Source organism: Eublepharis macularius, chromosome 1, assembly GCF_028583425.1.
Source record: "Eublepharis macularius isolate TG4126 chromosome 1, MPM_Emac_v1.0, whole genome shotgun sequence".
In the NCBI taxonomy this organism is placed as follows: domain Eukaryota; kingdom Metazoa; phylum Chordata; class Lepidosauria; order Squamata; family Eublepharidae; genus Eublepharis; species Eublepharis macularius.
In genome coordinates this window covers 146,349,862-146,491,688 of record NC_072790.1, presented here as the reverse complement: position 1 = coordinate 146,491,688, position 141,827 = coordinate 146,349,862, and the positions used below count along the sequence as shown (strand labels likewise).

The 141,827-nt window shown below is 41.8% G+C and overlaps 3 protein-coding genes across 4 annotated transcripts; all 3 read right to left on the bottom strand.

Annotated features, from left to right (window-relative positions):
* Window positions 1-33,037: 33,037 nt before the first annotated feature.
* Window positions 33,038-39,132, bottom strand: ACTA1 (actin alpha 1, skeletal muscle). Its single transcript, XM_054974759.1, has 7 exons — window positions 39,004-39,132; window positions 36,876-37,016; window positions 35,903-36,227; window positions 35,225-35,386; window positions 34,526-34,717; window positions 34,232-34,413; window positions 33,038-33,477 (listed from the first exon to the last, which is right to left on the bottom strand). The coding sequence occupies exons 2-7, from the start codon at window positions 37,002-37,004 to the stop codon at window positions 33,334-33,336; spliced, it is 1,134 nt and encodes a 377-aa protein (XP_054830734.1). The 5' UTR covers window positions 37,005-37,016; window positions 39,004-39,132; the 3' UTR covers window positions 33,038-33,333.
* Window positions 39,133-45,603: 6,471 nt separating this feature from the next.
* On the bottom strand, window positions 45,604-98,342 carry NUP133 (nucleoporin 133). Its single transcript, XM_054987544.1, has 26 exons — window positions 98,087-98,342; window positions 97,534-97,652; window positions 97,033-97,136; window positions 96,001-96,108; window positions 95,325-95,456; window positions 94,576-94,746; window positions 93,836-93,991; window positions 93,690-93,760; window positions 93,246-93,393; window positions 91,114-91,258; window positions 89,325-89,482; window positions 89,032-89,123; window positions 87,079-87,239; window positions 85,920-86,014; window positions 83,573-83,797; window positions 83,118-83,240; window positions 80,665-80,764; window positions 72,992-73,234; window positions 67,366-67,499; window positions 65,497-65,655; window positions 63,362-63,497; window positions 57,532-57,650; window positions 52,412-52,492; window positions 49,904-49,968; window positions 46,690-46,778; window positions 45,604-46,435 (listed from the first exon to the last, which is right to left on the bottom strand). Exons 1-26 carry the CDS (start codon window positions 98,251-98,253, stop codon window positions 46,299-46,301), a joined length of 3,438 nt encoding a protein of 1,145 aa, XP_054843519.1. The 5' UTR covers window positions 98,254-98,342; the 3' UTR covers window positions 45,604-46,298.
* Window positions 98,343-102,519: 4,177 nt separating this feature from the next.
* ABCB10 (ATP binding cassette subfamily B member 10) lies at window positions 102,520-136,234 on the bottom strand. 2 transcript variants are annotated; one of them, XM_054986940.1, is made up of 13 exons: window positions 136,125-136,234; window positions 132,137-132,337; window positions 130,213-130,415; window positions 129,041-129,175; window positions 128,183-128,329; window positions 126,677-126,812; window positions 118,222-118,317; window positions 114,580-114,789; window positions 110,548-110,627; window positions 108,266-108,446; window positions 107,999-108,042; window positions 104,686-104,720; window positions 102,520-103,292 (listed from the first exon to the last, which is right to left on the bottom strand). In XM_054986940.1, the coding sequence occupies exons 2-13, from the start codon at window positions 132,297-132,299 to the stop codon at window positions 103,031-103,033; spliced, it is 1,692 nt and encodes a 563-aa protein (XP_054842915.1). In that variant the 5' UTR covers window positions 132,300-132,337; window positions 136,125-136,234; the 3' UTR covers window positions 102,520-103,030. The 2 variants fall into 2 exon arrangements, with proteins under 2 accessions (XP_054842915.1, XP_054842907.1); XM_054986932.1 differs by lacking the exon at window positions 136,125-136,234 and adding an exon at window positions 135,606-136,112.
* Window positions 136,235-141,827: the final 5,593 nt, after the last annotated feature.

Below are 141,827 nucleotides of genomic sequence, written 5' to 3'. Positions count from 1 at the left end.
ATTCTGCACTCCTAAATACATTTCATTCTATCCTGTTAATGGAAAATAATTCTATCCCAGAATATCTTTGTAAAATTGTGTTTATTTACACTATGGCATTGCTTATGGAAATGTCCTTGAAATTGACTGTACTCACACTATGTAATCCGCTTTGAGTCTCAGTGAGAAAGGCAGACTATAAATAAATAATTGCTCAAAGACATTTACAGTAAAATAATTTAAACAAATAGACCAAAACAGTACATTTTAAAAATAAAGCAGCAATTTAAAATAACTGGCACAGTGCAGCCTTAACAGTCCTGAGGCCAACAACAAAATGGGAGGTGTGTTGGGGTAACACAAAAGGTATTGCTGAGCTGGAAAAAGTACAGAAAAGGGCAGCTATGATGATCAAGGGGTGCAAGGAAAAGCAGAGTCTGAGACTCCAGTTTAGAAAAAAGGCAGCTAAAGGAGAATGTGATAGTAGTTTATAAAATTATACATGAGACGGAGAAAGTGGCAAGAGGGAGCTTCTCTCTAGAACTCAGAGGCATCGCAGGAAGTTGATCTGCAATAGAGACAGGACAGACAGAAGGATACACTTCTTGTCTCAACAGGTAATTAAACTGTGGAAAGTGGAGCATGTCTGCAAAAGGCCTCTCTGGATAGGCAGGCCCATTAGACATACTGAGCCCAGGCCATTTAGGATCTTCAAGCTCAAGCCCTGATGCTCAGGCTTTCATCCTACCTGATGTACATTAAATCTGGGTCAAGGTGATAAAAAACAATTCTATTCTGTTTCACAAAGGTGAAAGTGGGTGGAAGAAAAGGCCACACTTCATCAGGTCAGGAAAGAAGCCGCTTTCTGTAGAGACTCCATGTTTGATATTGAAGCCGAATAATTAAGGCCAAGCTCCATATTACCAATATTAGAAATAGTTATATTTTATTTGATAGCAGAGTTACTTAGTCAGAAGCATTTTCCCCAACGTGCAGTAATTAATCCTCAGGCACTCAAATTGTAGAAAGATAGAACTTACAGTTTATTGTGATAGATTCCATTCATGGCAATATCTTGGAGTAAAAAGAAAGGGTCCTAGTCTGAAGAGTCACTTTCCCTATAAATACCACAGCCAGATAGTCCAGCAACAAGGTTGCAAGTGGGTATGTGGCTTTCATAGCAGGAGCTCTGAGAAATACATCTTTCCCCTTTGGAAGGCCATGAGGCAAGAAAAAAAAATCTCCCAAGAGACAGGAACAGAGGGGGAATCAGAAGGCATTCCCATCTTAGACAAAGAGAAGCACCTTACTATCAAGAGTGTTACACATACGCACAGAGAGACATGAAGTGCCCCCCCCCCCAATATCTAAGGCCTAGTCCATCAATCAAGATGCCAATGTACAAGAAAGCAGCGGGGTTCCCCTGTGAGCCTGAACACGCCTTGACAATGGCTTTGTTCGTTGGCTTCCTGAGGACTCATCAGGCCATGATTAATGGTGGAGATTTGCAGAACAGGCATCATCCTCTTACAATGCAGACTTCCCAAGAAACCTCACCAGAAGGGAAGCCTTAGCCAAGGTCATCACCCATCATCCTGGGTTTCTTTAAGACTGAACTGTCATTCAGTTAATTCAGCCATCCCACCTTCATTTGCAGAATACGCTATATGCAGTTCCAAAGTTATTTGCATAACTCCCCACTTTGGTTTGGGGAAATGGAGAAGTACACACACACTATGAATCTGGTCCCATAGGTTTTAAAAAGTACGTTCCCCACAGCTGCTATGAGTCTGCTGGGAAAGTAAGAAAAACATGTTGTGCTGTTTGCACAGAGAAACCTCTACCTGCTCCTTTCAACCCAGTTCCCCTCCCCCCACTTCTCTGGATATCCTATATAATCTTAACAACACTGAGGATGGTTTATGACATGGGACTAATCCAAGGGGTGGACAAATTTAGCATAACTGGGACAATATTCACTAGGGATAATCTGATTTGCTGATTGTTGCCTGTTCCTCAGATGCTTGTGTGATTCCTCAAGCCACGTAGTTACCTATAGCCCAATAATTCTCTAAATTTAGGATTTTATATTGCTCTTCTAGCCTGCCTACATTTTCCTGCTTGCAGGAAAAGCTGTGTGGTTGGGAAGGAGGCCTGCCTTGTTTGAGGGCTCTGCAAAGGACAGCGCCTGAACGTACATTCCTGTAGTTGCTTTGGACATGTCCAGTTGCACTTTCCAGAGTCCTTCACTCCCAGCTACTGCATGTTTGTTATGGACCAACCGGATACTTGAGCCCAAGGGGATCAGACGTGCACCAGAGGTTTACTGCAAGTTGCCTCCTGGTGAAGCCAACAGTGACAACTGGGCTGGGCCCAGGGGGAAAGGAAAGACTTTCGGGAGGACCAACAGGTGGTCTCTGAGGCTCCCAGCCCCCTTCATGCACCATTCCTGGTGCCAGGCTGTAGTTGCGCAATAGAGCATCTTTACACACACAAGAAGGCCCCTTATATCCAATAAAGAATAAAATTCAAGTTCTGTCTTCCTCATTTTCCATTATTCCAAGTCCATTTCTGAGATATTGCCCAAGCTTGCACCCTTTCATGTACAGGGCAAAGGTCTCACGAATCCAGAAAGGCATTTGTGAAGGAGAGGTTCTGTACACCTAGGTTTTCAGGTAACATCCCCTTTTCTGAGTTTTAATTATTGTCTGGCTGCCTGGATCTTCTTCCCTAGCCCTGACCTCTGTACTGGATTGTGAGAGTGGTAGCTATCCTTTCCACAGATTTCATGGCTTCTCAGACTAAGGCCTGCAACTGGAAGATATATGTCTTTGTCTACCCAGCTTTTCCTTTCTCATTCCCGCCTTCTATCTCTGCCATCTGAATGTGGTAACTTGTGTTTGTTGGAGATCAATAACAAGGACTATGTATCATACATGTGATGCCTCTCAGGCACAAAATAGAGTTGAGAAGAATTCCCAAACACTTCACATTATCTGGAAATGAGTCTCCCCATCTAGTACTGACAAACCAATCATTTCTAAAATGTCAGCCTTCTAACCAGCATCATTTCTGTCTTGCCTGGGTTCAGATTGTTTTCTCACAAGCACTGAACCATTGCCTCAAGCCGCTGGTTCAGAACAAAGTCCAGTTGGACAGAGGAGACTGAAACCAACAGAGTTCTGTTCCCTTCACCCCACTCTGTTTACTAAATGTCCCTGTCAAATAGAATGATCAACTGTGTCAAAGGCTGCAGATAGATCAAAAAGGATAAAAAGGCATGTGCTGCTGGGGTTGCCAGCCTCCAGGTAGTGGCTGGAGATCTCCCGGAATTACAACTGGTCTCCAGGCCACAGAGATCAGTTCACCTAGAGAAAATGGCTACTTTGGGGGGTGGACTCAATGGAATTATGCCATGCCAAGGTCCTTTCCCTCCCCAAACCCCACTTTCTCCAGGTTTCTCCAGGTTTCACCCCCCAGATCTCCAGGAATTTCCCAAGTTGGAGCTGGCAACCCTATGTGCTGCCCTTATTCGTATGTACATGTTGATTCATGGCCTGCAGCCAAAGAGAAATGGGTCAAGGGCAGAAAAGACATCCAGGTATGTCTGAAGTATCGCTGCCAGCAACCACTGAAACAATTCCCCCCCCAAAGGAAATTTGGAAACAGGAAGATAATTACACAGTTCTTCTTTTGCCAAAGAAGGTTTCTTAAGCAATGGACTAATTAGTGCCTCCTTCAAGGGTGCCAGGAAAATTCCTCCACCAGTGATGTGTTCGCATTCTTGGCAAAAGGCACCCTTACTTTCTCCTGGCATGACTTTGTCAGCCAAGAGGGGCAAGGGGCAAATTTGCAGGTGGTGGTCTTCAATCTGGCATCTGCATTGGACTGGATGAGAGGGGTTTTTTATCAGCAAAGGGTCTCAATTGATCATCTCAGGACATTACTGAATTATGTTTCTTGAGGAGAGCAGATCTAAATAGCAACATATCAAACACCACCTTCAGTCATTGTGCTGTGTGTGATTCTGCTATTGCAACCATGGCAGAGAAAAGCCTTCTTTGCCACCCCCAGCACAATACAACCAGGACCCCCCTGCACTGGAGGAAGAAGCAGTAAACTAAAATGTACAGAATCATATATTTCTATTTAAAGTGACTAGTGCAAACAGTGAATAAATATCAAGCATATACAATTTCATGCAAACATCCTAAAACTATGTATAATACCAGTCATTAAAATCTGCACATATCAACAATTCTTCCAATAATTCCTATGGTATCAGAATTCATCCAATATCAAAATTATCTCAAATACAGGTTTGAACTAATATACACACGTATATATACATGACCATTCTTCCATAACACAGAACAATGCTGACAAAATCCTTATGTCTCTTTCTTTTGCAGAACCATCGGAGTAAGGTCTTAGTGACAACCACTGTCATATGGAGTTCATCAGGAAAGTGCACCAAATTCTGAAAATATGATGGTGCTAATATCCTTTTTCTATGTTCTTTCCTTTACAGGTCAGATACTACATCCCAGGGATACAAGACCTCCAAAGAGCCCAACAGGGAAGCCAGCTCACTCATCCTGTTTCATATTTTACACTTTTTCAAGGGCACAAAGAATATCTACATTTCCCTGACCCCCAAAGGTCTACAATGCATGCCTCTCCTGCATCAAGAAATTAAATGTCAGCCATCATTCTTTGCCACCCCCAGCAGTGGTCCTGGAAGGGCTTTATGCTGTGCTGTGACTGATTTGGCACCAAGCACCATCCATATATAGCAGCCTGCAAGATGTGCTTCTCATATGGCAGGTGCCCTTCCAAGAAAGAGATGAGGGGTTGCTTTCCATGGGAAAAGCACATGCCAGAAGAGAAGTGACACTGTGTGTGTTGCTTTTGGTATGGCCAACACTATTTACTTCATTTGTGCCCCTCCTTTCTGAACTGGCTTACATTATTCTCCAGTCTTCCATTTTATCCTCACAATAACCCTGTGAGGTAGGTTACACTAAGAGTTGCCAACCAAGGTCTTTCGGGGATGATAGCATGATGTCACACGCTACCAGGATACATGAAATCACTTCCAGTTGTGTGACCAGCAATGTTGTAGCATCACTGTGACTGCACTCCCTCTCCATTTCCTCCATCTGCTCTACTGTGTGAAACTATGAGAAACAAACCTTCGGAGAATAAGAGAGGACCATGATTTGTGGGTGATGAAATATTTTATTTTGAAATATCACATAGTACATAAAGGCAACAGATATTACTGTTGTGCTTTTGTACATTAGGATATGCATGTTGTTGCTTGAAAAAGAAATTACAAGACAGGAAATAAGTTAGCAGCCTGTTGGGACAACAGAGAAGTTGATACTTTCACACCCTGATCCTGCGGGGCGTGGGCGGTAGTCCTTGTGAATATGTCCGAAGAGCTGTGTCCTGCCATCTAGTCGAAAGACCTAAAATAAATAAAGGGATATAGTGAGGAACTGAGACTAATTGAATTTACCTAGCAAGAATTCAGCTCTTATCCTCCTACATCACACTATCAGGAGCCCTTGGACCACTGTATCCATGACTTTACCAATGCAATTCTACAGCACAACAACTCATTCAATATTTATTATGTACTATTTATTGTAATATATATAGAAATATTTATTATAATATTTAGAGTATTTATTGCACATTTATCCCTGCAATTGTGGTCTATATTCTATCTGTGCATATTGATGAATGACCAGTCACTGCAGATTTATGAATGAAATTGCTCGTGAATACAGTTTATTTTCTATGTACATCGGGATCTTAAACAGATGTATCTCCTACATTGTTTTATATTCATTGTTATTGATATTTGAGAACCTTGCACTTTAAAATTTAAAAAAATGTTTAAAATACTTTTGATGTAGTGATTGTACTCCACAGGGACTATTTGTCTTTTGGTCAGTTGCATCACCATACTTTGGCTGACAGTGTGTGATTGGCCCAAGGTCTCTCAGCCTTCCATGGTAGCGTGTGAATTCAAATCTGGGTCTCCCAGATCCTCATCCGACACTCTAAGCACTATACTACCCTGGCTGTTTGCTCAGGAAGCAACAGAAACTAGGCCACAAGCAGGGCTCATTTTGAGGGGAAACGTGCAGGAATGCAGTTCTGGTAGTTCTCCAAAGAGGTCACATGTCAGGTGGCCCCACCCACCTGATTTTCAGCCATTTTGGGCCCGTTTTGGCCTGGATTGGGCCCAAAATGGCCAGGATCGGGCCCAAAACAGCCAAGATTGGTCCCACAACAGCCAGAATCGGGCGTCTGATGGGTGGTAGATCACTCTCCTGCTCAGCAACGGCCCAGTTCTGACCATTTTGGGCCCTTTCGGCCATTTTCAACCCCTTTTTGCCTTTTTGGGCCCAATTTCGTCCCTGAGTGGCCAGGATTGGGTTCAAAACAGCCAGGATAGGTGATGTCAGGGGGTGTGGCATATGCAAATCAGGCATGCTAATGACACACTTCCGGTGATGGCAAAGGGCATGGCATATGCTAATGAATTATGCTAATGAGTCCCTGCAGCTCTTTTTCTACTAAATGTCAGGTTCTGATTGTGTTTAAGCCAAAGAGACTCCATTTTAACTTTGTCAGTATATCAAGTGTGCTTCTTGCAGGTGGGAAGACTGCTGCTGGGAGCCTAGCAGAGTGAGAGGGATTGTTATCGTCTACATACCTCTGCCTTCCTGCCGCCCTTGAGAAACTTTCCTTTTCTCACCCTCGGGCCATTTGTTTTGAGAACTGTGGGGGAGGATGGGGCCTGAGGGGAACTGCTTATTCTGTACCTCAGCCTTTGCTTGGCATTCGTAACAATTCTACAGTTCAGCTAAGATCAATGTATCTTAGAATGTGTACTCTATTGGTTGACTATCTTCAGTAAAGCCTTTTGAAATCAATGGACTTTTGTCTTACTGCAAGAGGTGGGCTGAGTTGCAACTTTTAGCAAGCCACAGTCTGACACTAAATGACCCCTGGCCACAAGGATTTTCAACAGTCACGCTTTGTGCTTCTATTAATGAGCATTATCCTATAGGGAGATGGAATGGAATAATGGCCAGAGATCTTGTTTTCTCCTCAGAGAAGTCTCTGGGTAATCACTCACTTTCCAATGAGAAGCAATTCCTTGCATGCAACTTTTGAATCAGCTAGCCTGCTTATCAAGGATGGAAGCATTTGTTGGTTTAAGAGCTGCATATGAGGAGCTTTTGTTACCAGGGACCACCTTCCAAGCTGTGTGCTCTCTGCTCTGACTCCATCTTGGCCATTTCAGAAGCTAGCAATGCCATGCTTTGGAAAAGATAAAGCCAAAGTCTCCTCAGGCTATGCTAATGAGTGGTCATAACTGTGGGCGGGAGATCGATTTATTGATGGGACATCAGCATTCCTACCCATTGCCACAGGGGCTTCCTTGACCTATCCATGTAATCGCATCAGCACAAAATCTGATTACTATCAAGCACCCAGATGGGCTTGATTACTTGTACTTGACCCTGTCTAAATGTCTTCTAGCAACCTGTTACAGCACACGCGAAGTCTTCACCTTGCCAGCCTTTTTTGCCCTCTAGAAGTAATTACCTTTTTGTTACTTTTCTGGGAAACCTCCTTCCTAGCTCATTCAAATTCCAGAAATGTACAAATTCACACTCAGGGCTCACTCTGAATTCCTGGACATTACAGTTACTTCTTAGACATTCTTTTGTGCGGGCTCCTATAACTATTGCTGTTCAGCTACCTAAAGGGAAGGCAGCCTAATGCCCTCTGCTGGCTCACTCCACTCTTCTCCTCTAGAACCAGCCATACTTTTCCTTGGGACCTTCAGAAGCCCTGCCTGAGGTCCTCCTCTCTCAGTCTCTGGATCATCAAAGCAGACAACAACATATTCTACCCAGTTCAGCAGGCTGAGGATAGGTAAACTTCTCTGTTCTTTCCTCTGAAAAATCTCCTTTCTCCCTTATTTCTAATCTTTGTCTTTCTTTTTTGTATTCTTTTTTCTTTACTTTTTCCTTTTATTTCTTTGCCCATTTTACTGGGCTTCTCAAAAAAAATCTCTCTCTCTCTCTCTCTCATGGCCATTCCCAGGTGCAGAGATCCCTCTCAGCCAGAGGTTTGATTTTCCTCTTTCTTTCCTTTCATGTAACACTCCATATGCTTGTCCCTCTGCACATCACAGTTGCACTGTTCCTATGCCTGAGTACTTTTTAATTCCTGTACCCCTATATTTCCCTCAATAAATTCTAAACCTTGCTTTTGAAAAGATCTGGTTGTTTCATGGTTACTGGTAGCCTTTTAGAGGCCATTTGAGCTTGTGTGCCTACTATCCAGGTAAAAGATCTCTAAGTCACATGTCTCTCCCTCCCCACCCCACCCCACCCCCAAATTGGCAAGTGTTAGTTTTCTAAGATAGCCAGGCTGGGGAAGCAGGAAGAGGTTTCACCATCACTGAGCTTAAATCCCCCAAATTGGTTCTGGGTGAGTGTCCCAAACCCAAGTTAGAGAGTGCACATGTGTCTATTGAAACACGTGAAAGGGAGCACATGTGGTAACACTTTTGTTCTCTCATCCTGTATTTACTTCTCCTATTAGCAAATATCCTAAGAGGCAGATTTAAGGACCCTGGTTGATTTCTCATTTCCATATGGGAGGGATATCTGCCACTTAGGAAAGAAACAGCCAAGCAGGCTCTCCAGTATGTGGGTTCATATTTTACCCAGCCAAACTGCTGAGGATGGGCCTTTCAAAGACAGCTTTGCTGCGAGGCTTTGACCATGAAGCCAATTGAATGGGAGGATACAGCCATAAAAATTAACAATCCCTTCTGTTCCTCATAAGCAAAAGAGAGATCTCTACTCTCAAAGTAAATTGGACAATAGGGGGAAATAACAGGACAGTAGAGGTAACGAGGAGAGGAATCACTGATGCCAATTTACTCATTGCTTTTGAGAATGATTGGATTACAGCCTAGCCAATACATTAATTAAACTAGAATAAAATTCTAGTGGCCAAAGTGAACTCTGTTGGCAACAAGGGAACATGGGCTGTTTCCACACATCCCGGCATAGCGTTATACTCACGGAGGGAGGGCGTTTTCCTGGCTCAATTTCTGATGTCATCATGCCTTGAGAATGGCATTGTGGCGCAATGATGTCAGAAACCGTACCAGGAAGTTGTCCTCGTTCCATGAGTATAGCGCTATACCAGGACATATGGAAATGGTCCGTATTTGCAGTGCAACCCTAAACAGAGTTATACAATAAGTCCATTGAAGTCAATGGCTTTAGTAGTATGTAACTCTGTGTAGGATTGTATTGTTAATTTTAATCTGGCCATGCATTAGCGGGATTGACTAGATATTTTCTTCACCTTAAGAGATAGTGAAATGCTGGTGAATAGTTAGAACCTGAGAATCTTTGGAAACTACACTTTAGAAAGTACAGTTTCATATACCCAAGATAAACATTTAAATGTTTCTTAAATCTCCTGATGTAAAAGGTTCATTTCTTTCAAGATCATTTCCAGAATTGCCCACTTGAGGTCCTCTTGGTGCTTTAATTTTACATTGCTCCTGGAACACTTTGCATGAAGAGTACACAGTATTGCTTGGGCAGTCTTTAGCATTATGGAAAACAGTGTGAGCTGGTATCTGTTTCTCTTCAACCAAGTTTATGAAATAATCCACTTAGCCAAAACAACAGTTCATAGTTTATTTATACGTTTAATGATTTTGAAGCACTTCTAAATAGTTTTGCAGGATTGGCATAATAAAACATTTAGGAATAATAAAAATGTTTGACTGAAGTGACACTTAAATTGTTCATTTACCAGCCATGATAAAACATATTTAAGTTGTTTGCACATCCTCTACATTTAAAACTAGCTTGATACCCATGCTTTGCTATGGTATTTAACTAATTTAAATCCATTTATAATACTTATGGGTATGTAACATTTTTTGGTGGTGGGGGGGTTGAGTTGGTTTTGTAGTATAATAGCATGGTACCTGAGCTTCACAAAGGTGTTTGAATAAAGTGAAGCGTGTTGATGCCAAAAACTGATGAAGTGAATTTTGAAATGTAATATTTCTTGAAGAGATTTTTAAAAGGAAAAGATGGTAGTGCAATAAATAAAGTGAAAAATACCTACAACCTTTTTTTCTACTGAAGGAGCTCTTTGTAGACCTCATTGGTGGTTTTCCCATCAGGTGCTGGGATCACCAGGCTACTGGGTAAGCTCACTCTGGAGCAGGCTACATATAACTGCCCATGTGAGAAGCAGTCCTCCCTCAAGTCAATTCCTGACATCTTCAGTGTCTGCCCCGGGACTTGTTGATCATCAGTGCAAAACAGGCCTTCAAGGGAAACTGCAGTCTCTTGAATTCAAAGGGGTTCTCTGATGGTATGAGTGGTATACATGGTATGAACACTGACCCCCCTCCCCCGAGCACTGCTGGTGAATAATGCAGCCTCGATGACGTTCCTGTGGAGGGCTTTCACTCACAGTCTGGTGCCATTGCAGAGTTTGGGTTGACTGAGGTTCCAGAGCAGCATCACTGGAGCCCCCACTTTGAGGAGAAGCTTGTGGTCTGGGAAGCCAGGAGGGTTTAGCATGTTGAGGAACTCCATGGGGTAGTTGACTGTGTCATCCATTTGCACCACTGAGTCCACAGATCTGTACTCCATTTCTGCCCCTTTGAGGGAGTTAAGTTGTTTCATTAATGATGACAGCCTTGTTGTTCTTGGGGGTCAGAATGGCACACTTGCACAGCCAGTCCATGGACTTCGCCGTGATAGTGGCAATATCAGGGTATATCATGACTGTTAGGTCTGCTAGGGTCGTCACTACTGTGCCCAGGTTTGCAGGGATGGTCACCTTTCCCTTGGATGCAGGATACTCTCTGTCCCTTATTTTTAGCAGGAGTTCAGAGAATTCCCCAACGGACACCTCGCCTCATGTTCTTTCTTAGTGAGAGTTTCCTGATGAAGGGCCACAGATACAATGTCTTGACACACAGTAACCTCGTCAGCTCAAGTTCCCCTTGGGATTACTGGCAGATTCTGCTGGAAGTCTCCAGCCAGCAGCACGATGACTCCCCCAATCTCTCTCTCATTGCCCCTGACATCTTTGAGAGTTATGCTCAATGCCTCAAAACACCCCTTAAGTGTCATGGTGCTCTCATCCCAAATAATGAGCTTACAGTTCCACAGCACTTGGGCCATGTTGCTTTGTTTTGATGCTGGACAGGGGTATTTCTGCATGGATGAGGTTAAGAGGCAGCTTGAAGGTAGTGAAGGATCACATGCCATGCCTGAGTGAGCCTTGACCTTCCATGGAAATGAGCACCTCTCTACTCGTCTTCCAGGATTGCTTTGCTCATAGAGAGACTCTGCTGCTCTGTGCCCCTCGGGGTGATCTTGCTGGTACTTGGCCACTGCTGCTCAGTGCACCACAGGAGTATGATGTGCATATTTCTTTGCCACATCTCTAAGTTGTTTCCTCCTTTTAGCATTGGTGTATCTTGCACGACATCTGCTAGGAGGCTTCTTGGGGGCAGTAAGAGGTGATGGCTGCGAGAGGTGAGAGGTGGAATTGGACTGAAGGAGGGGTGGTGTGGTGGGCACTTTGGCAAGTTTATGTGAGAGGTTTGCATCAAAATGGCCCCTGGAAAGGTCTTGCACCATCTTCCCATGAACATTTAAAAACTCAGTTGCCATTCTGACTTTTATATAAAATCCCTATTCAGGAGTCTTGTACCGTCTTTCTTCAACTGTCTGCAGTTTCCTTGACCTGATTTTTACCTCAGAACACAGAGTTCCACAGCTGACCAATCCGGGGTGGGGGTTGAAGCAGGTAGGAGCCTGCCAGCCACACAGGAAAGCCAGGCCCCACAGGGAGATTGGCAACCCAAGTGAAATTTGAGGGGAAGATGCATTTTACCTCAGGATACATTCAATAACTCCCAATAGCAACTGCATACTGTTTAGAATATTGGCCGCATATGCAAATGACCTTGAAAGACTGGCCCAATCAGGGAAGAGTGGCCCAGTTGGCAGTTGGCAGAGGTGGGGAGCAGGCAGCAGCCTGCCAGCCACACAGAAAAGCTGTATCCCTATGGGAAAACACATTTTAATGTTCTCCCCAAATTTCAGGTTTCTAGGTCCAGGGGTATGGGCTGGATGATGATGAGTCAGTCAGGACACTTGTCTTTATATAGATTTCCAAACACCATTATCTATTTCTACCAAGACTGTCCCACACATCTGTCTTCTGATGGAATGTCTTTGCAACCATTTAGACACTGTTTCTAACATTCAGGTTTGAACCATCAGTTCATCTGAGTGAAAACACCTAAGGGTAGTTGCTGGTCAGTAGCTTGCAGAGAGTGAACTCTGTGGTACATTGGCAAAAATCACTTTGTTGCAGTGGCTTCAGAAGGCCACAGGATTAAATGGAATGGATGTCCCATCAGGCAAAAGAGCTGCAAGATCCAGTAGAGAGGTAGAATACAACTGTACTCAGTATGCATGCAACTGCCTAACACTGCACGTGTACTCAAGAGTAGTGCTGAACTTTCCAAAAATAAAACAAATCAGCTAAATTGCAGAATTAACTTTCTAAATTTGAAAAACATATCAGTTTTGCATTTAAAATTCAGCTTTGATGCTTTAAAAACTTAAATGCTGTGGATCACTTTTAAATAATAATGTTTATCACTTTAAATGCCTACAAACTAGGCATTGTCAAAAGGCAATAATGTTAAGGAAGAGGGTGTAGCTTAGTGGTTATGAAACTCAGCTACAAATCAGGCAATCTCCTGTTTGTCTTGTCCCAGCCATGAACATAATCATATGCTAGAAGCATTCAACCTCAATCTCACATCTCTAGCACAAGTATAATAACACTGATGTACTTTGTAGGATTCTTGTAAACATTACAGCAAGATAATAAATGTGAAACACTTCGAACAATTGAAAACACTCCACAAATGCTCTGCATTATCATTAAGTTTCAACTTGCTATATTCAAGGTCTTCAGTCCAGGTGGATGATATCTACTAGGAGGTATCAATTCATCCTCAATTTTCCTGATCAAATTTACCATCACCACTCCACAAATCTGATCTGCTATCAGCTACTCCTTGGGAAAAGATAGCTTCTCTGAACTATTTTAGTTGGGGAAACAGTGTGAGGAGAAAGGGTTAACTTCCCTCCCGCTCAGCACTATGACCACAGTTCAGTTTGGGCTCCCTATGATTGCTGTAAAGCAATCCGTCACAGATATCTCACATTGTTTGGTCCTTGGCCTTGACTAACTTTCGCTGGGTCAAGAAGACCAATACTTCAGCATTTTTCTTAAAACAGCTTTTTCTTAACAACTCTAATTATGAATACTGTTGAATTTTGAGTTTATAACCTTCTCAAAAGGTTCCCAAAATTCAACAGTAGCCAGAGTTGGAATTTAAAGGGGATGAGATATTATAATTCAAATTAGCAGAGCTTGTTTAAGAAATAACTTCAAATTTACCTCCACTCTATTTAAGGGTATGATCTTCTGAAATCAATGAGACTAGATGTTGGGAAATGTGTGGTGGGTTACACCCTAATGAAACCAACAATATATTAAAGTGAAAGGCAAAGAAATTCCAGCGGCACCAGCTTTGCAGACATGGGAAGATATTCCTTCTCAACCAAAGCTCTAGAAATCAGTTGGATTGTAAGCATGAAGCCAAAGTTACCCCTCCCTAACAAAATCATTCAGCAGGAAAAAAAATAAGCCCAGAGATCGTATTTCTCAGTGTCACACATTTCTAGGAAGGCTAAGAGCAAGGCTATTTGCAATCCTAAATGATAAGGGAGGACAGCAGCTGTGCTACATATAGCATAGTGTGGGAGGCAGGCGTGGAAATCTCTGTATTTGGTTTTCCAAGTTGCACACTGGGGCTTCATCTATTGTACAGCACTGCCTTCCTGAAGGGAGAGTGGATACAATCCAGAGAAATTTAGCATATCCAAATCTCACTGAACCCAATAAGACGTATAATATTGGCAGTGGCAATCAAGCATGTGCCCCATTGCTTTGAAAAGGATTTGGGCCATCCAACTTTTTTGAGATTGTGTCCAGCTTTCTTTGGTCATATTATTTGTTTGAGATTTTGCTGAAAATGACAAAATTGCTAGATAGTCTCCAGACTGTTCAACCCTGACATTTGTTCAACCCTGACAATTAACATGTGGGGCAGGGGGTGGGTGGGGAATAGAGGTTGGGGAGAGATCTGTCGTGTGTGAAACAGCCAATGCCTGTAGAGTTTGTATATGACTTCCCTAAGTCATGAACATGGGGGAGGGGTTAGCAGGTACAAGTGGGCCCAGTCCTATTCCCCTTGTAAGGGCATAGACTGTACACCAGCATAGTTATTTGTACAGTATATCTGAGGACAGTCCATCATTTTTAAGAGAGTTAAGGGTGGTGTATGGCAGAGGCATTATTGTTCATGATATACACAATCATTTATTTCCTGGTCAAATTAAATTTGTACAGCTCTTGGAAAGACTGTAAACACCTATACAACCTTCTTGACCAGAGACAATTGTGAGAGAAAAGAGCAGGTATAGCAGCGGCAGCAATGACTCTGTCAAAACGTCTATCACTAGCCTCAGTACAGCACTACCAAACTTGACACCAGCTAAAGCTGGATCTAATCCTATGTTTGTAGGAATGATTCCTGCCATCTTCCTTCCTGATTTTGTTCCTGTGCTTTTAGCAGAAACCTGGCCTGCAGGAATTTATCAGGTAAAGCTTGTCCTGACATTGCATCGAAATCGCAGGAGGTCATAGTCCCTCTCTATACTGCCTTGGTCAGGCCACACCTGGAGTAGTGTGTGCAGTTCTGGAGGCCCCACTTCAAAAAGGATGTGGACAAAATTGAGAAGGTGCAGAAGAGAGCAATGAGGATGATCAGGGGTCTGGAGACTGAGCCCTATGAGGAAAGGCTGAGGGCCTTGAGAATGTTTAGTCTGGAGAAGAGGAGATTGAGGGGGGACATGATTACTCTCTTTAAATATTTGGACGGCTGTCATTTGGAGGAGAGCAAGGAGCTTCCAGTTGGCAGCAGAGGGTAGGACCTGAAGCAGTGGGCTTAAATTACATGCACAAAGGTACCGGCTGGATATTAGGAAAAAACTTTTTCACAGTCAGAGTAGTTCAAAGGTGGAATCAGCTGCCTAGGAAGGTGGCGAGCTCTCCTTCACTGACAGTTTTCAAGAAGAGGCTGGATGAATATTTGTCAGATTTAGGCTCATCCTGCATTGGGCAGGGGGTTGGACTAGAAGGTCTGTATGGCCCCTTCCAACTCTGTGATTCTGGGACATAGAAATAATATGATAGGGAAGGCTCCCTCTGCCTAATTTCTCTGAATGAGGCTACTGATAAAGATACAGGAGCAGGACTCCCTCTCTCCCTCTGCAGATCCCCAGACTGAGGCTGATTGAAATGAATCTTGTTATTTAATTCAATCAAGAAATTACAGATTTGTGTAGCCACTACCTGTTCAAGCATTGTACTTAAACACTGGTTACCAGTTTCTTTCCAGTTACAATTCAAAGTGCTGATGCTTACACATGAAGCCCTAAATTGCCTAGCATTGTCTGAAGGATAACCTGCTCCTATATAAACCTGTCTGACTTAAGACCTGTTCCTTGTGCCTCCACCTTCAAGGTGAAGAGAGTAGAGACACAGGGCCTTCTCTAACATGGCACCTATTTATGGAGTTCCCTTCCTGCACCTGTTCACTTGTATGTCCAACTATGAATGTTACAGTACTTTTGTTTGATTTTGGGGTGCTACTGCTGTGGTTAGGCTGTTGGCTTTTGTTGTTCTATAAATTGTAATCTCGGATGTCTTGTTTCTATCACATTTCAATTGCATTTTATCTTGCTGCAAATTAAAATTATGTAAACTATCTCAAGAACCTCCCTTGTTGGTAACCTGGAAAACAAACATCAGCGCCTAACTTCATTCACGAAGTCTGCCAATGGAAGTTGAATTTGGAAATATTTCATTTCACAGAGCAATGAGATCATTTGAAACTAACATGGAAACTATACGTAGATCTACAGAACAATGCAATTGTTCTAATATGATGAATCAGCTATTTCAGTTCTTAGCAAGCTAATTAGGAGGGGAAGGAGCCAACAACTGACATAACTGTAGTCAATTTCCATTTTTCTATCATTCAGTCAGCTGAAAAGGGCAGAATGTTATGTTTAGCAAGCAAAGGAATTCTTCCTTTTGTGATTTTTCAACAAGATCTATGACTTTTTAAAAATTGTGTGGGTGGGACTGTAAATACTTTGAACCAGGCAGCCATACTTTCTGTTACACTGGTGTAAATCCAAATAAATTCCTCAAATTCCTGTAATGTAACTGAGAACCTTGCTTGGCTTGTTACCAGCAGACAGGAATGTACCACTGATCTAAGCCTGATGTATTCTAAGAAGAGGCCTCTTGTCAATAACTAGCCCACACACATACCTGTTTTCCTCACTGGATTATTTATAGATGGCGAAATATTGGGTCTGAAAGTCTGATCAAATGTGTTCTGTATCTATTATTCTATCTAATCTGTATCTCTTCTCCATGAACAAATGATTACCATAATCCTGAAGGTTACTTTTAAAAACTTGCACTACCTAACCATTAACATAACAGAATGTATTAGCTATTAGCGATTACATCAGAATAAGGGAAATATAGGGTGAACACCAGACAGCTGTAAGAAAAGTCAGGCAGTGGTAAAAATTCACTATAGCAGTTAATTTTCAGAGTAGATATAGGCATTAGAAGAGTAAAACAGGGCTCCCAATTCTATGGTTATCTCCGTACATTAATACAAAGGTTTGGAGGGATATTTGCTGGGGACAATCTGTGGGTGGGACAGTGATTATACAACCCTTTACCTACTTGCCAGTTCTCACCTGCAAATGGCTCTCTCCTCAGCCATTTAAAATCCTTCCCCTACCCAGGGTTATGCTAGAACTGGAGAAGTGACACTTGTAGAAGAGAATCATGAAGACTTCATGCTTCACATTTGCCTGCAAATTCTCTCCTTCCGATATATTGCTAATTCTTGTCACTCATGCTCTTGAGGGAAATGTAGATAGGGACATGTGTTTTGCTGAACTAATAGCCAGTTCACAGAAAACTCTGTAATTTCCCTTCTTTGCCAAGAAATCCCAGTATGTTGCAGATAAGTCTGGGACATGTTCTAGTGCACAGGATCAGTTCATGTATGCCACTGGTTAGGCCTGTTGAATCTCACAGGAACATAAAAATATGTGCTAGAATACATCTAACACCACTTCCTGGCAACAATCAGTTGTGGTGGGTAAACTGTCTATCTGGGAGGCTTTCCATCATTTCAGATCTTCTCACTGAAGTACCCTTGAGATGCTTTCAAGAAAGCTCTGGGTTTTCTGGAGCACCTGGTTCTCCGGGAGAGAAGCCAGAGATTTTGTTATGGGAAGTAAGGGAGGTTTCATCTAATTAGTACTACTTTAGGTTAAAAATCTAGAAGGGAATATCCTCATCACACATGGCTTTCAAAGGTCTGAGATCTTGTGTCCCAGCATTTTCTTTCATTCCTTCTTAGAGCATACCTCTAAGAAATATGGTCCTTTACTAGCACCCTTACAAATATTGCTTCCCCAAATAACTGCCTTGGTTACTTGTGTCAGGGCTTGCAGCGGCCACCGCTGGGCGGGGCACTGGGCAGTCTGCTCCTGATGTCAAAGGGGGGCCAGGGATTCTGCAGGACCCTACTCTGTGGAAGGAAGGGTGGTATACATCACCCAGACTCCCTCTCAATCCACTCACTAGCACGCTCAACCTGAGCCACTCACCCCCTTTGGTCTCTGCCGTCTCCTCCATCCACTCTCCTCCTTGCCTTCACTCCACTCCATCACTCCTACTCAAACCCACCACCTCAGAGCTCTTCCTAGCCACCCTTTATAGGGTTTCCTTTCTCCGCCCCGCCCTCCTTCCAGGCTGGCTCCCTCTCCTGACTTGGCCCAGCTGTGCCTCCCCTCAGGTGTTTCCCTCCCATCACTAATCCCTTCTAGGCTTCCTTGCCATGCTGGCAGGGTGGGGTTAAATGTGAACCATCCCCAGCTGAGGTCTCCTTGGCCTTGCTCATGAGGAGCTGCCCCAGTAGGCCTTTGAGCTGCTGAGCTTGCCTGGCCTTGTTCATGAGGAGCTGCCCCAGCTGGCTTCTGTGCTGCTGAGCTTCCCTGGCCTTGCTCACGAGGAGCTGCCCCGGCCAGCTTCTGGGCTGCCTGCTCATTGATGCTGGGCGGGGCTACCCATCTCCTCCCCCAGAATGCCTGCGGCAGCTCCACCTGGAGGGGCTTGGCTCCTAGCAATTCCTGAGCCGGGCTACTGTCCTCTAGCCGGGGTGTGGCTCTGGGCTGTAGTGGCTGCTTCCCCTCCTTGGCTGGTAAGGGCTCTGTTTGGGCTGCTGCTGGGTCCCTATTCCCCCTGCCTTGGCCCTTTTCCTCTGGCCTGCTTAGCCCCCTCTCCTCCCCCTGGAGGGTGGGACTAGCTGGTCTCTCCCTGCTCCCTCCAGCCCTCTGAGGCTTTGGCCTTTCGCCTCTTCCCCCTGGAGTGGGCAGGTTCTGGACCTGGTTGCTGGCTGGGGTGGCAGGGCTGGTGCCTCCTGTTTGCCTCCCACTGTTCCCTCCTGGCACTATTGGGTTAGGTCTATATTTGACTACATGACCTGGCAGGGGTGGGGGAGTGACAAACTTATGATTTAGAGGAAGGAACAACAGAAAACAGATAAATTCCCCTAGATGGCAAAGATTTATGTGTCAGCACAAGCTTTTGGATATTACTATGTTCAAAATGGATTTTACCAGCGATGAAATAATCAGAGTTCTATAACATTCAAGCTGGAGGGAATAGTTTGGAGAGCTGAAGGTGATAGGATAAAGTTATAATTCCCCATGTCCATGTAATTTATTATTTCCAGTTGTTTTCTCTGCTCAAACAAGGACTTCCTCTGCACGTCAATATCACATCTTTCACATTGGCTGTTTTTTTTTAAGAAGTAGGGAGATGAGACAAATGTTTCAAGAGTTCTAAACAGGAATCATTTGTTATGAGGTAGTGACTGTGAAAAGCTCAATAGTCTGTTTTTTACAGTCATTTAAAAAAACCAATAAACTCTCAATTTGTGCATGTAAAAGAGAGAGCTGTACAGCTCTGGCTACTCTCTAGTATTTGGACTGGCAAAGGCTCTTTAAACTCCAGAATCCTCTAGTAATATTTTAAGTCACTGTAACTCTCCGCATGCTTCCAAAGAGTTTGGCCTTTTTAGGAGGAAGTCATTATCCGTATCGGAAGATGTGAGCTGTGACTCATGAAAGCTCATACCCCACCACAAATTTTGTTAGTCTTACAGGTGCTACTGTACTCTTGTTCTTTTCTGTTACCCATTTTTATTTTTTATTAGAATATTCATTGATTTTTGAGGATGTTAATGTACTTTTACGCAATTGCCTGTCTCTTGGCACCTAACTGATGGTCAACAGATATAGACCTTCCTTGTCCTGACAAACCACTTTGCATGGGCCAATTTTGCCAGTTCAGTTCCCATACAGTAGCAATTTTTTGTGACCTCCTGCACCCTATTTTCTGTCATAAGTAGTCACTGCAGCTATTGTGTGGCTTTTCTGGGAGTGCTTATACCATGATTTTTTAAAAAATCAACTTTCCACCTGGCTATTTTCCTGTGCACATTATTTATTCCATCTTTTAGTGTTCCACCTTCTGCCCCCAACCCCCTGCCATTCTATGGCATTGTGATTGGCTACTGTTATCTATCCAGCCACTCCCCCTCCCCACCTTTCCATCCTTCTCCCCTCATTCTTCTCCCCTTGTTTTTTTTTAAAAAAAATTCAAGTCCAATGTTGGATCGATGCATTGATAGTTTGAAAGCACACAGGAGAAGTTCCTTTTTATTGCTTACTTTGATTTAGCAGGAGTTGGAATATTTTATAGAGTATCTATATCTGAGTATCAGAAAAAAAAGAAATATCTGAGTATCAGAAATAAAGATTTTAATATTGAGTTTTAGATTCTCTTTTTATCTTTTTATTCTGCGGTAGAGAAAGCAACAGAGGAGGCAGGAATGGAGCTTTGTCAGCAATGAATCGCTGCTGCAATAAGATAATCGCTTCAAAATAAAGATTCCTTTTAAAAATATTATTTCTATTTGTTTCTGGGAAAGAACATTTTCTTGCCCACAAAATCAAAAGAGAAATCTAAATCAAATAAGAGATTCTTTCAATATCAGAGAAACAAGAATGAATTAACAGTGAGGTACCCACTGCCTAAAGTTTTTTTGAAAATCACATCACAGCCAATCACATGTGGAGTTCCTTAAAAGGAAAAAGAGGTGCACAGGCAAATCAGCAAATCAGGATCAACCAAGGGAAGGGAATAGAGGATGCAATCCAGGTAATAGGTCAATTCAGTGTTCCTGTAATGCATTGATTCAGCACACATGGAAGGAAGGAAGGAAGGAAGGAAGGGCTGGCACTGTGATGCCACAAATGACAGTATCAGTGATGACAGTGCTGGTACTCAGGATCCTGACTTATTTTAACATGGTGAGGACTAAAAAAAAGCACCATCCACCCAAATATGAGAGGTGCAAACAGCCACATACAAGCCAATATGGCTTAACTTCTAGGATAGTGAGGAGTTCTGTCCCCCATGCAGAAGTGGTTTAGGTCACTGGCAGTGCAGTCCTAAGAAGAATTACTCCAATCTAAACCCCTTGACTTCTATGGACTTAGACTGGAGTAACTCTTCTTAGGATTGCACTGTAATAGTGTCATCCTAAGCAGAGTTACACCATTCTAAATGTATTGAAGTCAATGGGCTTAGATGGGTGTAACTCTGCTTAGGATGGCACGATTTATAATACAACACTGGAAAGACAAAAGCCCATTTCCTGTAATTCATTGGATTGAGGACCTTATAAACGTATCAACATTTGAATGTATCTCATATAGATGGAAATTACGTATGGACTTATTTGTATGTATTTGGAAACGTTGTATAGAAGCTTGTATATAGATTTGCAACAGTGTTTTTGTTTTTGTTGCCAGTATTGTACTTTTTGTTTGGATTTTTTTTTTGCCTCAATAAATATATTTATAAATATATATAGATACAAATTCTCCCTCAGTAGATGAGTGGGCAACAACTTCTTGTTTATAGCTTGTCTGGTTTATCACTCTACCCCCACAGACAAATACATAACCAGTATTAGATTTTAAGTTTGATCTAACTAACTCTTTGATCTAACTAACTCTAGTGAACTAACTCTTCTAGATCTTATACTTACAGCTGTTGCAGAATCAGGTCTTCTCATGGCTAAGTATAAAGCTTGCCTATAGCAGGTTTGTACTTACTGTTATCTGGCAGTGGTTCACTGGGTTCTTTTCCCTTGCAGAAACCTGGGCCGTTTCCACACACATTGAATAATGCACTTTCAATGCACTTTAGTTATCCTTTAGAAGTGGATTTTTTGTTCCACACATGGAAAATCAGTTACAAATGTGCACTAAAGCGTATTGAAAGTGGATTATTTAACGTGTGTGGAAACGGCCCTGATTCCATTGGCATTGGATTAATGCCTTCTAGGGCTAGAAGATAACTTCCATCCAGTTCCTGTTCAGTTTGAATTCCCAAGTAAAAGTTAGCATTGTCAAGGTGTCTGACTTCTACTTCTTTGTTTAGATGAGACATAATTTAAATGCGGTGCTTTTGATCTTTATGCCAAATAACCAGATCATCAACATAAGTCAGTATAAATGTCCATAACATGGCAACCCAAAGTACACGTAACATCCAGCAACTGCCATTTCAAAGCACTGCAGGGCCAGTTTCTGCTTGTGCACTTGGCAGGAGGAGAGTCTTCAGCCTTCCCTTCTGCATGAGCCCAAATGGCTGCAGGTGGGACCTGTTTACTCCATTCTGGTGTTTCTTGTGTACTGACTGCAACATGTAGAGACCCAGAGCAGGGCAAACAGACTTCATGTTTGCTTCAAAGGGAGGCAAGAGCTTTTATTTGGCATGCTCAGATCAATATAACTCATGGCACCAAAAAAACCAAAACCTGATGGGATCCCAAAGTGCTGCCAGCTTACAAACTTCTTCAGAAATAATCATCTGCTTATTTCACTCCCTGTGTGGCTTTGAATTACTATTGTCTCTGAATCACCCCCTTTCACTCATTCAGTATGGGGCACAGTCTGCATAGAAGATTTTTCCTGTGTGTTATTTTCATCCTTCTGCCCTTTAGTCTGTGCATCAAGAAGTCTAATGTGAATGCAAGAAAAACAGAATGCAGCTTTTAAATATAGCAGCCTGTATATTCATTGGTGCCAAGGAAGAGCGAGCTTCTCTTTCATGTCTCCAAGAAAGTTCCTGGAATGAATTATAAAAATGCATGGAATAGCTTTGGTGCAACAATAGCATGCAGCATGCTGGGTGAGATTTTCCCCAGGGCTTGTGGAGACCTACAACGATGGCTGCTTTGGAAATACCAGAGGGAAATACCACTCTCCCTGCCCTGCCCCCAGGAAACCTTTAAATGACTGCAGAAAATTTCCATGGGGCTCAAAATGCTGTGCCCTTCCATTAGCAGAACATGGCATAAATGAAAAGTATGTCTATGCCTTTGGGGTCATAAAGATATTTCACAAGGGATCCCCCCCCCCAACAAAGAGACATATTTCTCCCAATTATACAGATTCTGGGAGGTTAATAGCTGTTGTGCTTGTATATTAGATACTGAGGCACACAAGCCTCATTAGGCAACTGCTGGCCAGGCTAAGGGGCAGTAATGTTTAAAGGAACAGCAATGTGTAATGCAAGAGGTGGACCCCATGATCTCTTGTGATGTCATAGTGAATGCTTGGGGCACACCTCTAGGATTGCACACTGCATTTATTGGAGGCAGCTGCATATTTGGGGCTGGTCCTGGCCCCCAGCTCAGAACCACTCTAGGATCCTGCTCCTCTTTCCTTCATCCTTTCTTGTGACCAGGCCACCAAATGAACACAAGGATCCTGTCATCAGCACCTATCATCCTCTCAGTTCCAGCATGAGAGGAGAGAAGGGACCTCCATCTAAAGGCCAGGCTTTGCCGTCATTGTCAGGCAAATGGCTCCTGCTTTTACGTGATTTGCATCTGTAATGGCCCCCTGCATTAGGACTGCAAGTCCCAGTAATCATGCAGTCAAAAGTGCACAGGGCGGCAGCTGCTTGGTAACCTTCTGGGCAAGACATCCTTGCCCCTTTCCAACACAGAGGCAGCTTTGGAGTCCTTTTCCTTCAGAGCCACATCACACCCAGCCATTCATCAGAGATTAACGTGGATTTGACACATTTTTTCCCTTCTGAGGTTCTGGCCTCAGTGCTCTGCAATGCAAAGTAACATCCCCTGTGACTTTGGTCAGCTGTTGTACAAGGAACATCAATATGAAACTTACTCTGTATTCTAAAAATGGAAAGCTGCACAAGGTTGCTGGTAGCAAAGAGAGATTCACAAGAAAACACTCCCAATATGTTCGCTCCCTTTCTACCTAGCTTCTTTTTAGCTAGAGGTCTCTGACTACTGCAACCACCACACAGACACATAAAAGAGCTTGATCCTAAACTTGATAATCCAGGTGTAGGGGCCCCAAAGAGGCTTTGAGGTGATAGCACTTCATCTGGTAATCTTCACAAATTAGGCAGATAGATATACACCAGATAGCAATGCTCACATTTCTGACAATTCGCCACTTGGGTCAGTGTCAACAGCTGAGTGAGCCAGGCAAGTTCCTATGAGCTCCCACCAGCAGAGGTTCACACTTCCTTCACTCTTTCCGTTCAGTTTATTGGAAAGAAAAACTTTCCTCATTTTGATGTAATCCTTAAAGTCAGATGAAGATATTTTACTGCCTCGAACAGCTGTATCATATAATCTTAGGAACAGGTAAATGATTGAAGGAGTGCTTCCCAGGACCCCTAATGTGCTATGGCACAACTCTTAGCTTGCACAGTTTGTACATATGGTCCAAGAATTGTGCACTGCTTCACTGGCACCCCAAAATAGATTACTGTCTCTGGGACAACCAAGCCAGCCATGGTCTGCCTCTCTCCTAGAAAGCCTTCATGTAATCTTGTGTTACAGACTGCTGCTCTAAATGGGATTACAGGGAGAACAGAGCACTAAAATGCTGATATTTAGGACCAAAATACATACATGAGATACGACTTGGGACATGGGTGTTCAACCTGACTTGTCACATGTAGGATCAGTGTAACAGACTCTGAAAACATGTTGCTCCACACGACTCCCAATGCTGTGAGAGGAGAGGAGGAGTTTAAGGACATGTGAAAGAATGCAACGTCCCACTTTACCCTGGCGAACACTGTGTTATGTGTTGGGCTAGCTTTGAGTAAAGTGGGGCTTCTCAGGTCTGCAATGCTATTGGGAAATAGGGTTAGCAGCAGCCAATCATTCCTCCAGGATATGAACCAATTGCTGCCTTGTAAACATGTTACCTTTTGTCAGCACATGCAAATGAAGGATCCTAGTTCTCTGTGTTCTCATTGGGGGGTTACTAAAAAGGGGCATTGTTTGGGGTGTATATTTCTGGCTCCCTTGGGAGCGCGTGTATGCAGTATTTGCAATAAGGTGACTCGCATGAGCTGAAATCACTGCCTGGCTGAAATCACTATGAGCACAAGGCTCATTACTTAATACACTGAAAAGCAGTCTTGTTGGCTTCCATATTGGAGCAGATCTGAAATAAGTGGTCTGAAAATCATTTTTACTTTAGTCTACTTGTAACATATGTAACCTTATGGTTAATCCAGCATGAGTTGTGATACTGTCAGGGTTATTCATGTAATAGAGAACCTGCAGCAATTCCCAAGTATGTTTTTAATAGTTTGAGCCAAGCTATAGAATGCATGTCAACACCAAGATTCCCATCAACACAAGCAAAAGCTTGGTGGTAACACCAGGGAGAATTTCCTTTGTACAGAATTTCCTTGTGCGATACTTGAGAGCTCCGACAAAAAGACTGATCCAGTATGAAGTCTTTGCATGAGATAAGCTCACCATTATTCAAGCTCATATTCTATCCTTACATAGCCTTAGGGTTCATTCTAGGATGTATTGGTTTCCATGATTCCACAGGGATGGTTCCCTAATCTGGAGACCAAGAGTTGACCCTGATATGTATTTAAATGTCCCTTGAAGTAGCATCTCCCTTGGCCCTTTCATTGAAAAAAAAATCTATGGGCCCACCTATACACAAACTCAGTGATGGTAATTCCATGTTCTTAAACATGGAAGTTCCTCCATCACAGAGGAAGTGGGGAATGGGAGTCTGATTTTAACAAAAGGAGCAAGCTGGCGTGAAGTGCTGACACCACCACCCCACCCCACTCATGGTTTATCACTCTCCACCTTCTTCCTCTTTTGCTTTTCTCCCCATATGAGTTGAGTACTAATACTAGAAGTAACAGTTCAAGAAAAAGTGCCGTAGGGAGGTGAGTGGCAGGGGCAAAGAGGGTTTGATTTCCTTCACCTGCACATTCCTTGGACTATGCCAGCTGGGCTCTTGTCTCCTCTTTCGACCATAGAACTGCTGCTGCCAAATCTCTCTTGGGCCTAAGAGTTGTCCAGTTCAGGGTATATCAATTCCCGATGCAACTGATATTGCTTCCCTATAGATTATGAAATTCTATTGAATATTACGGGCGGTAATTGTGTAATGGCCTGAGGAAAGAGACAAATCTGAAACGAGTGCAGAAAAGAAGCCGGCAAGGCTCGTTGCCTTCTCTTTACGGGTTTGCAGCTTTCCACCTGGAGTTTTGCAACCGTTACCGATCAGCAACTCAGAACATGACAGCTTGCTCGCAGACACCAGCCTGAACACAGGGCGGCTTTCTGTCTACACCAAATTGCTTCTGAACTGTTCTTGAACCTTTGAAACTGTATTTTGTTGGGACTATATAAGTCCAAGAATTGTTATTGTTACTGCATCATTTGTGGTCTGAATGGTAATATACCTTATGGTGATACACTACGCCCAGTAGCAGTTTTTGGTGTGCTTCCTTGAGCCTTGAGCTCCCCTGTGATCATATATCAATTTCTTTACCTGCTCAAGAGCTGAAAAGGAAACTTTCTATTCCAAATAATGTGTCTTTTGTTTTGCTGTGGAGCTTAAGGTGGCATACAGGGTTCTCTATTTTATCTTCATATCAATGCTGTGAGGTAGGTTAAACTGAAACAGAAATCATATACTCAAATTTATGGCTGAGTGGGAATTTGAATTTAAATTCTTCCAATCCTATGCTGACATTTTAACTGGGAGGTACAGCCTTGGACAGCCTTTGTTCTTTCCTGTTGCTTTTAGCCCCTAAAAGTGCTGAAAGTGCTTAAAGGGATAGGGGGAAAATCAAGCTTTGCTGTCTGTCTCTCCCCCCTGCCCCATGTCTCACATCAGGAAACTGAAGTAAGTCCCTGAGGCCCCTGCAAGGTCACAGGGGCTGTTACCCAAATAGGGGATCACCTTGTGAGTTGAGGGAATTAGCATAAAAGGAGATGCAGTGAGAGTGGGTAACTAATAGATCGCCACCAATGCATACCAGGATTGTTCCCTTAGAGAACTCTCTGAATGAACCAGGTGGATGCGCAACAGGAATAGTTTTTATTAAAGGAGCAGTAAAGGATCAATTGCATAGAATACACACACAACACACACTCATACAACTAACTAGGAAATCAGTGAGGAAGGAGAGAGGTTCAGGGTAGGGTGAACCTCTCACTCTCTCTCCTACCAGTCTAGGAGAGAGAGTGAGGACATCTATAGAGGCACTAGTTTGAGCAGCCAGCACTTTGCGGCAAGAAGGAGGCTCAGACATGTGTCTGAGGGTGTGCATATGGATCCAAAGAACACACACACAGGACATGGCTGGGGACAGGGTAGTTATAGTGCAAAACGTATCCTGGGGCAGAATTACATCTTCTGTCTCCAAAACAATAGCTTAATGGCTTGTCCAAAGGTGAAACAGTAAAGCGGGAAAGGCTTGATTGTACATATCTGGGAGGAACTACAGGTGAGAATGGTGCTTGATGTCCTGCCATTGTTGGATAGGAAGGACTTATCTTGTCCCCGAATAGTTCTAATTGGGAATGTGGATGAGGTAAGGTGTGGAAGGGCGTTGATGAGATAAAACAGGAACTCCTGGAAGACCTCTTTGTTGCACTTAAGTGCATCTCTGGGACATGGAGGGGCCCCAGAGATGCACTTCCAACTCCAGGCAGCATGCTGTGCTTGAGGTTCATGAGGAAAAGGGGGTTTATGATATTCCATATTCATACACTGCCCTTTCAGTAAGGAGAAGGGGTATGACTGCTAACAGGGCTTCTGGCACAATGCCCCATTTCCTAGTAGAAGCAGATGGGCCAAACATCATGCCTGGGCCCTTTGCTGGGTTCTGGTCCTTGGCAGATCCCAGACAATACCAGTCTCTGTGGCCATACCTTTTGTTCTTCTAAATTATTCCAAGAGTCCTATGCTAAATACATCATCAGCTTTCCAACCACACTTGGAACACTTATTTAACAAGACAGATATTGCAAGGCAGGAAAACTTTAGAAATAGAGAAGCCTGGTTTGCATTGCAGATCATGAAATGTGACTCACAAGGTAAGCTGCCAGTGAGAAACTCTGAAGACACTTGCTTTTAACATTCGTTGTGTCACTCTCCTAACAGTTCTCATACAAACAGCATACATGTTAGATTCATCTCCTTTACAGGAGGAAGCACATTTCCAAAATTAATAATAATTGGGAGACCCAATTCCTAGTTTAACACTCTTAAACTACAACATCATGCTAAGCCATATATAATGAATATATTATTTTTACTTCGTTGTTTTCCTAAATGCCATTTTCAAAGTATGCTCCTCAGTTATTTTTGTTAGTCTTCTGCATAGTCTTCTGGCTGGTATAGAACATTTGCTAAGACAATGTGCTGTGAGATTCATGAGATTGTTTCAGATCTCCTCTCTGCCCCTCAGTTAGTTCAGACCATATTAGCATATAGTTAATATTGGGATTTTTTTTTGTTCCAATGTGCACAAACTTACACTTACCTACACTGATCTTCATTTCCCACTAACCCAATCAGTGGTGATCCTCCTGGAGCTCTCTACAGTCCGACTTGGTTTTTACTATCCTGAATAATTTTATGTCATCTGCAAACTTGGGCACTTCTCTGATAACCCACATTTCTGTATCTGAAGAAGTAAGCTGTGACTCACGAAAGCTCATACCCTACCACAAATTTTGTCGGTCTTATAGGTGCTACTGGACTCTTGCTCTTTTCCCCTGCTACAGACCGACTAACGTGGCTACCCTTCTTGATCTACCACATTTCTGGATAATTTATTAACAAATTAAATAGCACCGGCCCCAATACAGATCCTTGTGGGACCTCACTGCTGACTTCCCTCCAGTGTGAGAATTGTCCATTTATTCCTACTATTTGCTTCCTATCAATAAACCAATTTTTAATCCATACAAGGACCAGCCCTTATATCTCATGATTGCTAAGCTTACTCAGGGGCCTTTAATGAGGTACCTCATCAAAAGACTTTTGAAATTCCAAGTATATTCCAAGTCTACTGGGTCACAATTATCTACATGTTGCACCAACAGGTTTGTGAGGGAGGACTTTCCTTTGCAGAAGTCATGCTGATTTTCCCTCAGCAAGCTTTGTTCCTCTAGATGCCTAATAAATTTTGGTTGCAATTTCTAATAATTTGTCAGGGGCAGATATTAGGCTAATGGCCTTTAATTCTCTGATTCCTTTCTGGACCCCTTTTTAAAAATCATTTAAAAATGTAACATTTGCTAGTCTCCAGTTTTCTGGTACAGTGGCTGATTTTTAGTGACGCTGCTTATTCTGGTTACTAGAAGAACAATTTTGCATTTGAGTTCTCTAAGAACCCTTGGATGTACATCATCAGAACTAGGAGATTTACTGGTTCTTAATTTCCCCAGATAGTTCTAGTAGGTCTGGAACCATCTCTTGTCATCTCACTTTGACTAATTTCTTCAGATCCCTGTCCTAAAAATAGTGGCTATGGCCTGGGTACGTGCCTACTTTTCACAGTAAAAGCAGATGCAACGTGTTCATTTAGCTTCTCTGTGATCTCCCCATCTTCCTTTAGTAACCCTTTTATTCCTTCATCATCCAAAAGGCCCATCATCTTTTATGGGTTTTTTCCTGCTCTGGAGATATTTTAAAAAATGAATGTTTGTCTTGAAGCTTTTAACAACTTCACTCCTCAAATTCCTTTTGCATGCCTAATTATTAATTCCACTTCTTTTGCCAGACCCTGCCCTCCCTTCTGTTCACTTTGTTGTGGCAGATCTTCCATTGTTTCAAAGAAGCCTTTTTGCCTTTTATGACTTCTTTCACTTGGGTCACTAAACACTCAGACATCCTTTTAGACTTGGCAGTACCAGGGCAGTACCTGAGGAATGCATTCTGTCTAGGCTTCATTTAGTGTGGTTTTCAATAGCTTCAAAAACATCCTTTAGAGAATTGCCTCTCTTGTGTTTCCCTTCTGTCTCCTTATAACTAGTTCCCTTTTTGGTAAATTTCCCTCTCTTGAAATCAAATGTGATTGTTTTGAACTGTAGGGGCAACTTTCCATTGGCATGAATGCTGAACTTAATAACTGGTGCAACAAATTCTACATCTCTAAAGCTGCACTCAGAACCAAGTTCAAGATCACTACTCTTCTGGTTGACCCAAAATAACTGTTCCAATGCATTTCTACAACATGACTTTAGTACATATTTACCCAGTCAATGTGAGAGTAGTTTGGTGTAGTGGTTAAGAGCGCAGGACTCTAATGTGGAGAACGGTGTTTGATTCCCCACTCCTTCACTTGAAGCCAGCTGGATGACCTTGGGTCAGTCACAACTCATCTAGAGCTCTCTCAGCCCCACTCACCTCACAGGGTGATTGTTGTGGGGATAATTATGACATACTTTGTAAACCACTCTGAGTGGGCATTAAGTTGTCCTGAAGGGCAGTATATAAATTGAATGTTGTTGTTGTTGTTATCTTATTATTATAGTTGAAGTCAGTCATTATCATGTTATCTGCTTTAGTCACCTCCCTTTTCCATCTTGAGATCAGCCTCAAGGGTTTAATCAGATGGGTAGTAGCCTTAGGGCCCAATATTTCCATCCATATTGCTTCAGTTGAGGAGTTCATTCCTTCAGTGTTTCTAACTGATTTGATTCTATGCCAAGTTTGATATACAATGCAACCCCTCCCTCAGCTTGTCCTGCCTATAGAGCTTATACCCAGGGATGACAGCAGCACATTGATTTTTCCCTATTCCACCATGTTCCTGAAACACCCGCTATATCTAAATTGTCATTTTTTTCACCAAGCATCCATATCCCCCATCTTGGCTCAGATGCATTAAGCCATACCAAATTATCACCTTTCCAGTTTTATGCCATTGGACATCTGTTGTATGCAATTTTCCAGTAAGACATTCTGGAAAGCCAGTTTGGTTCATAATTAAGCATCATGATCTGGGCTTATATGACTGAACAGGTCCTTGTGTAAGTTTCCCTTGGCACAGGATCTGCGGCTTGCACCTGCTCTCTGCATTTGGTATACTGTGGCTAAGTTGCCAGGATTGTTGTTATTGAGTCTCCCATCACAATGCAGCTACTGTCCAATGCAGTGGCTGTTGCTCAGTAGAGAGAAGGCCCCAGGTTCTGTGCCAAGGGTGCTGGTTTTGCCACTGTCATACAGAGCTGCAATACTGAGCTATGAGGACTATGGTCTGACTTGGGAAAGGGCAGCTTTGCAGGTTTTGTAGCCCTGCAGAGGAAGAATAAGCAGGTTTCTTGTTAAAACGCAGCCCTCTCTCCCAGCTTGTGTTTTACCTAGTATGTACTGCTAAAAATACCCAAAGACAGCACAATGGAATGTGTGGAATGTGATTTGGAAGGCTATTAGAAGATTGGGTTGGGGGACAATTGCTATTCAAAGTGTGTGTGAGTTGGGGGAGCCCAAGTTTGTCCTGGTAAGGGAAAGATGGAAATAAAGTTGCTAATTGAATAGGAAAAATATGTCCTGTCCTTTTAAGAGAGCTTCAATGAATAGGACTAGGCAGTTGAAATGTTTCATGGAAGGCAGCTAAATACCGTCACTTGCTAATTGCTTACAGATAATACTCATATTAAAGGGACAGCTAGAGGAACCCGTTTAAAAGTTGGCAACTCTAGATGGGAATGCCCATAATGTGGGTGAGTGAAAAGGATTAGCAGGATTTTTATATTATCTATTGCTATCCAGAAAGAAAGTTAGGCTGCAAGGTCAGGAAGAGGGTTCCCTTTTGTTCATCCAAAAGCTTGTGTCTAGTTTAGATGTGAGTCTTCCAATAGGGAAGCATCTTATTGTACAATACTGTAGTTGCCCAGAGCCCATGGGATATCAAAAACTCAAAGTCAATTGGAACAAATGATCTTCAGTCCCCTTCCAATTTTAGATTACCCAGTGAAGAATATGATGTGATCAAAAGACAACAGCTGGGATAGGACATCCCTTAGCAAACGTTTTGTAGTGGGCTGATCTCACCTGACCTCTGGGGTATTTTAGTCCCTCGGCTCAGCTAGGTTCAACACCCAGTAATTGAAGAAGGGGCTAAAGTCAAGGGGCAGAGCACATGTTTTTCATAGACAAGATTTCAGGTTCAACTCTCAATAGCTCAATTTGCAAGATTTCCACAGATCTTTTACTAAGAACTGGAACGCTTCTGCCAATCAGAATAAGCAGTCTAGAGCAGGTTCCCCAAACTTTTTGAGACTGTGGGCACCTATGGAATTCTGACACAGGGAAGTGGATGCAACCACAAAATGGCTATTGCAAGAGGTATAACCAACCACAAAATGTCAGGAAATTATATTATGCACAACTCAAATAGCAACTGTTCAACATTTCAGGCAGAAGCTCTGCTTAATAGAGCATCTTTTAAAATGAACATGTTTAAAAATATTTTTGCTTACACAGTTTACCTTCAGGCATGCTGTGCTGTGGTAGCAGCTATTGTCAAAACAATGTTTTCAAAAATCTTCACAGCCAATCAGACTTCCAATGGCCAATCAGAAGCCCTGCTGGGCAAAAGCCACAGCTAGCACTACTCTGTTTCACAACACTTGGTGCCAGGAAAGGTATTGGTAGGCACCACAGCAACCATGGGCCTTAGTAGAAGGCGGCTACTCATAGCCTTAAAAAGGAATTTGAATTCTAGAGTTAAGCAACTTTCTCCTCAGTGAGATGATGAAGGGTTGTTATGAAACTGGCATCTCTGCATAACTTGACTGTGAAGGCAGAGGTTGTACTTTTCATTTTGTAAAATCATGGGCTTAGGAACACCAACATCGCTGAAACTATTTGTCTTGTTTAGAAAGATTCTCAAATTCCAATTAGTTCTGTGTGTCAGAATAGTGCAGTGCGAACATATTAGATTTGCACATGTATTCAAATCCCTCCCTGCCCAGCTGTGGACCCACTGGGTAGCCTCAGGAATATCATTATCCTTGGATACCCAGCTGTAAAATAGATTCTGTGTATATTTCAAACACGTGTACACTCTCTCACGTATGTTGTTCAGAAAGAACTGTGAGGAATTCTAAAAATTCAAATCCAGTTTAAATAGCATTGCAGTGCTGTGTGATAGTAACTACCTCTGACCACATAGCTTTCTCTGTAAGTGCACTCCCTCCTCACCATGTTTTCTATAGCACAGTCACCTGAAAAAAATCCAGAACAGATGTTTTCAAAGATTCCATCCCAGCCAAACCCAGAGCAATAAAAAACATCAAAGGCAGCTGTGTTGGGGCATGACAGAATGACTGATGATTTAATGCTTCTTGAAGTGTTTTTTTTTGTTTCCTTCCACAGGGCATGGTTTGAAAAATAACAAAATGAGGTAAAATAAATTAATTTTATGTACACTTTACATACACTCTGTGTCACATGGCATCTGCAGCAACAGTAACAAAGACATTGTTACAAAGTAGAAAGTTAGCCTGGCTACTGCAGGTGTTCAACAGCCTGCAATTCACAATGTCGTCATCCTGAGAGTGGTTAGCAAGTAATAGTGATCCTTTTTTTTTTGTAAACATGTTTAGAAGCATTTACGGTGGACAATGGATGGGCCGGCTTCATCGTATTCCTGTTTTGTGATCCACATCTGCTGGAAGGTGGACAGAGAAGCCAGGATGGAGCCACCAATCCAAACAGAGTACTTACGCTCAGGTGGAGCAATGATCTGCAAAAGACAAGAAAAAACAATTAAATTAGCAAATTAAAATATGGGGGTGGGGCAGGAATTACAGATAGCAAGAACTTTGTAACAGCAGATCTAAAATTAAGTATTCTTTTTTAATCAGTGCTGGAGGAGCATCACTTTTGGAGCACTGGTTACCTATCATAAGCAAAAGGACTAGACTTGTATTGTCACAGTGTTGTAGGAGTGCAATGTGCAAAAGAATGCCATCTGATCTAATCCCTGAGTATGATCTAGCACTCTTCTGGTTTCTCAATAGATCATAGCACCCAGATGTATTAAATAGTAAATTGGCTAGCATAATTTGGATTGGATTGGACCTAAATGGCTCAAACAAACAGGGATTGATCCATCCACATTTTAAACTAAATCAGGACAGAATAAAAAAATTGAGGGGAAGGAAAGATGTGTGTATATACGCACACATACACGAAACAAAAGAAGATAAAAAATAAAAGCCAGGACAGAGATGAAAATACCTTCCTAATGACTTCAGTAACAATTATCTGTAACTACCATTTTCTGGAGTGGGATCAATATTTTCCATACATTATTTACAAATAATAGAATTCTTTACATTAGTGAACCTTGTTCTCCTTTGCCATTGTTCATAAATCAAGATGCTTTCAACTGCTATGATACAATGCTAAAGTCAGTTATCTGCACTGTACCTTCCTTTACCAAATTTTACAGTATACCTAGTCATTTTATCAGGAATCCATAAAATGAAACCTACCTTGATCTTCATTGTGCTGGGGGCCAAAGCAGTGATCTCCTTCTGCATGCGGTCAGCGATACCAGGGTACATTGTGGTACCACCAGACATGACATTGTTGGCATACAGGTCCTTCCTGATGTCAATATCGCACTTCATGATGCTGTTGTAGGTTGTCTCATGAATGCCAGCAGATTCCATACCTGGTGACATTGAGAAGATAAGGGAACAGTGAGATGAATGTAGCAACCCCCAAACATTCATAAAGAGTGTTTCATAGCGAGAGATGACTGGGAAGAATCCTCGATTACCCACCAATGAAAGATGGCTGGAAAAGGGTCTCTGGGCAACGGAAACGTTCATTGCCAATGGTGATGACCTGCCCATCAGGCAATTCATAGCTCTTTTCCAGGGAGGAGGAGGAGGCAGCAGTAGCCATCTCATTCTCGAAGTCCAGAGCCACATAGCAAAGCTTTTCCTTGATGTCACGGACAATCTCACGCTCAGCTGTCAAAGAGGAAAGAGGAAGAATTAGCAGTTTACCAATGAAAGGTTCCTCTCACAGAGGAAAAAAGACCAAAGCATCCAACCAGGTCAGAAAAGGAAGATGGGCATGGACAAATGGTGTGCAACTACGAAAGGGTGTGTATTGGCCACTAGAGGGGAGAGCATGTGCAAGAGATTCCAACTTGTGCTACTTATGAATGAGGCCAACAGCACAATGTGCTGCCTCTAGAATTTAAAGTTACTATTTCACAGAGCCTGGCAGCATCAACCCAGCTTAGAAATGATCAACACATGCATTGGCCACTGGCTTATACTATGTCTGCTAAGCAAAACCAAAATGGCAACTTCCTTAAAAAAACAAACTACTCCAACAGACCTGCCAGTGTCAGGGGTCCAAGGTCCTTTTAGAGGGCAGGGGAATCAGTGACAAAAGGCATTTATGGTCCTAAATAAGGGCAAGGCAGTGCAAGCCATGTGGCACTGAGCTGAGGAGGTTTTGCTCCTTACCAGTGGTGACAAAAGAGTAGCCCCTCTCAGTCAGGATCTTCATCAAATAGTCAGTAAGGTCCCGGCCAGCCAGGTCCAAACGCATGATGGCATGTGGCAGGGCATAACCCTCATAGATGGGTACATTGTGGGTGACACCATCACCGGAATCCAGCACAATACCTACAGAAAAAGAAATATATGCAGGAGAATTAGTAATGTAGGCAGCAAACCCCCCTTATACCCATCTGCAGTTCAAGTTGCTGTGGAATGAACCTTCTTTATGTCTAAATGAACCTACAAGAAATTTCCAGCAGTCGTACAGGCAGTGCTAGGAGCAAGGGTTTCCTTTCCCTAATGAGTGATGTGGGCAGTTACCTATGTTGCTTTGCAGAGAAGGACTCGTGCAATTGCTGGGTTACTCTTTCTCTTGGTGGGCTGATGAAGTTTTTGTTAGTATCTAGAAAGAAGAGTGCCACTGAAGGCAACTAGGAGATATAGTGTCTGACTGTTTGCAATGCCTTTAGTGTCTTTTAATTATCTTCCTTGCCAGAGTTGGACAAAGCAACGATTGTGATTTGGTGACCCCTTCCCTGGTCAATTTGCAGCTAGCTCTTCATGCTTGAAAGGAATAGTAATTCATGGGATTCCCTTGACATTCTTGCTTTCTGCTTCTCCCATTCCAGCACTGTCACTCACCAGTGGTACGGCCAGAAGCATAGAGGGACAGCACAGCCTGGATGGCCACATACATGGCAGGGACGTTGAAGGTCTCAAACATGATCTGGGTCATCTTTTCACGGTTGGCCTTGGGGTTGAGAGGGGCCTCGGTGAGCAGGGTGGGGTGCTCCTCAGGGGCCACACGGAGTTCATTGTAGAAGGTGTGATGCCAGATCTTCTCCATGTCATCCCAGTTGGTGATGATGCCATGCTCAATGGGGTACTTCAGGGTCAGGATACCTCTTTTGCTCTGAGCTTCATCCCCTACATAGGAGTCTTTTTGACCCATACCCACCATGACACCCTAGGAAGGAAGTGGGGAAAGGGGTCAGGATCTCCAAAGTGGAAAGCTGTCACTCTACGCTAAACACAGAAGCACCAGGTTATCTCTATCAAGACTCTAACCTTCATAACAGGCAGACAGTACAAGCTATGTAATGGAAACAACACCTAGCAGAGGCAGCACTGAACACATTTAGGGGACTGACCTACAGAAATTATAGCCTTGTCTTGGGAAATGGTGAGCACCATAACCATCAAGATAGAATGGCCAGCTGGCTCTCACTGTAATGTGTATTTATTCCTTATGCGAAACAGAACATACTATGACAGCCACCTACTATCGGGATTTCCCCATGCCCCACAGAACTCTGTATAATAAATGTCACAGTTTGATTAAAGTTCCTTATTTAGCCCAAAGTATCTGTATTTAGCAGTATATCCCACTGAATTGCATGAAACTTACTCCCAGAGTAATGATTGTACTTGAGAAGGCCCTAGTCTAAGGTATTCCAAGAGTAGTGGAAGGGACAAATAGGAACCTAGCTAGAATATTAATCCCTCAGTCCCACACCTTTCCAGCAGCAGGGTGTGTGTGTGTGTGTGACCTCTCTGTAAATCTGCCTAAATTGGAGGTAAAAGATGCATCTCTGTCACAGAAGGGGCGAAGTACCTGATGGCGGGGGCGGCCAACAATGGAGGGGAACACAGCCCTGGGAGCATCATCCCCGGCGAAGCCAGCCTTCACCAGGCCGGAGCCATTGTCGCACACGAGCGCGGTGGTTTCATCCTCATCACACATGGTGTCGGCTTTCTGTAGAAGCAAAAAAAACAGAACAAAACAAAAAAAGAGTTCACAAGAGGCAACCAAAACCCACGCAGAATTAATTCACTGCTACCTGGGGCCTTCCCTCTGCTTACAGACTGGTGAAATGCAGACTTGGGGACAGTTTGAATGGGTTGCCAAGCCATGAAAATATCTTAGCCAGAGGATACTAGCAGAATTTTAATCTATACAAGTTTAGCACGTTTCCTCTGTTTTATGGATGTCTTGGACAGGACAGTCTTGTTACTAGGCAATCAGGCAAACCTGACAAAAGCAGCTCATGCGAGAATCAAATTTCTTTCCTTATCTCAACTCACCTGCTTATTATACTGAATGTAAAACCCCAAAAATGGCTTTTAAAAAACATGATTAATAGCTGGTTCCTTAGTACAGCAAGCTGAAGTATTTAAGAAGGTTAACAGCTTTATTCTTAACCATGTTTAAAACTATTGGTTTTAATAGGACTTGCTTCCAGAGTCAGTAGGTATCAGGTTGCTGCCCCCCCCTGCCCCCAGTAAATCTATGTACTTCATTTTAAATGAGTCATGCTTCAGTCTGCCCTCTTCTACCTCCCCCTATTGACATATCAATATTAAACATATATCCCTGGAATGAAGTCTCTTTGTCCAACTTAACTATGTGTCAGAGATTTAGCAAAGGCTTCAACCCTCCTGCCGTGACACCAAACCTTAATATTGATTAAAGTGATCAGAAATTACTGAGTGTGGCATGAAAGGTGATAAAATTGGTCCTTTTTCTTTAAAAAAAACTAAGTGGACACATTATAAAATAGGTTTCTGTTTTTTTAAAAAAATTAAAATGCCTTGCGAGGATCTGAATAGCAGCTCTTTTAAAAAGTGAGGTTTTTTTAAAAAAAATGTAGAGATAGGAGGGATAGAACGTAATAAGCAATGAAAATATTTCAAATCAAGCTTCCTTGGAATGCATTGGAAACAGCTGCTGTGGTTCAGGCATTCTAGACAGTGCTAATTGTGAAGGGGGGGGAGTGGTGCAGCAGGTGGATCGCCCTGAAGACAAGGGTCTCTTTTCCCTGCACAGCTGACTGCCCCAGAACCCAAGCAGGAGTGACAGTGGCTGCCAGCTGGCTGAGCCTCTCTTGTGTGTGTGTGTGTGTGTAACCACAGAGGCTGTAAAGGGTTAGCCAAATGCAACACAAAAATGGAATAACCCAAAACCAAGTCTCAACCTACAAATAAAACAGTTAATTTTATTTGCAGTTTAACACTTCATGTCTCATACAGGGTTAACATTCACTGGTACAGGTGTTAAACAAAACAGAGGCAAAAGATGGATCCTTCAGAACCACCTCAGCCTCCTGCCATTCATCTTAAAACCCCAAATGAACCGGCACATTAATAGCAATGAGCAGATCTGCTCGTGTAAGATTTGCCTTGAGGGCAGTGCTAACCCTTTGCTTTCTCCATCCACAGCTCTATTCCACGTGGTTAGTGGTTTGCCCCAAAGTCAGCAAACTCCCAGCAAAGGGAGGGCCCGAAGCCTGCCTCTCCTTGCAGCAAAACCCCTCTGCCCCCCAAGACTGAAGAGGACTTGCCATTCTCTTTCAACGAGTTAGATTCTTGGAGGCTCTTCGCTGGCTCCATAGCCAAAGCCTCAAGAAACGTTCTTCGTGACTAAAAAGCCCTGCTTACAGTTTTGCTTTGTTTTCAAGAAGGCTAGACTCAGTCAAAGGCCGCGTTCTCCGCTGTCAGGATAACCAGAAAACTGCAGGAGCAGTTGCAAAGAGAAGCGAGGGCTGAGGGCAGCCCTGCCAGGCTCTCTTCCTCATTGGAAGCAGCCCGGGGAACTCCTCAGCTGCTTGGCTACTCGGTAGCTTGAATCGCGTTGGGTCCCGCGGCCGGGCCAGGGCAGTGTTTGGGTCTCCTCCTCTTCCTCGCGAAGCGCGCTCCAGCCCTCCGACCCAGTCCCCGCCTGCCTGCTTGCCTGCCTCACTCACCTAGGGTTGGTTCCTGGCTCTCAGCTCCGGTTGCTGCTACTCCCAGCTCTGCGGCTCGGTGCCCTGAGGGAGCCTGGAGGTTTTTATATAGGCTCCGGCCACCTCTCCCCTCCCTTGCCCGCGTCCGGCAAGGCCCCCTCAGGAATGTCTCCATATTTGGCTGTTGGGCATCAAGCGAGCCCCGGCGGTCCGGCCGGAGCCCCCAGGCCCCTGGCGCAGCCGCGGGGCTGCCCAAAGAAGGAGCGCCTGGCCGGGGCCCAGGTAACACGGGCCGGGCCGTATAAGGAGTGTCTGCCGGTCGGGACCTCCTCCGACCCCCGGGCACGAGGGCTGCTGTCCGCAGCGCCAGGCCCGGAAAGGAGAAAGAGAGGCCCCCGGCGCGGGTGGAGGGACGGAGCTGGGGGGGGGGAGTCCCCCTGGCCGGCCACGCCAAGCAGGAAGGAAGCCGCTGGGGGAGAGGGCGAGGGAAGACCCTGCGGCGCGGAGCAGGCGGCGCTAGGGCTGGGCTGTAGCCCCCAGAGCTGGCTCGCCCGCCCCTTCGGAACAGCGCGCCTGGTCTTGGGAGCCTAACTGCTCGAGCCTATGCACATTTCCACAGAAGTAATTCCCACTTCGTTCGATGGGAATTACTTCCAGGTAAAGGTGCACAGGGATTGCTGTTTGGAGGCCGGCAGTTAAACAAATCCAATCGTTCCAGATTAATTCTAATCCGATTTAGGGAGCATAAACAAAAATCACACTCGGATGAATTCTAACGTATTTTGTTCCAGATTGATAGTACTGTTTAGGGGACATACCGTCGCATCTTTTTTTAAACAATGGACGTTTCTGCTTGAAGGGCTCATATGTACGATCATCCTTTTTCTGGATAAATTATAATCTGATTTAAGAAATGCACAGAATCACACTTTTTAAAGCTATAGTGATGAACCCTCCTGTTTGGAAGACCCACTGAACTCATTAGTGAATTAGTTTCCTGCTCATGCCTTTGGAATTAGATTGGGATAAAAGATGATTCAATGTCTCTTCAATGTCTAGTTATTCAAAAAGAACCACTATTCCTAGTCACTAACTGCATTTCCAGGATAGTTTAACTGGGTTTAATTAAGACAGAGATGCTATTAAACATCAGAGAAAATTGTTATCAAAATTAAAGCAGTCTGCTTCCAAGTGTCTAGGATGAAGGGAAAAAGCACACAATAGCTATTATCCAAAGGCATCACATATTATCCTGCTGGTACTTTGTTCAGCTGGCTCACACTCACTAAACTGTCATATGATATATGAAGAGGGGAAAGTCCTTTCCTAATGCTCACAGTAGATACAGATTGGGTTCTATTACTATCAGTTTTGATACAGACTGTCAGACTTAATCTGCTACAGAAGGATACATGGGAGTATATTGTTAATTGTTTTTAATTAAATCCAGAATGAAAGAGTGTAACTTTGTGAAGGATCCAAAAATATCTTGACTGAATGGGAAAGCGCAGTTGCATCCACACATCAGCTATTTTTTACAATCAGTCTCATTCAACTTCTCAACTGGGTGAGGTAACTATCGATTTAATTTTACATAAGAGGAAGGATGGCTGAGAAACTGAGATGGAGTTTAGATCACCATGGTTGAACTAGGATTTTATCCTACCAAATTTACCATGACCGATTTTGGTCTACAAGACCCTTTCTTAAAATACCTACTTGAAAGGACCTGTAAAGGATTATGGAGCTGTACAAAATTCACTTCCAAAGTAACATTTTTATGAGAAAGCTTTACACAATGTATTGATTGGTCAAGAAGTCAGGAGAGACGGGGTGCAGGGGAAGGGGAATTGAAAAATATAGACACAATGATTTAAAATGCTATGCAAAATCAGTTTTATATATAGATGATGATAAATATCCAAGGATCTGGCTAGCTGCCAGACTGCACTGGAGAGTTACCATACACCACAGGCTTGCTGTACTTAATGCTATTTATACTACTTGAGTCCTCTGACTTAAAAAAAAAATCTCAAGCAATTCCTATCTTGTTATGGTCACAGAGGAGTTTAATGGCAGATTTAGGCAAAGTGTAGCAGTCCCCTTTTGAATGAGAAATAGCACTAATCTGTAGAAAGGATACTGGACTGAATTGTTCGTTAAAGATGTCCACACTGATGTACTGCCAATGGTAGGAAGAAGCAATAACCACTGGGAATTCAGAAAATCTAGCAGACACTCTTACTTTTCAACAATCTCATAGGCAAGATGAAGAGAAACTTCAAAGTCCTAACTTGCATGAATCACCCACATTCATATTTACTTAAGTTTCTGCTAAACTACCAAGTTGTAAAAAGTGTGACACCGAACCCCATCATTTCAATTGAAACTTAGTTCCCTCACCCAAGCCATCACATTTGAGATTTTACTAGCTCTTCATATATATACTCCCAACACTTCTTTTACAGCCCCTCAACGGATTAAATATTGGTTAAAATGCCACAACCAAACTGAGATGTTATCAGGATACTGACTTTGCATCTAATATTGAACTCCATATTTGAGCATAGAATACAAATAGCTGTATATAAGCACATGGCCTTAGCCACATTTTAATACATACCATAAGCTGTTAACAGTAGCAGTAGCACAGCAGGATTTGAGTCTAGTGGTGCCTTAGAGACCAACAAGGTTTTCAGGGTATAAGCTTTTGTGAGTCAGAGCTTCCTTCTTCAGATCACAGATAGATTTCCATTCAGGAAATCTGTACATTGGACAAACCAGCCAATCTCTGCACAAAATAATAAATGGACACAAATCTGACATTAAAAATGGCAACATCCAGAAACCAGTAGGAGAACACTCCAATCATCAAGGACTTAAAGGTCACTGTAGTTCAACAGAATCCTTTCAAAAACAGAAACCAACGGGAAGCTGAATTGGAATTCATATGTAAATTTGACTCAGTCAGGCTGGGATTGAATAGAGACTATGAATGGATATCTCAGTATCAGAAGTAACTGACTTCCTTAACAGAAGTAAACTGATCTCCATATCAGAAGCTACTGTTTGCATCTACTCCTCCCTCCCCTCTCCACCTATATATCTGACCAGTTTCTTCTTGCCCTCCATGCATCTGACGAAGAGAACTGTGATTCTCGAAAGCTTATACTACAATAAAGTTGGTTAGTCTTAAAGGTGCTACTGGACTCTTTTTGATTTTGCTACTACAGACTAACACGGCTAACTCCTTTGCATTCAGGATTTGAATCCAATGGCAACTTAGAGACCAGCAAGATTTTCAGGGTATAAGTATTTGAAGAGAGCTCTGACCCTTGAAAGCTTATACCAAAAGAGCTATTTCCCCAAAAGCAATAGTATCCTCTTACTTGCAAATGAGTATTTCTAGTTGATATATGATGCTTCTAATGAATACATTCAGTGCATGAGATTTCAAGATGAGTATGTTGTGTGTGTACCACACATTGTACTAGCTTTAATCATGAACAAAAAATTCATGGTTTTCCATGTGCTCCATTTTTTAAAAACATTAAATACACACAAATCCCAAACATCTAAAATTGAATGAAAACTGGGTCTCATTTTATGTATTAAAAAGCAAAGGGACACATTGCTGTGTGTAAATCTGCATTTTGATTTGATGAACAGCTGCGCTAGTGAAACGTAAGATTCCTTGCAGAGAAAACAACACCCATTGATGAATCTTAGTAACTATTTAGATGTTAAAAAAATTAACCGTCTTCAGTTTTTTCTCCTCTGTAGTGCCATAATCCACAGCACTCAATGTTGTGAAGTTGGTGTTTCATTTCTAATAGTTATTTCATAAAGATATTTAGTGAAGTTTCTCTCTGCTGGTGTCAGTATTCTGTGCAGGCGTCAAGAGATACTGTACACGAGAACCTTTGCCTGCAGCTTGTAGGGAGGAAGATCCACAGACCCTCCCTTGGCTTTGATTCCAAACCAAAGCCAACCCATGAGTGGCATTCTTTGCAAACCTATGTGTTTGCAAAGACCATCAAGTTTACACTGGATTATGTTGCCTAATGTAGTTTTTCCTTTCATTTCCAGCCATGGTCATAGCACACAAGTTGCTCTAAAAGCTAACAGAATAAATCTATACAATTTTGAATAAAAAGAGATACAGGGCTACATTGGCCACTTTATGCATGTATGTGTAAAGTCCCATCAAGTTACCCCCACATCAAGTGGGGTTGCCACCCCCCATGGCAACCCCACAGGGATTTCAAGGCAAGAAATGAGCAGAAGCGGTTCGCCATTATCTGCCTCTTTGTAGTGGCACCGGGTCTTCCACAGTGGTCTCCCATCCAAGTACTAACCAGGGCTAACCTTGCTTACCTTCAGAGATATGACAAGAACAGGCTAGCCAGGACCATCCAGGTCAGAGCACATTGCTAATGAAGTCCAACTGCTTCTCACATATGTGCAGTTACCTTATTGCATTGATACAACAGTCCTAAAAATTACATAGTATCAGATATGAGCTCTGAGTCACGATCTGGTATAACTTTTGTTAGTCTTTAAGATGCCACTGAGCTCGTTTTATTTTGCTACTACAATCTACCTCTGCCACTGAGATAAACTTAACATAAAAGCAAATCTTGCAGTCTTCATATAATTTCAGGAAGTCATAAAAAGCATGCTACTATACTTTTTGCTGATACAAATGTGTTAACTGCGAGAAAAAGCTATTTAACAGTGTAAACTTTTTTTTAAAAAAGCACAACTGAACAATGATACATGAACTAGAATGGATGGCAATACATGTATATAACATTTTTTGGCTATGTTATGATTGGCAGCATTGCAATGGTATTTTTGTTAATAAGTTCCATTTCATTTGTAAAGGTTTTTCAAATCTCTCCAAGCACGTGGCATTTCCCCTGTAAACATTCTGAGGGATTAGAATGTAGGAAGATAGGCATGAAGGACTAAACCAATATTTAGTTAGTACTCTGGTACAACAGACAAGTCAGGTCAAATTCCAGCAATGAGAGCTGAGTAAGAGTAAAACTGATCTCCATAGGAGAGATTGCTGTAGCTTCTCAACTCTATCTCAATGTAACAACTTGACACCTTTACCAGTTCCTTTAAATCATAGTATGGTCTCAGAAGTGTCACCTGAAAGCTGCAACATTTCTTCTTTTAAAGTATTCATACATTTTGTAATTAACTAGACAGATATTAAATTATTAGCATAGAATATTTTCACTCAGTAGAAAATACTGTAGAAAAAAATTATCCCGTGTAACGTACGGAGATGCTTCCTGCAAACACAACTGACTTCTACATATGAATACTTGCATGGTTTGTGCAAAGAGAAAAAACCCTGCATCTCCCACTAAAGGGAGTGTTCTTTTCTAGCATGGACACACATCTATCCCAAAAAGATGTTCTTGTGTGAGTCTTTGCTGGAAATTTGCTAAAATGTCATGCCCCTGCCCATTTTTCAAGTTTAATAGATTTATGAAGTGTAAATAGACCATGAAACCTGGATTAATGTGATCTCTCACTAGAGTTAAAAGGTAAATCTGACTATTGGGAAGAATTCTGAGTACATTCAGATGGCCAGCTCTCTTGTGACACAATGACTTTTTGCTGGTTTCATGCAAGGAGGATTCCATTCATGATCAGCCCCACGCTTGCCAAAAACCAGCCATCATGACCTTGCATCCAAATGTTAGGCTCTTCAGACAAGGGAACCCTACCTGCTGTCAACTTCAACGTATCATCATACAGGGAAAACTCGTTACCTATCTCCAGAAATAACTATTTGAACCAGTTGCAAAATTAAATCTTTTCCATCCTGCACATTTTAAGACCTAAAATTCTTGCATCCTACTCCTGAATATATGCACTAGTGCTACATTTATGGTTTGTGATATTACACATGTGCAAAACAGTTGCCTTGCCTCGGATTGGCAATAAAGAGCACCATAAGTTTCAAAAAAAAGGCTGTGAAGCAAAATATTGAAGTTCAAATACAGTTGTAACAACACATTCTATTTGAGTTATCTTCAGATTATATTCCCCAGTTAAATAATGACTCGACCAAACTGATTCTGGGGAAATCATTAATACTGATGTATTGCTTTACATAGCACAAGAAAGTGTTAAGTTGATAAAAACTCCTGAAGACTCTTCAGTGCTCATCATTACTAGAAACAAAAATTTTAAACTAAGGCAAAATGCATAAAGACAATAATTAATAGGACATACATCTTCCTAAAAAGGTTTAAAGTATTAGTGTTAAAACATTTTCCTACTACTATTATATAGCTCAGATCTTTTAAAATGCAGAATGGTGTTATATTAAATGACTCTCTGCTATGTAGTATTATGAATCTATTTCTAGTAGTGCTAACGCATTATTTCTTCTATGTTTGAACATCTCCAGATAAGTCTGTTCTTCCAAACATGTTCAGCTCCTCTACTCTTAGAACCGTATTAGTAGAGCAATAAGGGAAGCCATGGAATGATAGCTGTGCTTTTAAAACTAGAAATTGGATTCGCTTCAACTGGTTTAACTTATGACCTTTTCAGCTGTTGGATCAAGTTCTGTTAGCAGGCATCTAGCCAGGACAGAAAACTAAAATGTAAGGGGATGCAAGCTGCTTTGCAGTCAGTCTGTGGGTGCTTAGCTGCCTATAGAAAGTCTCCTGTAACATTTGTTAGATAGCAACTAAGCTGATCTATATTAGCCCATCAGCTCTTTGGGAATTCAAGAATTTTCTGGATTGTACAGCAAATAACCACCATCCCAGCCACCACTACCTGATATCAAGTAGAGAAGAAACAGTCATGTAAAGTACCTTCCAGGAGAGACATTAGGAGAAGAACTGCTTTCTAGGCTTTTTCTCATAACCTAGGTTGTAGTAGCATGCGTTATTAATACGTGGTGAGAACGGAAAAGTCTCATTATTTTAATATATAAAGCATATGTGGATCTGTATTGTGTTTGTAACTGGAGTGGAAAATATTACTCAAGATAAGATGCAAAACTGCCTGAATAATTGTATTTATTTTCAGAAACAGAGCACTGTATTGAAGCAATGAGAGAAGATCTGCTCCAAACCATGCTGTAAAATTCACTTGTGGAATAACTTATACTTTCTTATACTTAAGTTTTCTTTTTTTTAATATGGAATATCACCTAGCTACCAACAGACAGACTAAATTCTTTAACGCTTTTTTATTTAGAGTAAATATTTTATTTTAAGAGTTCAAAACAATGTTAAAAAGTGATTGTTTAATTCTTTCTAAAATTCAAAATTCTCTTATGCCTGCCTGTAGACATAAAGTTCATAATTTGATTTCAAAACAAATTCAAAGTATGGATTAGATTTTAAATCTCCAAGTTCATTGGCTTGCAGCAAATCCTTCACCTCTGGTAGATATTCGCTGAGCTGAACTCCTATAAACAGAAAGAACATGGTGTTAGCCAGTATGTTGGATTATTATGGAAACGTATGTTTCTGATTATCTTGGTTGGAAGTGGGATACAACTGGGTAAGTTTTAATTTTTAAAATATATTTGGTAACTTCCTTTTGCCCTTTGCAAATCTAGTCTCATTTCAATTTTGCCTCTTCAGTCTTGCAAAAGCCATTTTTTCCTGCTTGTTTAGTAACACAGGCATACGTTACATTCCATACAACAAAACAATTTACCTTCTTTCAGCAGCTTTTGTAGTATCTTTACAAATATGCTGTCTTTAGAGGCATCAATTGGATCATCTCTGCCTTCTGAACTAGACCAACTGCAATCCAAAAATAAGCATGATAACATAGTTTGCTTCATTTGAAACCTGAGAACTGACAAGTTATTAAACTAAAATTTCCACTGTGCTCTCTCTCCTGTGTGTACATTTCTACCTTAGTTATCTGTAGCTGGCTTGCACACTTTAGTAGCAATGATAACTGAAGTTCAGCTATGTCATAGCAACATTAAGGATATTAGAAGGCAAGCTTTACATTATAAAAATCCATATAAAATAGTTACTATTATGATGCATTTCTAAACTATGCTGAGAAAAGACATGGAGATGCTGGCACTAGTCTGGTCCTTCAACAGTATTCAAGATCTAAAAAGGGAGCCCATCCGATGGAAAGACTAGTCAAATATCAACAATGATATCAAAGGACTGGGAAACATCTTTTAGTGCTTTTGGTTTAATATTTACCACATTATATATGCTGGCAAGCCTTTGTGCACCTTTATCTGTAAATGGCAAATTGTCTTGCTAGCAGGTTAATTGAACTCCCAGACTGCCAGAGTGTGTCTGTTGCAAGATAAAGAGTCATACTTGAGCTCTGGTATAGTGTTAATAACAACATCATCATGATGCCTGGTCAAAGTGCAATCAATGGCTTTAAACCAGAGTAACTATGCACAGGATTGCTAGGCATGCTGAGAAAAGGGATAGATTCTACCATGATTTCCATTCACTCCTGCTGATATAGAAGTAGTGAACAGAATAAATGAAAATTTAGTACCATGTTAGGAAGCCATTAAGGTGTCCCATGAACCTCAAGATGCTACCTAAGAATTCAGAACCATACATAGCTATAAAGCATGGAAGCATGTGAATTTTGCTCTACAGGACAGGTAAGTCAAAGAATACAAATGCTGCATTTTGAAGAAGCCTTGATATTCACAGGAACATGATTACCCTTGTTAACCTAAAGGTCCATCATGCTAAATACAGTATTTGAATAAGAATCAATTTCTAACAATGTCTGGCTTTAAAAAAAGGCAATGGGAGTAACTCCCATGAAAGTGCTTTTAGGATTGTACTAAATGTGGACTTTTTCTCAGTAATTTGAGAATGGTATTAGATAAACTTTGAAGTTTTTAATAAAGAAAAGGAAGAACAGAGAGTAGGGGTGTGCAATTCAGCATATATAGTCCAAAAAGATGGCCAAAAATAACTTATGTTGGGGTATATTCAATACCAATCATATCTGGATTCTTCATTATTGGGATCCCAATTAATCCTGGAAATATTTGAGATTACCCGGGTCTGCCATTCCAAAGATTGCAATATCTTGTTTTTCTTATCTTCACAAGTTTCCCAGGCAAAGAAAAGGGAGGGGGAGGGAGGCAATTCTCACAGGCTATTGGCATCACTCATTAGGGGGAGTTCAACTGTCTGTTCAATCACGATAATTCTCTTGTGTGGTCTACAAGTAAACGGTTGTGGTTAATTTTGGAATCCTCCCCCCCACACAAAAAAACCTGGATCCAAATACTAAAGACCTGAATATTGGAAATACTGATATTTATGGCCTTCCAGATACCTGAACCTGAAAAATACTGTTTGTTTGTTTTTAGTGCAGACCCAGTGGGGAGACAATGATTTTCTGAACTGCAAACAGAAGGGCAGAAGATCTGTCCAACTCTGGAGTCCTTATTAACAGTATCTAATATAAATCTAGAAAGTGCGTAGAGGAGGTTGCAAATAATACTAACTTTGTTTAAAGTTCAGTAAATGGATTATACTTGAGTGTGCCTTAAAGAAAATTTTATAGTCAGCAATCCATTTCATGAAAAAAAATTCCACTGTTGCTTTTCAACAGCAACAGAGAACACCCCCTGCCAGTGTAGCAGGTTTAAGAGCATCAGCCATGGAGTCTGAAGGTCTCTGATTCAAGTCTCTGTCCTTTTACCAGGAAGATAATACACTCTCTCTTGAGACCCCAGTCTTTATTAAGACCTGTACTAAAATGTATTGGGAGAAAAATAGGGATTCAAATATTTTAAATAAAATACAGTACTAAAACTAGAATACTAAAAACAGTACTTGCTGTTTCTTTTGTTAAGAAACAAAAGCCTCAGTGGCTTTTGCAAGGCAACCACAATAGCATTGTGGTTTCTGTTTGTAAAAGCAGGGGAAGGGCCCTTTCCAGGGCTGTTCAGGCCCTTCTGGGGGGACTCATTGGGGCCAGAACCAGCATTAATTACTAGGTGTCTTGCTACAATGCGACTTGCATGACTCATCCAGGCCTAGCTGATCACTATTGTTCAACAGTAGCTACCCCAAGAAAGCCAGTGTGTAGAGTGGTTAGAGTTTCAGACTAGAATATGAGAGACCTCAGTTCCAATCCCCATTCTGCCAAGGGAACATAGTGGGTGACCTTGGGCCTCTCTTACATTCTAAGCCTAACCCACTTCATAGGAAGATGGTTTCAGGTAGGTAGCCATGTTGATGTACAGTAGAAGAGCAAGATTTAACTCCAATTGCGCTTTAAAGACCAAGATCAAAATAATCTTATAAGACAAATCTGATGCTACTTGAATCTTGCTGTTATACTTCACAGGGTTGTTGTAAGAATAAAATGGAGGATAGGAAAAAATTGTTTTGGGTTCCCATTGTGGAGAAAGGTGGAATATAAATGAAGTAAATAAATAATATAGCTGAAGAGGAAGGACAGATTAAAGGTAGGCTGGTGGGAAGGAGAGAAGAAAACAGGAATCGGGGAGCAGTTATGATGGCTGCCAGATGGAAAGAAAGAGGGAATAGTGTGGGGATGGGATACATGTGAAAGTGAGATGCTCCCCCACAAGCTCACACAACAGGGCCTGAGGAGAAGCTGCCAGGGGAAGGAAAAGCTGAAGAGAATGGGACAGATAAAGGTATGTTTGACTGGAGGGTGGAAAGGAAGCAGGAAAAGCAAAGAGGCTATAAGCCTTTTAGAGAAAGGAAAGAAGAAATAATGGGAAAGGAGAAAATGCAATGCCCCCACTTGTTATTCTCTAAGCCATTATACGCCGTCTATTATTCTAAATAGTATAGTTTTTGTATAATTTGACTATACAATCAGATATCAGAAATTTTAATAACAGTAAATATTGAACACGAGTTTTAAGTAATTTTTCACTTACTTGTCTCTCTGAAGAGCTTTGCAAAGTATTTTAAGTTTCAGATCATTTATATCCACTTGATCATCCTTGATTTAAAATGGAGAAAAATGTTAAGCATGCTTGTTATTTCAGAAGAAAAATGTAATCTATAAACTACAAAATCAAAAGCAGGGAACAGTTTTAAGGCCCTCTCAAGGAGAAATTAATACAGAATGGGGCCTGGAGGATGAGAAGGACATGGCTAGAGATGAGCCCAGATAATTCAAGTTTTTGAAAAATGCTACAGAATGAAAAACAAAGGAGAAAAATTCCATGACTCTACCAAAAGGGACATCAAGATATTTTAAGCAGATACATACCCAAATGATGGAAGACCAAGAAAAAGATGACAAAGAGAAAGATGACAAAGCAACAGCTATTTTAGACAAACAATGATGGGAAAGAAGGAAGTGAAGAACAGAGGAAGTAAACACATGAAAAATTCTGAATAAAGAAGATGGAGCCAAGACTCATGGATAAAAAAAGTATGCCATTGTGTGTGTGTCCATGTGAAACTGGAAGTTCATACAAGACACTGCTAAAAGTCTTGCTTCAAACAGAACTCAAGATTTTTGGGGTTAATGTAATTGGAAGGGGGGACTTTAAGGGCAGATCAAATATGGAATAGGGTGGATTAACTGTTATTAAAGACTCAGTAAAGAAGAGGTGGGAAGGAGATTGTTGGCAACCAACAGCATCAGGCTAGATGAAAGCATAAGCTTACTATGGAGAAAGACTATTTGGAAAATAGTGGAAAAACACTACTAAAACTACACCTTCCATTCCTGTGTAGTCAAGCAATGAATTTCTGCACAGTAGTGTTTCAACACAAGACACAAGTCATTTTATTCTCTGCAGAGGGACATCCAACAGAAAAACAAGGTTGGAAAAGTCATGGCAAGGATGGACAGTGAGAAAAAAAGACACAGCAATCTTCAATAAGGAAGAACAAGATGCAAACAACAATGGACATCTAGCAAAATTTTCAGACATGCTATGCACCTGGCAACATGAAGTTACATGGTTCACATAAATGGGGATTCTCACATTTAAGTTTTCTAAAAAGTCTCTATCCTGTATTGTATTTGTGCAATGAAGCATGAGATTTTGACTGGTTGAACTGGTGATTGTAGTTAAAATTCTGTGAGAATGGAAAAGTATCAGTTTGGCTAGGAATAAAAACTCAAATCAGGGAAGACTAAGGAATTGGAAGAGATCCTGGGACCCAGAAAGAAAAGAGTCAAGTAGTGCAATCCTATCTAGTTACTCCAGTCTAAGTTCATCAACTCTGAGGGACTTCAACTACAGTAGCTCTTCACAGGATCTGAAGGGGTCAGAAGTAAGTGAGCTGAATGAAAGGTCCTGAGTAGGCAGATAAATCCTGAAGAAAGGGTAGTGGAGAATGAAATGTAAGTAAAATGACAGAGAAGACAAGGAATTGAATCAAGGAGATAATCAGAAAGGGTGTTCTGAAGAAATCTCTATATGTTTCAGATCAGAAGTGGTGGGAGACAGGTAAAAAAATGAGGATGGCTAAAGAAAGCAGGTCAAAATAGGCAGGAAAAGTAGACATCTCAGGAAATAATTGGGCAGGGGTGGTGAAAAGATGAGCCAAGGAGAGAGAGAAGAACAGAACAAAAACTATATATAAGATCCCAAGTAGGAATGTGGCCTGTTGATAGGAAGTGGGCAGGGAGCCACGAAGGCACAAGGGTTGCTAGGTCATGGGTTTAAGAACTAATAGGCTAATGCTAGGAACTACTGATTCTACTTTCACTGCTACACCATGACTTGACAACCCTACTATGGCAATAACAGCCAACATATGTGGGTGTGAGAGAGAGAGGAAAAGGAATTTTGTATTGATTTGAAGTTTATGGCTGCAGGCATTTAAGAGAAATTTCGAAAGTTTCTCTGAAGGAGCACCAACTAACCATTTTCATTCAAAATTCTAGTTATTTGAAAATAAAATTGACCTTTAAAAGACACATACAACAACTTAAAACAACTTAAAAGAGAGTTGCTGTAGCAGAGTGGTTAAGTGGTTTGGCTGTGAATCAGCACTCTACTGGTTTGAATCCCACTACTGCCATGAGCTCAGTAGGTGGCCTTGGGTAAGCCACTCCTCTCAGCCCCAGCTCCCCAGCTGTATTGTGGGGATAATAATAACACTAACTTGTTCACCGCTCCGGGTGGGGCACTAATCTGTCTAGAAGAGCAGTATATAAGCGCAGTTGTTGTCGTTGTTGTAGTTGTTATTAAAACAAATCATGTTGTGGCTAGAACACTGAGATTTAATCAGCAACTATTGTTTTTTTTTCTTTTTATCCTGAAAGTCTTACCCTCTATCTATAAAATGACAGCTAGCAATAGCAAGGGCATGTTAGCTGTCAAAAAAGACTAACAACTTGATGTATATATTTTCTTGTACATAGATCATAAAATGTATTTTTCTTAAAATGTTTCACTGATTTCTGATCATTCGCATACCTCATCAATATATTCAAGTAGATCAAGTGCTTTCTTGAAGTCATATTCGTTAGCTCTCCTGTTCTCATCACATATGTATAACTGGAGTATAAAGAATGATATACAAACATTATTTTAAGTTTCTAGAGAAGTGTAACTGATCTTATGAAGAACTCCATTTGGGAAGTTCATCCTGTATTCTCACAAATGATCTTTTCAGGGAAATGTGCCTTGATTCAGTAACAGGCATTTTTATAGTAAGAGAGAGTGTCATGGTTTTAGAAATGCATTCCACCCATATTACAATGGAAAGACTGTACTGTATGTAAGGCTGCTATATGATAGGCTTCACTTTTGCATACCATTTAAGGCTGTAGCATTCCCAGTCTATTGTGCTAGGAACATAGTTCCACAAATAAATACTCTATTATAGAAATTAGCTTTACTTGCATATTGGTGGAAACATATAATCATCTACACTGTCCCTAAAACAGAAAGATCTACCAAAGCCTCTGAACAGACTGAATAACATAAAACAGACACCATAAAACATGCCTTCAAGTTTAGGTTGTAAGATTAACATTTAGTTATTATTGCCATACCACCATCTGCAACTGCTAATTGAAAGATAAAGTCACTAGCCCAAAGCAATTAAAACCAAATGGTGACTGTATCAATAAGCCTGGAAAACAGTTAGGTGGCATTTCTTCCTATTCTACTTTTTTGCCACTCCACTCAGTTAAAAGGCATTCTACACTAACATGCATTTCTGTTTTGATTACAACTAGATTTTGCCTTCACACACTGTTTTGTAATTTCATATAAACACCTGAGTGATAAAAGTGATGGAAAGAAAACATGCTGCTATAAAGGATTTGATGTGGGACCAGATAAATAAGATACTGACTTCACAGTAATGCAAGATAGATTATTAGGATAAAGCAGAAAGCTGTCTTGACTTCTAGCAAAGCTGGTCACAGGAATTCTTTCCACCCTGCTCACAAACTTGGTACTCCTGCTATACGGACTGGATTTTTTTTCTCAGTGGTGCCCCAGTCTTACTGCTATTAATCTATGGAAGTTTGCCAGCTCTCCTGGTTCCTTATTTTGTCATGAAATAATGTTAATTTAATTCTGGAGTAAGTTATGAACTGTAACCAAAACCATAAGCTATCTGAACAGTGAAGCACAGAAAGGAGGGGGAAACTGTAGAAATGGATAAGTGAAAACCTAACCCATCTGACATAGAATGCATCCCTGTGTTTCAGGCCTGGAATGGGACTGAGGATTATGTTCAATAGTTAAACTACACAATCGATGCTCTGTATCTGCGCTTGCTGAGTTAAATGCTTTGATGTGATGAAATCACATATGTATAGTTCAGGAAAACTGATAGAAACAGGCCTCCTGGGCAAACATAGCACAAGCTGACCTCCTTCTGAACCACACGTTTATCCAAAACAAATGGCACCATCCACTGTATGCGGCATGCTGTGTTAGAGGAAGACCGGAGAAAAAAATCTTTCAAGGCACAAAACTAGCAGACAAAGTAAAAACTATGACAGACTGGGTAAATCTCTACCCAGACAGCAAGTCATTCTCTATCTACAGCCACCTTGAGTCTCCCTGTGAGTCTCTGTAAGAAAGAGGATTATACATGAACAAAGCATTGAGTATTACATGGGGAGGGGGGGACCCCATGTTCATTCAGCTCAACCTTGACCTTCAATGCAATGCAGAAGTATAAGAGACTCCATCTTTATATTTGGGTTTATCAACATTGTTGCTCAATACTGTTAAGGCATGCCTGGGGCTACATAAGTGTTCAGCTGAATGGGATCCCTACCCATGTTTCCTAGTGAAAATGCCGTATCTGCAGGAAGGGGGGTGGGGAGGTATAACTTTCACTACTTAATCATTGCTTCAAGAAAGATATAAGGAATCAAAGGGGCAAAAAAGGAGTAATGTAAAAATGGAGTAAGAGCTCTAATATGGCCAATTTCCAAGAAGAAATACTGGATGCAGAGAGCTTCTCCCTTTGATCTGCAATTTGAGGTCACTGGGATGCAAGCCCTGCCTCCCACTTCCCTTCCTCCTCCAGGTACTGCTGATGTTGGCCTGGGATAGTTATTTAAGTGGGACCCTGTGCAGGAGGCCTGAGCCGAAGGGCAAGAGCACAAGGGATCTTCACCTGTGGTTCTTAGCCTAGGGCGCGCAGCTAGGGAACAGTCATCGGCTTCAAGAGTTGGAGGACACAAGAGGACAGGAAGAACATCACTATATTATGAACTGCTTCTGGGATGTTTGCAACACCTGATCAACACCACTTGCTTAAAATATACCATGATTGTAGCCCTAGACTGTTGTCTGAGTTGAGCCCACTAGTCAGTTTTATATTCCAATATGTGGTTGTGGAGTGCAATCCTGAGCTTCTTACTTACTGCTTACTTTCTTGGTAGAAAATGTCTGGTGAATTTACTATTCATGTGCAGTTGGGAGCTGGTAGATATGGGAGTGGGACTTACCAAAAACACCCAGCATCAAGCAGTAATGCTCGCTGCTTATCCAACCTCTCCAGTATTCCACCTGCTGACAATGAGGCTACTGCCACATACACTCCTCCCACTGCTACACTAATACTATGCAATATCAGATCTGTTAGGAACAAGGTTGCATGCATGCTGGGAAGAACAGAAAATTGATGTGGCTTGCCTAACAAGAGACGTGGTTGTAGGAAACTGACAAGGTATGTCTATCCCAACTAACTCCCCCTGGCTATGAGGTTCTACACCAACTTCCCTAGGGTATCCAGGGAGGAAGGGTTGCTATTATTCTTCACGAGTCCTTCAACTTCCGCAGATCTCCAGTACAAGCTATAGCTGGTATTGACTGCATGTTCCTGTCTCTGCGAATTAAAGATAGACTGGGTATCCCGCTTGTTAACAGACCACCCAGCTCCCCTATAAGCACCCTTTCTGAGTTGGCAGAGCTGCTAGCAGACATGGTGCTGAAGACACCTAGACTTATTGTTCTGGGAGACTTCAACGTCCATGCTGAGTGTCCCAAGTCAGGCCTGGCTCAGGAATGTATACCTTCCCTGGCAACCCTGGGCCTCTCTCAAATAGTGACAGGCCCTACACGTGAAAGAGGCCAGACCTTAGACTTAATATTTTACACTGAGCCTTTGAGGGAAAACTGTGTTACAACATTGGAAATTTGGCCAGAACCACGGTCAGACAGAAGGACAGTTAAAATGATTCTCCCACAAAGGCTCATAGACCCTTCCAGATTCCAAAATGCCTTGTAGGATTTTAGAATCAACTCTAAATCTTCTTGTCTAACTCTAGTGCTCTGGACCCTTTCCAGTCTGGATTCAGACCAGGGCGTGGGACGGAGACAGGACTAGTAGCATTAGTGGATGATCTCCATCTGAATATAGACAAAGGCCATGCGGGCCATGCCTCCTTATTGCTCCTCCTGGATCTATCTGCAGCCTTTGACAGAGTAGACCATGCCATCCTGTTGAGGCATTTAGAAACAGAAGTGAGCATCAAAGGATGTGCCCTGGACTGGTTTAAAATCATTTCTCATGGAATAGACTCAAAGGGTTGCCATCACAGATCAGCTATCTCCAGAACTAGAATTATCTTGCAGGGTTCTGCAAGGCACAATCTTATCTCTCATGTTATTCAACTTCTATGTAAAGCTTTTAGAAGAACTCAATCGCAGCTATGGAGTTGGATGTCATCAATATGCAGATGACACCCAACTCTATATCTCACTATCCATGTCCCCACAGGATGCAGTAGAAATCTTAGATTCCTGTCTGACAGTCATAGTGAAATGGCTAAAAAAGAACAAACTGAAATTGAACCCAGACAAGATGGAAGTGATACTTGTTGAGAAGGCAGAGATGTTGAAAGGCACTGTACTCCCCACTTTCGATGGAGTTCGTCTGACCCTTGCAGACTCAGTTAAAAGCCTATGGGTTATACTGGATCCAGCGCTACTACTAGAAAAACAAGTTAAGGCAGCTGCAAAAATGCTTTCTACAACCTCACTCTAGCCTGGAAGATGGCTTCTTACCTCATCTCAGCCGGCCTGGCCACCTGGATCCATGCTATGTTAACATCAAGGCTTGACTACTGTAACGCACTATACATAGGTCTGCCATCTAAGTTAACTAGGAGACTCCAACTGGTGCAAAACACTGCAGCTCGATTGTTATCAGAAGCAAGTAGGAGCATGAACACCACTCCCATCCTACAGTCACTCCATTTGCTACCTATCAGTTATCATGCTCAGTTCAAGATATTGGTTTATTACATACAAAGCTCTTCACAGCCTTGGTCCGGCATGCCTACAGTACCATCTCCCTCCCTGTGTTTCTCCACGGCAGTTTCACTCATCTGAACAGCGTCTCCTGCAGATGTCAGCCTGCACATGGGTGAAATCAACAGCAGCCCATACATGGTCTTTCTCTGTTGTGGCCCCTACCTGTGGAATGCCCTACCTGAGAAGGTCAAGAGAGCCTCCACTCTCCTGGCTTTCTGCAAACGATGCAAACAAAATTATTCAAAAAGGCTTTTTACTCGGATATATTGTATTGTAGGGAGGGGGGCTCAGATGCTCTGCTAATGAGTTAGGGACCATAGACTTCACCACTATATTGCCTTACATATTATCCGTTGCTTTAAATATGTACTCCTATGTACTACCTGTGCTTCATGTTGTCTGATATCAGTCCCAGAATTGAGTATGTTCTGTTCCAGCATTTCTTCAACTCTGTATTGGATTCTTGCTAATGTTTTTATAAACTTCTATTTATTTATCCTATGGCATTGTTTATGGAAATGTCCTTGATACTGTACGGAAATGTCCTTGATACTGATTGTTCTAATCTCACACTGTGTAATCTGCCTTGAGTCTCAGTGAGAAAGGTGGACTATAAATGACATAAATAAATAAATATATAAATAAGTAAATAAATAAAAATAATAATATTTTAGACCAGGAATCTCACATGCTAGTCTGACACACAAAGCCAAACTGAAGAACCACCGCCAGTTCCTTTCAACCTCAATGACAAGCTATCTTTAAATAAAGTGGAGGCTTCAGCCCTCTGTCATGACAGTACATACCTCAATCAGCTGTGGGGCACTTAAGACAGGCATTTCATTGAGAATTAATTCTCTTTCAGTCAACAGCTGTTCAGGTAGAGTCTCCTGGTGCAGCAGGAAGTGCTCCTGTTCAGTCATTTCTTGTTCATATTAAGACAAAGGATGGTACATATTACTTTAATGACTGAATACAACGGCAATAAAAATAATGTTTTTAAGTGTAATGCATTACGAATTTATTTTACTTATGTATGTACATATGTATGTGTGTTTCATGTCCTCAGAGGCCACCACAAAGTTTGAGTTTACTTTATCTCAACAGTTCAAAAAGATACTGCTAGATTTTATTTGGAATGATGAAAATATGTAGTCAGATTGCCTACACATAAAATAAGTGTATTTTTTGTAAATAAATCCAACTAAAGGTCCACAATGAATTGCAAAGAAACACCTCAAAAATGTATGTGATAAAAGCAAAGTAGTATGTAAGATCCAAGTCTAACCTAGCACCTAAACAGTTTCATTTTTACACATCTGAGTTATCCCATTCTTATTTTGTAAAAAACTGTCTTTAAAATCCTTTATCAATGCTCAAAGTGGCTCCCCCTCAAAACAGTAAGTTTCTACCATTTATAAATAAAGATAACAGAGTGTGATGAAACACATTCCATCTTCAGTGAAACATCTGAGACTTTACAAAGAAAGATAAAACAAGGTTGCACTTAACCTGTTGTTTGAATGTCTTCTGTGCAGGCACACATGGGATCTGCACATGCACAGGACTGCTACGGATGTTCCAAAGCTCCTCGAGAAATGAGATGCTCACCTGGCCTTTTTGTGCATTTTTTCCTTCAAGTGTGGCTATAAAAGGCTGGGTGAGTGGCTGCCTCCCTCAGTTCAAATGACTGTTGCTGGAGAAGAGCTCACAGCTGGGTTGGAAGAAAGGACATGTACCTGCACAGAAAACCACTTGATGAACAATTACCGGTAAGCGGAACCTTGTTTTCATAGCCGTGGCTTCTGTGCAGTCCCACATGGGAGATTAGTGAGCAGACTTAGCCCAGAGGAGGGTATGAAGCTCTTCCATTGAAAAGACTCATTAGTACAGCTCTACCCACTCCCGCCTCATGTCTAGAGTCAACATCGATGGCATAGTGCTTGATGAAGGCTGAGGGAGTCAACCAAGTGGCTGCTTTGCAGATGTCCATCTACAGGATAACTTGTCTGAAGGCAGAAGAAGCCGAGCGAGCTTGTATAGACTGTGCTTGCAGGTGAAGCAGGCAAGGTTGACTGGACCAAGCATAACAGATGTTAATAAGCCATCCAATCAACTTGGAAATGTTCTGTACAGGGAGTTTTTTCTACCTTTCTTAGATCCAGCAAATGCTACAAATAGTTTAGGGTCTTTGTGAAATGAAGATGTTCTAACTAAATAAAAGGATAAAGCACATTTAAGTCCAATGTGTGGAGAAGTCTTTCCTTGTTGTCCTGAGGTGTCAGAAAAAACACTAGCAGTATGATGTCCTGGTTACCGATGATTACTCTCGCATCATCTTGCTGATTGTGGGGGTTAGGAGAGGGAGGGAAAGTATAGAAGAGACTGCCTTTCCAGGAGATTTTAAAAAGTGTCCCTGATGGAGGACCTCTCCTTCCTTGCCCTTGAACAATACAGAGCACACTTCTTGTTGACCTGAGTGGCAAATAGATCTATAGACCAGGTACTCTAGATAGCAAAGATGAGTTATAAGAATTCTGACTGAATGGATTACTTGTAATTTTTCTGCAACTCAGAGCATCTGCTAGGGTACTGTTTTTCCGTGCGATGTGGTTGGCCCATAGGTATACCTTGTGAAGTAGCACCTACTCTCAAATGAGGGAAGGTTCTCTGCAGTGTCAGGGAGATTGTACCCCCTTGTTTGTTCAAGTAGTGCATGTCTGCTGGGTTGTCCGTGCAAATTCTGAACATTCTTGCCTTGGTTGAAGTTCAGGGCTTTCAAGGCATATCTGAAAGCCCTGAACTCAAGAACACTGATGTGAAAGGAGACCTCTAGAGGAGACCATAACCCAGTTACTTGGGTGGTCCCACAACAAGCTCCTCATCCTGTGAGGGAGAAGTCGATGTTGACTTGATATGTGAATGCGGGTGAAACTGAAGGGGTCCTCACCAACAGGTTCAATGTATTGGTCCACCAGCGCAGCAATCAGAGGACATACCTAAGGACAGACAACAGCTTGTACAGGTTGAGTTGCTGCGGATGGAAGGCTCTGACAAACCAATTTTGAAACAGATAAAAGTTTTAGTCTTGCAAAGGGGACTACCAGTGTGAGAGAGGCCATGAAACCTAACAGTCTTTCAATTTCTTTTGCCTTCTGCTGATGGCAGGCAAGTACCTTCTTGAGGGACTGAAGGTTTGCAATCCTATCCTGAGTGTAGAAAGCTTGACCCTTTATGGAGTCCAGGACTGCCCCTATAAGTTGCCTTCTGTTGGAGGGTAAAAGCAGACTTTTCTATTTTGCCTTTGAGACCAAGTTGGTCAAGAGCGTGGGCACAAGAGTTATCTGGAATGTATCTTTTTGAACTGTGCAGCTATTAGCCGGTTGTCGAGATATGGGAAGAGGATACAACATTTTTCCTTGAGGTGACTTACAACCACTGCCATACTGTTGTGAAAACTCAAGGAGCTGAAGACAGCCTGAATGGAAAAACCTTCTACTGGTACATCATGGGTCCATGCTGAAAATGGAGGTGAACTCTGCGTTTATTGCAATGTGAAAATAAGCATCTCTTAAATCTACAGTAGTGAATCAAACCTGAACTTTTACTAACGGCAGAACATCTTTTAGGGACAACGTACAAAACTTTTTGCGAGTAATGAAAATGGTTTAGAGAACAAAGATCTAGAATAGGGTGGAAGCCCTCTGATTTCTTCTTAATTCCCTCAGAAGAGGGTAGAATCTTATATTGCCCCCTTGAACAGCAGAGAGTCTACTTTTAGAAGAAGAGGGTGGGGAAGCGGGCAGATTCAACAAGGGTGGCATACGTGGAAAGGTTGCTTTGAATTCCAGACAGTAACTCTGTCTGATGATAGAGAGGACTCATGGCTTCTGAGTGATGACCTTCCAGGCTAGCAGAGTAAGGTCGGGGATGCCTGAGAGGGACCTGGCTGGTTTTTTGGAGAGCGAGAACCATCCTTTGGCTTGCCTCTGAAGTATCTCCTGTGAGATAGAAGGGGTGGGTAGGTGGCAGGTAACTCCTGGAGGAGTGATGAGGCTGCTGCAAGCCATACCTAGTGTAGTTGGAATAGGAGTGAGAAAGGCCCTCGGCCTAAGCAGGTTAGGACAGAGTGGTGTGATGCCTAAAGAGTGAGCTGGCACCTTATCATCTTTAATTTTCTTGAGGACATCATCAGTAGTGCAAGAAAAAAGGTCAGAACCTTCGAAAGTAAGTCCTCAACCCTCATTCTATAGTAAGGAGCCAGAGCTAAAGTTCTGAGCCAGGAACAAAAGCTTATAACTATGGCTGAGGTGATAGCTCTGGATGTACAGTCTGCAACGTGCCTGGCTGTATTAATTTGCTGGTTAGAAAGTTTCAAGCCTTCCCCATGCACAATTTTTGCTAACCTTCTCTTGTCTTTAGAAATAAGTTCCATACAGGGTCCTATTTTTTCCCAAAGGAAAAACTGGTAATAGGCCATAATGGTCTCATAGTTACCAATCTAAAGGGCAAAGCCAAAGAAGCATATACCTTGCAACCTAGTATATCAAGCTTACTTCCTTCATTATAAATAGGTGCTGAGTTACCTGCAAGGGGGAACTTTGCCCTGGAGGAGTTCAGTTACAATGGAAATGGTGGGCAAGGTGCGTGAAGAGAAACCCAGACCCTTCTTGTCTAGTTTTGTTCATGTTGTCAAGTTTCTTAGATGTGGTCAGTGTTGAAGCAGGACTGGCCCACACATCACTGATGACATCAAGCATGCCTTGCATTATTGGAAAGGCCACTGTTCCCAGTGTCTTGGAATGGAGAATGCAAAACACTGGATCTGAAGATGTTGGAGCAGAGCAGTTAACCTCCATCTCTAGCAACTTCATCATTCTCGCCATTTGTTCAGTATACATGCGAAGGTCTTTGCTGGGTGAAACTTCTGAGTCCTCAGTTACTAACTCAGGTGGGGACAGTTCCAATGCCAACTTGGAACCTATGTTAGAGTCATTATCTGGCTGGATGGTTCGTGGACTGTGACAGAAGCACAAGACGGCTTTCCTTTTTGCCTCGGTTCTGAGCAAGATACACAAGGCTCTTCCTCTTGATTGAAGTAATAATGAGGAAGATAGAGATATGGTGAACTGTCATACCCATACACATAACAACAATGGCAAGGAGAAGCATAAGGTGAATACTGGAACCAATGATGGCATTGTTGTGAATGTAATTGCTCTATTTGATTATTAGGATTGGTCAGTGCTGCCAAATCCTTCTGAACCTCATAGGTGAGGTTTAGAGACGGAGGTAGAGGGCAAATGGCCACCAATGTCTCTAAAATCTCCAGGATCTGACCTTCTGACAGCGAGGACAAAGATACTGATTTCATTCTCAGAGTTGGAGAGGGCACTCTAGGAACCATGGGTGGATCTTAAGTGCCCTTTGGAATCAAGGCTGTGGATGAACACATCTTTTACTTCTGTGTTGAAGCGGGCTTTTCTTGATGTTTTGTTTTCATTCTTGTGTTCTTTGCAGGAGGTTCCGATTGGCTCCGAGTTGGAACTGAGGAAGGCCCAGAAGGAGCCTTAGAATAATTGGAACTAGCTTCACAAGCAGAGGAGCTGTAGGAAGGATGGAAGCTGCCCATTCAGAGTTGCAGTTCCAAGTCGTCAACTGCTGGTTCCAAAGCAGTGCCCTTGAGGGCCAATTCCCATAGCACAGCCTTAAGCCAGGACACTTTCATGATATGCCTTCAGTATGAATTGTTTGCACACAGAGCACCTTAGGGTGTTGTGTGTGTCGCCCAAACAAAATAGGCATTTCTTATGGCCATTTGACTGTGTCATATTTGTCCTGCAACAGGCACATTTCTTGAATAGTACCTTTGAAGCCATGGCTCCGAAGGCTGAAGTTCACATGAAAGAGTTTGGATATGAAGAGTGGAACTGGAGACATCTTTCTTCAGCAGCAACAAAAGAAGAACTGAGGAAGGCAGACGCTCATCCAACTTTTATAGCTGCGCCTGGGGGAGGGGGGAGTGCGCGAAAAGGCCAGGTGAGCATCTGGTGCCTCTAGGAGCTTTGGAATGTCCATGACAGGCCTGCACATGCACAGATACCATGTAGAACTGCACAGAAGCCACAATGATGAACTGTATTTGATAGCCAATTTCCCCCTCAAATAACTGCAATGACATTCACTTTAAATTTTATGAAATTAAATATCAGTGTGTGGACTTCTAAAAATGAACTTCCTACATAATACACAAATTTGTTACTCTAAACCTTTTTAAAAAACATTTAAAACTAAAATACACAAATTATAATTAATCTCAGTTTGTGCTACATTAAATGTCTTTGAATGCCTTTTATAAATATACAATACTTGATGATTTAGGGAGCTCACAGAAGATATATACACACAACTCCAACGTTACTACAAAATGGGTAACAGCATCTCATTGGATCAACAAAAAAAACCTGTTATTTGCTTTTAAAACAAAAATAAAGTAGTAACGAGAGAAGAGCAGTAAGGAAATGACAAATTACTCATTTCCCACTACCACTTAACGACTATATGAGGGTAAGATGCTTGATGTAACTGAAAAAGAGTGTGTCATCATATATGCAAAACAATTTCTTTAAAAATTACCTTCAATTTTTTCATTCAGTATTACGTCTGATATGTCAGAAGCCAACACAGCTAGCTTACTCAAGCCAAGAAGAGTTTTCTTCCTTGCAAAGTAACGAGTTTCTGTATTTGCTAACTTCTGCAGTGTTCGGTGAGCCTAATGTTGAAAAAATTGAAATATTCAAAGTCTATAGACCAAAAATGCAACAACATAGAATTCGAAGTAGAAAAATTATTCATAAGTATTACTTTCATAGTTATATATCATGTTTTATATAAGCTCTATACTCAAATCTGAGACTATAAAGAAAATTCATTCATTTATTTATTTACTTACTTAGATTTATAATCCACCCTCCCCAACCAAGTGGGCTCAGGGCGGATTACAACAATTTAAAACACAGTACACAATACATCAGCAATAGCCATTTAAAATATAAATAATACAAATCATTCATTTAAAACATTGGCACCATATAAATACATATAAAAGACCTTTCTTCTTATTCTATACTTATATAAAATGCTTCTGAAGACCATAATACAGAGGCAGTTGGTCTGCTCATTATAAAGTAGGACACAGATTACCAGTCATGGGACCTGGAAAGTCACAAATCAAGACCAGATTTGAGGTGCATGAGCATTTCAGAAAGATATGGTTACTTTCGAGAAATTATTTCTACTGAAATTTCCCAACATACAAAAATAATTTGGAACCAATTTTCAAATATTGTAAGTTATCAAAACGTTAGGAAAAAATGGATAAAAACTGGACAAATAATAGGTGGGATCCAGCAACCTGTTTGAGCATATCTTTGCACAACGATCACAGATTTTCCCTGATTTCCCTCTCAACCAACAGCCATTTCTGACACCGGGAAAGTTGATCCTCTGGGTCACAAGACCTGCATGGAGCAATACCTACATGGGCTGGTGAGTTGCAGTGTGGAGAGGGTGAAATTGCTACCTCTAGCCTCTTCTTGTCAGCAGTCCACTGAAAAGATAGACATGAAAGGCAATTTTGCCATTGTCTCCCTTCCCCACTATAGCTCACCGACTTATGTGGCTATTACTCCACAGAGCTTGCAAACCTGAGAATCAACTTTCCTGGGTTTGGAAATGGCTGGTGGGGGGAGAGGACGCAAGGGAACATCCAAGACCACCAATGCTTTCTGCTGCTGGACTTCTGGCTCCAACTCAATAAATTCCACAATTAAAAGGATCAGGAAGAAAAGTGATTCTGCTAAAATTATGACTGGTTCCTGAAGATTTGGAAAACACTAATATAGAAGTTTTTCACCAAATTCTTACTTCTTAAAATTATTTATATTTTTGAACACAACAATCTCTCCAGCAAATAATTAAGAATTATGTAATAACAAATTATGTTTCAGAGCCTGGCACCTTTTCTGTAAAAATTTCCAGTACTAATTAAAGAGTATTCACAGATTCTCAGAAGAGGTCACAGAATATCCAGTCTCAATCTTGTTTTCTCATGCAATTAATGCACTCATATATTCAGTTTCCTATGAACTTCTTAGCTATTTTTAACAGATCAATGATTCTTAACAGGTATCATTCAATCCTCAAGAGAGTGATCTACAAGTTTTGAGAGATACTGACCATCAAGTACAACGGCATGCTGGAGATTCGTGTATCATATACATGTATCAAACATAAATAAAATTGTCTTGTGTGGAGTGCTGTTTTTGTGCCCTGATCATGGGAGGTGTAGAGAACGGTATGCAGAGCAAGCAAAACAATTACAACTGGTCTGAAAAACCACTGCTGTCTGTTTACAATCACTGCAGACTTTATGAGAGAAATAAGTGTTACAGATGGACTCTCAGCATGTTTCTAAGAAGGAGAGGGCTGTTACTTACTTTTTTTTTTTATTTCATTTATACTCTGCCTTTCTCCCTAATGGGGATCCAAAGCAGCTTACATCATTCTCCTCTCCTCCATTCTCTCCTCACAACAAACCATGTGATGTATGTTGGGCTGAGTGTGTGTGATTGGCCACAAGGTCACCCAGCAAACGTCCACGGCAGAGTGGAGAATCCAGCTTAGGTTGCCCAGATCCTAGTCCATCACTCTTGTCACTACCCCACACTGGGTCTCTCTTATCTGTTATAACTATGCTTAGCAACACATACCTTTTCCAGATCATGACTGTTGATGTCATGTAGCCAACTGAGATGCTCATGAGCTTGTAAAAAGCTGGCCAGCTGGCCATGTTGAGCAATGGGCTGTGACAGCAGCTTTCCTCGCTTTCCCTTCTCCAAATACCAACGGAAAAGGAAATCTGAAAAATTCTAAAAGTTACAATTACATAAGTACCTGCTTCAGAGAACACAGCCTATTTGGAAAACTTATCAGTTCTAAAAATAAAGAAGAAAACAAACTTTCCCCCAGAGGGACCATTTTTAGTATTTCAGTTACTGAGATGTTCAGCAAAGTGGAATTAACAAGGAAGAGTTAATTACAGCCTTAAAGCAAGTATTTTCTAATGAATATATGGGAAAAGCAACTGTACTGTAAAAATGTTGCTTTTAAACAAGAGTGGCATATAACTTAGCTATAGAGAAAGATTCAAATTATTCAGCAAGTTTAAAGACTAACTCTTTATGATGCAATTATCTCTCAATCTCTGGTTGTGGATGATTTTTTACAGAGAGAAGCAAAATCACCACACTTTTGGAATAAAAATGCATCAAGTAAATTCTGTAGCACTGTTGCCAGCAGAAGTTGCAAAAATTCATAGGAACAAAGTCCTTTTTATCCTTCTCCATCCTTTCCCATCAATAGCACACAAGGAGGCCTACTGAAGTAGAAAAATAAAGGAAAAAGGGAAGCAAGAATAGTGAGAAAAAAAATAGAAAACAGCAGAACAGTAGTACATAACTTCCAGGAAGACACGCTAAGGCTTAAGCCTGACCTGAAAGCCATGCTCACGTATGCGTGGAGGGGGAATAATTCATTTATTGATGACAGATAAGGATGCTGTAGGTTCATAGAAGCAACCTGTCTTATTATTTTCTCATAAGCTCCTGGACTAAGTATTCCTGATGAAAACCGATCTTATGCTGGAGCCCTGGCACTAACAGCCCAAACAGATACAACAATGTCCATTGTGTGTATATTCACACTTAAACACCGTATTAATATGCCAGCAACATCAACCCAAGCCACCAAACATTTTTAAATGTATGGTAATGTCACATGTGCAAACAGGTCAATACACAAGGGAAGTACAGCTAAATATGACACAGGGATTGAATGAATTGGGTCATTTCCACTTGTTATACCTGATTTCTGGCCACTGACCGTCTTCAAAGTTTATTGAAAAAAAACAGAACATAGTAAATACTCTCTTCAGTTTGTTCTGCAAAATGGTCTTCTTCACAAACGTGAGTGAAGGGGGCAGACATTGGCTGATTCCGCACACGTTGGATAATGCACTTTATCGATCGTTTGAGATGGATTTTTTGTTCCACACACAAAAAAATCTGTTCCAAATGATCTATAAAGAGGATTGGAAGTGCATTATCCAAAGTGTGCAGAATCAGCCATTGTTCCCAGAATACAGCATCCACTCGACTCTTATTTAGATATCCTCAACCCTCAACTGGTAATTGTTTAAGAGAGAGAGAGTCCTCCCCTGTTCATCACTTTCTCTCTCTACAGGAGAACAGTCTCTGTAGCATGCAACTCTCACCTGTTCTCTGACTGGAGATGTGAAGCTACGTATTAGAAAAGTTACGTGCAACTGAACCCAATCATAACATTCTATTGCTTTCAAATGAGTACAATATAATGAGTAGAGTGCTGGACTTTAATTAGGGAGACCAAAGCTCAAAGCCCTACTCCACAATCAAACTTACTAGGGGACTCTGAGCCATTTACCATCCCCTCAGGCTAATCCACATTACAAGATTGCTATGAAGTTAAAATGGAGGGGAGGGATTATGTATACTACTCAGACCTCCATGAAAGAAGGGTAGGGTAAAAATGTGACAGATTACCTGATCAGCAAACTGGGTCATGTATCGCTGTAGTCTGCTCTGGTCATTAGTCAGTTCACATATTTGCACCAAAATATCAAAATCACAATATTTTTCTGCCAGAAAGGCAGCTAACTGGTGCTGTCCTAGGGAAACTGGTAAAACCAGAAAAAGCAAATACTCAGAATCAAACATGTTCATATTGGCTTAGTTTAGTTTAGTTTAGACAATAAACATTCACATAATGACAAATAGTGCTTGTATTTTTAAAAAACAATATATAGATAATTGGTATTTAATTTACACCAAAAGTATCATGTGTGTGCACAAGTGTGAACATCAGGGCTATCTAGAACAGGATACACACCATTTAACCAGCTGAACAGGATGAAATGACTAGCTACATAGATTTGCCAAAGCCTTAGCATAAAATCTTCTGACAAGTCCTTTGTTCTTACTTAATTCGAAATTGTAGGCCTGTATTCTGTCGCTGTCAGATTAGAAAAGCTTGTTTGCAATTAAAATGCAAGACAGATTTTCCGCTAAGCACAACACATTTCTTAGTTCCCATCCATTACTGCAGAATGATATCCCGTTCACATGAACATGCTAAGGGCTCTACACTGTAAAGCTGGAAAAAGGAAATCAAAGCTGAAGAAATTTTAAAAGCTCTACAAAGTGGCAGACCAGGACATTGATGGTTGACAGCCTTGTTGGCATCTGACTTTATTTAAAAAGGACATGCAACTATTCCCATGATTTACTGTTTCAAGTTGCAGGTGCTGAGGAGAAGGTGAAATGCTTCTGTGGAGATCCCTCCCTGAATTTTCAAAAAATTGCATGGGCACGTATGTTGCTTTTCAATTTCAACCATCATAAACCACAATAAATACATACCTCTGTTATTTAGATTTACATCTAATTCTGAACATGACCCTTTACTGTGGATCAAAAAATCTGTACCAAGTGGCCATGTACAGATGGGGGATTTTCCTATAAACAGTAGAATCTGAAAAGTTGAAAGATTTAAAAAACCCAAACCAGAGAAGTAATGTCTGTGCTTGTGCAGATCTTGCAACTCAAACAAAAATGCTGACTGAGATCTCACAAGCTCACAATCAGTATTACAATGGTCATGAACAATCCTGGGTTAGTGTGTAAGATGAGTCCTCCTCATACATTCCAAGTATGTATTGTTAGTATTGAAAATAAATTTGTCCTCCCAATCTGACATGAACAGATTAGCCAGGCTGGGTGCCATCGGACTACCAATGGCTACACCTCTACTGGGCTGTTTTGTACTTTCCAATACTCTCATTTGGCCCATTCCATCAAATCTATTATTTTTAAATGATGGGATCTCATCTATGATCTTGCAGGTTGTTCCAACAGACCGCTCATAGGTTTCCGTAGAGCAAGTAGTATTAGGGACATATTAATTAAAGCAGATTTGGAAGAGACCCAGGATCATATTACATTTAATAGAAGTGGTCACTTTAAATGCTATAGATGCAGTGTTTGCAGATTTGCTCTTGTTACACTTGAGCTTAAACTCCCCCGTGATCTAGGAACTTATACCTTGCTACACTGAACGGACTGTAATTCTAAGAATGTTATTTACATGATAATATGCCTGTGTGAATTTTCATATATAGGAATGAGCATAAGACCAGTCAAAGTACGCATCTTAGAACATATTTCCAGTATTCGGAATGAGATCCACGAAGCCCCTCTGGTTGAACATTTTCTTGCTAAAAAACATCAACCTGATGAATTTAAATTTTTGGTTTTATATCAATATAAACCACACAAATATAATAGAGCCTTATTGCAATCGGAGGCACGCTTTATTTTTAAATTTAAAACAGCCACTCCTCATGGACTCAATCAGACCACTGAGCTTATACCCTTTTTATGAAATGATGTAGATTATTCCTTTTCCTTGTGAGGTTACTGTTATAACAGTGTATTAAAAAAATGAGGACAATGATTGTCTTAAAGTAGTGGTTAAGAAAGAACTGTTTAGAACATAATTTTGGTGTATGGCCTTTAAAGTGAGATGACCTGCAGGGTGGAGAGCACATGAGACCATTAAGATATTCACTTGGAGCAGCCCTTTTATTGTAAAGAGACCACATTGAGTACAGGACGCCAACCTGTACTGCAGTGAACTGCAGAAGCTTAGACTTTGGGATGTTGACTGGCTTTTATTACTAGATGGTATGTACTATTTTCTTTTGGCAGGCTCTTGCCAGACTCCACCACCTAATACTGAATCTTATGGTCCCAACTGCATACTAAAACATGGCGATTTGTATTTTAGAATCTCTATGACTACTGGAAATTAATACATTAGGAAATTAATATTTGAAGGTATGGTAAGATGATGTATTGTCGAAGGCTTTCACGGCTGGAGAACGATGGTTGTTGTGGGTTGTCCGGGCTGTATTACCGTGGTCTTGGCATTGTAGTTCCTGATGCTTTAATACAATTGTAGTGTTTAATTAATTTTGAAAAATGAGTTTAATGACACTGAAATTATTGTTTATTATTGATTGATTAGGTTCCTACTATCTGAAATCATCACTTTTTTGTGAAGAACACTCCATATATAACTTGAATATTAACATGATGAAGGAAATGCAAAATGGGGAAAGAGTGTATACCTGGCAGCCCAAAGCCTCCCCTTCGCTGAGGAAGCACCAGGAAATACCAATGAGTCAATGTAGGATTAGTGCCCCTCTACTTCTTCTAAGTAGAGAAGCTGACTGCATGGGAGGAGCCTAACACTGGACCCATCATCACCTGTACAGAACCTCTATATAAGCCTGCGTGAGGCAGGAGCAATTCATCTGTAATCTTGCTGAGTACACCAACCAGCTGCTTGTATGAGTACTGTCAGTCCTCTCAACCTTGTTGCCTAAACCCTGGACTTACTTCTGGACCTTGCCTCTGGACTACACTGCCTGACCCTGGACTGACTTTGGACTGTGACTCTAGAACCTACATGCTGAATCCTGTCTACCAGCTCTTATTGCTGTGGAACTCATGTTGTTCAGTAGTTGTCCTGCTCACCAGGCTGGAAGCAAAACTCTTGAGCATTTTTAAAAAATCAGCTGGTTGGCAGTGTCAGGAGGCATGCAGCTGAAAGCTTCAATTCACCCATCAGCTGGTGAGGGGCAGTGGAGGTAAGAGTGCAATGCCCTTGCAGCTCTAAGCACTCCCTTCCTCCAAGGAGAATAAATGGGTTGCCAGCAGGGGGAAAGAATTCCCTCTCTTTCATGAGTTCACTCAGGCTACTGGAGATATTCAATGAACACAATGACATTCTACTTCCTCTCTACATTAGAGACAGGCACCGAAATATGAACCAAACTTTGTGACTAACCAGGCCAGTTCGTGGTTCATGAACCAGCGGTTTGTCATATCTTATTTCTGATGAACCACCGCAAACTTTAGGCTGGTTCATTTGGTTTTTTTTCCAGTTCATCACTGCAGACAGCCTGGCGCCAATCAATCAGCTTCCTAGGCAACAGGGGATGGACTTCCTGTAGACCTTCTGCTGACCCGGGAGTGGTGATTTGCTGGCCCGGAAATGACATTTTCACGAACCAAAATGAACCGATTTGTGATTCATGAACCGGGGCAGGTTCATGAAAGTTTGTGGTTCATGAAATGTGATGAACCACAAACCGCATGGTTCCGTGTTTTTTCTGATTTGTGCCCATCTCTACATACATCTGAAAACAGCTAAAGACACACACCTACAAAAGGTTATGCAATGTGGAACTAATTCCACCAAAATCTTTTTGAAATATTAACAGAAGTATAAACAAAATTCTTTGCAAGTTATTTTCCACATTGTAAAAATCTTAAAAAGAATATTTTCACTAGAAATGAAAAAAATAGTCTAATAGATGTGAACATCAGCATTTCTACTTTACTTCTGGGTTGAGAAATGCCAGATGTTCAAGCCGGATTCAGAAAAGGAAGAAGCACTAGAGATCATACTGCATGTTTATGTTGGTTACAGGAGCAAATAGAGAACTTCAGAAGAAAATCAGTTTGTTTTTTATAGATTACAGCAAAGCTTTTGACTGTGTGGGTCATGAAAAGCTAAGGACTCTTTTAGAAGAAATGGGTGTATCAAAACATCTGATTGTTTTGATGTGAAACCTGTGCTCTGGACGAGGGGCTACTTTAGGAAAGAATACAAGGAAACAAAATGGTTTCCAACTGGCAAGTTTCAGACAAGACTTTATATCATCTCCCTATCAGTTCAACCTATATACAGAACATATCATACAGGAGGCTGGATTCAGTTTAGATGAGGGTGGAGTGAAAATTGGTGGGAGGAACATTAACAATTTGAAATTTGCAGATGACACATTATGGGCATAAAATAGTGAAGGTTTTAAGCAAGTACTGATGACAGTTAAAAGAGAAAGTGCGAAAACAGAATTACAGCTGAACATCAAGATGCCAAAAGTAATGACTAAGAATTACACAACTCTAAGAGTGACAATGAAGAAATGGTTAGACAATGAAGAAATGGTTAAAGATTTTCTATTTGTTGGCTCACTCATCAACTAAAAGGGAGACTGCAACCAAGAAATCAGAAGATCGAAACTTGGAAGGGAAGTCCTGAAGGAACTAGAAAAAATTCTTAACTACAAGGAAGAATGGGATTCACGTCCTGCTCCATGGTATTTCCTTTGGGAGCTTTGACTCTCAAAAGCTCACACCCTGGAAATCTGGTTGGTCTTTAAGGTGCTACCGGACCTGAATATTGCTCTTTTACCGCAGAACAACATGGCTACCCACCTAAAACTATGTGTAAGGAATTGTTGCTGGAGATAAAGAAGGAAAGTTGGAGGAAAGTTTTATGGATACTATGGACTGCCAAAAGAACAAATAAATAGGTTCTAGATCAAATCAATCCTGAATTCTCCCCAGAAGCTAAATGATAAGTTGAGGCTATTGTACTCTGAGGCTATTGAGTACCAGCGTGTGTCCCCCTTCTTCCATCAAAGACCACCACTTTTTCTGGGGCTGCCCTCTGCCATCTGCTATGTCCATATACGGACTCCCAAATATTTATTTAAATAGCCTGTATCTGGACTACTTTAATAACTTTTAAAGATTATTGATTTTATGGTTTTGATTGATTCACTGTGTTTTATGAAGGTTGTTAGCCATCCTGAGCCCATTTGTGGGGAGGGCAGGGTATATATAAAATAAAATAAAAATAAAGTCACATCATGAGATGACAAAAAGATTCACTGGAAAAGACAATGCTAGGAAAAGTGGAAGACCTAACATGAAATGAACTGACTCAATAAAGGAAGCCATAGCCTTCAGTTTGCAAGACCTGAACAAGGCTGTCACTGATAAGACATTGTGGAGATCATTAATTTTATAAGGTCACCATAGATCAGAAGTGACTTGATAGCACATAACATCAACTCTACTTGAATAACTTGGAGCTACAAACCTAAAGAACCTAAAGAAAATTCTGTGGTGAAAGTTAAATATTAAAGGGGAAAAAGAACTACCCTATGTTTTGTTGGATTGTAAGCTGCTGGGAGCGAATTTAAAAAGCATGTAACATAGCATTAGCCTCTTAAATAATAGTAGCAACACTTACTTAGTGGCAACAGCAGTTTTGACCTTTTCTGTATATATTCCATTTCCAGACCGTTATACCGTTCCTGATATTCAGGGCAGTCCACAGATCGAAGCTGGGAAACATAGCCATCCAGAAAGCAATCTAGCAGTGCCACCAGCTGTTCTATCACAGCGCAACGAAGATTACTGTTGACTTGAGGATAGATCATCTTCAGAATGATTTCATGTTGACGTACTATTGTGGACCGCACAACACCAGATGCTTGTTCAGAAAAGTAACAGTATTTTAAAAACATGTATTAACAAAAACTGACTTATGATAAAGAGGGAAAATTCAAGGCAAAAATGCAGTATATAAATGTAAACTAGTCAACTACAAAAATTACAACTACAAGAACAACATTCACACCTGTAAATTAACAGTCAACACAGCAAGAAAAGAGCTGGTCATTATTCTAGAGAAATGAAAGCTAGAGAAAAAACAGTGTTACACTTACCTGTAACTGTTGTTCATTGAGGTCGTCTGTGCAGGCCTGCAGATTGGAGGTTTCTTAGCCATATTTTTTAAAACCGCTAGAGGGCACCCTCGACTCCTGTGTGCTTGTGTGGTTGTTTTTCGACCCAAAACACCCCTCTAAGGAGACGGGGTGCCCCTTGTACCCTCAATCCTCTTTCACCACTGGACTCTCAGGTAAATTACAAAAGAGCGTTAGCAGGAAAGGAGGGAGGGGATGTGTGCCTGCACAGAAAGCCTCAATGAATAAGTTATAGGTAAGTGCAACACTTTTCATTTTCGGTCTTCTTGTGCAGTCCCACATGGGAGTTTAACAAGCTATTTACCTGGGTGGTGGATCTTGCTTTATTCACAGAAAGAGAGACTGGAGCACAGCCATGCCCACTGCTGCTTCCTTCCTGTTAAGGATGTCCAGTGCATAATGTCTGGTGAACATGTTGCTGCTCAGCAGATGACCATGTTGCTGCTCTGCAGATATCCCAGAGCTATACTCCTTTCAGTAATGCTGCAGGGGATACTTGCGATCTTGTGGCGTGTGCATGGATCTCCAACAAGCAAGGTAAGTCTGCATTCTTATAACACGGCTGTATAGCCTGCACTACCCACCTTGCAATTGTTTGTGCACTCTCTTTCTTCCCCTTATGAGGTCCTGAAAAGCATACAAAAAGGTGGGAGTCCACCCTAAACAGTTTAGTACAGTCTAAATAAAAGAACTGCCCATCTTACATCTAGCATGTGTAACACATTTTCTGCCTTTCCCAACTGCCCTTGGAAGGCGGTAGGCAAAATGATCTCTTGAGACACATGAAATTTGGATGCCGCTTTGGGTAGGAAATCCAATTTGGTTCTCAGCACCACCTTCTCAGGGTGTGCTTTTAGAAACGGGGGCTCTATACTCAAGGCTGCCAACTCGCTTACTTGCCTTGCCAAGGTTATCGCCACTAAGAACGCCACTTTGAATGACAACATCCGCAGATGACAAGTTGCAATGGGTTCAAAGGGTATCTTTAGGAGTTTGGCAAGAACCAACTGCAACAACTACTGTGGGATCACCCTTCTAGAAGATAGGAACATATAGTTTAAACCCTTCAAGACCATGGGATTGCCGACTTCAGACCATACAACTGCCTGGCTGACAGACGTCTGGCATTCCGCAGTACCTGAGCTACATCTGTGGAGAAATCACTTATGGTGTTATTAACCATGCTGTCAAACGAAGTTTGTTCACGTTGTGATTTAATGTCCCTTTCCAGGACAGAAGGTCCTGTACTCTGGTTAAGTGTAGAATCTTGTTTCTGGCTATTCTCAACAGGATGTGAAACCAAGGCTGCTGGGGCCAATATGGGGCAAGCAGTATAACCCTGGTGCCCACCGATTGTATCTTGCTTACGACTCTGGTCAACAGGGGAATAGGTGGGAAGGTGTAACACAGATGCTCTGACCAGAATAGCTGGAATGCATTCCCAAAGAGATCTTTCCTTGGCTACTTCTTGGAACAGAATAATTTGGTATTTCGATTTTCTCTTGACGCAAATAAAGCTATGTCTGGAAAACCCCATTGTAGAAATATAGGGGTTATATACTCATCTCAAATGGTCCATTTGTGAGGGTTCACCCCTAGCTTGCTGAGCCTGTCCACAATCGTATTGTCTGTTCCTGATATATGTACTGCGCTGATGTTCACGTCTAGGCCTATGGCCCACTTCCACAATGACATCACCTCTTTGCAGTGTCCTGGACATGGTGCCTCCCTGCTTGTTTAAATAGAACATCACAGTGGAGTTGTCTGTAAGCACCTGAATGTTTCGGTTTTTTATTACATCTGTAAATGACACTAAGGCATAATAGATAGCTCTCAGCTCCAATAAATGAACGTGGAAAGATTTCTCATCCAAGTCCCATGTCCCAAGGGCATACAGCCCTTCACAGTGAGCACCGCAACCTGTGTTCGATGCATCTGTGGTGATAAATACCTCAGCTATGGTGTGCCAAACTGTACCTCTTTAAACAGGTCCTCATCTATGAGCCACCATTGAAGGGATTTTAGAACCCTCCTGGGGATGTTAAACATTTTCTCTTGTGAGTCTAACTCCCCATGAAACACTGAGACAAACCGTAACTGCAATTCTCTCATTCTTAGTCTTGCAAAGGGGACTACTGCAATGGTGGATGCCGTAAAGTTCCAGTAAGGCTTGTATTCTCCTAGCTGTCTGGAAGTGGCATTTCTGAAAAAGCCTAATCATCCTTTATCTTTTTTGCCCTTTCTGCAGGTAAAAAGGCTTTGTTGGCTACACCATCTAGTGGGGAACCCCTATAAATTGGATTCTCCTAGTTGGCTCCAAACAGGATTTCTTTTGGTTTACAAAGAGACCCAGTTGCAAGCAGGTATGTAGGGTTAATGCTACTTGTCTACTAACTTCCTCCTCTGATTGGCCCGTAATGAGCCAATCATACAGGTACAGGTAGATAGAACATTCTAGTGTTCTAAGCTAAGTAATAACCACTGCCATGCACTTAGTAAAGACACGTGGTGCTGTGGATAACTCAAAAGGAAGGACACGATATTGGAAAACTTCCCCTCCAAGGAAGTTTTCAGGTTCCTCAAGTCCAGGATGGGTCTATGTCTCCCATCCTTTTTATCTACTAAGAAGAACCTTGAATAGAACCCTAATTTCGCTTCATCTCATGGGATGTGCTGTACTGCACCCTTATCCACCAGTGCTTTCAGTTCCACCCCCAACTCTGGTTGACACTGCCCCTCAGAGTAATTAGGAAAACTCAAACACAGGGAACAGTTAAACTCAATTTTATAACCTTGAAGAACAACATTCAGAACCCATGTATCACTGGTGAAAGAGCACCATGCATTGTAGTACGGCAACAGCCTTTCACCAAAAACTGGTTCTGGACCCTGGTCTAGTCAGAATTGGTTGTTGCTTTGGTAATCCTTGGGTTGGTGCGATTGTAACCCTTGTCTCTCTCTATGAGGCTGCTTCCTCTTTGTGAATCCTCCTTGATTGCCCTGGTAAGACCTTTGAGAAGGACATGTGTACCCCTGATAAGGATGGAAGTGATACAGCTTTCCCCTACATTGGAGTTGTTGCTCGAGTTGCCTTACCTGGTTTTGATGTGTTGGCAGGAGGATGCCATAGGAGCACGCCGTCTGACAGTCTTTCCTTTTCTGGGACAGGTAACTGTCCGTCTTTTCTGAAAATAAAGTTCTACTGACAGGATATGGTAGACAGATCCCTGTACTACTGCAGCAAGAAATCCAGGCTCTTCGTTAAATGGTTTTATTCAGAAATCAAATCATTTCCATATATATGTCCATAAGACTACTCAGAAATAAGGTAAGCATCTAAGCAGCAAGAGTAAAAATTGACAGGAATGAGAATCTGTGGAAAATCCCTTCCTCTTAACACATACGTTTGCTCCTTCCCCCTCCCAACAACAAACATGATTTTGGCGGGCACTCTGTGTGAGAACATCTCGTATATTTGCACTACCAAGTTGTCACTGGAAAGCAGGATATAGCAATGAACAGGAGTGTATAGTATACAAGGTCATGCGGACTGAAAGTTTCTACAGTTTGCTAGATAAACACCTGCAATCATTCTCTGAAAGAACTGAACAGAAGAAACAGTTATGGCATTGGTAATAGGATATCAAGGTACAGCATGAACCATTGATTTAAACAGCATTAGCATTGGCATGAATGGGGCTCAGACACGACATCTACCTTCTAAGGTAAGTCCTCCACCTTCGCACGTGTTTCAGTGGGCAACGCCATCACTTGCAACCATGTGTGTCTTGTCAAGACTATAGCAGATGCCAGGGTTCTCACTGATGAGTTAGCAACATTACAATCCACACTGATCTGATGCCTAGAGAGTCATCTTCCTGGATGAGTCAGGCTAGAGGTCTCTGATCATCTGGGAGCTTGTTGTGAAAAGAAGCCGCTTTAGACAAAAGAAAGATTTGGTATACTCCCATCATTGTGTTACAATTTGCTATCTTTATGTTCAATGATGCAGAAAAATTGTTTCCTTCCTAAGGCATCAAGTTTCCTTCCTTCTTTGTCAGAAGGGGTGGAGTGTGGGCCCTGCCATTGGTGTGATTGCATTTCCTCCGTTACAAGTGAGAATGGTGCGGGATGTGTGTGCTGCCAAATTACAGAAAGAACCATCCTTTGTTCTATAGAGGCTCTTCGCTTCCTTTGTGGTGGCTGCAGCTGATGCCCGTTTTTCCAGCAGAGTGTTCATCATCTTGGCCAGTCGTTCAATAATGAGGAACACCACACTTGATGTGGAGCCCGAATACAGATACTTCAGGACCTTATCCTTTGGTTTAGGTTCGGTAGATGAAATGTCTATCTCTAAGGATCGTGTCATTCTCAAGAGTTGTTCAGTATAGGTACGGAAGTCTCTGTTGGTTAAGATATCCCCTGTATCTCCCACCATAACCTCAGGCAATGGTTCTGAGGGGGTGCTGGGGCTGTCTTCTGCCAGGTATGGGTCAGGGTCTACTTCTGGTTCTGACAATTGAAAAGCCATCCTGGAGCTGGACGAGTACTGTCTCCGTAGTCGTTCAGGAGAAGGCTCTCTGGACTATACATCAGTATGATACATCCTCCCAGTGTCAACCTCATGGTAAGGTCTTTCAGTGTGTCTGGAGTAGCCCTTTCTGGGGAGTTGTGAGTGGGGAGACTGATATCCCCCGTGAAAAATCTCTCCCTCTTCCATAGATAAGCATGGTGACAATGTTCTAGAATGCACTGAAAACGTTCCAGAACACATTGAAGAGGTAGGAGAGAGTTCAATCAGTAGTACCTCCTGATCTACTCATTCCCCTTCAGGGGACTTTCTGGGGATACTCAGGTTTAGGTGCTTTGTCTTCCTTGTTCTCTTTCTAGGGGGGGTGTCGTGGCCCAGTCTGGACACAGTGAGGGTGAGGTCTCCTCCGGAGGAGAGGAGCCTTGTGTAGCCAGCCAGGACTCCTCAGGAGAAGAGGAGTTCTGTGTAACCAACCCTAGCCCTGACTCAGCAGAAGCTGGTGATCAGGAACAAGAGCTGTTGGATGATCAGAGCTCACAGCCAGCAGCTGAGGCAGAGGCACCAGCACCCTCTGGCCCCAATACCACAGAGGAAACTCAGCCAGGGATGTCCAAGGCTACAGGTGCAGCCCAGCCAAGGGCCTCCACCTCCCCAGGTTCACCCATGCCCAAAGAACACCGCAGACAACGCCAGAGATTGGAACTGCAGGAGAGATGGCACAGTGCTCATCTCCTGAGCCAATGCCAGCTGCTGGAGAGCGATGATCAGTAACGTCAGGATGGAGCTCCAGCAGCTGGCTGAAAACCTCACCTGGCTATAAAAGCCAGTCTGGAGAAACTGCAAGGCGTGGAAGCAACATGTTGATTACCTGCGACCACTTCCTTGAACCTTGCATCTTGTTCTTGCCTGCACCTTGACTTGACACTCTTGTGCTTTGACCTACGGACTGGACTTGACTTTTGTACTCTGGACACACCCCTGGCATTTACCTTGTGCTCTGACTATGGACTGGAACTGGCTTTTGAATCTTGAACACTCATTTGGCTTCATGTTAGTGCTTGGACTAACAGCTTGGGCGAGCCCAGCCCATGACAGGGTTCTTCCATTAACAAAACGTCTCTGTCGGGTGGTTCCGAAGGAGCCCGGGTAGGAGCCCTTGTAGAGTCCTTAGAATTCGACCATCCAATGCATCGAATCTGATCAAGATGGAGCGCCTGGATCCGACTGCGCCGGTCGGGTTCGTGTCACTCCATCACACTTGAAGCCTCTGGTTGGCTCAGCTCCATCTGACTCTGTCGGATTCAAGTTGATTCTGATGCACTCAGCGCCTTGGGTGCTATGGGTCGGTCCCGATTCCAGGGAGTTTTTGACCCTGAAAAGCCCGGTCGAGGGGTAGATGGGGTTTTCGAATCGGACATTTCAGTGCCTGAAGACTCCGGTGGCTTCCCCACTTTTGGAGACGGTCCCACAACTGCAAATGCTCTCTCCCATAGCAATGCTTTCAACCTGACCGCTCTTTCAGCCTTTGCTTTAGGTGTAAAGCTTTGGCAATGCTTATAGGATTGAGTGTTGTACCCTTCTCCTAAGCAGACCAAACACAATGAGTGTCCATCTGTTTTTGTTAATTTTGTATTGCAACTTGTGCAACGTTTGAACAAAGCTTTATCAGCCATCGTACTCACTCTTGATGGAAAGAATATCAAATACGCTATGCAACGGGGAAAAAGGGCTTGAATGAACATCTCAGCAAAGAACCTCTCTACACAGTGGCAAAAGAGGAACTGAGGGTAGGAGGGGTGCCCCACCTCCTCAGAGGGTTGTTTTGGGCAGGAAAACAGCTGCACAAGTGCACGGGAGGCTAGGGGGGCCTCTAGTGGTTTTAAAATATATAGCTAAGAAACCTCCAATTGGCAGGCCTGCGTATGTGCAGTCCCATATGGGACTGCACAAGAAGACCGAAAACAAAATAAGGTTTCCCCTTCACCCAAATTAAGTGCTAATTGTTACAAAAGGAAGAGGTGGGGAAAGGGTAGACAATCTGGAACATCTGTAAGAAATACTAACAGTTTATCTCATACATCTTTATATCAAAACCTGAAAACATAAGTCTCTCTTTTTTTACAGCTCCAACATTATGCCCCCAACAATGCCTGTATGATGCTATACTACAACATTCTTACCCTACATTTTACGAGCATGTTTACACATACGAGAAGAGATCTTGTACCAGGTTTGCAGAGACCTCAACTCTCCTCTCCACAGATAATTTTCCACAAACAAAAATGGTAGCGAGTGATTGCTACTGAACCTCCCCCTTCAACTGCAGACTCCTTGCTCCCCCCCCCCACACACCATGCGATTCCTCTGGGTCTCCTGTCCCCCCAGGAGCATCATTTGCTCTGTGAATCAGGGTGGAAGGCACAAAAATCCCAATCAATTTTAACACCCAATCTTATTCATGCCTTCGTGATCACGGCAGTTTAAAAATTATGTATGACATAGAGCGCAGAGGCAAAATACTGTATGTGGCAAAGAAAGTAATTTTTTGCTGTTTAAATATTATATAAAACAAAATATTACTTTATAAAAGAGCAGCAAAACATCTTAACAGTTTCATTATTTTACCTGTCCATGGAACATACTCTGGTTCTGCTTCTTGTGGCTCTCTCATTTTATATAAAGAAGCTTTAGACTGGCGTTCATGGCTAGCAGCTTGCAGCATATCCTGCATATTATTGACAAAGAAAATGTGGTATCTTACCAACAGGAGACCAGAATAACTTACTTGTCAGTGCTTGATATTTTTAATGTTCTATTTATTTTTAAGTTTGTAACTCTTTTCTAGTATATGAAGCAATTTATAGCCAGTTAAAATCCACAGTGACATATATTAAACTCAACATATAACATACCAAACTTCATTTAAACTTGACAGAACAGGAACCTCTTTACTTGCCTCCAAAAGGAGGAAGTGAGGTGGTTGTATCAGTCGAGGGGAGGGGGGAAAGGGGGAGGGAGAGAGAGCGCTAGCAGGAACAGAGCTGTACAGTTTGGTTCAGAATTCTAATTAAAATACTGAATTTTGGCTGATTCAGTAAAATCTGAGTATTCTGAATAAAAAATCAAGTATCTTAAATTTTTACCGAATTTTTTTAAAAAAACCCGACGATAAAATTCAGCCATTGTTTTATATGGGAAAATCACTTTGGGAGCTATCAGATGGGCTGGAGGGGTCATTTTTCAACAAAACTTAACCAAATTTGGAGGGAACCTACTCCTGACTGTTCTCTAACAACCCAATATTACACTCTTGTTCACAGCAAAATTTATTTTCTAATTTTTTCTTCTCTTTCAGATGAAGAAAATTAAGATGCGTCTTAAGGTAGCATAAGGTTTACAGTTCTCTCTCAGGTATATATTTATGCTTGCAGAAAACTAAGGCATACTTTTAAATTGCATAAACATGCTATATAGTACCATTTTATATACTAAGTAATAAATGTTAAATATTAAAGCAGTAAAGGATTTAGGATTGATATGGAAATAACCATTTCTTTTCCAAAAAGGATCCCTATTTTTTACATGGCTTCAACATTTTTGGAGATTTTATGTCATTATTTTGAACATCTGAGGGCAGCTTCCTCCCACCTACTACATCACAATAGTCTACAATGGAAGTTACCAAGGCCTAGATCAGCGGTCCCCAACCTTTTTGGCACCAGGGACCGGTTTCGTGGAAGACAATTTTCCCACGGACCGGGGGGGCGGGGGTTTCAGGATGGTACAATTGTGCACTTTTTTCTATTATTACATTATATAATGAAATAATTATACAACTGTGCAGGCAGGGGGCCAGTGGCACTTCACTCTCCAGCAGCGGCCATGCCACTGGAGGAGAGGAAGAGGCAGGCAGAGGCAGACTGGGGCAGGTGGCAGGCGGCGCTCAGGGTGGCTGGCTGCCCAGTGGGCCCGGCAATGACCCGGCACACAAAGGCGCCAGGGCAGGGCAGCAGCTCCAGCAAGCACAGCCACATCGACCACAGCACGAGGCAGTAACTGCGCATGTGCCGACTGGGAGCAGGAGAGACCCAGAGGCATGATGGGAGTCAGCGGGCCAAGCGAGATGGTATTTCTAATGAAAAGTGCAGGGCCGGCCAGGGGAGGCAGAGGCGAGGCGCGGCTGCCCCTCCCAAGACGTATTTTTGATGGTGCCGCCTACCTCGCCTGCTCCCTGGAGCCGGCTCTGCGCTTGCCCGCCACTCACCTCCTGCGCGGCCCAGTTGCTAACAGGCCACGGACTGGTCCGTGGCCTGGGGACCCCTGACCTAGATGACACAGTCATGTTTCTTTGTTCTAGTAGTAAGCAGCTGTCAAATCAGCCAAAGATGACAAAAGGTACTCCTGGACATGGATGCTATGTGGGTTCTACAGCAAAAGCAGATCCAGGTGCACCCCAAAATACTGAACGTGATCCATCAAAGAGATTGTTCCAAAAATCATTATCTCCCCCAGTCAAGTGGTGAACAGTCTTCAATTCAGTCATGTCTGTACTGACCCACAGTATATGCTAATTACATGCTAATCAACTGTATTAACATTTTTATATTTAACATATTTGTGTATCCTGGATTAAGATTTTAAACCTTCTTCTATTCAGTTTACTGTGAGGATAAACATTTATATTGACTGCTACAGCAATCTTTTTCATAAGAATGTAAGAGCCCAACAGTCCCTCTACTTCAGCAACCTATTTCACACAGTGGCCAACCACATGCCCTAAAGGACCAACAAATAGGGCACAGAGGCCTTTCTGTAATACTACCTCCCAGCACTGGCATTCAGTTGACTGAGAAGTATCTTGAGAAATTAATGATTTTTTCTTCCTTCTTTTTATGCAGTAAATGTATGCTCGGTGCCTTGTTTCTTACTAAGTAGTGAAGGCACCATCAAAAATGGAGAATTTAAGCAAAACATTGAGCTCTCACACTGAAATCTATTGACCAAAAAGGATTTAAATAAGGGAAACTGTCTACAGTTTACCAGATAATTGGACTTTTGGCAACTGTACTATTTAATACCTTTATGATATTGTTTACATTGATAACCATTTCTGCACATTCAACTGAATCAACAGGTGTTTCCTTCAAGACTTGCTCCTCTTCTTCTAGTAAGCATTCAAAAATAGCATCTATCTGTGACACCTGAAAAGAAAGCCAAAAAGCAACATTGATAATTAACATATTTTATGCAAGACTGTGTTTCAGTTTGAGATTTTAGGGGCAGAACAGTTTAAATGTTTCAAATACCAAATCAAAACTTGAGAGCTTTTTGCTATTTCATTTTTATCATTAAACGCAATCATTTTCTCCCCTAGCCATAAAATAAAGCAGAGTAGCTTTTGCAGTGGGAAAATAATTCAATGATATTTATGGAGCTCTGAGAAGACCCATGAAATAGATGCATAATTATTAAGATATGTGAGATCTTAATTCACAGAATTCATTGTAGTTTATGAACAGTGTCTTTAACTTACCTCTCTAAAGAACACATCTGCAGGAGTTAGACTTGGTGGTATGTCACTTTCTCTTCTGTTCAAAGCAATCTGTATTGCAGCATTTACTACATCTGCCAGTCTGGAGTGATAGTTCTTAAGAACAATAGCTGCAGATAACTTTTCTGCATGTTCACAGAGTAACAATCGAGTTGCCATTGGCAGGCCTCTGACTGTAAAACTGGTCAGACGTGTGAATAAGCCAACCTTGAACAGAAAACCGTAAGTAAGTTTTTCTGCCACACTGTCTACCAGCACTTATACAACAGAACAGGAGCAGGCAGAAAATCACTCAGTGAAAAGTCATCCTTCAAGCATTAAAAGATCTCTGCCCTTCCTCTAGTACTGCTTTAATCACTTCCTTGTCTTTCCTTTTAAAGCCAGTGAAGCAGCTTCTCTTTTGTGCAAAACGGAAGGTGCACATGTGCACCCTTGCTCTGGACAGGAAAGGAATATGCTATCATCTCTTATTTGCCTTAACCAAGGAAATTACAGAGGTGACTTTGTATTTTTGTGGCAGTGGTTAACTTTGAGAAAACAGCAGAGGACAGATTCCTCACCTAAGCAATGCAGATTTGCTCTGGAGTACTGCAATTTGTTGTCATTTTGTGACTGGTTCCATCTACCAATCCACTTTGTAACTAAAAGCTCCAAAGGCTCTTGAAAAAATTATGTCCTAGAAACAGCCACCTTCTTCTCCAGAACATGAAGGTACTAGACTTGATCATTTCTTTTTGTTATTAATTACAACAGAAGCGTTTTCTAATTAGAGATGGGCACGAACCGCAACACGAACTAAAGTTCATCACGAACTCGGTCGGTTCATGCTTTGTGAACCAGCAGTTCGTGGAAGCCCATTTTCCACGAACCTCATGAACTGTCTTCCGGTTCGTTTGGTTTGTGTTAAACCCCAATAGTCCTTTCCATGCCGCTGCTAAGTGGCAGGGATCTCCCTGACAAGCAGCTGATCCAAGCCGACAGGGATGAAATGCCACTTTCCACGCCGCTTCACAGCAACATGGAAAGGGGCATTTAAACCCCACGAACTGGTTCGCGAACTGGGGCAAGTTCATGAAAGTTCGTGGTTCGTGAAAAGGGACTAACCACAAACCGCACGGTTTGTTTTTTTCCCGGTTCGAGCCGACTTCTATTGTAATTGATAGAAAAACAAAACAAGTTTCCGATCTGAACAGCTTGTAATGAAAAAACCCTGGATTTTCTTTCATTTTGTTCTGGTCTCCTTCATTATTGCAGATTCAGCCTCTCTTGGTTTCAGTTTTACAAAGCTGCCAGAATTTTCCTAATAGGGGCATAGACAGAACACAGTGTTCCTTAAGGAGATGGGGAAGAGAGGCTCCGGGTTTCCCTGACTGGCTGCAAATTGTAGCTACTAGGATTATATACGTGTGAGGTATTTCAATCCTAAAGGATATATGAGATGGGATTTTGCCTCTCCTCCCAATTCCAGCTCTGCTGTGCCAAACTTGCCCTTACAGAATGCAGTTCTTTGCAAATCCTATTTCCCATCCAAACAAATCTCCTTCAAGGGCCTGCTACTGCTTAGATACTTAACCCAATTTGTGCCACCAAATGCCCTTGCCTTATCAGCCTTCCTCTCCTTGTACTACTGTTTCATAAACAAAGCAGCTGCAGTGCTATCTGTGTTATTGTTTGGAATCTTTCCTATCTTTAATATTAAAAATTTGTTTATTTAATTTATTAATTTATAACATTTATATGCCACCTTTCCATACAAATAGAGTTCTCAAGGCAGAGAACATCAAGGTATTAAAACATCTGGAACATTAAAAAAACCCAACATTTAAAATGTGTATATATTTAATAATGCAGTAAAGAAATATGGACATACAAACACAAATGCCATTGATTTCCTCAAAAGAGGGGAAGGGCCCTTATTCTGTCTGAAATGTGGCAATCTATCTTTCATTTATACCCCAGGCAGTGAGGACCCAAAGCATTGTACATCATTCTCCTCTTCTCCGTGTTATCCTCACAACAACTCTGTGAAGCAGATTGGGCTGACTAGCCCAAGGTCACCCAGCAAGCTTCCACAGCAGCTGTGAGTATTCTCAGGGAATACTATAATTCCCCGGAGTTTTGTCCAATTTGGATGGGAAACCATAAGCAGGGTCCCACGAAAAGGGAGGGGGAAGTCTTCCATTGAAATCAGTGGGAAATAATAATGAAATAAAATTATGAATAAACAACCATGAAATACCACTATACCAAACAACCCAACAACAGTCCCCTTTGGAATTAGGAAAAATAAAAAATAAAAAACTCAATCACAAGCCTAAAAGATACTTACCTGACGAAGAAAGTCAATGAACAGAGAATGGGCTTTTGTCTTGTTTTCCAGCTGACGAAGAAGAATGAGGGATGAATGGGTGAAAGTAGCAGCTTCTGCACAAGAATTTGGGGGAAATGTTTAAATTTCAGTTCAAATTTAATGTTTTTCTACATATAGCCCTTTTAAACATTTTCAATTAGACTAAGCATTGGCACCATATAAACTTTCTTTGAACTTATGACAAACTTTACTAGGCTGTTCCAAAAGCAGTTGGAAGATGATATTATTGGGGAAAGTAAACCAACATCCTTAACCAGTTGTAGATTTCCCCATTTCACTACTAGTCTGAGAAACAACTCAAGGCATTTAAACTTGGTGATCATAGAAGTAAAAGGTTTATTTAGCAATAAGCCTGATGCAGTCAATGAGGTATCAGAATGCATACAGGAAAGCTTCAGCACCTGTATTTTATACCTTTCAATCAACATAGAAAAAATTGCATACAGTTCATAAGTTCTCATACAATCCTGTAAACAAACAGCCAATTCTTACAAAAAATCAAGTCGAGGTACACGATCTTCTGAACATGATGGATTGACAGGTCATAGCCAGCATTTAAAAGGAATACAGTAAAAAGAAATTCCTGGCTAGCACCATTAATTTCATAACATGCCCAGGGATTGTTTACATTTGTGGATGTAAACAATTCTTAACGTTCAGCTTATAGTGGCAGTAAACTCGCTGTGCTTTTCTCATGGCCTCCATGTTATAATAATAATTGCAGGAACAGAAATGCAAAACACAGGGTGTAAGAAGGATTTTCTCACAGGCTTTGAGCAATCCAGATCAATGACTTTTAACTGGAAATCAGGAGCTACCCCAAAATTCACTAACAGACATGCCTAAATACTCAAATAACTGTCTCAGAAGAGCATTCCAGCACACAAATCCTCAATTGTAATCTGAAGCAGAATAATTCCAGGAAATCTGTACATACAATATCTGAACTTGCCATTTAATGTATCAAAATCACTTTTGTTTAGGAAGAGCGCTACACATTCCATTATTTCCAAATTGTAGAGATCTTACCGTGCTTATTTTAAGAAATAAATTTAAAAATTAGATCATAGAATTATATTCTATGATCTAATTTTTAAATTTTATAGCAAGTTCTTACCTGGTACAGATTCAGCCCACCGTGGGTCAGATGAAGGATAATCATCCACTAAATTCACACTGATCTGGGTCACAGCCCTATCCAGTTCAGAGTCAGGACCTAGATCTGCTTGTGGGGGGAATAGCTCACTAATGAAGGCTTGTGCATTGTCCAAATCATTCCTGAAATAAAGAGAAAGGCATGATAAATTAGCTTTTATAAGGACACATTGTCTTTGATAGGATGCATAACCCAACTTTTTGTTATCTTATTTTAAATAGGTAGTTACGGCAATGCTGCATTTAACACTTCGAAAGTAAAATTTGGAAATCTTCAGTATCATTCTATCAAGGTCAATGAATCATGAACATGGCCACCCTGAAGCCCCTTCTTCTTCCCATGCTGCTCCTTTACAACACCAGCTCGTGATTAACCAACCACCACCTAGCAAGTCCACCTTTAATCACTTCTACCTTCTCAGGTGCTGGGTCACATTCCCATTCTGAGTTCTTCTCCCAGCTTTCGAAGCTCCTGTTCTGGCTATTGCACCTTCCCACATGGTTAAGCTGGAGTGGGGAGACCTGGTCTGCTTGGGTCTGGTGGGCAAAGTTCATTCTGGCTCCCCTTTGGAATATTGCCTTCCAAGTAGCTAGGAGGCTAGGTACCACCTAGCCTGCAGATGACCCAAGCTTGGCTGACCACCTGCCCTTCCCAACTTCCAGCCAATTGCCTTCCTTCCTCCTTCAGCCTGGGGCCTTTTATCTCACATCTGGCCATTTCCAGTTCCTGCTTCCGTTTCTATTCCTGAGCAGCCCCTTTCTCTCAAGGAAGCCTATGCCCCAGAGAAGGCCTTTGTCCCACAGAGAGCCAGTACTGGTTTGGTCTTCTGCCAGTCTGATCCTCCCTTGCTCTTGCAGGCCGCAACGGCTCCTCCACTGACTCTTCTACCGGGCTGCTGCATTCCTTAGGGATGTGCCCCGCCCCATTTCTTCTCCCCAGAGTAGGGTGCTCAGGGCTGTTGACAGCCACCATCATATTTGTTACAGAATTTCATACTACAACGACATACAAACTGCCACACAACTATTTCAGTTACAAAGAACTCCAAAATATACCCCATACATACAAGCGGTATTGTTTTCTAGATTCTGAACCTGGATGCATGCATCGCTCAAAGTAAAATTTGTCAAAATTACTTAAGTCTTGTACAAGTCAATACAGAGCAATTTGAAATCATAAGGACCATATTTTCAAAGTCTCAAACAGACTCTAAATGGTTGCTTCTCTTACCTGTACTTAATGTCAGGGAAGTACATGTGGGTTTTGTCATCCCAAATCTGTAACTAAAAATTCTGGCTGAAGTACTGTCAAGACAAACAGTAGACAGAACTTCAATTCTGTTTTCATTTTGAAGCCAAAGACTGATTCTGTTTAATTTGACTAAGTGCACAATGACATTTTTTACTGCCTTGCATCTACAAAAATTAATCTCCAGGTAAGTTTCAGTACATTTTCCTTTGGCTGACGTAATATGCACTAAAGACAACAAGTCCCAAATAGTCAGTGTGGAAGTTCTTTAATAAATTTTTTTTAAATCCAACAAAAATAATGGGACATTCACAAGGGAGAGTGGGAAAGTGTTATGGCTCCTCGTAGGATTCTCTGAACTTGTGAAATTTTAAAAAATATATCTGATTTACTGTTTGCCTCATCTCCAAGACTCATGGTACATAATCATAAAGAGAATAACTTTTTATGTTGTTATTCTTTGTTAATGCTTAATGAATAGGTTAAGGTTACTATATTTGAGGTACTGTGCAGTAAATATGCCATACTGGCAGATTATTTCCACTATAATATGGCTGGTTTTCCAACATACACACAAATCGTGAACTTCAAAGGCAAATTACTTAATACCACTAAATTTGTACCTGCACACCTTGCTATCTAGAATAAGAAAGTTATGTTTTGTACCTGCAATACTGTAAGAAAGTTGTTTTCAACAATTTAGTCTTATCTTCTTGTGATATAATATCCATTCTGGAAGTAACATCAAATTCCAGTCCCTAAAATATAAAAGCAGAGAAAAAAGAACCAGGGCTTCAAGAGAAATAATCTTTCCCCAACAAACAACTTTATGTGACCAAAGATTCAAAACTGCCAGATTACCCAATAAAAGCCACAGGAATTACATCGTTAACCGAAGAGAACACTATCAGGGAAATACTTCTTCTGCCACACATACAAGTGTTCCATCTAATTATTACCTCATAATTTGATTCTGCTACAGATGAAGCTAGTGAATCTTCCAGGTCTTCAGGAAGCAAGGAAATGTTTTCTCTTGAATATATAGCTATGAGCCCATTTTTTCTGGTGAAAAAAATTGGAAGTCCAGCACAGGAACCTGCTCCTAAAATTGTATCTCCTAAATTGAAACAAAATGTTGTACTGTGAAAATAAATTCAAGACTATTATAAATGTATTCCTTTGACTTGTTACTCAAAACCAAAGGTTTTGATGACTCTGAAGCCAATCCTTAAATAAGAAAGGAACAAGACGGTGGCTCAGCAAGAAAAATTGGATTTTTCTTGCTGAGCTTATCCTACTCATGGAAGTGGTAACACCAGCATGATTTCACTGCTGGAATGCATCAGCACTAAAATGCACACAGTGCATTCAAGTGACCTTGCACTAATCTTGCTCTAACCAAACTCTATGCCTAATCAAAGGATTTTATGTAACAAAACATAGATCAAATACTTGAACAGGAGACTTTCAAAAACGTGTATCTTCCATCTGTTTTCAGGCCTTATTGTCTGGGTTTTAGTCACCCTTTCAGATTCAAAGTTGGAAGGAAAGCAGACAGCCTTGTGTGCAGGACACAACTTTAATGCTTTTGAGTATAAGACAAAAAAGATGGCTTTCCTAAACAAAGGCTTGTTTCATATAGTGCCACATTCTAGAGGATCTCCCCTGTTCCTGCCAGTTTTACAGCCTGTATGCTCAAAACTATCTACACTTGCAAACCTGGGAGGCTTGCTTATTGAAGATGCAGCAGCAGTTTCTGAAATCAGTGTAGGAAGTTTCTACTCCCAGGAGCTTCAGCATCTTGCATATATGAGCTTCCCAAACACTATACTGCTCATGCAAGCTGAGCATATTTTAACCTATTCATAATGTATGAATCTCTTTAAAATCAGTAACATTTTTAGAGCATGAGGAGGAATGAAGATATCTATGAGGTAATCAGTTGGGTGGTTATTTGCAAGCCTGATTTTGTCTCTCTCATGCTGACTCAAACTACTCTGCTTCAGATTTAGCACTACTGCCAGGACTTACTCCCACAATTTTTTAAAAAACCTTTACTTTTAACTTGCTAAGATGTTTGTGTTTCGTACATCTAACATTGAAAAAACATGACAAAACTAATTTAAAAAATAGAAAGAAAATTACAGAAATGGAGTCAAAACTTAATACAAACACAATATACAGTACAGTGCCCCACTTTACACATAAAAGAAAGAACTGAATACAAAGGTCAATTAAAATACAATTAAGAATAATTAGTAACTGAGTATATTAAAAACATTCTTTATTGGATTTTTATACTGCCAATTAGAGATGGGCATAAACCGAAATACGAAGTTCTTGATGAACTGGGCCGGTTCGTGGTTTGCGAACTGGCGGTTCATCATATCTTATTTTTGATGAACCACCATGAACTTTAAGCTGGTTCGTTTTTTGGTTCATCACTACAGACAGTCTGGCGCCGATTGATCAGTTTCCTAGGCAACAGGGGGTGGACTTCCTGCAGACCTTCTGCTGACCCGGAAGTGATGATTTGTTGACCTGGATGTGATGTTTTCATGAACCTAAACGAACCGGTTCACAAACTGGGACAGGTTCGTGAAAAGTTTGTGGTTCGTAAAATGCGACGAACCACGAACCACATGGTTCAGGGTTTTTTCCAGTTCGTGCCCATCTCTACTACCAATGTAACTCCAAGGAAGTTATACAGTTCTGGCTTTTTTTGTGTAAAAAAAAAAAAAAGTTTACCTTGAGCACTGAATGTAATTTTTTCCTGTGGTAAAGAAATTCTTCCTCTTCCAGTTGAACAAGCAAATATTTCATCTTCTGTATAAAGACAAGCAGCATGGCTAGAGAAGTCTGGAACTACTAGTTTACATATCAGTTCTTCAGGCTGAAAATATTAAAGGCTATGCTGTAACATAAACAAGCCATAATACTTCACACTAAGATGTTACAGAAGACAAGTATTCCTTCAACTTTTTACTCTCAACACAAATGCCCAGGAGCCAGATCCAGTGATTTGTGCTCACTAGGGAAGAGCCAAACAAGGGGGACAAAAGTCCTAAGAGACCTAAGAATACTTAACTTAATATTACAATCATTTATAATTTTTTATGATTTTAGTTTTTTAATTTTCAAAGTGCAAGTGCAAGCAGTGTAAACCTATTATATAACCAATCACTATAATTTGTTGTTAACCAAATTCCTACGCTATACATTATATATACCCCAAGTAAGCAATGCTCCACACGACGGTTATCTGCCTGCTAATGAGACAAAAGGATTAATATAAAATATGAACTGAAACCATATGAACTGAAATACTTACCTTTGGAGCATTGGTTACTTGGAGTATATATAATGTATAGTGCTTGTATGTAAAATTAAGTACTAGGACACACACAGAACTATTCTGCATCATTATAATAAAATTAAACACAACCCCCTCTTTTACACTGGCCAAGAAAGGCCAAACTGATTTATACATCTGTAAGTATTTAGTTTCTTAACTACAGGTGCAGAGTAAAATTAAACAGAGAGAGAAACTTAATTGTTTTTAAAATGTCTCACACATTTGGACATACCAGCTTATCTCCAACTAACCAAAGGAAGGAAAGTGGATTCTCCCTGACTTCCTGTGTGACTCCCCCCACTAGCCTCTGGATCCTCTAAAGATTATTTCTTGGGCTGCAGGACCTACAAGACAAACGTGTGGGTCAGGAAGGCTGCAGTGAAGAAGGGTCTAAGTTGTACCCTTGTCCCTCTCAACAGAAAAGGGAGCAATTTCACTGCCCCTCCCTTAACCCATTCAGTCGTCTGTATACCCAAAATCCTAAAATTAATCATTCCACAAGGGAATCAGAGACTGCAGGGAGGCAGAATAGGAACATGGGAAAAATCTGTGTCTTTGATTGGTGGTTGGTTATATACTGTCAAGAAGTGAATCATTTATGAAAGAAGTCATGGCTCTTTTTTGCTCTCTGTGTTTAACAACAGGTACTGGTTATGCCTTTAAGTAGAAGCTTATAATTAAAGTTGTTCCTTCAGGCCTCTTAACTGGACACTGGTTGCAGCTGGTGTAGGATAGGGGAAATTGGTTTGAGGAGATAGAACAATGATTGGTGTAAGGTTTACAGCCAGCATTTCTGTAACATTGTACATTTGCCAGGACAAGGCTATTACGTTTCTTTTGGTTTCCCCTCACCTTTTTCTAACCCTCATCACGCTGCCAGGTTGCTGAAATGCAAAGAGATAGCATTTGTGCTACAGGACTCTTTTTATGTAAGTGTATTTAGAGAATTAGTTTTATAGTTTTAGTGCATTTGAACCTTCCCATTAAGCTGTATTATTGTTGACAATTTCTTATTAAAAATCCTTTCTGTTAAAACTTTGTTTTATCATAGTTAATGTGAGTTGTTGGTTGAAACTTGGGATACTTTAAAGCTACTTTAACAATGAAGAATTGCTCAGATTAAGGCAGGTTAGCCTTGACATATACAAGTCTCCACTTCCAGTCATATACATTTGAATTGGAAGGCTGAATGGACATCTGTGGACATGGGCTGAAGCAGTTTCATGGTAACATCATAATAAACAGTAAAGTAATAGGGCAGGCAATAGCTGGGAAAAAGAAAAAATAACTTAGCAACATAGGCTATTAATTTTTTTGCTGAAAAATAATTCTAAGGTGTGAACATATTTAAATATAACACTATAAGCCATCCCATGAGCAAATTACTTAAAATCAATTTTATACATTTCTTATCAGGCTTTGGGATTAGGAGCTATAATTTTATAAAAGACAAGGATTTAGGATAGCACAGAGTATAAGAAGCAGTTAAACCTAAAGTTAATTGCTCATTTAGCACAAATATTACCTGAAAAGGTGGATTATACTGTGTGACCTCCACAGTTACACTGTCTGACATGTGATAACCACTTTCCTCCACTGTTATCAAAGTGTAGTAGGTGAGACATGGTTGGTCACTGTGATGCCAGGCTGCAGCCAAAATCACCAACCCATCACTATTTATGGAAAGGTAACACAAGAGATTAGGGGCCTCTACTCTTGCAAAAGAAGGATCAGAAAAATAAGCAAGAGTAAAGAATGTTCCAATTATCCAATAGACATCATCTTAAGTAAACTTACATACACACTAGGATTCAGAATGAGGAACTTTCAAAACCAGTCAATTGCTCACACAGGTGGGCAGTATGTGTGTATCTGATCTGAAATGCTAGTCGCATCCTTGCAACAGCTATATTTTACACAAGAGAATACAGACAGTATTTACACTAACAAGCAAAGAATAAGAACTTACCAGTTTTGCTGCAAATCCAAATACTGCACATTCACACCTCTTTTAATTTCTTCATAGTTGCTTTCAGAACCCTATGCAAACAACAGATGTTCAAAATGCCAAGAACAAAAACGCTACATTTTGTTTTCAAATTTATTGCTTCCTACCCAAATAGCATCCATGATGTTTTCTCTAAGCACTCTATCCATATCCCAGCTGAGAATGTGACGCTCTGCAGAATCATCTATTTCCCATTTGTGCAGATTTGAGCTTGTCATGGCGTAAAATCTTGAATTCTTTCTGTCCCAAAGAACACTAGAAAGCTGAATTACAAGAAATTATGAATACCAGTATACACTTGTTTAATATAAAGATACCTTGATTCAATGGTTCCATAAGAAACAAACAGAATTACTTAATGTCCTGGTTGTAAAAATCAACACAGCATTTCTCCACGCTTGTAAGAATCATATCCTCTGCAAGTTCTCTTTTGACAAGCTAAGTACTAGAGTAAGAACCACAATATATTGGAGTCTAAGAAGGCGTGGACTGAAAGACTTAGCCACAAAACAACATAGACACAGAATTTGTGTTGCTCTTGATGCCACAGGTGGCTAAGACGCTTAAAGCAACACATTCTGAACAGCACTCCTAGCTCCAAAGACTTTACTAGTTGGAGAAAGAATGGCATTTTCCAAGCAGCAGTATGTTGAACCTTGAATTCTGGAAAAAATACAATTTCCACAAATTAGAACTGCTTCCTTGAGGGCAAATACCTGATTCTTTGGTAACAAGCAAGTGATAATTGAACATCTGATGCATCACAGAAATCTGTGAAAGCATTCATGTTTTCAGGGTTTTAACATTTCATACACATTTACTGAAATATTTAAAAACAAACACTTACTGCAGCATCACTATTAGGAGACAAGATCCCCAGTAGAGAAGAAACCCTTCGGCCTATGCCTGATAACATGCCTTGTCCTTGAGGTAGGCCATGCTGATGAATCTTGCCAGTACTGTCTAGTGTCAGACGCAAAAACTGGCTCCTTGAAGATGATAAAATAAAGCTTACTCCCTGAAAAAAAGGGCCCAATTTAAAAGACAGGTCCAATAACAGCTTTCTGTAGAAACTGTATCAAACTTCCGTTTGCTTTTAGAAACAGAATGCAGATTTCATTTAAATCCAACTCAAAGTAAAATCCTTCAGTTTTCCAAAAATCATCATAAAGAAGTCTCCCTTCTCTTGTGGATAACAGGGTTGGATCCAGCAATCTGAAATCCTTGTGCAAACAATCTTCCCCACTTCTCCGTACCCCCAGCAGTCCCTTCCAGCCCTGAGAAAATGCCCAGTCTCATGGGACCTTCATAGAGTAACAGCCGTATGGGTCAGGAGGAAAGGGGAGGGGGGAACCTGTCATCAATGCAGCCCCAACCTATATGGCTATTACTTCACATGGGTCTTGCAACCTTGGGAATTGACTTTCCCAGGATCAGCAGAGATTGCTTGAGGAAAGGAAATGAAGGAAGACCTGTGACCTCTTGCTAACAGATCACTAGATCCAACCTTCAGTAAGTGACAAGTAGTAATCCAGTTTTTGTTGAATTTTTAATAAAAGCTCCAGAAATGCTTTTAGCTTATAGTTTTTACTTTACCTTTACAGCTGTTAGAAAACTGCAGAGAGCACCTCCAAAGTCTATGAATGTTTCAGTATAAGTATTTTCATGCACAAGGCTGGGCCAATAGCGTATTGATCCTTCACAGGTGGCAACCATTACTGACACAGACTTGCAAAGACAGAAAGCAGATACAGATTAGGTACATATTCTGAAATTGGGGACATGTTTTACACTAGAAACTTAAGAAAGTTTCAGTATCCTGGCTCCCATACAAGGTGCTCTTGGAACCATACTTATGTGGAAACCTTTAATAAAACAGTTTTAACAGCAGAACAAAACTGCCACATGTATAGTTCTATTTCAAAGTATTTTAAACACTAAGTTGAGCTGCAAACTAATTTTCATTTTATTTTTTAGGAAAAAAATCCTGATCTCAATCTAGACAGTTAACAGAATATGTTAGTTCTAATTTTGCTCTACTTGCTTTTCCTCTAGACAAAAGGGTTTTCCTTAAATTTCTTATTTTAAAAATAGATTTTTTAAAAAACTGAAAAGCAATGAAATCATGTTATACAAAAAAGACACATTCAATTAATATAGTACTAATGAACTTGCTGTGTTTGGCTGCATCACAAATGTAATTTCCAAACCATCTAAAGACAAACTGCTTTTACAAATAATTTCCAAAAATTAATTTGTTGAGGTTGCTCACCTGTAAAGAAGACGTTTCACCGGGGAAATTAAGGCAAGATACTGTTACTAAGCTTGAACTCTGCAGATAGTCACTGGGTGGCAACTGCAGTTCCTTGCACACAGATAGCTGTAACACAAACACAAGTATATCAGATTAGAAGCATGCATTTATATTACACAAGATATCCCCAAACCTATTTTAGAGTGATTTTTTATTTTATTTATAAAATATATATCCAGATCTACTTAATTCCCTCTTTGTGTTATGCATAACAACTTTTATTCCCACTGTTATTAATTTCCTAATTTAATCCAACACAGTATGTTGATCTTACTGTCGACACATAGGTTTGCCATCTTGCCTGCTGCTCATGACAATCTGACAGTGCAAAGTTATGCAACATTACTCTAGTCTAAACCCCCTGAAATCAATTGTTTTAGACTGTAGTAATGCTGTAAAAGAATACACTGCAAGTCTATCTATCATGCACTGAAGTGAGTCTTCAGTTAAACTAGGTATTCTTTGTAAGCAAAATGTAGTCGCCTAATAGAATAAAGATTCACTTCTGGCAACATTAAAAACAGGTCACACAAACTATATTCTTCTTTCTAATAAGACTTAAAAGATGCGACCGTAAGCACACTTACTTGGCAGTCTCCTTAAAATATAGAGGGGTATTCTGCCAAGAAAGCATGAATAAGCTTGGGTACTCATTCACCCCTTTAATCATCATTTGAATATATATCATATTAACAGGCTAGTTAAACGTTCAAAGAGAATTCACAAATCTCTGGCTTGTCCATTAGTTTTCACTTAATGGTCAAAGATCTGGTTCCAAGTTGTACAAGCTCTGTATCTTTCACAAAGAACATTGTCAAAGAACTTTCAGGAAAGGGAAATTGCTGTACTTCCAGGTAACTTCAATGGAGTTCATACTACTGGCAGTGTTGTGCATTTGCTCATTAACCTGCTGTCAAATTAATCTTTTTATTTTAAACATGATTAGTACACAGATCAACATTAAGATATTGTAAATTAATGTTGATTTACCTTAGCAACTGGTGACTGACCCATCTTCCAAATAATCAATCTGTCTCTGTAGACTAACCAAGCCCATCCACTTTCATCCAGCTGTATACTCACAAGGGCATCAGCTTTTTTTAAAAAAAGAACAAATTCATAGACATAATGTATCAGAGACATGGTTAACAAGATCTCTAATGGCACTTTACACTTTATTAGACAGCAATCAGTGTACCTAGCAATGTTAGACAGAAATCACGTAAAATGACTAAATGAAAAACTGTTCTAACAATCTTAAAAATGATAAAAGTAACACTGTGAAGAATACCATAATCGATCACCACAAGCAATCTTGAATAATTACAAACACTAGCCATGAATCTCAAAGTGCACTCTATGATGTTTAAAATAGGCATCCCATCAACCTCTAGGGACGTTAACAGGAATTGTACACTGGTTCTGGGAATCAATAAGCAGCAATGTCACCATTATACAATTTTAACTGCATTAAAATATTGAGTCACTCACCATCAGCCATTCGTAGGGCCTCTATCACTTTTACTGGCAAAGAAGCCCCAAAGGCTTTCACGTCATAGTTGATAGTTTCACTTCCTGTGGGATGGTGGAGAACTCTTGTGGGAGTACCTCTAAGCAAAAGAGTTGCACTTTTCAGTATTTCTCACCTCAATAAATTAATACTACTTATTCTTTTAATAATTGTTTAACCACAAAAAATACACCCTCTTCAGCTATTTAACGAAATCTACAGCACTTCCCCACTGAAAACAGGGCTTACATGTATAAAAATCTGCACTTTTTAAAAACTGTGAATAGTGCATCATCACAGTTAGAAGAGAGTGAAAAAACTACTTAAGGAAGAAAAGGAACAAAGTTTGTCGTCCACATCTTTGTCAGATCTCACTCAGTAACTATAACAACTGGGAAGAAAAGCCTTGCCCTAAAACCACCCTCAGTTTGCTTTAACTTGGGACACTATCAAGCCACGAAGCGAGTCCGACATCACAGACCGCAACGTCCTTCACCCTCAGGCTCTTCCCGCGGAACCACAGCCGGCACTCACCGGGCGGACAGGGTGCCGGAGTGCCTCCTAGCAGCCGGAGAGAAAAGCGCTGGCGAAGCGACAGACGAGACCACCAGGGCTGGTTTCTTTCTGCCTCCCACTCGGAGGCTTCTTCGACCCGACCCGCCGCCACCTGAGGCGTGAGGGGTGCCTGGAACCGAATGCATCGCCGTACCGCGAAGGCCCCCACTGCAGCCGTCTAAATGCTCCCAAACAACTCTAGAGGGGTCTCGCCGGCTGCAACCGCCTCGTTTTGGCGAACGGCCTCGCCCGCGCGCTCAAATTCTACGTCATCGTTCTCTCCAGGACAGGATTGGTCGAAACCTTCAGCCGTTTTGCCCTATTTAAAATTGGCTTAGAAAGACGGGAGTTCCGTTGGCGCTGGGTGACAAGAGGGAGGGCCGAGGGCATTCGCGGGTTTTCTGGGGTTTCGTTCTGTCGCTCGGCTCAAGCGTTTTCTATGGGAGCTGTGGCGTATCTTCTAAACAATATTTAAACACGTCTGCTGCGGCAGGTGTGAAGCTGGCGAGCACAAAGCACTCTGGCTGCCAACATAAGCGTGCCTGCCAGGCTTTTAGTTCCACCTAGTTTACTCCATCTGAAAAACCGCTCACCATTTGAGTCGGAGTAGAATCTGGGAGGCTGCGGTTCCAGTGCCTTTGCGGTGGAATCTAACTAGTGGTCTAGGGCCAGTAACTATGCGCTAACTTACTTTACAGGGTTGTGAGGATTAAATGGAGGAGGGGAGAACAGTATTGTAAGCTGCTTAGGGACTCCATTGGGGAGGAAAGCAGGGTAAAATATATATAAATAAATTCGTTTCCCTTTTGATCTTCCACTGGAGGATAATAGGAGCCCACTTTTGCAGTGGTTTACAGAAAACACAGTGCCAGCCAGAGGCTTAACCTACCATAACCTTTAAAAACCTGCTACAAGGTGTGTTATGCATGGGAAAGACACTGCCTGTGTTTGCCAACACTCCAATTTGTTCCAAAGCACAGAATTTATAGCACTTCTATTTTCATCTAGGCTGAATCCACGCTTACTGGCATAGCGCTAAACAGAATGATAGCGTCTTCCTGGCGTGTTTTATGACATGGCGCCATGAGAGCGGCATCGTGGCGCAATGACAAAACACGCCAGGAAGACACTATCATTCCGACTGTTTAGTGCTATGCCGGTAAGTGTGGATTCAGCCAGAATCTAAGACCCGTTCTTGCAAGATCCATAATGACCAACTCTTATCACAGGCCATGTATGAAAAAGGTGAAAATAAATCTCCCAAGCAAAAAAAGTCTCATTTACTTCACTGAAGAAAGGGATTGCGTTCTTTCTCCTAAACTTCAGTAATAATATTTAAACAGTGATAAGCAAGATGGGAGCCTGCAAAGGAATTGAAGGGGAATTAATGTATCTAGGAAATCGTTTCTCACTCTCCCCTTCAAACTAGCTGAGCAGGCCAATTTCCCCATCTCCCTTTGAAAACTCCATTAAAATAAACTTTCAGTTGACAAATCATTTTGTCATAGCTTACAATCTGTAAAATGAAATGACTCATCTCACATTCTGATTAATACGGTAGACCTTGCAATCTGTGGGGAGGATCTATTCCTGGGATCATTGTGAAAAGCAAAATCCATGGAAGGTAGGGTTCTGTTGCCTCTCAATAGCAAAACAAAAAAAAATCTCACAAAATGTAATGATATGATGATGGCACAGTGGGAGCAAAACAGGCTAGAAACCTCATTACATGATCAGTAACATCTGCAAATAGCAGGAGTCTACTGTAAAAATGATAGGATACTAAAAATTAAAAATACAGTAGAAAACAGTATCGGCCAACAGGAAGAGACAAGAAGCATGCAGTGAAAAAAAGAGGACAACTAGGGCATCTTATCAGAAAGTAGATAAATGCCAAAGTAAGTAAGTGCCAAATTCCCCACCACCACTGGGAGGGTATAGGGACCTGGCAACCCTACAAACTCCCTAGCCTCGGCCTTCTCACAAGCCTTTCAACAGGTTAGTGAAAGGGAGAAGGTTCAGGGTCTGGTCAAGCGAGGACACCAAAAAGGGGGTGGGGAGAGCTAATGTAACATACTGGTTAAGTGGCTGGGCCACAAATCAACTCTCTGCTGGTTCAAATCCCATAATTGCCATGAAGTGAGTAGGTGGCTCTGGATAAGCCACTCCTCTCAGTCTCAGCTGCACAGCCGTATTGGGAAAATAAGAATAATACTGACCTTGTTCACAGCAGAGGGCGTAATTAGTACCATGTCAGCCTGCAGGAAGAGTTCTGGCAAGTTTTCCAGACATGGTGCATAGAGGCATGGAACCCTTATCGGTGCCGGTTAGGGAGATACTATCCTTCCTTCAAGAAGGGTTGGATAAAAGTCTTAGCACCAGCAAACACCCTTATATGGCAGGTGGCAGTCATCTCAACAATTAGGGATTCTAGGAAGGGAAATTCCCTAGTACATCACCTTCATATCAAGATATTTTAAAGGGGCAGCTCATTGTTGAATTCTCCATGGGTTCATAGGTTTCCCACATGGAATCTCAATTGAGTACTGACAGCATTATCCAAAGACTCCTTTGAACCTATGGCTCCACATCTTCTAAAGGAATTGACCTTTAAGACTATCTTTTCTGGTGGGAATCACATCAGCTAGATGAAGCTGCAGGCACTATCAGTAGATAGGGAGCTATGCATTTTTTCAGTATTACAATACTCAGTATTACAAACTGAACCAGCTTTCATTACAAAGGTGAACTCCGCCTTTCATAGGACAGAAGAGATAGCGCTGCCCCCCTTTTGTCCTAATCTGAAGCAGAAGAAGGAAAGGGAGTGACACTGCCTTGATGTGTGTAGAGCTTCGAAGGAACTAAACAGTTTCTGCAAGTCAGAGACATTATTTGTGTCTTTCAAGAGGTCCTCCTTGGGAAAGAGAGTATCCATTTCCACACTAAGTAGGTAGATCAGTGGGTACATAATTCTGGAGGCGTCTGGAGACGTCTCAAGGCATCACAGTGCATTCACTAAGGGGGGCAGCAACATCGACAGGTCCTTTCAATGATTAGAGATGGTCTATAAGGCAGCCACATGGAAATCAGTGCACTCACTCACCAGGCACTACAGAATAGGTAAGTTCACCTCTGTAGAGGCAGTTTTCGGCAGGAGGGTATTACAACACACCCTCGAGCCCTGGAAGCCAGATGATCCACCCCAGGGCACACTGCTTTTTATGTCCCAGAAGTAAGGACTGCCCCACTCCTAGGACCACCGGAGAAAGGAAAATTTGTTTTCATTTACCGTGAAACTTTCTCTCTCAGTGATCCAGGTGTAGGGCAGTCCTACCCACCCAAGTTTCTTGGGGACAGCTTCTAGGATTGGCTGGAGAGTTAGGACGGTAACTTTCCTCCTGCTGGTGTCGGGATGGATCTTACTCTTTCAAAATAAATAAATAAATAAATAATTTGGGAGGAGTTGTTTTCTCTCTTTGTATCATTATGGGGAGTCAAGGCTTGGGAAAAGACTGGCAATCCCTGGGACAAGCCCCTCCCTTTTGGGATCAAAATCAGCTGACTGACCCTGCTTTTGGAGAGGAGGAGCTATATTCCATTTGTGAGGAATGCCCCACTCCTGCCGAGAAAGGAAGCTTCGCGGTAAGTGAAAACAAGTCTTCCCTTTTCCCCCATACAATTTTTGCTAGAGTTCCTACTCTGAGAAGTATTTCATACTATATTTTTAAAACATATTTCATGAAATCTGCAGAAAAACATGACACATCCTCTCACTAACACCACCATTAGAAACTAGTGTTACTGAACCCTTACAAATCAAATTCAACAATACAGCTGCTACTGTCTATGTTTCTGTCATTTTTTTTAAAAAAGTTGATTAATAATAGCTGGCTTTTGTGTGGACACTACAGTAAGCAACAGCAGTTTAAAATGCACTGCTTTGATAAAGGAATAAATTCCTGCTATAGCTTGTTAGAGACAAGTTATGACATTTAAATTATTCCTCATCTTTGTCTCCCATTTTCCTGTAGATGCCACAACCACCACCAAAAGCTTAGGCACTAAAGAAAGCCCTCTACCCACAAGCTTTGTTTAGGGACAGGGTTTTTTAAAAAATGTAATCTGTACAATTATGTAAATTCTCTATACAGTATCTGAGTTTTGTACATTTTTCCATTTTTGTTTATAGAAATTACAAAATCACTGTTAAAAGAAGACGATAAGTAAAACTTCCACCAACTTGACAGGGAACAATAAAATATCTGAAGCATAGAAATACTTTTTTGGCACAGGAAATAAACCTAGCTCTTCCCACCCCACCATCACAGTGCAATATGTCTTGGAAACCAGCCTATATGCTTTGTTTTACAAATATATGCTATAAGAGTTTTTTACAATATCAGAAGCACATAAAGTTTTAAAATCCAGTCTCTATTAACATTGATGAAACGTTCAAGTATTCAGGTATAACTGATCAGGAAAGTGGCAATTCCAAACAAATTTATTTGCCAATGATTTGCATGCAAGTCTCTTTAGAATTTGGTCATGTGTCTTACTTAAAATTTTTTTAATCTAAACTACCAGCAGGGCTGGCGCATCCATGAAGGCGGGTCCGGCAGCCGCCTCAAGTGACTTTAAATTCAGTCTCAAATTAGCTGTAAAATGAATGTGTTAGCAAAAGACACCCATGCCATATCCATTAAAAAAGAAAAATATTTACAATCTGAAAGCAGTTCAATGTTGGATATTCTCGTATGCATACAATTATTTAAAATCTCTGAATAAAAATGTTAACACAACCAAGATTTGAAAATGGAGGAGGGGGGAATATATATATATTATATTGTACATAACTTGAAACATACATTATTGGAAATATTTTGCATTTCTATTCCTTATAGTTTAATTACAAAAAGCTCTCTTTCAGGATTTTAAATTTATTATAAAACTTTCACTGTTATGGACAAAAGATTGTTTCTTCATCAGTTTGCTGAAAAGTCCATTTGGGTTTGTAAGGAGTGTTTCATGCTTTCCATACTCAATAATTCTGCCCTGGTCAAGAACTGCAACACAATCTGCATTCTGAATGGTGGACAGACGATGAGCAATAATGAGAACAGTCCTTCCTTCCATAAGTCGATCTAGTGCCGCCTGGACAAGATATTCATTTTCAGCATCCAAAGCGCTAATTCATTAAGAGAAAGAAAAAAAGGTTATTTTCTCTTAATCTTAGGGGCTGTTTCCACCACAAGCTCTTCTAAGGGTATTGAATAAAACCAACCAGTCTTCAGACAAAGCAACATTGCTTTATTTATGGAAAAATAATTTTAACACTCAGATTGAATCAAGTGGTAAACAATGTACATTCCACACACTGCTTTTGGCACAGTATACCTTTGGCAGTTCAGTGTCCACAAGAATCCAGTTGAACAGTCATTCTTCTGCAATGGATGAAAGCCAGGAGGACCCTACTCTCATCGAAGAAATCCAGTCACAAGGAATTGCACAGCCTATACCTGTCCCACACTGATCCCCACAGGCTGCATTGCCTGGAAGGCAGATGACCAGTGGAAGCATCCCAAGAGGTCTGGCCAGCTGGAGTCAGAAGCATTGAGACAGCATTACCAACCTTCACTGTACAGTGAACTGGAAGTTATCCAGTTAATTTGAGGCATGACTGTTTGCAGGCCAACAACTGATTAATCTCTGAAGCCAGTTAAGTTCAAGCTCATAAAAGTGTACTCGGAACAGAATATGGATACATACACTAGAACAACTAATTCCACAGAACACTGAAGTAATTATCATTACTATTTTAAATATATCAATGTACTCTTATGGATTGCTCTCACATACAAAAACCCAGCTTCCATTTATCCATGCTTTATATTCATAACAAGCTTGAGCAATCCAAGGATGTTTTGCTAGCTGTGGTTCTTAACATATACAATTTCCTCAGAGCACTTTGTGCTTCAGAAGAAATACTGAGATGGATCTAAAGAAATAACGAGCAGAACTCCACTTGGAGAATTCTGCAGGGGGAGGGGGATTCCCTGGCAACAGCAAGGAATGTGTTTGAGAGGTATGACCTGTAGAGATCACTGACCCTTTCCCTTGAAGTCAAAGGTGCTTCTGCCTGTATGCAAACAGTTGCTTCAGATCGAGCCTACTGTACTTTCCTTGAAAAGATTTTTGCTGCAGCATGTTCAAAAGGAATATACAGGATTAGATCAAATGGTGCCCTTATGCTGACAGAATAGTCTGCCATTCACAGAAGATATGTTTCCTTCACACAACGGCATGATTGGAACCAACCCTATGTTTCTATTTCATATCTAAAGTGCTAATAAGTGACAATTACTTATCACATGGTCAGCAATTCCAACCTTTGTGTAATGTAATATTGGGCTGAGAATCCGCAAAGGTAGCACAGAAATGGGAAATGCATATTTCTATACAAGAAAAGGCATCAGGTAAGTAGCAGAGATAGGAATCAGTCCAAGGTGCCTCAATATCATTTCTTTTTTCTAATTAAAAGATTACTCCTCACAGCCAAAACTGCTATATATTTTACTCACCTTGTTGCTTCATCAAGAAGAAGAATTTTTGGATTCTAAAGAACAAAATGAAATTGATTTAGTTGGACAAGATGTAGATTGCTTTAGTGTGTGCATTTTAAGTCAGAAAATTAGAACATTACATTTATTAGCTTTATCAGGAAGAATGAACAGACGCAAGATGTATCTTTTCTTATACATAAAAACTTTATTTCAACATTGCATAATATTTAACTCCTGTGATGGATCTATAATTCCTACTCTTAAAACTGCATTCCTATATCCAATATTCTCATGCACGTTTCTTATGACACATAATACACATGCAGACAGAGTCTGAGCCACTATAAGCTGAGCTAAGAAAATCATCTCTATGCATGCTGCAGGCAGTATAACAAATTCTAATTTCTAATATTCTAATTTTGCTGCACAGAAAAATGAGAGTAGGGAAAATCCTGAAAGGCCAATGTGCATTTAAGATTCTAAAGAGAAGCATCTCAGAGAAACTAAAAGCCTACAAAAACTGCATAAACTCACATATGAATTTAAGTCAGATCATAGGTCCATCTAGTTCAGTACTGTCTACTCTTACTGGCAACAACTCTCCTTGCAGAGAAGGGTTTTTGACAACACTCCACTACCTGAAACCCCCAACTTAACTTCAGACCTTCTACATGCAAAGGTCATGGTTCCTTCTACATGCAAAGGCCATGGTTCCGAAACAATAGCAAACATCATTTTAGACTGTCTTTCATCCTTTGCATATACACATTCTGTTAATTTAGCTGACTTCACAATTTACCAAATTCTTCTGATCCATTCCTTGATAGAAAGGTTTTTGGCAACATGCTGATTCCTAGCTATGATCTTTTTTTTTGTAACTATTAACATATCAACAATCATAGGATGTCTTAGTATTGAAGTAACATCTTATGTAATTCCTAACAACTCGATTTTGGGGTACTGATATTTTGGTCAAACTTGCAATTTAATTTAAACTCTTGTCCAGAAAATGGAAACAATTGGCTATGTCCACCACATGCATAAATAATCTAGTATTTTCTGCCTCCACTAATGAAAGCAGGCAGTAGACTTCTGGTATGAGCCTTCTGAAAAATCAGTTCTTCAAAAGATGTTAAACTTCTTAATTGTCCTATTCTAAGATTGCAAGATACATGTTGGTTTACATGGTTTTGTGGTAAAATTTTTAAGTAATTATAAGATAAACATTGAACATTCACAATGATATTAATGAATATAGTTACATTAGCTCTAATTTGATTTGAATCAATGTCAGCAATCCAAAATAATAGATTAGATATAAGGGAGGCCAAATGGTATATAGGAGGACTTTGAACTTTCTTTAACATGTTCCATATTTGTAATAAACTATCCATCAAAAATTAGGACATACTAAGATTTTCCTATGCATTTGACTACTGCTACCTATAAAACAAGGAAAGTAATCCATAGGAATAGAAACACTCTCATGCATTAGTTGATACCAGGGACAGTTTCTAATCAGAGTGGATCCATTTATGAAATATTTTTAATTTAACTGTTTGATAATATTTTCAGAGATTAGGACATGACAAACCTCCTTCCAGTTATAACTTTTGCAAAGTTTTCAAATACATGGGTTTTTTTCTGTGCCCAAATAAAGTTTGTAAGATCTTTTTGTCATTTATTAATTATTAATGTTAATACTGCAATCCTTTTCAAACTTATAATTTAGTCAAACCATGAGATTTGTAAATTAATTTTTGCAAATATACATATTTACATTTTCTTGATCAATATTTAAATCCATCAGTTCAATCTGATATCAAGAAAGATTTCCATAATCTTGAATATAATCTAAGACTGCTTTAAGTAATTGTTCAGTATTAGAAAGAGATAACATAGTAACATCTTCATAGAGACTAATTTTTTTGCTTTTTATCTTTAATGATGACTCCTTTTATTTAAGCTTTTTTATTCTCTGATCATTGCATTAGTCGCTCTATACTTATTGTAAATAGCAAGGCAGACAGTGGGCAACTTTGACAAGTCCCATGAGTCAAGTGCAGTCTACTGAGAGCTATTATTACCATTTATTTGTAGAGTTGCCCACCTTTTAAAAATTCTATTTGGTGTAAATGGATGTATTTTCTTATTACTTGATTAACAGTACAATCTTGTGTAGAGCAGTCTAAACTCATTGATTTAAATGGGCTTAAAGTGGAATAACTCTGCACAGGATGGCACTTAGTGCAGCTGCTAGTATAGCGCTGAAAACTTTGTAATCTACATTCAGTAATAATATGGAATTGTATGATCCTGGACTGATTGGGTCTCAGAGATGACAAAGCACTAATATTTCAGAATAAAAATGTAACTGTATTTATTGGTTAACAGAGGAAAAAGATTCCTCTCCAAAATGGACTCTTTTGGCAAAGCTTTTATTCCATGTACAATTTCTATTTAAGTTATGGTGCCATTTGAAGCAGGTCTTTTTAATGGAGCTTACTATCAGGAAAGTGTTCTTAGGATTGATCTGTTAATTTATTACCAAGAAATAGCAGGAATTCTACATGTATAAATGCAGATTAACAATATGCAATTAGCATGACCATGGAATCAGATAAAATCCTTAGAATGTAAACCAGTCTGAACCCATTGAAATGAATGAATTTAGTTCTGTGTAAGATTGCACTATAAACACTGCACCTTTGACACACTAATCATGAGGGACTGCTCCTACAAGAACATAAGTTTAAAATGGCCTGTAGAACAGTTTCTACTAACAATCTGGTTTTTATCTCATCCAAAAAGCAATTCTGGACATAAAAGTAACTGAATATACTGAAAATATGGCAGTAAACATATTCCTGATTCCTACTAATAGCTTTATAACCTCTCTATTAAAACCCTGACCTTTCCTTTAACCAGGGCTTTTTTTCTGGGAAAAGAGGTGATGGAACTCAGTGGGTTGCCAGCACAGGGGGCAACTCTTGGTGAGAGGTGGTGCCCCTGGTACCACATGTGTGCGCACAAAGTGCTCGCACACTCCCAGGACCACACAATGACATCACTTTGGGTCAGCTGGAACAAGGGGGGGGAGTTTTTAAAAGTTTAAATCGCCCTTGGCGAAAATGGTCATGTGGCTGGTGGCCCCGCGGTGGAGAGGGCAATCTAAGCTCCCCTCTGTCTGGAGATAAGGGGCGGGGGCACCAGCCATGTGACCATTTTCAAGAGGTTCTGGAACTTCGTTCCATCGTGTTCCAGCTGAAAAAAAGCCCTGCTTTTAACACAGATATATAAAAAATACCCATCTGGCTTCTGTCAGACTTACCTTGAGAAGAGCTCGAGCAATTGCAATTCGCTGTTTCTGTCCTCCTAACATAAAAATACATATTATGAAAGACTTAAAGCAATGTTGCCATTTTCTCTTTTAATAAGTATTACAGTTTAAAAGTAAGCAATAATGATTTCTCTTCATTCATCTTGCTGGAACAGTTTTTAAAAACACATTAAAATACATTATGAATGAAACTTAAAACCAGAACAACAACAAAAGCATCTTTGCTACATCAATGTGCTATGAAAATTGTAGTCATACCTGAAAGAAGAACACCTTTTTCCCCAACTAAAGTGTGGAATCCTTTGGGGAAGTTCTGGATAAAAGTAGCAGCATTTGCTATCTCTGCAACTCTCTCAATTTCTTTAGGAGTTACCAGAGAAGGGTCTTCTGCACCATAAGCAATGTTTTCAGCAATAGAGCAGGAGAACAGAACGGGTTCCTAATATATGTGAAAGAACAGCAATCATAATATAGCTTCACAATACATATACAGATAACACTACAAAGAAAAGTAGTTCTGTGCAAACAAATTAAGAATACCTGTTTTTCATAACATTTACTGCTGTATACAGAGATGACTGGCAATGTTTAAAGGAATAAAATATGACAGAGCACATAACTATAGAGCTCAACATTTTCACATTCAATCAGAAGTACTGAAGATATATTTCTGTATATTTCAAGAATCTTTCCACACAACTTTTTTTTGTTCATATTAATGGAAATTACTTGGTTTTGCTAATTTTTTTCAGTAGAGTCACAGTATTTTGGATCTGGAAAGTGTTATTCTTCCTATAAATAGCACATCTTTTGAGCTCTGATTTTTCCATATGGAATGTTAATATCAAAGCCAAAACCACAAACAGTTACATGTAATGTCTTAAACACAAAGATGCTCCTTGCCCAAAGCCAGTGTAAGAACCTTAATTAGTTTTTAAAACTTTCTTTGAAAGTAGTCTCCCGCCATACAGGAATTCAGGTGCACTCCTGCACTTTTCTTCAGAAATGCTCAAGATTAGTAACACTCTCTCTTCTTCCCTAGCAATGTCCTATCACACTGTAAACATTCCATTTATATTTGCGTATTACTTTTTTATTCTTTTGAGGCTGTGTACTTCCCTGTTCTTACATAAGGCAGTAGCACAACTTGTTAGTTTTAAGGGCAAATCATAGAATGGCTATCCCTCCCTCTGTTCTCCTCCCAATAATGGTACTCCACCATGTTAATATCACACTATTGTCACTGAAATGCACCATGTAAGAGTCTTATGTAACAGCTAAGTAGAGGTAGGGACACACTTTGATCAAGCAAGTATATCTACAGCAGTGGCCTCTTTTTACTTGTAGGGAAAATTTCTCTGTTTGACACAAGAATATTAAGATCACATGGTGGATACTTGGCTGTAGTACCCACATATGCAATTTTGTGTAGTTAATAGATTTTTGTGAAAAGCATTTTTAAAAAGTAGTATATTTAGAGAATGTGCAGAGGAAAAAATTCAAGGAAAGCTGCAAGAAACCGAACAGAGAACAAAGGATTCTCTACTCATGATACACATTTTACGTTGAAAGGCTAACTAACATCTGTACTGCAAACCTTGGAGCGTATCTTTGTGTACATTCTGGAAGACAGTTATGCTTAAACGTAAAATAACCAGGCTGCAATGTGTGGGCACATCATGTAAAAGGGATATAAAGTACAGCCCAATGAATGAAACACTTTGATGTCAAACACTTTTCCTACAAAACAGCAGTACTGACCACTGTATTCTACAGCAAAATGTATAGAGCCAGATGTCTTGTCCTTGGCCGGGGTGGGGGGTGTAAAACAAAAAGGAAAAACACACCACTCTTCTCAAAACTTTGCCCAATGTGTACAACAGATTTAAATACAACAAGAAGTACTCTTACAAGAAGTTAAAGCAATTATAGTATCATATCTAATTTGCAAGTGGTCCCCATATGTGGATGCTTATATCCAGGACTACTTACACAGGGGTAAGGTTTTTCAGCAAACTTGGGGGATTCCCTAGGGTTGCAGAAAAATCTCAAGCCTGCAAATATTTGGGCCTATAACCCCCCACCCACCCATGATTATAAAACCAACCATCTCCATTGGGAGCCAACTGCACACTAGCACCAACGATGGATCCTGGAGGCAGGCAGGGTGGGCAGGGGACCTACCACCAGTACAGTGACCACTAGGTGGCCAGGAATGACAGTTCTGCTGCCCCTGCTCCTGAGGTGCCAGTTGCAGGTGAATGGCCAACTCTCCCTCCAAGGCAGCAAACCTGTGTTCAGCCAGGGAGAAAATGCCAATGCCATCACTGAGGAGACCAGCAGGTGGAGGAGGCATGACACCAGAATGGGTTGGGAGGAGGCTAGTTTAGCTCTGATGGGCCCCCAACCTTGGGCCCAGTAACAGGCAATGGTAAAGCTTGTGTGTGGTGGTGGGGAGGAAAACCTCCCTGGAATACCCCCACCCACAATTTTTGCTCCAGCAATAGTATAATGGGAAAAAAGGTTGCTTTTATCTTTACCTGACTTACAGTCCCAATTTTAGTCCTGAACCACAGAGGGTTTAGCCGACAAATGTCAACACCATCAACAGTAATAGTTCCTGTTAAACAAAACAAGTTATTGTTGTTAGGTAATAATATAATATCAGGGGAAACAGAAAGAATAGCAGCAGCAGAGGGAAGTTATATTGAATAGAGATTTGAAAGACAACATGCTGTAAGTCACTATATAAAATAGCAGTGCTTATTAGCTCCTTTATCTACTTTCAAAACATAAGGGCACATCATTACTCTAAATCAATTTCCTCTTCTGAGCAATCCATCTTTTTCAAGTAAGGTATGATGATTCAAGCTAGTAGCTGCCAGATCCAACTATTCCAGAATATTGCAGTAACAGAAACATTAGACAAAGCATAAATAATGGTCCAATATCTGTCACAGAACATGATGCAGTTTTCTGGGCAATTTAGCATGTTTATGCAACTTAAAGTAAACAAAGCTAATAAGGAATATGGCATGTTAATTTTAAGCGATGTGTAAATATCCCACAAGTTTTTCCAATAGCTAAAAACAGTTGAGCTGATATATTGGGCGGCGTGGGGGGGGGGATCCACTTATTATGGTTTAAGTGCTATATTAAAAACCCTCTGTGATGGACTGCAATTTTTAAAAGCCTGGAAGTAATGTACAAACACCAATTATGTGACTGATTCTATGAAATGGTACATTTTTAGGAACAGGAAATATTCTGCCCCATATTACCACTCACAGGAGGCAGCAGATGCTATTTTCTCATCTGAAATGTTGCCACAAGATGAACTGTATACATGCCCGGATGAGCTTAATGTGTTTCCCCCAGATCTACTTTATAGTGTTTTTATTTCTGAACAAATGAACAAAACATGCTCAAGACCAACCATTTCAAAAACCTTTCTACTAGTTAATTTTTGCTTTTAAGCGTCATCAGCAGATGCCCCCTTCTTAACACTCAGTACTCCACTACACCTTGGAACAAACCCACATCACCTGGAAGTCACTGCACACAGGCAACTATGCAAGGCAGCAAGGCAACTATTCCTTCTCAAGAGGAAAATGTTATAGAAATAGCACAAGCAATGAAAGGTTTTGCCCTAAGTCCAAAATGTATTTATTATTCAGTACAGACACACACACTACAGATGTACACAGGAAAAAGATTTGAGCTTCCTGCTTCAGTATTACAGAAGCAGGAGAAAAATTCAGGAAAACCCAAATCCCAAATCAGTTTCCCGCTTTGGCTTCAGGTTTCCAAAGACACTTTGGTATTATTCTGTAAGTGTTGGCCATTGTTTCCAGTGAGAAATGCCATTCCTGGCTATCCAGGGGCCTGGGGAGGAATTTTTTTTACAGAATAATACTAAATTTGCTAGAGACCTACTCCTAATTGTTCTCTCACAATCACCCAACTTTCATGAAGACTGGATGTCAGGGGGCCATGTTATGGCCCCCCAAAAGAAGGTGCCCCTATCCACCTCCAATCTCCATTATTTCCTATGGGGGAAACTTAGGGCTATGCAAGGGAATGGGAGTGGCATTTTAGATAATAAATCTTCAAAATGTTCAGGGAACATACCCCTGACAGTCCTTTCAAGAATCCCCTAGTCTCATGAAGATTGAAGTTTGGGGGGGGGACATTTTATAGCCTCCCCCCCCAAGAAGGTGCCCCTCTCCACCCCCAGTCTCCATTATTCCCTATGGGGAAAATTAGGGGAGCTAACCAAGGGAGTTATCTAGGGGAGCTAAACATAGGGCTCGACTAGCATTTTGCAAGCAAAATTCACCCAATTTGCAGGGGACCTAGTCCTAACTGTCCTCTAAAGACTTCCCAAGTTTCAGGGAGATTGGACCCTGGGGCAGGGGGGGCACGATCCATGTGTTTCTGTAGTGGAATTCATTTTTCTCCACAACAGAAACAAATGGAGAGTGGCTGGTCAGCCTGCTCAGGGGTGCTGTTTTTTGGGGAGGGGATTCACATTTTGCAAAAGAAATCTGTAAAATTTTCAGTGGACATACCCCTGACTGTCCTCTAAAGACCCTCCAAGATTAATGAAGATTGGACTTTAGGGGAGTATTTTATGTCCCCCCCCCCACAAAAGAAAGTGCCCGGAGTCACTGTCAGGTCCGTGTCCAGGCGTGGCTGCACTTGACATACTAGCGCCTGATGTGGGTCTTTGGGTGGCGCCTTTGACCTCCTTTGGCTGAGGCCTCTCGGCTCCTGCCTTCCCACCACTTGTCAAAGGCTTATTGGCGGCGGCCTGCAGGCCCCAATCAAGCGTTGGGGGTATACATCACCCTCGCTCCCTCCTGTCCATTCCTCCACCCTGCCTGCCTCTGGTCAGCCCTCCAACTCCCTTCCTGGTCTGTCATACTCCCTCTCCTCCTCTCCTTCATATGCTTGTACCAACTCCTCCGTCCGTCTCTCTCTCCCTCACACCTAACTCCCCCTCCCCCGCTTGTGTGTGTGCTTCCCTTATATATTCTCGGCTCCACCTGCCAGCCACGCCCCCAATATTCTAGCCAGGGCCCTGGCTGGCCCAGGCAGCCACACCTGGGGTTGCTGTGTTGGCTGCTCTGGGCAGCCCCACCCGTGTCTTTTTTGCTGGCTGCAGTGCTTCCTTTGCTGGTTGCCTCAGGCAGCCCCACCTGTGGTTGCTTTGCTCCCAGCCTCTCCTGGTCTTTGCTAACCCCTTCAAGCCTGCCTGCCAGTTGGGGCATGGCCTGGTGCTGCCTTGGCTGCCTTTTCTCCACTGCTGGTAAGTTGCTGGCTGGCTTGCTGCTGGCCAGCTGTCCATGCCTCTTGTGCCTTCTCCCTCTGGTTGGGCCCCCTCCTGGTTACCCTCACTCACTCTGCCTGGGCTCCCAGCCTCCCACTGGAGGGTGGGACTAGCTGGCCTCTACCTGCACCATTTGACTCTCTGAGGCTTGGGTGTCTCTTTACTTCCCTCTGTTGCTGGCAAGTTTGGGACCTGGTCTGTCAGTGCAGCTGAGTAGCTGCCTTCCGGCTGTCCCCCACCTGTTCCTCCCAGCAAGTCCAGGGGCTGAGCCTCGGACCCTGGACAGTCATCCCATTTTTTCTATTGTGGGAAAAAACTGACTCCAGCTGCAGAAACACATGGATCATGGCTGCCATGGCCACAGGCACACTCTCAATTACAATCTCCATACCAGACAGCCCAACAGAACCAAAACGAAGCCCCCCCCCAAAAAAAACCCAGGACCCCCTGAGCAGGCTGACCAGCCACTCGCCATTAGTTTCTATTTTGGGGGGGGGGGATGAATCCCACTGCAGAAACACATGGATCATGCCCCCCCCCCCAGGATCCAATCTCCCTGAAACTTGGGGGGGGGGGGGTAGAGGACAGTCAGAAGTATGTCCACTGAAAATTTTGTAGGTTTCTTCTGCAAAGTGCCATCCCCCTGGATAGCCCGCATAGATCTCCTCTAGGGAATAATGGAGATTGGAGGTGGCTAGGGGCACCTTCATTGGGGGGGGGCATAAAATGCCTCCCCAAGGTCCAAAATCCACCAAATTTGCAGGAGACCTACTCCTAACTGTCCTCTAAAGACACCAAAATTTTCAGGGAGATAGCCCCAAGTTTTCCCCATAGGGAATAATGGAGATTGGAGGTGGACAGGGGCACCTTCCTTGGGGGGGCAATAACATGGCCCCCGATGTTCAATCTTCATGGAAGTTGAATGGTCATGACAGAACAGTTAGGAGTAGGACCCCAGCAAATTTGGTAAAATTCAGTCCAAAAATGACCCCCCTCCAGGCCCCCAGTAAGCTCCGAATCGAATTTCCCATTGGAAACAGGCAGGAAGCAATTATTCTTGCTGCTGTGGCTCCCAAAGCTTTCCGAAGTGCTTTGGTAAACTTAGGCTCAGTATTACTGAATTGCTCCAGTAATAATGAATGTTTTGGTAATACCTACTTTTACCAAGCAGGTAAAATTCAATATTAAAACCTGAACCCCAAACTCAAATTGCACATCCCTAACACACAAGCTTACTTACCTGAGATTGGATCATAAAGCCTAAGCAGAAGAGATACAACTGTTGATTTGCCAGAGCCACTTGGGCCAACCAATGCCATGACAGAGCCTGCTGGGATGGTAAGGGTAAAGTCCTGGAAAACTAACGTTTCTGGTCGAGTTGGATATGCAAAGTGAATATTTCTGAACTCCAAAGAACCTCTGAAGGTATCCTGGTTTAATACTATTCCTTCTAAATGATAAATAAAAATGAAAACAACATTAAAGATTACCAGTACACCCATAAATATTGTGCCATAATGGCTTTCGTGAGTTCTTTTTCTGCTCATGTAGGAGAGAAAAAACTACTCCATCCAGTTTAGCTTCTTCTCTTTTTCTGCTCCTCTTTCCCATTCTCTCTGGGTCGCTGCTTCCTCCTAGTTTCAAAGAGTCCATCCTGCTAAAGAGCTAATGTTTTGCTCTCTTTGCTGCATTGCCACTGAAAGGCTCCACTCTGCGACTGTAGCTCCCTCTTGGCTCTCTCTCTAGCAGCTATGCACTATACGGATTGTGGGATTATCTTCAGCCCTGGCTTCTCTTGGGTAAGCATATCCAAGCTGGACATGAATTGATTCTTGAGATCATATTAAGAGACTACTTCAATTCATAAGAGTTTAATAAAGTCACAGAAATGCATATATGCCTTTTGACACAAGAAATCTAAGCAAGCATTACAAAGAAAATTTGTATAACTGCAATTTCTCAGACCCTAATCTTTACTTATCTCTAAAATGTGAACGTAAGTAGAGGTTCTTAATTTTCAGAATTGTAAGCATTCTGCAAAGGTCCATACCTCTAGTTCATGGCTGAAGCATCATTCTTTTGTTTAGCTACATGTGGTTATTGCTGCCATTGGAAAAAAAACTTAACATCTGAGCAGTTGGCTAAGAATGTAAAGAAGACTTCTCTCTCTTGAGGTTTTGGGTCTTCATATCTCTTTCATTCCCCACCCTCCCTAATGGTGAATTTACTGTTCTTTCAGTTTTCACAGGGTAAGTAACGCTGACCCACTTTGCCTTTCAGGCCCTTGGAGCTGAGATCACTTTCACTATTCTTTGATCTTTCATAAGCTAGGTGATCAGGACCTGTATCGTTTCAGGTGGGTAGCCATGTTGGTCTGCAGTGGAACAGCAAGATCTGAGTAGCATCTTAAAAATCAAAAAGGTTTCCAGGGTATAAGCCAGTGTTTCCTGACCTTTATTCCACAGAGGAGCTCCTAAATTCCCGAGGAACCTCTACCTATGAAAACATGTATAGGCCAGAAAATGTTGCTGGCAGGATACACATTTCAATTACTCCTAAATTATTGTCAGGAACATGTATTTGTAAAGAGCTGATGTGGGTGTGGGTGTGGGTGTGGAGAGAGAGAGAGAGAGAGAGAGAGAGAGAGAGAGCGAGCTTACATCATAAGAAAAGAAGTGTAGCATTTTCCTGTCTTATTTGTATTAGCTAATCTTTTTTTTTCAAATATCAAATTTAAATAAAGTTTACTTAAACATCAAAATTAAGTTCACATCCAAAGTCAACGTAAGATTTACTTTCAGTAAATACAACTAATATAACCTTAATAGCTGTGATATTTTCAGGGATATTTGGAATTTTGCATGATATTTCAAAATTTATTTATTTATTTATTTCATGATTTCTCACGAAATCCCTTAAGATGTTCTGAGGAACCCCAAGGTTCCACAGAACCCTTTTTGGGAAACACAGGTATAAGCTGACCGCATATTGGACAAAGGGAGGTTGACTCTTAAAGGCTTATACCCTGGAAATCTTGTTGGTCTTTAAGGTGCTTCTGTACTCAAATCTTTCTGCATTCATTCTGCTGAGGAGATGAGTCATCCCTCTCCTTTGAGTTCTGGCAGCCAATAAAATTGCCTTGGAAAGTTCACAGAGACAAAGCCCTGTTAAGGACCATCGGCCACCACATCACATGTTAAATTCAGACCTCCTGGGAACCTCACGTGTACTTCCTTTCCTTTCTTTGTACAGCTCTTTTGGCCATAGCCTTAAGCCTGATCCCACGCTCAGCTGTACATGCTACTACTGGTCACAGATCTAATGGCATGCCCTTTCGTTTCATGAATAAAAAGAAAAAATTTTAATTCACAAAATGCTTTTACAGCCTCTACCTTGTTTATCTTCATTAAGTAGTAATGGAGTTATTTTTCCTTGTTACAGGAAAAATAACAGTAGGACAAAACAACAGTAACTTGCCCAAGATGCACAATAAATCTATGCAAAGGTGAGAACTGAACCTACCTCTCTCACACTCAACTCTCTCTCTATGCTCTTAAACATATTAGTGCTGTAAAACATTTAAAGGCACTGTTGGCCCCTCAGCTATAAGGGGAAAGACATATTAGAACTATTTTTTATTTACGTATTTCAAATATTTATATCCTACCATCTCCTTCAACTCAAGGCTCAAACCATAAAAGCTTTCCCACCAACATCACCCAACGCATAACGCACGTGTGAAAAGCATCATCACAGGCAATCTTCAAGAAAAAACATAAGGCTAAAATTTTTTAAAGGGTCTTTGGAAATTGACCTGTTTGTATTGACTGTTTGAATCTACTGTTTATTATGTTAATTTTTATGACATTATCTGTGCATCTAGAAACAGCTTTGATGCATGGCAAAAGCAGTTTGCTTAAACAAATCAATATTTAAACAAATATTTAAATCAATAAAAATGCAATATCTCATTAACTACAGAAAATAACTGAATCCCTTTTGGTTGTTGATGAATCATATACTGTTCATCTTGTTTGCCAATTCATTACTACCACTTGGCTCTTCAGATGGTATCACGTTCACTTGTGCTGCCTAACCATATGTTCCACTGATTAGCCTTTTCACCTTACATCAGGGACCCCCAAAGTGGTGTCCATGGGTGCCATGACACGCCACAATAATTCCCCAATGCCCATCAAACTTTGCAGAAAATTGGCAGGGTCATTGTAAGGCAGGGCTTGTTATTGGCTGCCTTCATTCAAACGAATGGGTCTTCCACAGCTGAAACAGCAGCCACAGCCCTGGAGAATCACAAGGTCTAGTAAACACACAGGCTTGTTGTTTCAGTCCCACCCACCCCTCAGGCTTTCCTTCATTTCTTTTTATTCCTCTTCCACAATTCTTTTGCAAAGTGAGGAGGCAAGTATCATGTTTGGTTCTACCTCCTGTAGCAGCCATTTGGGGTTTGGCTTGACCTCCTGCAGCAGTCACTTTGGGGTGGTGCTCACCACTACCTCTAAAATTCCAAAAGCGCCTGCAAGCTCAAAAAAGTTGGGGACCCCGCCTTACACTGTGAAAACTTTCTCCCCATTCCCACTCCCCATATACAAACACACCCACTGAGGTTGCCACTTCATACATTTAACAAGCAAGCTTACTTCAGTTTATTCCATAAGAACTTAGTCTATAAGCTGCAACACAAACTTTATTTTCGCCACGACAAACTAACATGGCTTTCTCTTTAGAATGTTTACCAGGCCAATATTTTATTATTTCTATTGCAAGCTAATTTAAGAACATATAAACAATTTTTACTTAAACTGTTTTTGGACATGACACAAGTTTTAAAAAGTGCAAAGTTGTACTGAAATAAAGAGCATACCATTAAAAGGAAGTTCTGGCTTTCTATCAATAAGTTCCCACAGACGTCCTCCTGCACCTAATCCTTTCATTAGCTCTGAATAGAAAGAGCTTAAACCTTTAAAAAAGTGGGAGAAATATCATTATACATGAGCAGGAGCACACAGAACATGCAGACCGGCATAACCTCAGTTATTAAAGCATGCTGCTTCGAGATTCAGACGTTAGCTCTGGTATACTCCTTAAAGATTTGGAGCTCCCCAAAGCTCAAAGCCACCCTTCTTGTGCCACTCGCAAGCAGCAGGAGACAGGGTTTTCAAACGGGTGCATTGGGTGAAGCTGGGCATGGGACATTTGCAACTGACAGGGCCTCTTCTCCTGTTGCTTGCGAGCAGCAGGAGAAGGGGTGCTTTCAAATGCCCTGTGCCTAGCTTCACTTGATGTGCATTGGGTGAAGCCGGGCATGGGTTGTTTGCAACTGACAGTGCCCCTTCTCCTGTCACTCGCAAGCGGCAAGAGAAGGGGTGCTTTGAAACGCCCCGTGCTGGCTTCATCCGATGTGCAACCCTGTTTCTTTTTTTAAAAGTTCTAGCTTTTCCAGATACATTTCTCTTATCACATGCCTATCAGCAGCTGACATAACTGTTCTATAAGGAGGAGTCAATTTTTGTGTTAAGAGATTAGGTTATCTATAATAATGGTAGAAAGTAATATATTGGGGACAGACAATAGTTTTTACAGGAGCTGAAAAGTGGTGTAAGAAAGGCCCTAATTCTTGTGTCTCATTATTGCCTCTAGTCCAAAAGTTTCTGCATGTTTCTGAAGCATGACAAAACTCTGCAAACCTGGTTTAACCAGAGATGATCAAGCAATGAGCATAAACACTGGTGGGATTGGTGATTTTACATTGTGTTCAACTCCCCTAAAAATAATCATCCATGGCTAGCTCTAGAAAATCTAATTGTTTTCAAGGAAAATCTGTGGGAAAGCTAATTTATTAAGTTATGAATTCATCTGAGCACACAGATTTTCACTTGCCTGTAGAAACAAAGTTGTGAGAATATTTCAACACTAGCTCAGATTACCAAATGAATGCTGAATGGGTCGCCTTCTAGTATGCTAAATGAGGCAGATGAATTGGCTCATATTTGTATGATTTTAGCAAGGATTAGAAAAGAATAGGAACATCATATTTATTTCCCCCAAATTTTCACAGATGCATATCCATGACCCAGATGCAGTACAAGGACTAAAAATATTCTACGAAGAATGGGCAGACTCCAGCTTTTAAGATTCTCCTACAGCTGCAATTATGGTTCATCTTCGTTCTTCTGTGCCTCCACACATGGGGACTGCGCAGGCGCAGGCCAGCCGCTGGAGATTTTTCTATAGCATCTATAGCTCCGAAGGGGCCGTTTGTCGTGCGCCTCAGTGACCGTTTTCCCGCCCAAACGGTCACATGCTCCTCCAGCGACCAACAGCCCCTTCCCTCAGTTCTCTTCTTGCCGCCGCTTGGAGAGAACGTGAGCTTCGTTGCTCTGTGCTTTTGGTGTGTCTTTTGACTTGGATTGATCTTTTGGCTTGAATTTGGACTTCGGACTTCGGACTATTCTTTCGCTTACTGATTTGGACTTGACTCGGCCTCGGTAAATACGACTCGGACTGTTTGACCCTTCTTTTTGCGTGCCCCTGAAGATGGCATCAAAGGCGTTCTTCAAACATTGCCTCCAGTGCCACACTAAAATGGCCCAAACCGATGGCCATGAACTGTGCCTGTTTTGTCTGGGGGAGACCCACAATGTCCCAGCCTGTAAAATATGCCAGGGCTTTACCAACAAGGCCCGGCAGGAGCGCAAGGCCCGGTTGAACTCCTCCCTGTGGCAGAAGGTCATGTCCGAGGGTACTCCATTGCCTTCTCCCAAGGCCGGCCCTAGCCCCTCTGCTGAGAAGCGTTCACGAGCGGGCTCAGTGGCTTCTGCGAAGTCGGCAGCAAGATCCAGGCCGACGAGCGCTGCGGCGTCAAGAGCCGCCTCTCCGGCGCAGGGTTCGGTGAGACCGCCCCGAAGCGCCTCTGAGTCTCGATCGGATCCGAGGGCGTCCGACTCCGAGACGAGACTAGTGGTGCCGAGTCCACTGTCGGATCCGAAGAGGGCCGCATCGGTTCCGAAGAAGTCATCTTCGAGCAAGGTGTCTAAGCGGCGGAGTTCCACAACGAGCCCATCTTCCGGAGGAACGTCGGTTCCGAGGGCCTTGTCGGTACCGCCGGTCAAGAAGCCTAAGAAGGCGCACCGCCATTGTTCGCCGCGCTCGGTTCCGACGGAGGAGGTGATTGAGATCCCCCGCACACCTTCTCCCCATCTGGATTCACCGGTTCCTGAGGAGGTACCCGATCCGGTGGCCTTCGAGGAGTTACCGCTTGCGCCCCCTGTGGTCTCGGATCCGAGTCCATCGACCAGTCGTCGGATCCGACCATCACCGGATCATCGACCCCCAACAGCTTCCAGCCGTGAGAGGCGCCGTTCCGAGACTGGTAGCGTCGGATCCGGGCACTCGGTGGGTTCGCGCCATCGTCAGGCCTCCTCCTACATCCCTCCAGCCTACCACTGTCAGTGGGAAGGGGCTCCTGTCGGTTTCGGGTACTCGGATCCGAAGCCATCGACGTCGGCGCAAGGTTGGTTCCTTCCACCGTTCCGGGGAGAGGAGTCAACGCATGGTTCCGAGGAAGGGGAGGCTGAAAGCGTCGGGGATTACCGATCCGAGACCTGGTCGGAACCGTCCCCGGATGACAATGTAGCGCCGAGCACCAGCTCCCCGTACGAGGACCTGAAGATTTATGCTGATCAGATGGCCCGTATGGCACAGGCGCTGGAGATGGATATCTCTTCAGCGACCCCCCAAACCAAAGACAAGCTCCTGAAGAGGATCTATGGAGACAACCCTGCTACCATTGGCTTCCCCATGTTAGAGGGTATTGAGGAGATTGTGGAAAGGGTGTGGAAGGTGCCCTGTGACCAGCCTGCAACTTCCAAGAGGATAGAGCAGCTTTATAAGATCAAACAGGGCACCTGGCAAGCACTGGCGAAACACCCCCCACCCTCCTCCTTGGTGACAGAGAAATTCCAACCTCGTCGGTCGGGCCCACCTTCAGCACCACCTGACAAGGAGGGCAGGAAGATAGATGCAATGGGTAGGCGCCAGTACTCCATCTCTTCCCTGGGCCTCAGAATCGCCAATTATCAGACGATCATGGCAGGGTACCAGCTGTATTTGTGGGAGAAACTGGCGTCCTACGTGGGAGATTTGCCTCCTGAGAAGAAAGCTGTGGTCTCCCTGCTTCAGACCGAGGCTGTGCGTCTGTCCAAGCAGCAGATGAACGCAGGGAGCCATGCTGCCGACACTGCTTGCGTGGGATGGCTTCGGCCATAGTCCTCAGGCGCCATTCCTGGCTTCGATCTACAGCTCTCTCACAGGACGTGAGGTCTCGGGTGGAGAGTCTACCTTTTGAAGGGGACTCCCTGTTCTCTACCTCGACTGATGAGGCCCTCAAAAAGAAAAAAGAGGACAGGCAGACGGCGCGATCCTTAGGTTTGGCTCCGACGAACAAGCCCGCCTCCAGGCCACGGTACCCTCCATGATACGCCCCGTACCATTACCAGGGCAGGTTCCAGCAGCAGCGTCCAGGCTACCAACAGTATCCTGCCTACCCACAGCGGCACTACGCCCCTCCACAACAACCCAGGCGGCGTAGACCCTTCAAACCTCACCCGTCACAACCTCCGGCCCAGCAGAAGGATCAGCAGGGCCTTGGGAGGCAGTACTGACGGGGCACGCCAGCCGTATCCCCAACTTTTTCGGACAGACTGAGTCCACTCCTCTCCGAGTGGGAGTCAATAACATCTGACTCATGGGTCTTAACGATTGTTGATAAGGGATACGGGCTGGAATTCATTGAGCTGCCTAGGTGCAGTTCACCCCTGACAGCTGTAAATAACACTATGGCCGAGCTGGATGTGGAAATCGTGTTGCTCGTGGCCAAGGGTGCTGTGGAAGAGTTACCCTATGAGGAATCCGTGACAGGGTTCTTCTCCAGGTTCTTCCTGGTACCCAAGAAGGATGGGGGCTTACGCCCCATTTTGGATCTGAGGGGTCTTAATGCCTTCCTCAAGGTCACTAAATTCAAGATGGTTACATTGGCTACGGTGCTCACCTTACTGAAACAGGGTGATTGGTTTGCAGTCCTTGATTTGAAGGACGCATATTTTCACGTGGGGATACGGGAAGAGCACAGGAAATACCTGAGCTTTGTTTATCAGCATAGAGTTTTCCGGTATAGGGTGCTTCCCTTTGGTCTATCCACTGCCCCACGAGTGTTCACGAAATGTGTGGCCCCTGTGGTCTCGTTCCTCCGTGAGGAGGGCTGTACCATCTTCCCATACCTCGATGACTGGCTCATTGTGGCTGAGTCAGAGGCTAGGCTGGTGCGGGACATTGAGTTGGTGCTTAGCACTTGTGACCGCTTGGGGCTCTTGGTAAACTTTGAAAAATCCAAGCTGGTGCCCACCTGCAAGGTTTCCTACATTGGTGCACTGTTGGACTCCGTGGAGGGTAAGGCTTTGCTCCCCTTGGAGAGAGCTAGATCCCTAAGGGGTCTTGTGTCCATGTTTAAGAGGAACCGTTTCCAATCTGTGCGCACTATCCAGTGCTTATTGGGTCACATGGCGGCTACCACATCGGTGGTGCCCTTCGCCAGGCTCCATATGCGCCCTCTCCAAAACTGGTTTGTGCGGAGGTACGATGCTCAGCAGCACCCTCCGTCCCTCACACTTTCTATTCCAAGGGTCATCCTGGCCTCCTTGGACTGGTGGCTGTCTGATGACCACTTGTTTAAGGGTACCCCTTTTGGCTATCAGCATCCTGAGGTCACGGTTACCACGGATGCCTCCCTGTTGGGATGGGGGGCTTATTGTGGTGATGTATGTGTGCAAGATGTCTGGTCTGAGAGGGAAAAGACCCTCCATATTAATGTGCTTGAATTAAGAGCCATACGTTTCGCACTTGTGTCCCTTACAGCACTGTTGAAAGATCGCCAGGTGCTGGTACAGACGGACAACACGACTGCCATGTACTACATAAATCAGCAGGGGGGTACAGTGTCCATGGCTCTCTGCCGGGAAGCCACGCTCACTTGGCAGTGGGCAATCAAGAATGGTGTGACAATTCGTGCATTACACGTGGCAGGGTCGGACAATGCCCGAGCGGATGCCCTCAGCAGGGTCCTTCTACTGGACCACGAGTGGGAACTGAACACAGAGTGCATTGGGCCGATCTTTCGGATGTGGGGTCATCCAGATATAGATGTATTCGCAACAGCAGCGAATACCAAGGCCCAAATGTTCTGTTCCAGGGCAGGGAGCGACCCCCTTTCTATTGGGGATGCCTTCCAGTGTATGTGGACTCAGGGCTTGCATTATATGTTTCCTCCGTTCCCTTTGATGCCCAGGGTCCTGTGCAAGATAGAGGAGGACGGGACAAACTGCATCCTGGTGGCCCCCTTTTGGCCAAGGCAGGTTTGGTTTCCAAAGCTCCTGCGGATGTCCCAACGGACATATGTGAGTCTGCCCCCTCGGCAGGACCTCCTCCTGAACGGGAGCCTAGTCCATCACGACCCCAGGAAGCTGCACCTGACGGCTTGGCGGATCGTTCCTCCCCTGTAGGTTTTTCAGATCAGGTACAGAAGGTCCTCCTGAACGCTCGCAGACCATCCACTAGGCGCTCTTATGCGGCCAAGTGGCGTAGGTTCGAAGGATGGGCACTTGCTAAGGGTGTAGTGCCTGCCAGCTGCCCCCTGGGGGTTATATTCGATTACTTGTGCCACCTGCGTGACCTGGGCCTGAAGGTTTCCTCTCTTAAGGTCCACCTTGCAGCTATCTCTGCTGCTCACACCCGAATTGATGGTGGTACAGTTTTTTCTCACCCAAAATCCCGTCAATTTCTTAAGGGCATGTTCAACCTTTACCCACCTGTGTCTGCACCGGTGCCTCAATGGTCGCTGTCCCGAGTGCTTTCACGTCTTATGTTGCCTCCATTCGAGCCTCTGGCAACCTGCCCCTTGGACATGTTGTCGTACAAGGTGGCATTCCTGGTGGCGGTAACGTCTGCCAGAAGGGTCAGTGAGCTGTCTGCGTTGCAATCTGACCCTCCATTCCTTGTGTTTCATCCAAACAAGGTGGTCCTGCGTCCCTGCATAGGTTTCCTGCCTAAGGTGGTGTCCACTTTCCACCTCTCGCAGGATATTGCATTGCCTGCCTTTTTTCCTCACCCTTCCTCGAAAGGAGAGAAGGCCCTCCATTCACTAGATTTAAAAAGGGCCCTAGCCTACTATTTGGATAGGACAAAGGGCTTCCGATCCAGTCCTCACCTGTTTGTGTGCTTTGGGGCCAAAGACAAGGGTAACAGGGCTTCTTCACAGACCCTGTCTAGGTGGATCGTGACGGCCATTAGCAAGCCCTATTCCCTAGCTGGGGTAGCTTGCCCACTTCATGTCAGGGCCCATTCTACGCGGTCCCAGGCATCCTCCTCGGCGCTCCTCAGGGGTGTGCCCCTGGCTAACATTTGCAAAGCGGCCACATGGTCCTCTGCAGACACCTTTGTAAGGCATTATGCCATAGATGTCAATGCGGAGCAGGATGTGTCTGTGGCCAGGGCGGTCCTACACTCCCTCTTCTCCTAAGGGAGTCTTGGAAAAGGTTTCTTTGCGTACCTGTTAGGTACCCTTGAGTGAAGGGGTGTATATATATTTTATGTGTATATATATGTAATTATTGAGTACTTATATATCACTACACAACTTGTATATATGTATATATGTATATGTATAGTGTTGTTGTTCTTGTTCTTTAATAAAATTGTGTTGGACTTCACCCCACCTTCCTTATTGTGTGAAGCTTGGTACACTCCCATGTGTGGAGGCACAGAAGAACGAAGATGAAAACAGGGTTAACATACCTGTAACTTATGTTCATCGAGTTCTTCTGTGCTGACACACAACCCTCCCTCCTACCCCGCTGTGAATTCCAATGCACTACAATGTGATGGCTGTACCGAGAATTGGTGTTTTTTAAGGTGTTATGGCTAAAGTGTATTGGTCAAGCGGCGGCAAGGGAGAACTGAGGGAAGGGGCCGTTGGTCGCTGGAGGAGCATGTGACCGTTTGGGCGGGAAAACGGTCGCTGAGGCGCGCGACAAACGGCCCCTTCGGAGCTATAGAAGCTATAGAAAAATCTCCGGCGGCTGGCCTGCGCCTGCGCAGTCCCCATGTGTGTCAGCACAGAAGAACTCGATGAACATAAGTTACAGGTATGTTAACCCTGTTTTATAGCTAAAGGAAAAGCTGCTGTGTTATACTGCCTCATTACATATGCCACTGTTGCTGTGTTTGTCCTAAAACAATTATACAAGAATAGATATGCCTGTATGTTCATTTAATTAATTTCTGATGGTTAGAATTAACTCAAATTTAGGTTACTTGCAGTTCAGTCAAAAGAAAATAGAGTCTAGTGATATTACACACTGCGTACTTAAAAAAACCTGCACCAAGTAAAAAATTTCCTGCAACTTACATAAATTGTGAAAATGCATTTAATTTGCATAATATATGCAGGTTACAGAACTTCAATTTGCTCTGCCACTTATACAGTAAATTTATTCTGGTTTTGGAGAACAGAAAGAATTATGATCAAAAAGAGTCCAGTAGCACCTTTAAGACTAACCAATTTTATTTTAGCATAAGCTTTCGAGAATCAAGTTCTCTTCATCAGATGCCTGATACAGAGACTGGTCTCTGTATCAGGCATCTGACGAAGAGAACTTGATTCTCGAAAGCTTATGCTAAAATAAAATTGGTTAGTCTTAAAGGTGCTACTGGACTCTTTTTGATTTTGCTACCACAGACTAACACAGCTAACTTCTCTGCAGAAAGAATTATGATGAGTACTAAAACTGGAAACTTTGATCAGTCACACTTGACTTGAGGTTTCTGCAAGCACCACCTATTTTCAAGCAAACTTTTGCAACTATAGGTCCTAAAAACATTGTAAAAGGAAAGATTCTTAGGAGGCTGAGTTCTGTAACTATCACATTATCAGGATCTTTCTGCTTATGCAACATACAGACACAGCTAAGGTTACTTACTGGTGCAAAATGCTTTGCAAAGATCCATATACAATCACTGGTACCAGCTATATTACCAGTAATTTTCAAATAAAGGATTGGAGTAACTTTGTGGTAGGCTACCAAATTAGCAGTAATAAGCACTGGGCTAAAAATAGCAATTGGCCCATGACCTCTTCATACTATGTTTGTAGCAACTGTTTTAAACATTCCTGGTATACGAAAAATTCTCTCTTCTGAACTAGTAACTCGACTATATCAATTTTTATTTTTAAGCACAAGAACCAATGTATATTTTCTGATCCATACCTCCAATGCTTATGCCGACCCAGAAGGCATACATTAGAAAAGAAGACAGTTCACCAATAGTCATGTGGGCACTGCCCATCAGCAATCCTCCTTTGTACAGAACAGAGAGCACAATCAAATTGCCAGATAACCCAGTCTGGGGAGAAGAAAAAGTGAAAATAATCTGTGCTGGAAAGGTGACAAAAATAATACAATACTTTAAAGCTGCATCTTTTAAAATATTTTCAGATTCAAGTTCTTGTGTTTGAAAGACTGTATCTTCTGGCTTGGAACAAAGCTGTGTAATGTATATGGAGGGATGGAGGGGAAAGCAACTTCAATACTTAAGATTGTCAAAATTTAAAAAAAAGAAAAGAAGGCACTAACACTTTCATCCAGAGTCCTTTTAAAGAGATACAGCTGGACAAGGGCAGAACAGTTATTATATGTGACAACCTACAGGAAGGGGGAAAAGGAGAGACATTCTTCAATACTGTCTGGAATAGCCACCACCCACCCCAGACTTGGAGGGGACACCACCACACTGTCCTAGGGAAAGCTGGCAGCCACCCACCTACACCCAAAGCAGCCTACCAAACCTGGAGGCATCTTAGCCCCTGCAAGGCCACTCACCTTGGCCTGGGGAAGTACCTGATAGCGGCGAACCTGTGAAGTAAGTGGCTATTGGAAGAGGCAGGACACAGGCTGCAGCTCCCTGCAGCCTGGAAGGAGCTGCAGCAGGGACAAGCCGGAGCAACATTCTGTACTGGGAGCAGGGATAAATTATGGGGGCTGAGGCCACAGCCCTCATCCCCCGACCAGGAGAAGCCATCTCAGCCATCTGCTGACATTGTGGGGGCTGAGGCACGGCCACATCCAGTGCTGCCAGACTGAGCATGCCTGGTCTGGAGGGTGGTCCCTGGGGAGTGGATGGAGGGTAGGGCCCTGCCCCCTCCAACGAAGGCCCATTGGGTGCTGGGCCGGGAAGAGGGCCTGGCAAGGGCTGAGTAACAGGCTCTCCATCTGTCACGTCTCCCAGGCCCCAGTAACCTGTGCTGGAAGGATCTGACGGGGAAGGATGAGGTGACATGAGGGATTGGTTGCCCCCTGAGAGTGGGAGGGAAGGCGGTTCTTTATAAAGGGAATCTCCCGATGAGGCTGGGGAGGAAGGAGCTGGTGTGATCTGGCAGGAAGTGTGTCACTGCTCAGCAGGTAGGAGAAGGAATCAGGTAGCACAACCCCCTCCCCCCCCCCCAATTCTGAGGCCTAGGAAGGACTTCCTGCACACTCGGCAGGACAGCAGAGGGGCAGTGGAGCAGGCAGAGCAGCAGCTCACAAGTACCTTAGCTCAATTTTGAAAGTAATCTTTGAAAATTCTATCATAACTTTAGTTGCACATTCAATAAATTAAATTACAGATAGAAAATAAGCTCAATAGTGTGTATGCCACACAGATTAACACACTCAAGAAAAAGCAAGGAACATTACACAAACACTGTGGATTCCTCACCTTCTTCATATACTTACTGCTCCAAAGAATCCTGCTCGAGCTATTGCTTCTTTTTTGGCCAACTGCAGCACACAATCAATTTTGTTCCTGTATTTTTCCATTTCATTTAATTCTTGTCCAAAAGCTCGAACTGTTCGTAAATTTCCAATCCGTTCTTCTGCTAACTATAATACATTTTGAACAAAATAAATGTAATTCAATTGGATCTTTTTCTGGTATGCTTGAAACCAAATACAGAATGATGTTCAGATTCTTGATATTGCATTTAAAAACTATCCTCACAGCTGGTACAGATTTCTGTTGGTGTTTACCTAAGTGCTTCTAGCATAACACAATGAGACATGGCTGAACTTCTACCTCTTTGCACTCCAGGGAGCTGGAACAGGGATTGAGATAATTCCAGAGCAGCAAGAGGCCACTGCACTGCAGCACAGGTCACACAGCATGATTGCATAATGGTTCATAGAGAACCACCAGGAGAAAAAAAGTCAATGCAGACACATCTTTACTTTAGTATTACAATAGTATAAATACAAACCATGCCAGGAAGTTTGAATGAAGAAAAGTGAAAGAGAAAATTATACTCCATCAACAAGGGACATAACTTCCTAGCTCAGCCTTTGCTTCCAATTAAAAGGGGAAGGAATGAAAAAGATTGGCATCTCCCCACATTGTACCTCCACCTTTATTCCCTATCACCCCCATACTTTTCCTTAAGTGAACCTCTGTGCTTGAATCAAGATATATTTGGGGAATGGAATCACAGAGCCCCTTAAAAATAGGATGTACCCACCTACAGTAAAAATTCAGATAAAAAGGTCTTTGACCTAACTCTACTTTTCAATGTTTTTTATTTTAAAAATGTAAAGGTCTACCTGTGTTGCTTCTGCAAGGGAATCTTGTGTCATTCTAGTCAGTTTTCGTAAATATCTTCCATAAATCACAGCTATGACAGCCAGAGGTGGCACCACACTCAGAACAAACATAGCAAGTTTGGGAGACACGAAAAACTGCAAGTTAAAAGCAAATTAATGTCAACATTGTAATGCAATTAGATAGTCTTCACTAAATCTATGGATTAAACAATGCAATGCAGTGCAAGTTCCCTTTGGAACATTTTGTAAAGGTTTTTTTTAAAAAAAAATTATTATCAACATTCCCATACAGCAAGGACAGGAAAAAATCCATCATCTAAACAGATATCGACCACACAGAGACAAGGTAAGAAACGATGAAGGGAAAATTTCCAGTCCTTATTGTTGAGCAATATCATTTACAGTCAGGCTACAACTGTTATAAAACACCATAAACAGCATTTGTACTCAGAAGTGGGGCAGTCACAACAGCAACACAACTAACACTTGCTTTCATCAGCAAACTCCACCTAAGTTGCATGATACAGTTGCATCACGAAGAGGTAAACAATGAAGCAACCTGGCTACAGGTATACTGGATTACGATTCTCCCAAACATGTGATCTCCTCCCACCTCCAGTCAAAAGTAGCAAGGTGCTTGGATGCCTGCATTGCAACACATACAGGCATGAATGTACAGGAAAAATCAGGAACCCCACATTCCATTTCTCAGCCCTATGATGGTTGAAGGCCCACCTACTTGACTTCCCTCCAAAAATGGGGGCAGTTTAATATTTATGAAACACAATAGGTGCCCTTCTCCTCATGAGGAATTTTTCATGTACAAAAACGGTTCTTCCATGGAGATTTACAGATCCAACCCCATGTATTACAATATTTGTTCTGCTGACCAAATTTTTTTTAATGTATGGATGTATGACAATTCCAATATAATGACAGAAAGCAAGTGATAAACGTGATTTTCCTTGACATAGGAAAGTAGAATTGGAATCCTGGATCAAATGTAGCTCTCTATCTATGTGATCTTTCATCTGATAAATGCATTCTTAATATTTGTACCATCTACAAAGCACAGTAACTTCACAAGTGGATTGTTGAGTGCCCTGCACACTAGGTACTTTGAAACTGCAGAATAAAGGGAAGCAAAGTGATAAAAACAAGAAAGCACATACCATCATCCCAACCCCAACTAAAGCCTGAGCCACAGCTCTTAGACCATCAGAAAGGTTTTCAGTGACTGAACGGCCCAAGAGTGCAGTGTCAGACGATAAGCGATTGATCAGTTCTCCAGTACTGGTTTTGTCAAAAAAAGCTACTTCTTGTTTCAAAAGAGATGAAAACATTGTTGCTCTTAGTTGATTCACAATTCTTTGTCCTGTAACGGTCAACAATATGTGAATAGCTCAATGTTTTAAAACGTTATAAAATAAATTAACAACATTATTAATTCCTAAAATGATCTGAAATGGATCCCATATAACAATGTGCTGGTTGGAATGCAGGGTAAACCAGATAGAATTGTATTGTTTCCTGCAGTTAATATTTGGTCAAAAATTAATTATAAAACAAGTTAGATAATCTACATGTCTTAGCAGTTAATATAAAAACTAATAACATCTTGTGGCAGAAAACAAGGCTTGAATCCAGTAGCAACTTAAAAACCTACAAGAATTTCCAAGGTATAAGTTTCAAGCTCCCTTTGTCAGACTCTCCGAAAGCTTATATCCTGGAAACTCTTGTTGATCTTTAAAGTGCTACTGAACACAAACTTTGCAGAACTGGCAGAAAACCAGTTTGGTGTAGTGGTTAAGAGTGCGGGACTCTAATCTGGAGAACCGGGTTTGATTCCCCACTCCTCCACTTGAAGCCAGCTGGGTGACCTTGGGTCAGTCACAGCTTCTAGGAGCTCTCTCAGCCCCACCCACCTCACAGGGTGATTATTGTTGTGGGGATAATAATAACATACTTTGTAAACTACTGAGTGGACATTAAGTTGTCCTGAAGGGCGGTATATAAATCGAATGTTATTATTATTAGAATTATAAAACAGCGTTCCACAATTTTATAGCAAGCTAAGAAAAGTGAAGTATTCATCTTCTGTCTACTGTACTAGAAAGGCCACAATGAAACCATGGTTTAATGTTTTTTAAAAAAATCAAGCAAAAGAGGGTAACACCTCAAATTAAGCTCAGTAGATGTATAAGGTTAATTTTTTTTCCAGATGCTGAGAATTTTACCTGGTTTTTAAAGAAAATATTGGGATATATTTGAGCTTTCTTACTCTATTTGTTATCTTATGATAAATTGCTGCTTTTGTATGTGTATTTTAACTTGGTTTTAATTGTTTTAATGATGTATTTGCTTGGTTTTAATGGTTTTTAATACAAGTTTTTAATTTGTTAGCTGCCTTGGTGGCCTTCATGAGGGCAGAAAGGAAGGGTATACATTTTATAAATAAAATACCACCCACCCCTACAAATAGTGTTCAAAATAATACCTTTGCTCACTCTGATATAATGAATTTTAGTAAAGGAAATCTGATACTCATTGCTCTTGAAGTTTACCAAAAAACCTGCCAATAATTAATTTCTGCAGGCTCACTTTTAGCATATTGATACAGACTAACTTTACTCTTTGAATCCTGGTCCCCATTTATAACAAATGCTTGGATCAATTTTTGTTTAGGTACAATTTCACAGTAACTCTCAACGGAACGAATCCATTTTCTGAAAGGCATGAGTACCTTACAGAACAGAAAGATTAATGTATTCTCCCAACATGTCTTTGCCTTTTAAGACCATTTCTATTAGTTTGGTTTATGCCTATTAGTTCTTTCTAACATTACTGAGGCCAAGATAAATTAACTGCTAAAGGACATCCTTCACATGATGGCCCTAATTATATAGTATTAACAGGGCTTTTTTCCAGCAGGAACGCGGGGGAATGGAGTTCCGGAACCTCTTGAAAATAGTCACATGGCTGGTGGCCCCGCCCCCTGATCTCCAGACAGAGGGGAGTTTAGATTGCCCTCTGCACCGCCCAGTTATGTTGTTTCCCACAGAGACAGAAGGGTTTACTTTTTTTTTTTTTGGTTACCTGCAGTCTGCATGAGGTAGACACGGGTTGCATTGGCAGCAGCACCACAGAAGAATATTCCGCTTAGCAAGACACAGAGGTTGGACAGGTTGTCAGCAAAATCACCAGAGGGATTTGTATAAATGACATCAATAACCTTCCCCAAGAAAAAAGGGGCAGACATAGTGATGACACTGGAAACTGTCAGAAAGCCAACAGCAGCTAGGGGGGAAATAATCAATTTTACATTTTAAAAAACATTTTAGGAAGTATTTTTTTTTATATATATTTCATTAATTCCATGCAAGTTTAATGTGGATAACTTTTGCACAAAACAGCACCTCTGTTGCAAACTGCACATGGAAGGTCTAGTAATCCAATTCAACAAGTGTGTCATGCAGAGATATAATGCATAATTATAGTAATTCAAATGACTCTAGCTGACTCAACTTAAGAATTTTATGATCACAAGATGGTACAGAAAATAAAATCTAATGTGTTAATTTGTAAAAATATGTATGAATTAGTAATAAGTATAACACAGTTGACAACAGAATTCAGAGCGACACATATCATAAAGAAATGGAGTGATATAGAGGTTAAGATCAGATCAGGCTGGGGGCGGGGGTGATCCAGATTCTAATCCTTGCCATGGAAGTCACTGGGAGACTGGTGTCTAACACACAGGAACAAGATCTTTTGCTTTCTCCATTGATGGTGCAGCTGCAGATAAAAAGGTAAGTCTCTAAAAAAAGACTCTTTTTAAAGAAGTAAGTCTCTACCCCTTCCCTTGAGGAGATACACCCTCAGTTCTGTCTATGTACCATGCTGTTATTGCAAGCAAAAGAATCCTCTTGTTGCCTCACTTTGAATACAGGTGAAGGTAGGGAAATGGATACAGCCTTACTTACCAGCCCAGGGCTCCATTCCTTGTCACATTGTACTGCTATTTTCACCAGCATTGGGCAGCAAAATTTTGCCCCAATCCAGCTCTAGTCACACTTCTTATACATGACAAGCTGGAGTCACATTTAAATAGTTTATTAATTCCTTTTTACCTCAGCTTCTCCCTAATGGGGACCCAAAGCCATTTATATTTTACCCTCACAATAATCTTGTGAGGAAGGTTAAGCTAAGTTTGATTGTCTGAACATCATCCAGAAAGCTTAAATGGCAAACTAGACATTCAAAGCTGAGTCTCCCAAATTCTAGTGTGGCCGTATAATTAGATAATATATCCCAATGAAAGTAATGAAGCATCAAATGTTTGACATCCAGGAGCACATCTGATATCTCTCTGTACTACTTTCATTTGGATGTTTATTCCCCTCCTTCCCTCATTTGTATTCTGACTCAGTCAACTAAGCCTGCCTTGACTGGCATGGGATCATCAGCCTCAGGAACACAGATATGCTTGACCTACTACCCTTCTCAATACATCTTCCTTTGTGAACAGTTTCCCAATATTTCAGAAAGTGGTGTAATACTTTGGGAAAGTTAAAGTGCTTAAAAAATTAACTGAATTTCTGCAATTGCACTTAGGCACCAACTAATCAGGACAGGAAGTACAGCACAATGCAGATTTCTGAGCTATGAGCAAGCTACTATTCTTTACTAGGAGGCCTGTGAAATATTTATTCGGGCACTTTTACCCCACTTTTCTCCTCAATAGGGACCCAAAGAGGCTTACAAGAATACCAAAACAGAATAAACATAATCTAAAACAAAGTACAATTTAAGTAAACAGAGAAAATAATACAGTAAGCCACACTCCTCAGAGCCAGCCCCTACATGTAGCTCTTGTAGCCAGTTCCAGCACTAACAACAATAGTGCACACGGTCGGTTTTGTATTCTTGAGAGTCCTTGCATAATACTGTACAGTACTGCCACTATTTCCAGCAGAGTTGGAAAACCACATGTGAGGTTTTTTGAACATTCAAGTCTTCTTTCTGAAAGACTTTTTGAAGACTTGGAAAACAGCATGAGCCAAAATACCAAGAGAGTTTAGTCCTATGGAGATGTTCAAAGATAGAAGGGGGAGGGGAGAATTTTGTTAACAGCAGCTCAACCCCTTTGGAACACCACACCTCCATGTCCAAGGAGGCCCATCTGCAGAGATCTCTTCACAGAAACCCTTATGTATAGTCACCATATCACAAGAGCCACTCACCACAATGGGTACATGGACATCATCTGGATGCTATACAGAAATATCCTTCTGTTTTGAGCATGCTATGCCAAACACCTACAGTCTCAATCCCCCCATGGCTTCAATATCAGTACAAGGTTCTTACACTGCACAGAGAAAATAAAGTAACAAAACAGTTCCTAATGTGAGGTTAGAAATAAAAGTGAAGGAGGTAATTGCTTGAGACAGGAAAAGAAATATGGCCGTTTGTAGATAAAAGAGCATGAAGAGAATGTTTAAGGGATTATGCTACCATTGTTGAGGACTGTGTAGAACACAGTCCACTGTGTAGACTGCGCAGAACACACATGGTAAGGTACTATGAGGCAGTAGCAAGGTAGCAAAAGAATTGGTGGCTGAAAGGGGCTATTGACAGTAAAAATACTAAAAGAGTCCAGTAGCACCTTTAAGACTAACCAATTTTATTGTAGCATAAGCTTTCGAGAATCAAGTTCTCTTGGTCAGATGCATAGTACATAAACTGGTCAAATATAGAAGAGGAGGGGAGGAGAGAGAAGATGCAGTTAGGGGGGGAGAGAGGGAGGGTGCAATCAAAACATTCCTTTGCTAGTAAATGTAAACATCTCCTTTTGGTGTCCTTTTGGGGTCAGTTGGCTTGAGTGAGGCTTCAAGGGAGTTTGCCCTGTTAGTTTGCAGCAGTAAAATAGCTAGACCATCCAATTCCTATGTAGTATAAGCCTTCGATAACCACAGCTCTCCCCGTCAGATGCATCTGACAAAGATACTGTGTAAAAATACTGTGCAGTAAAAAATACTTATAGGAACAGGACCAAAGACTCCGCTAATCTCTTTGGGCTCCAACATATTTGCCACCCACTCTCAAAAGGCAATGATTGAAAGCAAGCTCACTGGAACAATACAGGCACCATTACAAGGGGATGAAAGGGAATATTTATTTAGTCCAAAGGAGTAACCTGGTAGTCTGTTACAGCAAAATAAACAGCAGACCAGCTGCAATTTAAAGACCAACACAATTTATTCAGAGTAATTTTTGTGAGTCATTCTGCGTCTGAGGAAGAGAGTTTCTGACTTTCAAAAGGTTACACTGAACTAAGTTTAGTTAGCCTTTAAGGTGCCACTGGAATCCTGTCCCTTCATTTATTTCGAAGATGTACATATCAGCTCTCCCGAAAAACCGCTCAAGGAGGCTTCCAGAAATGTCGTGTCATAATATATTAGCAGGAATAGACTAGCGAAAGTGGCATGAGAACAGCGAGGGTAAGATCCTGGGCACGGATTCTGTTCCCGGGAGGAGGAGGAGGTTCGGGGCGAGGGGTTACCTGTCAGCCTCCAGCGTTCAGGATGCGCCAGGGCCAGGAGCCTCTTGGCGTCGGATCCTCCGCCACCGGGCCCAGCACCCAGGGGCAGCGCGGCTTCGGTGGGCTCGCCCGCCTTCTTCCTCGAGCTTCCAGCCGCAGCTGCCCAAGAGGAGGCGGCGCAGCTGGGGGCAGCGACTGGGAAAAGCCGGAAAACGCGGGGCTCTACAGCCTGCCCACACCTGTTGCTCGCTGGGCGCCAGGCGGCCCAGCCTCCGCCGAAGGAAGAGAGAGCCCCGGACGAGCATTGCAGGCGCCGGCGCCGCCACAGCAGCAGGAGCAAGGGCAGGCGAGGAGCCAAGCCCGCCATGGAGCCAACGGCCGGCGAAGGGAGCGTACCCAGCGGAAAGAGCGGCGCCTCAGAGCCGCCCCATGAAGCACCAGGCCCGCCTAAGCAGGGCCCGGCCCAGCCCCTACTGTTGCCCGCCGATAAGGCTCCTGGTCACGGCTTCCTGCTATCATCCCCGGCCAGCAGCGACCCACCCGAAAGGATCCGTGGCCGGCAGCGCCCTCTGCAGCTCGCGGCGCTTCCTCGGCCTCAACGCCCCACCGTCCGAGGAGGCGTTCAGGAGCGCTCGAGGACCGGCGGGAGGAGCCGGAGAAGGCCGGTCCCCGGGTGGTTACAAGCCTACCTGAGAGGAAGCCTTCCCTGCGCTTTAAGGTTTACTTCCGAGTAGGCATGGGCCCAAACGCGTCAAGGATTCTCCAATCAAAGCGCTCGCCTTTTATGTTGAATATTAAACATATTCTCCGTGCACACAATTCGCTATGTGACCCCCTTTCATTGTTGCCATACTGCGTTAGTGTTTCTTTAAAAAAATATCTCTTACTGAAACTTGTCAGTTCACTGCTTATTTGACTGCAATCTACTATTCCATGAAACCAAGAATGACCCAATGAAGGTGGCCGCTTACGTCTCTAATGTGGTTTATTAACACAGCCGGGCACAAGAGCAGCCCCGGCAGCATAAAGCTTCAACTACTGGTTGTCGGCTGCAACCTTCTTTCCCCCAACCCTAAGATTTGGTCTGTTGCTTTTAAAGCGGACCACTTTGTGCTAGCTGCCCTAAGAGTGCTTCTCTGTTTTAATGTCTTGTTTATTTTTTTTTAAAGTGTAGGCTGACTCTGGTATTCCAGGATAAAAGTCCATGAGGGAAACATTCAGTGAATCATTCACATTCATAGAAAACCTGCCCAATATTATTAAAAGTTGAATTTTTTTAAAAAAGTTATTCAATAGCGATGTTTGTGGTGATCAAAGTAATGCACACAGTAATTTTAAAAAATTTCCATTACTAATCGAGTATAAGAGGAAAATATCTTGGCTTAGTTAAAATAAAGACAAAATAATCGGGATTACTAGGAAAGAGAATGAAAATAGCTGGCTAGATTCTCCCCCTTCAATACTAGAACTCAGAATTCCTTTGTTGAATTGATTGGTAGTAGAATCAGGATAGATGAAAGAACCACACAATGCATAATTAACTTTTTGAACAGAGGGTATCCTCCAACGATAGTGAATAGAGCTCTGTCCAAAGCAGAAGAGAGTGCCAGGTCTGATTTGTTAGTATATAAACCCAAACAGAAGCAAACCAGGTTGACTTGGGCACTTGAGTTTTCTCCGCTAGCCCACAAAATCAAGTCAATTGTTCATAAACACTGGCACCTCATTTCTGATATACCAGGGTGCGAGACACCTCCTAAAGTGGGGTTTCGTCACACAAGGAGCATCAAGGATTATTTGGTACATAGTGATTTGCCAACACCACCTAAATTGGGGGGTTTATTAGGACATTACCAATGTGGACATTGTTCAGTGTGCCCACCGTCCTTGAATGGCAACCAAATCGTTTTGCCAAATGTGACCATCTCTTTAAAAACACTTTGTACATGCACCACCCCAGGTATGGTATATATCATTATCTGTAATTGTAATAAGGTGTATGTTGGTTATACCACACGGCCACTTCGTACCAGAATCATGGAACATCTGTCAAGAACACACCATCGAGTCGTAGAGGCACCTCTGACGGAGCACTTCCTTTGTCATCACACGAAGGAGACTGAATTGAGGTTCTCGGTTCTACATGTCTCCTGTGAAAAGGACTCTGAGCGTATGCGTACAGAATTAGCACGAAAAGAGACTTTTTGGATTCATAGGCTTGGTTGTTTGAAACCTTTTGGACTTAATTCTGAAATAACTTACTCCTGCTTTTTATAAGTGTTTGTACTTGTATTGTTCTGTCACTTTAAGACTTTGTTATATAATGTGGGGATTAATGGGCGTTTCCTTGTCAGCGGCTGTACCTATTGAGGTGCTGACCTTCCCACCAAAGAGTCTCATGGTGGTGTTTTTCTGGTAAGTATCTCTTGAGAAAAAGGTTTTGTATTATGTTGGTATGTACATAAGGTAAAGCTGACTAGTTGTATGATACAATTATTTTATTTTACAGTTCAGGTGTAATTGTTATCACGACTCCTGAGGAAGAAAGATTGAAACAAGCTATTGCTGGCATCTTGTAGAGTCAGGGGGGCTTGTGCCCCTTGTTTTGCCTCTTTGCACCTGTGATTATAAGAAATATATAAGAACATTGTTAAAAATAAGTTTGTATAATAGTACCAGACATTGTACCACCCTAGGGTCCCATTTTGTAGCCCTTGTGTGGTTTTTCTTGATTGCACTCCTTCTGTGTACCCTGTGGCTGCCGCTGTTCCTTCTATGTTGCACTTTGAAATTATTGTAGCAAAATTGCACTCTTATGCACTTTATTGTTTGAGTATTCCACATTGAAATACTATTCTATTTTTTCATTGGTTTAGCCCTCTTATTTCCTGGTTGGTTCATGTGATTTTTATCAGCTAAGAGCCAGTAGAGCTTTGCTTTATTTGTAGTTATACAACCAGGGATCCTATCTAATAATGGAGTAATAATTTTTAAACGAACCTCTCCATAAAATGGGCAACTGAAGAACATGTGCTCTGCAGACTCTACCTCTCCCAAAGGGCATAGACATAGCCTTTCTGCAGAGGGGATTTTGTTGTACCTACCCTCAATAACCGCTGATGGAAAAGCAAAACACCTGGCCAAAGAGAATGCCCTTCTGAGATTTACTTCCACAGAGGCCAGATACTTGGCTGGCTCAAGAGTACCTTTAGCATTTATCAACACCCCCCCCCCCGCCATTTTAGATGCACTAGAGATGTTAGATTGGCGCTCTATGTCCTCTATTATTTTTTTAATTAACCCTTTGGCTCGTTCAGCCCCCTGAGTTAGGAGTACCTGAGAAGAGAAACCTATTTTTGCAATATACCTATAAACGGCCTTAAGGCAGCTGGATTTAAATTCGTCATGGAGAATCATGGGGAGCAAACCTTGAGGATAGAAAAAAGCTTTCAGCCACATATGAATGGATTGGATACCCACTCTAGCTTCAAACCTCAGATTTCCAGACTCTAGCCGAATCCAGGCGTTTGATACACTCTTGGGAACTTGTAGCACCAAATCTGCTAGCAGCTCTGCCAGCTCAAAAAGGGTGTTTAATTTATTGGGGAGCTGGGTGGTTTGTAAACAAGCAGGATACCTAAGCTATCTTTAAGTTCCCAGACAGGAACATACATACAGTGTGTGTGTGTACACACACACACACACACACACACACACACACAGTATGTATACACACACATATACAGTGTGTGTGTATATATATTTATTTATATCATATTTGTATTTCGCCCTCCCCACAAGTGGGCTCAGGGCGGATAACAACCTTAAAATCATTTAGAAACATTCCATATTAAAACATCATATAAAAATAGCAGCACTGTGTTGCCTGGCGGCAGCAATACAACTAATTACCAATGATACAGCAGTACAACTGGATATAGCAGCACAGAAACAGCAGCTGAAAAACAAACAATGGTGGGCAGCTTTCACAGGGAGGGGGGTAGATGTTGCATTCTCCAGCCAGTGGAGGCCCAAGCTCAGCCATGAGCATGGCGGAACAACTGTCTTACAGGCTCGGCGGATAGTAAATCCTGCTGGGCCCTGGTCTCAGTAGCATTCCACCAGGTAGGAGCCAGGACTGAGAAAGCCCTGGCTCTAGTTGAGTATGTATGTATATATGTATGTATGTGTGTGTATGTGTATAAATTGCAGCTGAAGAGTGGCACAATGGGAGAAATTTTGACACAGCTTATCTATGCATTTAATTACAGCGACATCAAAGGGCACTCTGATGATACCATTTTAGAGCCTGGCTTGATACAACCAATATGACATTCAAGACAAAGGCAGCCATTTCAGGTGCCTCAAAAGAATCCTGTTATGAGGTATAATTATAGTCTGATAGCTTTAAAAATATTTTGAGTCCAGAGCCACAGCATGCATTTCACCCAGAAATGCAACGGCACACAAAAGATAATATACGTACAAAACTCCCCTAACATTTGTCATTCTCACACAGCTTATTTTGCAAGTGTGACAGGTCGTGATCTAATTTTTTTGTGACCAATACTCATAACTTTAAATTCTGATTTTTAGGTGGGATTTGTATTGTGCTGATTTTAAAATTATGTATATTTATCAATTACTTGTTGGTTTTAGTTCATAATCTCCCTTGAGCCCTTTTGGAGAAAGAGGAATAAGAGAAGCACAGTAAATAGATAAAAATCCTGGATTTATCAAAATCTAAACATAGTATTTTTGTTTTGTTTTTTGGAAAAAATTCCTTCAGGACACTTCTTAAGTTAGCAAGTCATAACCTGAAATCTTATTCATTCTGCTGTGCTTCTTTTGATAGGAACCAGGCAAGTTACTCTAGTTACATATCATGCATCTCAAGAAGTGTTAAATGTTTGCAAGCAAATTAATGATTTTTTCCCCATAAAAAGCATGGTTTCCCATGGACAAACTGAAAAAGAAAAGCTTAACCTAATTCTAACCACACTTACTAGCAACAGGCGATCTTTGTTTTGATACTTTGTTCTTCCAAGTGTACCTGCTTAGAAGAGTAGCTCCTTCAAACTATTTTTAAATATAGGAAGTACTTCTTTACGCATAAAAGAACCCCACCATGAAAACCATCAGTAGATTGTGACAGTGTGTACACATCAAAGAGACATTTATGGGGCTGTCACGCTGACATGATTTTCATGCTTTGACTGTATACAAACACTTTCTATTTAGGAAAAACATCATCTTTAAAATAGCACTTGGATATTATTACTGATCTCAGCTTCTACTGTTGACAGCTGGGTGACCTACTGCCAAAGCTCCCTTGTCAGATCTACCCATGCTTTGTGAATTACTGTTGGAAGTTATAGTTGTGCATATTCCACTCTCCAAAATGTAGGTTATTTATACCTCACCTTTCTCACTGAGACTCAAGGTGAATTACAGTTCAAGTCAATATGATCAATAGGATGGGTCATCCAATAAGCAACGCAATAAGGTTTGGATTGCAGAAATCCGAAGCAAAACTGAAACAAATCAAAAGCATTTAAACATGACATGTTAAATAAAACAGGGCGCAATTAGGTGATTCCTTTGGATACAGTGCTTTGAAATAACTACATGCTATCTGTAGAAGTTTCTTGGCTTTCTCATTTCAGTGGGGTAGTCAAATGGGCATTGGACATCCATCATGAACACAACATGCTGTTTTTACAGTAAAAATGCTAGCAATTTAACTGTAAATAATTGGACTGTTCCTAGCTCATTACTGGTGCTAAATTATCTTTTAGCCTTAATCTCTTTATAGTGACAATTTGAATGTGAACTTTACAATGAGGAACCATACACTAGTGCAGTTATGTACATATATGCTTGATATTCATTTAATGTATTTTGATCTCATTCAAAATATACTTGCTTGGAAGTAAGTTAAATTGTGGGCTGAGAACAAAAGCTTGTTGGTACAATACCTACATTCTTTGGTGTTTCTATGACCTATAAGTGTCATCCCTTTACTTCTTGTATATGTGATTCAAAGTATTAGTGCTACAAATCAGAAGATTCAGTTGTCCAGAAAAAAATAAGCAAAGCACCTGTGTTGTCCCCAGTCAGCATCATGAACACTTCCATTGCATGCGTATTTAATTTCCCACTCCCCACCACTTCTTCCTTCAACTCCAAACCCTAGTGCATGGTGTGCCACTAATTATATTGGATTTCTGCATTTAACAAAGT

Excerpts from the sequence above, each read along its gene's own strand:
- ACTA1 (XM_054974759.1), bottom strand. The coding sequence starts at position 37,004 with ATGTGTGATGAGGATGAAACCACCGCGCTCGTGTGCGACAATGGCTCC. Across the intron at positions 34,718-35,224 it reads CTACTCTTTTGTCACCACTG|CTGAGCGTGAGATTGTCCGT; the intron begins GTAAGGAGCAAA and ends CCTCTTTGACAG. Across the intron at positions 34,414-34,525 it reads TTTCCAGCCATCTTTCATTG|GTATGGAATCTGCTGGCATT; the intron begins GTGGGTAATCGA and ends CAATGTCACCAG.
- NUP133 (XM_054987544.1), bottom strand. The coding sequence starts at position 98,253 with ATGCATTCGGTTCCAGGCACCCCTCACGCCTCAGGTGGCGGCGGGTCG. Across the intron at positions 86,015-87,078 it reads GTGGGCTGAATCTGTACCAG|AAGCTGCTACTTTCACCCAT; the intron begins GTAAGAACTTGC and ends ATTCTTGTGCAG. Across the intron at positions 57,651-63,361 it reads ACTGAATGAAAAAATTGAAG|AAATGACTGAACAGGAGCAC; the intron begins GTAATTTTTAAA and ends AATATGAACAAG.
- ABCB10 (XM_054986932.1), bottom strand. The coding sequence starts at position 135,951 with ATGGCGGGCTTGGCTCCTCGCCTGCCCTTGCTCCTGCTGCTGTGGCGG. Across the intron at positions 108,043-108,265 it reads AAAAGGTGTTCTTCTTTCAG|GAGGACAGAAACAGCGAATT; the intron begins GTATGACTACAA and ends TTTTTATGTTAG. Across the intron at positions 104,721-107,998 it reads TTGCTCGAGCTCTTCTCAAG|AATCCAAAAATTCTTCTTCT; the intron begins GTAAGTCTGACA and ends TTTGTTCTTTAG.